The 134992-nt window shown below is 44.2% G+C and overlaps 4 protein-coding genes, 1 non-coding gene and 1 pseudogene across 11 annotated transcripts; 1 reads left to right on the plus strand and 5 right to left on the minus strand.

Annotated features, from left to right (window-relative positions):
* Nucleotides 1-224: 224 nt before the first annotated feature.
* On the minus strand, nucleotides 225-23866 carry CATSPER3 (cation channel sperm associated 3). Its single transcript, XM_045820510.1, has 8 exons — nucleotides 23766-23866; nucleotides 22034-22187; nucleotides 9798-10037; nucleotides 4836-5018; nucleotides 4010-4150; nucleotides 3534-3653; nucleotides 2580-2737; nucleotides 225-1629 (listed from the first exon to the last, which is right to left on the minus strand). The coding sequence occupies exons 1-8, from the start codon at nucleotides 23864-23866 to the stop codon at nucleotides 1524-1526; spliced, it is 1203 nt and encodes a 400-aa protein (XP_045676466.1). The 3' UTR covers nucleotides 225-1523.
* A 6966-nt stretch (nucleotides 23867-30832) lies between these two features.
* Nucleotides 30833-87742, minus strand: PCBD2 (pterin-4 alpha-carbinolamine dehydratase 2). Of its 5 annotated transcripts, none has more exons than XM_045820478.1 (5): nucleotides 87263-87742; nucleotides 79887-80018; nucleotides 79245-79316; nucleotides 32297-32377; nucleotides 30833-31083 (listed from the first exon to the last, which is right to left on the minus strand). In XM_045820478.1, exons 1-5 carry the CDS (start codon nucleotides 87692-87694, stop codon nucleotides 30988-30990), a joined length of 813 nt encoding a protein of 270 aa, XP_045676434.1. In that variant the 5' UTR covers nucleotides 87695-87742; the 3' UTR covers nucleotides 30833-30987. The 5 variants fall into 5 exon arrangements, with proteins under 5 accessions (XP_045676434.1, XP_045676451.1, XP_045676444.1 ...); XM_045820495.1 differs by having other exon boundaries at nucleotides 87240-87357; XM_045820488.1 differs by lacking the exon at nucleotides 79245-79316 and having other exon boundaries at nucleotides 87263-87722.
* On the plus strand, nucleotides 44119-64218 carry LOC123807649 (annotated as a pseudogene).
* A 3201-nt stretch (nucleotides 87743-90943) lies between the features above and the next one.
* Nucleotides 90944-91063, minus strand: LOC123813263. Its single transcript, XR_006784703.1, has one exon. It is a non-coding gene; the product is annotated as a small nucleolar RNA SNORA61 (small nucleolar RNA).
* Nucleotides 91064-92211: 1148 nt separating this feature from the next.
* Nucleotides 92212-108324, minus strand: TXNDC15 (thioredoxin domain containing 15). The gene is made up of 5 exons (XM_045820466.1): nucleotides 108117-108324; nucleotides 97675-98159; nucleotides 96107-96270; nucleotides 94114-94244; nucleotides 92212-92611 (listed from the first exon to the last, which is right to left on the minus strand). Exons 1-5 carry the CDS (start codon nucleotides 108181-108183, stop codon nucleotides 92415-92417), a joined length of 1044 nt encoding a protein of 347 aa, XP_045676422.1. The 5' UTR covers nucleotides 108184-108324; the 3' UTR covers nucleotides 92212-92414.
* An 11089-nt stretch (nucleotides 108325-119413) lies between these two features.
* On the minus strand, nucleotides 119414-129232 carry CUNH5orf24 (chromosome unknown C5orf24 homolog). 3 transcript variants are annotated; one of them, XM_045823620.1, is made up of 3 exons: nucleotides 128962-129232; nucleotides 128279-128492; nucleotides 119414-123970 (listed from the first exon to the last, which is right to left on the minus strand). In XM_045823620.1, the coding sequence occupies exon 3, from the start codon at nucleotides 123968-123970 to the stop codon at nucleotides 123404-123406; it is 567 nt and encodes a 188-aa protein (XP_045679576.1). In that variant the 5' UTR covers nucleotides 128279-128492; nucleotides 128962-129232; the 3' UTR covers nucleotides 119414-123403. The 3 variants fall into 3 exon arrangements, with proteins under 3 accessions (XP_045679576.1, XP_045679561.1, XP_045679568.1); XM_045823605.1 differs by having other exon boundaries at nucleotides 119414-123973; nucleotides 128962-129227; XM_045823612.1 differs by lacking the exon at nucleotides 128962-129232 and adding an exon at nucleotides 128850-128952 and having other exon boundaries at nucleotides 119414-123973.
* Nucleotides 129233-134992: the final 5760 nt, after the last annotated feature.

The following is a 134992-nucleotide window of genomic DNA, read 5'->3' on the forward strand; positions in this document are numbered from 1 at the left end:
GTGAGGCACTGAACACATGGGACCCCACACCTTTCCCCCTGCCACGAAGGGCAGGGGACCCTGCTTCCTTCAGGCCCTGCTCCCGGGCAGAGGCACAGCGCCCTCCCCACCCCCAGGGGCAGCCAGGTTCCACTCCCTGCCCTCAGAGGTCTCCCCCACAGCAGGGCAACAGGCCTCACTCTCTAGAGCAGCCCTGGGCACCGCTCACAAATTCTCAGTCTGGTCCTGAGAGGTGAACGCCCGCAAATGGACACGATGTGAGTACCTAGCAGATGCGCGCTCCCTGCACTCAAACAGGCATTGTCGCCTCCTCAGGAGACTTCCTCATCCAGTCTCACTGGATCTCCTTCTCCCCTACTCAACTGTGGGCCTCTCTTCACAGAATCCTGGTACCCAACACAGCTCAGTAAATGGTAGTCAATACAGAAGTGAAACCACAAATATAGGTTTCTACCTGCCCTTGTCCTGTGGCCTCAGGGGTGCTATCGCCCAGGCCCGGAACCCACGGGCTCACCCACGCCACCCTCGTGTCCACCCGCTCTCGACTCAACCCCATGTATCTTCTGCTGACCTGACTCCCCAGTGTGGGTCCTGGGTCTTTCTGCACTTGGCTGCTCCCAGAACCCACCCCCTTCTGTCTGAGATGTCACTGCCAAGGTGACAGGCCTCAGTACTCCCCAGCCATGGAGCAGAGGGGAAACAACCAGACCTCTGGTCTGGCCAGTTGGGGGCAAGGGGTACCAGCCCCCTGGCCCACCTGGGCCTTCGAATGGCTCCATCATGGCTGGACCAGCGGGCCCCAGGGCCCGGGCAGCTCTGGCAGTCACCTGGCTAGGAATGTTGCAGAAAAGCCCACCTTTTCGGTGAAGAGTCCTAACCGACCATAAGAGGGGAAGCAGCCCAAAGTGCCTGAAGCTAGCCAGCCAGACCAGCCTACCCCGAGCTCCATGCCCACACAACAGAGCCCTGCCAGTCACTGCCACCCCCTCGGAGCACCACGGCCTCTGCGAGCCTGGGAGAAAGCAGGGGCGACTTCCAAAGAGGGTACCCAGGGCAGTGGGCCCAGAGAGAGAGATGTAGCTCTGCCAGGTGTGGGGATGACCCGGAGGTGAGCGCTGCAGAGGTTCCAAGAGGGAAGTAGGTCACACCAGCTTGAAGGAGCCACACACTTGTAGGGGGCTGCTAGGTCTGGGCCCTTCTGGGTCCGGGGTCCTCAGACAGCTTCCCCAGGAACACAGCAGGTCCCTGCACTGGGTCAAGGGAGGAGAGGTCCAGTGTGGCCTCTGGGTGTACCCCCTGGCCAGGACGAGTCTTGAGCCTCCTCCTGCCCACCCCAGAGATCTAGCTGCATTGTGAGGTGGGGGTGTTGGGGAATCGGGCACCATGGGCACCTGCCCAGACCCAGCCCTCAGGGTGGGGAAGTGACGTGACGCAGCAACAATGCAGAGGCCAGCCCAGAAAGCCCGTGTTTACTGGGGCCTCTCACAGGCTGAGGCCCTCTGGGCCTGGGCGCCCACACCAAGCTACGTGTCATCCGCCTTTTCTGAGGAGTGGGACTGCTTCTTCTGCGGCAAGTCTTCAAGCATCAGGCCCAGCACGTGCACGATCTCGTAGTACAGCTCTTGGAGCCTGGAAGCAGGGCAGGAGAGGGGGCCGGAGCTGACAGGGCCGGGCTCTGCTCCACCCAGGCCCCACCCATCGCACCAAGGCGGCCACCACACCCAGCAGGCGTGGGGTCAAGAAAGAGGAGGGACCTCAGAGCCCAGTCGGGCTGCACTGGAACCCGGGTCTGCCATTCCACCTGTGGCCCCTGGAGTTATTGTATCATGTGAGGCAAGGTAGAGACAACACAGTCCTGGGCTCTGCATGAGGTGACCAGGCGGAGATGACAGACACCACCTGGTCCCGTCTGGGCCCAGAGGAAATGCTCCCTGAGGCCCCCTTGTAGTTCCTCCGGTCCACGAAGCCCTCCAGGAGACTGCTGTTCAGAAACCAGGCTAATCGAGTCCTTCCTCGTTCCAAGAGCCCACTGTGGCTCCATAGGGCCACACTCAGGTCCCTTTTCCACAGTAATAGCCAGGTACCACCCCGGCTAACTTTGCCGAGCACAGCCCTGGGCCAGGCCAAACTCACAATTTCACAGAATCAGCCCCACAGCCCCTCACGTGACAAGCGGGAAAGGGGCGGGGATGGGCCTGAGTCCTGGAGGAAGGCAGTGGCAGAACCAGGCCAGGGGCCTCAGCTCTTGACTCACCAGCCATGCTCTTCCCTCTGCCCCTGGAAAGGGGTCAGTGAGGGCAGGCCGGAAAGTCAAAGGAGCCACATTTGAATACAGTCCAGGGCCGGCTGGGGCGGGGCAGGGGGGCAGAGTCACCCCATCCTGGGCCTGTCCACGCCTCAGCCCAGCCCTGTGCATACACGGGACCCTCACACCCAAGAAGGGCCTCGGTCCACCCAACCTGCTCATCGGCCATTGTACCCCCTACTGTCCCGGGACCAGATGTGGCCCTGCCTCAAGGAAGCAGGGGGCCCGGAAGTGCCTGGTCTCCTTGGGCCAGGTCAGCGGGGCCGGGACTGACTTGTAGATTGTGGTGTCCTGGTTGTCCAGGGTGGATAAGTAGACATCGATGAAGGGCAGGCTAGTGCCAAAATCGTCCAAGACCATGGGGTCAGTGTGCCGCAGGGTCCTCCTGAAGTTCTCCACCAGCTCAGTGAAACTTCTGTAGTCAACGTTTTTCTAGAGAGGGCAGCATGAAGAGATCAACGATAAGGAAGGGGTGACATCCGAGACGCACAGAGGCCTGGGGACCCTCCACAGGAGCCCCAGCAGCGCTGACCCTGACCCCAGGATGAATCCTGAGCCTCGCCCCAGTCACCCAGCCCCTCCCGAGCCAGGACCCCCTGACAGAGGTAGCCTCATGAGCCACCGTCACTGAGGTGAGGACAGGTGACACAGGAAGGAAACTGTGGGAGCCTGAGTGTGGCACAGCATGGTCTCACCTGCCCTGAGCAAACCTTAAAACACAGCCGAGAAAGGCAGATGACTCTGCCTCAGGGAAGAGGCTGAGGAGGGAAGCGCTGATGACGTGGGAGAGGAAGGGGCAGCAGTTCCAAACCTGGCAGGGCATGCGGGGCTCAGCGTGGGGAGCTCACAGCCCAGCCTTACAGCCGTACCGTGCCCGACACTCTCCAGCCTGTTGTGCTCTTCGTGTTCAATGTAGAAAAACCGAGCTTCACACCACCTCTGAATGGCCTCACCCACTCAGAGGGTGGGCGCCCGGGGCCTGCTGGGAGCCCAGTGAGCCCTCAGTAACAAGAGCACAGCAGGCAGAGGGCCCAGCAGCGCAGCTCGGCCCAGGAAGGAGGGAGAGGTTACAATCATGGCATTCCACATGCTCGCAGGGCCGGAGAAATACAGAAGTGCCGAGAACGAAGCCTGCCCTCCCTGCAGGCCTCAAGGCTCCTCTTCCTGGCCATTCACCCAGCCCCACTGCCATGCAGCTGTGTGTCTGCCGCCAGGGGAGGCCGCGCACCTGCATCTGCATCAGCCTGCTGACCTCCTCCTGCTGCCGCTTCAAGATCACCTGCTTCTCCTTCAGGAGCGTCAGGTGCCTCTCCAGCATCAGCTCCCGCTCAAACTTTTTAATGGAGTCCTGGAGAGTGGGGCCAGAGGTGAGGCGAGGGCTCTCCCTGCACACCCACCTCCAGACTTTCTTGCTACCTAGCCTTGCACTGCGGCTCGGACCCCTCAGCAGGAGGACCCCAACTCAAGCTGCCAGTGCAGCTGCAGTGACTTCCCAAGCCCATGTCCTGCTGGCCACCACCATGAGGCAGGGAAACGCACTGGCTCAGGGAGAAGAGTAGGGCTGGGTAGAGAGGGCCCCCTGGGCCACCGCCCCTCCACTTTAGGAGAGGGCTGGCTCAGGGTCCTCCCTGAAGACTTGGGCCCACACCTGAGCCTGCCTGCCACACCTGAGCCAACGCCCAGTCCGTACACATACAGCCTCACCTCAGTGTGGATGATCATCACACCCACGAACATGCTGAGGAAGATGAAGGAGGCAATCAAGATGAAGGTGATAGTGAACGCTCGGCTCAGCATGAAATTCCGGTTGTCCAGCTTCTCCTGCAGGTCTGTCCAGCCGTCGACCTGCTCGGGCGAGGGAGGGCATGCCGAGTGCCAAGGCCCAGCGGGGTGGGCTTCCCGCTCACCTACCTTATGGAGGCCTCGCCCTGCTAGAAGGAAGTTGGTTCTGCCCCCATACAAGCCCCTCGGAAGTCCCCAATCCACTGACTCCAGTGCATCCTGGTGGCCTGGGGGCGCAGGGCACCACTGGGTGGGGGCGCTTCTGGCCAAGGCTCCCAGAGGCTCTTCTCCTAAAGGCTTCCCATCCTTTCCCAAAAGACTCTGCCGCTCTGCCAGGAAACTCCTTGGGAAAGACTCCAGTCTTTCCAGAGCCCAACAGAGTCTAGACTTCTGGACTCAGGCTTTGCAGGCTTATTCTGGGTGGGCCTGTGTGGTTTAGTCCGTTCCAAAAGGCTAAGTGACATGGGCTTCACTTCTAAATTAAACTTAATCCAAGTGAATCATCTTTTGCGAACGCTGTGACATTTTCACAGCTCTGTGAGACAAATGGGAACGCTCCAGGGAGTGATAAGATTAGAGATAGAGATGGACCCCTGGCCGGAGCACTCACTGCTGCCTCAGTTTCCCCGCCCAGCGAGGTATCTGAACATGGGGAAGGCCCCCACGGGAAGCCCAAGTGTCCACACACCCGCACCTGCTGGTGGTCCCTTCCCAAGGACCCCACCACCACTGCTCCCGGACACAGTACCGTCGCCAAGCTAAAGAGGGTGAAGAAGGCCCCAGCCAGGTTCTCCCAGTTGTTCAGGTCGCCCCCTTCGGGACCTCCAAACAGGCAGAAGCCCAGGACGGCAAAGATGTACATCAGGATGAAGAACAGGACGAGCACGGAGGCCACGGTGTAGGCTGTCTGCCCGATGGCGGTGATGAGCGTCTGCAAGGCAGAGGCGCTGGGCTAGGCCAGGCTGCCGCGAGGGTGGGGCGCAGGGGACAGGGTCCAGCCCGCCCAGCCCACGGCTGTCCCCAGCATCCAGTGCCCTGCCTGCCCACAAATGGTTGGACGGAGAGATGGAAGGAGGGAAGGGAACCCTGCCCAGATCGAGGGCCAGTCCAGTCCCACAAGCCCAATGCCTGGCCCCCACCTTCTGTCGTCTGTAGCCACACTGTGTGTGCTGTCTCAGGTCTGGGGGAGCCTCCCCATCAGCACCACAAACTGTTCCATTCGAACCCGTCTGGCCTCATGCTCATGCCAAGGTAGCCTGCTCCTGCTTCCCACCGAGGCCCAGCCCTGGGTGCCCTTCCAGGACTAAGAGGAAGAGGGGAGCCGCCCAGGGAGGGGGAAGGAAGAGGCTGAGAGGATCGTGGCTTCCCGTCCTTCCTGGGCCCCCCTTCACAGGCAGGTCTCTGTCCTGTGACCTCAGCCTGACCTCCTGCCACACTGCCCAGAGCTAGGGAGCACTCCGCAGGGCTCTTCATCGTTCATGCTTCAGGACCCGGGGCCCTGCATGTAATTAGTAGGTGCTCCATACACGCTCACCTGCCTAGACGCTGTCACAGGCATCGTGTCAAGGTAGGTAGGGGTTATCAATCTTCGCATTGCAAGACTAGGGAGCAGAGGCTCCGAGAAGAGCATGGCTCGGCCAGGCCCACACCCACGGCACAATGGGGCCCAGCTCTCCAGCCCTTTGCCTCATGCCGCCACCTTCAGCCACTGAGGCCCCTTTTTCTAAGCCAGGAAACTGTCAATTAGCTTAATGCTAGGAAAGGAGGGGCCTGACAGAGAGAGCTGGGACACAGAAGGGTGACGTCTAGGCAGTTAGGGGTAATGCAGGAAGCAGAGAGACCACGCGGGAGCACCAGGGCTGCCCTGCACGGGTGCTGGCTGGGCAGCTGCCTGATGGCTGAATGCATCTCAGGTGCCTCCCTCCTGGCTCAGAGGAGGAAGAACATCAGGGCTTTGAGATTCATTCTGAAAGAGCTGAGATATGAAAAATGGCCTCCTTCCCTGTGAGCCAGAGACAGAACTTCTTTCCCAAGAGCTATCGCAACTGAAGAGGTGAGTTGGCAGAGCAATGCACAGGGCACGTCTGCAGGTGAGGTCTGCCCAGGTGGGGAAGGGGGCGCACAGAGTGGCAGAAGCTGAAGCACTGGGAAAAGGAGGAGAGGACCCGGCTGGGTCTCCCACCTCCAGGCCAGCTGCCTGAGGTCAAGGCCAAGCAGCTTTAAGGACGGCCTTAGAGAAAAGGTCACACTCACTGGAAGCCTCCATGGGACTGACACCTGACAACAGCTTTGGCTGTGTTCTTCGAGCACAACCAGGCAGGACCTATTGGTCCACAACCCGGAATGTGCAGCAGCGTGGTCCCCAGGCGCTGGCCCAGATCCCCAAGGCCTGCAGTTTCTTCCTCAAGGAAGCCCCAGGCTGTGAGGTCTACAGCCTAGCCCCCAGTAAGTTCCTGACTTTGAATTCCCAAATTCTTTAAGGAAACAATACCTAGCCTTCCTGGGCTCTGGGTCAAGCCCTGGGGCATTCTGGGTATGAAGAGGACCTCCAGGCAGGGTCCATGACCAACCCGGCTGCTCTGATGTGGGGAAAGTGATAAGCCCCAAGGAGGAGGCAGGGAGGAAGGTGAGGCTGATGCTCCCCTCACAGCCCAACTTCTGAAGGTTGTTCTTTGGACCGAAATGCAGAGAAACGGGCAGTGTGGCCCTTGGGTGCCCAGCTAATAGAACTTCTCTCTGTAGAAAACAAGAAACTCTTCCCTCATGGTGCAAGTTTACTACCATAAGGTGGAAGGCAGAGCACCGTTTTGACTCATCAGGGGACAGAGGCTAAGAATGTGCGGAAGCGCCAGCTCTGGGCATGGAGGCTGTGGCTCTGTTAAAGCCTCATTCAGACGCCAATGAATATAAATAGCAGAGCTGCAGGTCTCCACCTTTGGTGCCTGCAGCTCCCCTGGCCAGCTGGCCAGGCCAGTGTAGCCAGGGCACACACTTTAGAGTCACTTCTAAACCCCTGAGGACCTGCAGTCGAGTAATATCCCCAAGGTCACAGAAGAACCACAGCCAGGGAGCCTGGTGATCCCCAGGTTCGGGTACAAGACTCTGCTAAATAACGGAAAACCCAAGGTCAAACACGGGCCGTATGTCAGTGCGTACGTTGTGCCTGCGTGCCCACAGGTCTCTGCGCAAGTCTGCGGGGGCCAAGGCTGAGAAGAAGCCTGCAGTCACCAAGCAAGCCAGGCTGAGCTCTGCGATAAACCTCGGCCAGTGGGGCGGGCTGTGCTCCCTGCACTGGATCCCTGGGCTCAAAGGATGGCCTGTCCCTGCCAGGACCTAAGCCCCAGGCAGCCTCAGGCTTCGCCTCAGACCAGGCTGTCAGAACAAGGCCCAGACAACGTACTCAGCAGGCAGCTGGTGCCCTCAGCCTCTCCAGGTGCCAATACAGGTCAGTGCCCTGGCCCCCAACCCCCAAGACAGAAGTCCCTACTGCCCCAGTCCTTTCTGCTGCCCTCCTCTCGCAGCCCAGTGCTACCGCCTGCTTCCTCTTGTGACTTTGCAGGTCTCTGGCTCCTTCCTTCCATGGCGATCCCTCTCTTGCCTGAGGGAGGCTGCCCATCCCCCACAGGCCTGACTCAGGAAGCTGTCTGCTGCCTCTTCCTCGGAGCCCCGACCCCCGTGGACAAAGGCCCTACTTCTGGGCAGAGCCGACCTTCCAGCTTCCCCCGCACCTAGTGTCTCAGAATCTGTCAGGCCCCACCCCGCCCTGCTGTCATCCTGGGGGCCTTCAGCCTCCCGCCACCCCCAGGCCTCCTCGTCCCTGACTTCTTCAACCCCGGCGACCCTTGAGCCATGTGAGGCCCCTCCTCCCTTGGTGCCCAACACCTGGAAAAACCAGGCCTCACTTCCCACTGTCTGATCCCTCCTCACTCTGAGGTGCCCACCGCCTGGCACTGACTCCCCAGGGGCCTCCGGTTTTCTCTCCTGGCCACCTGCCTTACTCTCGAACCTACCTGACATTGACTCCAACGCCCAGCACCTCAGACACTGCTTTCCCACTCCTAGGTCACACTCCAGGGTCTGTCTCTAGCCCACAAACAAGGGGATCCAAGCTCAGGTCTCAAAAGGAAGGGTGTCGTGATTTCATGTACATCTTGGAGATTCCCCCAACTGCTGGGGCATTTTGATCCCAGAACTCCCAGTGGTGTGGGAAGCCACGGCAGGAGTCGTGGTAAAGGTCGGGGGTGGGAAGTGATGGCTATGGGAATGAAAAGAAGTGGACACTCGGTAACTATGTAGGAAGCCATGCAACAGGACCCTGGGAGAGAGCAGTCAAAGCTAACACTCCAATGTATTACTTGGAAGGTGAATTGGGTCAGGGGAGTGCCTTTCAGCAAAAGACAAAACACAGGAGGAGGAGTCAGGGTTTGGGGATGAGAGTCGGGGGGCAGGGGGGGTGGGCAAGCGACGACTTCCAGCTGAGACATGCTGAGTTTGAGGAGCAGGAGGCAGTTGGGTATGAAGGTCAAAGAAAGAGGCATGGGAAGGTGAAAACTCCCAAAAAGTAGAAAAGATCACCCAAAGAGAATATGCGGAGAAGAGAACTCAAGACAGTTCTGAGAAAACAACAATTAGAGTCAGGCAAAGAAACATGTAGCCCAGAAGTCATGCCCAAGAGACGGAGGCAAACCCAGAGAGAGCAGTGATATAAGGGAAACGGCCAGTGGGCTTAGTGACAAGGAGGTTGCTGGCAACCTCAGAGGGACTAGTAACCTGGAGTGGAGGGAAGGAGCCAGGGTGTAAATGACAGATAAGGAAGTGGGGGCCAGGAGTGCAGACCCCTCTTTCCAAAGCCTCGCCACAGGGAGGAGGCGTCGGCTGGACTACATTGTGTGGGAGGGGACACACACTGCGTGACTACATGAAGGAGAGGAATGAATGAAGGGAGCTTTGTGGCAGGGGGAGTCCTTCCACATGGTCCTTATCTTCTCCCCCTGGGACCGGGGCTCCCCGTGTGTCAGTTCTAGGCCCTAGACAGATGCCAGGCCAGGCCAGGAGCAATCTCAGCCGAATAGGCTAGCATGCTCTCACTGGTCAAACAGGTCCAAACCAGCCCCTTCCTACAGAAGCATGGACACACAGGGTGCAGAGCCAGGCCAAGCATCCTGCACCCAGGCTGATGCCTACGAGCATGTGGGTCAGCTCTGAGAACTGAGGAAAGGCCAGTCACTGCACGACTTCTCAGCAGGAGCCGCACTTCCAGAGCAACGAGACTGTTCCCATCATGAGCAGCAGCAGATTTCTAGCTGTTTGGGGAAAGCAGTAAGGAGCCCGGGCTACTAGAAAACTGGACTCCCCCTGCGCACGGTGTTTGAAGAGTCTGTGCCTAAGAAAACGGTGCACTTTGCGGTATGGCAGAGAGGAAAAGCTCAGGTGACTCTAGAGTCAGACACGCCTTTCAGATCTCAGCTCTGGCTTCTCATTGCTGAGTGACTTTGGGTCTCAATTTCTTCATCTGTAATATAGAGCTAATAATACCTTTCCTACCACTGCTGTAAGATTAAATGAAATAATATCAGTAAAGATCAACCTGCCGTACAGTAGGACTCACCGGCTGGATGATAGTAGTACAGTTATTATTTCATCAGGGGCTGCTGAGCAGACAGGCCCTGACCCCTGCACTCTCAGACCCACAGCACCCCAGGTGACTCACCCGGATGCCACGGCTATAGGTGATGAGCTTGAGGATGCGCAGGGACTGGATGCCATCAGCAATGTTGAGGTAGGGATAGTGCTTGCCCTTGACCTTGCGGAGATAGTAGGGGATCGAGAGAGTGATGATAATCACCACATCTAGCAGGTTGTAGCCATCCTTCCAGTAGTTGATGGGGTCCACGTAAACCTTCATGTAGAACTCAACGCTATACATGGTCACAAAGATCATCTCCAAGATCTGCAAGGGTGACAAGGTTTGTAGGATTAGACATATATATATTTTAGAGAGAGGAAGGGAGGGAGGCAGGGTAAGGGGGGGAGAGAGAGAGACATGGTTTTGTCGTTCCACTTATTTATGCATTCATAGGTTGATTCTTTTATGTGCCCTGACTTGGGCTTGAACCTGCAACCTTGGTGTATCAGGGTGACACTCTAGGCAACTTAGCTTCCTGGCCAGGGCCTCTAAATACTTTTCTATGATTGCTGACCAAGATGGAGGTATATGTAGGTACGCTTTGCCTCTTTGCACAACCAAAAGAAGGACAACAACAAATTTAAAAACAAAACAACCAGAACTGACAGAAAATCAAACTGTATGGAAATCCAACAACCAAGGAGTTAAAGAAGAAACATTCATTCAAACAGGTAGGAGGGGCGGACATGGGCAGCCTGGGTGGAGAGGACTTGAGGCAAAGCGGCACCTGGCAGAGTGGGCAGTCCCACATATGTGTGCAGACAAACCGAGCAGAACAACTGGGGAATGAGACACAGTGCAACCCAGGGTTCCAGAACAGGGAAACAAAGCCTCAAAACCTCTGACTGATAAAACCTGTGGGGGTTGCAGTGGCAGGAGAAACTCCCAGCCTCACAGGAGAGTTCATTGGAGAGACACACAGAGTCCTATAACATACACAAACCAACCAACGGAGAATCAGCACCAGAAGGGCCCAATTTGCCTGTGGGAAGCCATAGAAGTGACTGAAAGCCAGCAGAGAGCTAAACAAGTGGCATTGTTCCCTCTCGGACCCCTCCCCCACATATGGCACCGCAACACAGTAATGTGGGTTGCCCGACCCTGGCAAATACCTAAGGCTCCACCCCTTACTACATAACAGGTGCACCAAAACCAAAAAAAAAAAAAAAAACATGGCCCAAATTAAAGAACAGATGAAAGCTCCAGAAAAAAATACAACTAAGCAACGGAAAAACAGCCAACCTATCAGATGCAGAGTTCAAAATACTGGTAATCAGGATGCTCACAGAATTGGTTGAGTATGGTCACAAAACAGGGCAAAAGTGAAGGCTATGAAAAGTGAAATAAAGGGAAATGTATAAGAAATCAACAGTGAAGGGAAGGAAACTGGGACTCAAATCAACAATTTGGACCAGAAGGAAGAAATAAACATTCAACTACAACAGAACGAAGAAACAAGAATTCAGAAAAATGAGGAGAGGCCTAGGAACCTCTGGAATAACTTCAAATGTTCCAACATCCAAATTATAGGGGTGCCAGGAGAAGAGAGCAAGATGTTGAAAACTTATTTGAAAAAATAATGAAGGAAAACTTCCCCAATCGGGCAAAGGAAATAGACTTTCAGGAAGTCCAGAAAGCCCAGAGAGTCCCAAAGAGGTTGAACCCAAGGAAGCACACACCAAGGCACATCATAATTACATTACCCAAGATTAAAGATAAGGAGAGAATCTTAAAAGCAGCAAGAGATAAGGAGACAGTTACTTACAAAGGAGTTCCCATAAGACTGTCAGCTGATTTCTCAAAAGAAACCTTGCAGGCAAGAAGGGGCTAGAAAGAAGTATTCCAAGTCATGAAAGGCAAGGACCTACATCCAAGATTACTCTACCCAACAAAGCTATCATTTAGAATGGAAGGGCAGATAAAGTGCTTCCCAGATAAGGCCAAGTTAAAGGAGTTCATCATCACCAAGTTCTTATTATATGAAATGTTAAAGGGATTTATCTGAGAAAAAGATCAAAGTTACGAACAGCAAAATGACAACAAACTCACAACTATCAACAACCAAACCTAAAAAAACAAAAACAAAAACAAAAATAAACTGAGCAAACTAGAACAGGGACACATTCACAGAACTAGAAATCACATGGAGGGTTGTCAGTGAGGAGGGGGAGGGGGAAGAATGGGGGGAAGGTACAGGGAATAAGCATAAGTGGTAGGTACAAAATAGACAGGGGGAGGTTAAGAATAATGTGGGAAATGGAGAAGCCAAAGAACTTACATGTATGACCCATGGACATGAACTAAGGTGGGAAAATGCTAATGGGAGAGGGTACAAGGTAGAGGGAAATAAAGGGGAGAAAAAAATGGGACAACTTTAATAACATAATCAATAAAATATATTTTAAAACTTTTTAATATTTTGTTATTAGAAGTGTTATCTTTTTTGTTGCTGATTTATTAAATATATTTAAATTTATTTATTAATCATATATCCAGCAAACTTGCTGGGCTTTTTATATATTACCTTTATTAATAATTCTTTCAGGTTCTTTTGGAATTTCTATGCAAAAATCACATCACCTGTGAATAATGAGTAATTTTCTTCACTTTCTAATCCCAAATGCTTTTTATTTCTTTTTCCTGTATTATATATTAGCTAAGACTCTAATACAAATTTTAGCAATAATAACTGGAATACTGCTAGTTTCACGACTAATTGTGGATTTTGATACAGGTTTTCATGGGTACGCTTAATCAGCTTAAAAACACATCCTTCCCATTCCTAGTCTGATAAGTTCTTTTTTTCAGTTTGCTAAGTTTTTATCATGAACAATATTCGTGATAAACTTTTTTTCTGCATCTCTTGAAATGATCTTACAAGGTTTTTTTCTTTTAATAGTTTAAGCTAGCTAATAAAATGTGTAGATTTTTCTAATATGCACATCCCTGAAAAAACCCAACTTGGAAATGGTGTACTATCTTTGGGATGCGTTTTTAAAATTTAGTTTCCTGATATTCTGTTTGGAAATTTTGTGTCCAACTTCATAACATTGGGTACAATTTTCCTTCTTCATACTATCCTTGTCTAATTTGGCATGAAAATTCACAAAGTAAATTGCCTGTGGGCAGGGCAGATACTTATTTATTTAATTACTTAAGGTGTCTTATAGGTTTAGAATTATATGTTCCATGAATATGAAGCTATCCAGTCCAGTTGTTTTGGGAGATGAAAAATTTTAAATACTAATTCAACACTTTATCACCATTAAAGAACATATATAAACATATAAGATGATTGCAGGTTTTTGCTTTTTATTGAGTGAGTTTTGTAACATTTTTTCTAGAAAATTGTCTTATTTCAGCTAGGTTTTCAACTATATTGGCATGAAAATATTAGATTTCTGATATCAACAATATCTGTAATTTCCTTTTATAATTCTTAACAGATTTCAGGGCTTCTATTTAGCTTATTTGCCTAATGAAGAAAGTTATTTTAATTATTTTCTATGGCCTGACTTTTAGTTTTATTGATACTTTCTATTGAATATGTTTTCTATTTCATTTTGTCTTATCTTTACTATTTCCCTGTATCTACATTCCTTCTTTTTCCCCTTCTACATCTTCCTTTTTCTTTCTTTTTTTTTATAAAGAGTTTATTTATTTATTTTTAGAGAGGGGAAGGGGAAGAGAAAGGGAGGGAGAGAACATAAATGTGTGGTTGCCTCTCACACACCCCCAAATTGGGACCTGGCCCGCAACCCAGGCATGTGCCCTGACTGGGAATCGAACCAGTGACCCTATGGTTTGCAGGCTGGTGCTCAGTCCTCTGAGCTACACCAGCCAGGGCCTTTTTCCTTCTTTTTTGATATTATTCTGTTGCTCTTATATAACAGGTTAACTCCTTAAGTTTCAAAATTGAAATATACTTCATGTACCATAAAATTCACCTTTTTAAACTGTAAAATTGAGTGTGTGGAAGGTTAGTTTTGAGTATTTATTACCTTTGTTTTTGATTGTGGAAAAATATACATACCATGAAATTTCTATTTTTAACCATTTTTATGTGTACAATTCAGTGGGAATATGTATATTTACAATAATGTGCAACTATCACCACGATCCACATCCAGAATTACTTCACCACCTCCAACAGAAATTCTGTACCCAACGAACAATACTGTTTATCACCTCTCCCCTCCACTCCTAGTAAACTCTATTCTACTCTCTGTCCATATGAATTTGCCTGTTTCAGGTACTTTCTTTAAGTAGAGCCATACAGTATTTGCCCTTTTGTTTCTGGTTTATTTCTCTTAGCATAATGGTTTCAAGACTCATCCACATTGTAGCATGTGGAAATTTCATTCCTTTTAAGGCTGAAGAATATTCCATTTCCTTGATCCATTTGTCAGTTGACAAACACTTGGGTTGCTTCTACCTTTTGGCTATTGTGAATAATGCTTCTATGAGCACTGGTGTACAAATATCTGTCTTCAGTTCTTTTGGGTATATACCTAGAAGTGGAATTGCTGCATCATATGGTAATTCTATGTTTAACTTTTTGAGGAACTGCCAAACTTTTTTATGGTGGATTAAACCTTTTATTTCTATGAAAAATGCACAGGGTCCTACTTTCTCATGCCCTCATGAACACTTACTTTCCATTTATGGTTCTTTGTCTTTATACTAGCTGTTAATAATGGACATAAAGTTGTATCTCATTGTGGATTTGATTTGCATTTCCCATTCTAATGTTTAGTGATGTCAAACATCTTTTCATGTGCTTATCGGTCATTTCTGTATTTTCTTTGGAGAAATGCCTGTTCAAGTCCTTTGCCCATTTTTTGGAAGTGGGTTGTTTACACTGTTGAGTTGTACAAGTTCATTATGTATTCTGGATATTAATCCTTTATCAGATACATGATTTACAAGTATTTTTTTCACTCTCTTGATAGTGCCCTTAGATTCACAAATGGTTTTGTTTTGATGAATCCAAATTATTTTTTCTTGTTACCTATGTTCTTGATGGCATATCTAAGAATCCATTGCCAAATCCAAGGTCATGAAGACTTATCCCTGTTTTCTTTTAAGAGTTCTAGCTTTAGACTTCCAGCAAGATGGAGGCATAGGTGGATGCACCGTACCTCCACACACAACCAAGATTAGAACAACAACAATTTAGAGCCAGAATAACACCCAGAACTGATAGAGAATTTATCTGAATGGAAGTCGGACAGCCAAGAAGTTGAAGTAGACCCGTTCATCCAGACCGGTAGGGGGGCTGAGAGGAGGAGTGGGCACGGGGCGCGGCGGGGGTCGCGGCACGCGGAGATTGGAGAGAACTGGGCGCATAAGGCACCGGGAGTGCGTAAGCCTTCCAGGCGCACAAGATTGCAGCAGTGGACCCTGAGTACGCAAGCTGCAGTGGCAGACCCAGTGAGGCAGCATTGTGGACCAGGGCAGAGTGCGCAACCCAGGATCCCAGAGAAGGGACTGAGATCCCAGGAGAACGGGACTACCGCCATTGTTCCCTCCCTCCCGCCCCCACATACAATGTCACAATCTAGTGACTGGGGTGCTCAGCCCTGGTGAACACCTAAGGCTCTGCCCCTCACCATAACAAGAGTGACCAGGCGGGGGGGTGGAGGGGAGGAGAGAGAGAGACATGTGTCCAACAGAAGAACAGATCAGTCCCCCAGGACTCATCCTTTTGAGCGACCAAGAAATAGCCAATCTATCAAATGCACAGTTCAAAACACTGGTGATCAGGAAGCTCATGGAATTGGTTGATTTTGGGTGCAAATTACATGAAAAAATGCAGGTTACCATAAAAGAGATGAAGGAAGATGCTCGGAGAACCAATAGTGAAGGGAAGGAAACTGGGACTCAAAACAATAGAGTGGACCAGAAGGAAGCAAGAAACAACCAAGCAGGAAAGCATGAAGAAATAAGAATTCAAAAAAATGAGGAGAAACTTAGGAACCTCCAGGACATCTTTAAACATTCCAACATCTGAATTATAGGGGTACCAGAAGGGGAAGAGGAAAAGCAACAGATTGAGCATGTATTTGAACAAATAATAAAGGAGAACTTCCCCATTCTGGTAAAGGAAATAGACTTCCAGGAAATCCAGGAAGCTCAGAGAGCCCCAAAGAAGTTGGACCCAAGAAGAAACACACCAAGGCACATAATTACATTAATTACATTAGCCAAGGTAAAAAATGAAAGAGAGAATCCTAGAAGCAGCAAGAGATAAGGGGACAGTAACCTACAAAGGAGTTCCCATCAGACTGTCAGCTGATTTCTCAAAAGAGACCTTACAGGCAAGAAGGGGCTGGAAAGAAGTATTCCAAGTCATGAAAGACAAGGACCTACATCCCAGATTGCTCTATCCAGCCAAGCTTTCATCTAGAATGGAAGGGCAGATAAAGTGCTTCTCAGATAAGGTCAAGTTCAAGGAGTTCATCATGACCAAGCCCTTATTTTATGAAATGTTAAAGGGACTTATCTAAGAAAAGAAGATAAAGAAAAAACATGCATAGTAAAAGGACAGCAAACTCACAATTATTAACAACCACACCTAAAGCAAAACCAAAAGAAACTAAGCAAACAACTAGAACAGGAACAGAACCACAGAAATGGATATCACATGGAGGGTTAGCAACAGGGGAATGGGAGGAGGAGAGAGAGGGGAAAGGTATAGAGAATAAGTAGCATAGAATGTAGGTTGAAAATAGATAGGGGGAGGGTAAGAATAGTATGGGAAATGTAGAAGCTAAAGAACTTATGACACATGGACATGAACTAAAGGGGGGGGATATGGGTGGGAGAGGGTTGACAGGGTAGAGGGGAGTGAAGGGGGGAAAATGGGACAACTGTAATAGCATAATCAATAAAATATATTTTAAAAAAAGAGTTCTAGCTTTTATATTTAGGATGTTGATCCATTTTGAGTTTATTTTTGTATATGGTGTGAGAAAGGGGTCCAACTTGACTCTTTTGTACGTGGATATCAAGTTGTCCCAGCACCGTTCGATGAGAAGACTATCCTTCTTCCCACTGAATGGTCTTGGCACCCTTGTGAACCAAGTGGCCACAGACAGTTGGACTTACGTCTAGAATCTCAGTTCTATTCCATGGGTCTATGTGTATGTGTATCCTTATGCCAGTAGCACACTGTTTTGATTACTTAATCTTTGTAGTAAGTTTTGAAGTCAGAAAGTACAAGTCTTCCAACTTTGTTCTTCATTTTCAATATTGTTTTGGTCACTCAGGGCCGCGGGCACATCCACAGGAATTTGAAGACCTGCTTTCCAATTTCATTTTTTTCAAGGCTGTTAAAATTTTGATAAGGCTTGCAATGAATTTATGGTTTATTTTGGACAGTTCTAAGTCTTAAATCTTCTAATCCATGAATATGGCATCTTCCCATTTATCTAAGTCTTACTTAATTTCTTTCAGCAATATTTTATAACTTTCATTATACACATTGTTCATTTCCTTGGGTAAACTTACTCCTGAGTATTTTATTATTTGGGATGCTATTGGAAATGGAACTTTCATAATTTCCTTTTCAGATTGTTCACTGCTAGTGTAGAGAATCAACTGATTTTTCTTGTTGGTCTTGTCTTCAGCAACTTTGGTGAATTTGTTTGATAGCTCTAATAGTTGTGCATGTGCGTGCATGTATCCTTTTTAATTTTCTTTAAACCTTCACTGAAGGACACTTTTCCTCCCATTGCTTTGAGAGAGAAAGAGAGGGAGAGGGAAAGGGAGAGGGAGAGGGAAAGGGAGAGGGAAAGGGAGGGGGAGAGAAAGAGACGGGGAGACAGAGAGACAAACACTGACATGAGAGAGAAACATGGATTGCTGTCTTCTCAAATACACCCAGCCATGGGACCAAACCCCAGGCCTGGGCATGTGCCCTGACCGGGAATCAAATGCATGACCTTTCAGTCTATAGGATGACACTCCAACCAACTGGGCCACACCAGCCAGGGCACATGTGTGTATTCCTCAGGATTTTCTATATATAAGATCAAGTCATCTGCAAATAAAGATAATTTCAGCTCTTCCATTCTAGTTTGGATACCTTTTATTTCTTGTCCTTGCCTAACTATTTGGTTAGAACTTCCAGTACAATGTCTGATGAATGGTGAAATCAGGAAGTTTTGTCTTGTTCCTGATCTTAGGGGGAAACTTTCAGTCTTTCACTATGGAATATCATGTTAGCTGTGAATTTTTTCATAAGTATCTACTCTCAAGTTAAAGAATTTTCCTTCTGTTTCTTCTTTGTTTTAGTACAGCCAACAAAGCTGTTTGTGTCTATTTGCATGGAATAACTTTTCATTCTTTCACTTTCAACCTATTTGTATCTTTGGATCAAAAGGTGTGAGATTTTCTTCAGCATCAACTGAGGGAGTCATGTGGATTTTTGCCTTCATTCTATTTGTGTATTACATTGATTTTTGTACAATGAACCTTGCATTATGGATAAATCCTACTTGGTCATGGTGCATAATCCTTTTAAGCTGCTGCTGGATTCATTTTGTTATGATGGCACTGAGGATTTTTGCATTTATATTCATTATATTTGTCTGTAATTTTCTTATCATTATGTCTTTGCCTATCTTTAGTGTCAGGGTAATGCTAGCCTCATGAGATGAGTTTGAAAGTAGTTCCTCCTCTTCTCTGTCTTGAAAGAGTTTGAGAAGGACTGATGTTCATTCTTTTTTAAATGCAAGGCAGAGTTAACAAGTGAAGGAATCTGGTCCTGGACATTGCTTTTGGGGAAGTTTTTGATTAGTGACTTAATCTGTTTACTTGTTATGGTCTATTTCAATATGTCTGTTTTCTATTTCTTCTTGAGTCAGCTTAGTAGTTGGTTTGTTTCATCCTAGGTTATCATTTAACTGTTTATAGCATTCTCCTATAACCTTGTTTTATTTCTGTATGGTCAGCACAGAAATAAGTGGTCAGTAGTAATGTCCTAACTTTCATTTGTATTTTTAGAAATTTGAGTCTTTTGTTATTTTTATTAGTCAATATAGCTAAAGACTTGTCAATTTGATCATTTTGAAGAACAAAATTTTTATTTTTCTCTACTGTTTCTCTATTCTCTATTTTGTTTATCTCACTCTAACCTTTTCTATTTCCTGCCTTTTGGTAGCTTTGGGTTTAGTTTGCTCTTTTTTGTGTAGTTCCTTCAGGTGTAAAGTTGGTTATTCATTTGAGACCTTTCTTCTTTCCTATGCAGGCTTTTATAGGCATAAATCTCCCTCAGAGCACTGCTTCTGCAGCATCCTGTAAGTTTTATTATGGTGTGTCTTCATTGCGTCTTGTCTTAACATATTTTTCTACTCTCCCTTGAGGTATCTCCTTTGACCTACTGGATATTTAACAGTGACCTTTAGTTAAATATGTTGTTTAATTCCCATATAGTAGAAAAAATTTCAAATCTTACTGCTGTTACGGAGTTTTAGTTTCAATCCATTGTCAGAGAAGATATTTGTGTGATTTTATTATTTTTTCATGTGAGACTTGTTTGTGACCTAACATATGGTCTACACTGAAGAACGCCCTATACGTACTTGAGAAAACTTTTTATCTTCCCAATTAATCGACCCCTTTCAATATACAATGTCCTTCTTTGCCTCTTTTTAAGTTTTTGCCTCAATGTCTATTTTGTCCGATGTTAGTACAGCCAACCCAGCCCTCTTTCGGTTTCTATTTGCATGAAATATTTTTTCACTTTTCACCTTCTACCTATTCATATCTTTAGATCTCAAGTAAATCTCTTATAGACAACATACATGTGGGCTTTTTGATGATCCAGTCTGTCTTAATTGTAGAGTTTCATTTACACTTAAGGTAATTAATGATAAAATAGTTCTGCTATTTTGCTATTCTTTTACATATGTCACATCTTTTCTGTCCCTCAGTTCCTCCACCATGGCTTTGTGTGTGTGTGTGTGTGTGTGTGTGTGTGTGTGTGTGTGTGTGTCTGTAGTGCATCATTTTCATTCCCTTCTCATTTGTTTTTCTGTACATTTTTATTTTCTTGGTAGTTACCTTTGGAATTATAACTAGTCATGACACCTGAGACGCTAGGATGGGCTTTGAGATGAGGGTCCCCCATTTTCCAGGGTGCCGGCACCTGAAGAAAACCACATTCCTTTACATCAGCACCTGCCTCAAGTATTGCTTCCGAAGTGGCGGTCAGCCAGACCTGCATTTTGTTACAGATCCTTGTATGTGCCCTGACCAGCAAAGAACCCACAACCTTGGTGCATCAGGACAATGCTCTAACCAACTGAGCTACCCAGCCAGGGCCATATTCCCAGATTTTATTACATTTTTAAAGTATTTTTTGTTGATTATGCTATTAGTTTTCCCAATTTTTCCCCTTTATCCCCCCTCCACCCTGCCCACCCAACCCCCCAGCATTCCCTACTCCTTAGTTCATGTCCATGGGTTGTACATATAAGTGCTTTGAGTCCTCTGTTTCCTGTATCATCTTTTTATCTCCCCCATCTATTTTATGCCTACTAATTATGCTGCTTCTTCCCTGTACCCTTTCCCCCCTATTCCTCCCTTCCCCCTCCCCACTGAAATCCCTCCCTGTGATCTTCATTTCTCTGATTCTGTTCCTGTTCTTGTTGTTTGCTTAGTTTTTGTTTCCATTGTTTTTTTTTTAGGTTCATTTGTTGATAATTGTGAGTTTGTTGTCATTTTACTGTTCATAACTTTGATCTTCTTTTTCTTAGATAAGTACCTTTAACATTTCATATAGTAAGGGCTTGGTGATGATGAACTCCTTTAACTTGGCCTTATCTGGGAAGCACTTTATCTGCCCTTCCATTCTAGATGAAAGCTTTGCTGGACAGAGTAATCTTGGATGTAGGTCCTTGCCTTTCATGACTTGGAATACTTCTTTCCAGCCCCTTCTTGCCTGCAAGTTTTCTTTTAAGAAATCAGCTGATAGTCTTATGGGAACTCCTTTGTAAGTAGCTATCTCCTTTTCTCTTGCTGCTTTTAAGATTCTCTCCTTATCTTTAACCTTGGGTAATGTAATGATGATGTGCCTTGGTGTGTTCCTCTTTGGGTTCAACTTCTTTGGGACTCTCTGGGCTTCCTGGACTTCCTGGAAGTCTATTTCCTTCACCAGATTGGGGAAGTTTTCCTTCATTATTTGTTCAAATAAGTTTTCAACTTCTTGCTGCTCTTCTTCTGGCACCCCTGTAATTTGGATGTTGAAACATTTTTGTTTATCCCTGAGACTCCTCAGCCTCTCTTCATTTTTTGGATTCTTGTTTCTTCATTCTGATCCAGTTGGATGTTCATTTCTTCCTTTTGTTCCAAATTGTTGCTTTGAATCCTGGTTTCCTTCTTGTCACTATTGGTTCCCTGAATATTTTGCTTTATTTCATTTTGGGTATCTTTCATTTGTTCTCTCATTTTTCAACCAAGCTCAATCAGTTCTGTGAGCATTTTGATTGCCAGGGCTTTAAATTCTCCATCAGATAGGTTGGCAATCTCCTCATCACTTAGGTCTCTTTCTGAGGTTTTGCTGTGTTCTTTCATTTGGGCCATATTTCTTTATCTTGGCGGACCTACTAAGTGTAAGGAGCAGAGCCTTAGGTATTCACCAGGGCAGGGCAACCCTCTTTGCTGCACGGCCTGTTGGGGGAGGGATCAGAGAGGGAACAATGCAGCTCACCTGCTCCTCTCTAGCGCACTTTCCAACAGAATCTCCTGTGAGCCTGGAAGTATCTCCCACGAAGCAAGCCCGGCCCTAGGCCCCAGTCGGCTGAGTCTCAGTTTCCCCTGAAGCCAGTCTCTCCCATGCAGCTCTGCCGAGCCCCGTCTCTCAGCCTCCTGGCCTCGGTTTTCCTGAGTCGGCCCACGTGGTCCGGCCCACGCAGTCCGCCTTACAGGTCTGACTGTTTTGGTTGATTTTTTTCTTTCATTCCATGATTGTCAGAGTTCCATGCAGTTTGATTTTCTGGTGATTTTGGTTGTTTATTGATTTTAGATTGGTGGTTATCCTCCTTTTGATTGTGAGAGGAAGTGAAGGGTTTCTACCTACGCATCCATCTCTGCCGGAACCCCACATATTCCCAGATTTTAGAGTGTATTTCAAAAGCCCTTAGAATTTTTTTACAGAAAATTATCTTAAATGAAATGTCTTAAAAATTGCCTAACATTTTCAGAATTAAAATAGGTGAAACAGAAAAAAAAGAGGATCCATTTTGTCTGCTTACCTCAAAAAGTCTGAACAACTTGTATCTTGTTTTGTAATCAGTACACAAGACCACCACAAAGGCGTTCATCGAGATGATGCTGATCATGATCACCTTAAACAGAGGACTCGTTATGATTCTCTTCACAAATGCCTGACACTGAGTGTCTTTCCTCCTGTCAGAAAGTGGAATAAGAGGTATGATTATCTCACAACAGAGCTGGGTCCCCAGACAATGCATCCTTTTTTGTAGGGACTAGGTCTTCTTTCCCCTTCTGTGAGATAAGTTTATATATACTTTCAAATTGCAATTGAATACTGACTGAATGACCCCTGAAATATGTACGATGATCATCTAGTGTGTCTGTCCTCACTCAGTTTCAGTTCTTTCTCTCTAGACTTCTGAAACAGAATGGCTACCACTCCTTCTCAAGCAAAACAAAGCATCATCTTCATTTACTCATTCGGCAAATTTTTATTGAGTAACTACTACATGCCAGGTGTTACAGCAGGCACTGCTGATATAACATGAGCAAAATTAAATATTGTCAGTCTAGTGAGGAAAATGGATAATAATTAAATAATCACCCAGACAAGTGCTTACAAATCAAGGATAAAAAACTAAACACTCTAAGAAAAAAATGGGCAAAGACAGTCAATTCATAAAACAAATACAATGGCAATAAATTTTCCCAAAATGGTCAACAGTACTACTAATCAGAAAGGTAGAAATTAAGTAAAACCATCCTTCTTGCTTATAAAATCAGCAAAGACACCATTGTGATAATATTTAATGCAGCAACAGTGTGGTGTGATTGAGCATTGTCATAAACTGCAAGGAGGAATGTAAATTGACACTTTTCTGAAAGGCCTTAGAACTGTTCATATCCTCTGACCCAAGGAATCTACCCCAAGAGAATACAATCAGAAATGCAAAACAGTGACTTGGGCCAAATGTGTTTATCGCAGCATTATTTACCAAAACAATTTAAAAGTCTTAACAAAAAAGACTGGTTACGTAAATTACAGCATATCCATCCCATGGAATATTACACAGATATGAAAATGTCTATGTATTTTTCATGATTTAGAAAAATGTTTATGATCCACTGAATAGCAAAACATAAAAACAAGATACAAATTCTCTACTTGTTATCACAACTGTGCAAAAATGGGTAGAAAACACTTGGTGGAAAATATGTCAAAATGTTGATAGTGGTGAGGTTGTAGGTGATTCCCATTTGTCCATATTTATCTGTGCTTTGCAAATTTTCTCAAAGAGTATAATTTCTTTCCACTATATGTAACAAATGAACACATTCTCACAACAGTAAAAAAAAATACAGAATGAATATACTTCTTTAATGCATAAAAGCAAGATGTGTAATTTTCATGATCTGATTTGAGATAGGGTTGGTTACCACACCCCCACACACACACACAAAAAGCCTTTAAATTATCTAACACAGTTAACAGGAAAGGACAAATAAGGTCAAACTCGTCATTCAGTCCACGGGCCAAATAAGAGCATGACTGAACATCTGACTTAACCAGCCAGTCCTGACACTAAACCCGAACAAGCAACATGCGTGCCCTTCCCCAGCCCTACCCCTCAGAGAAGCCAGCCCACCGAGGACTTGCCCCTCAGTCTGGGGAGTGGTCAGCGCCCACGGGGGGAGGCTGAGCGCACTGGCACCCTGCCCCCACCGCCGAGTGCCCCTTCCTAACAAGCAGTAGAAACGGAGAGTGTTTACTGGAACGTCCGGCATCTCGCGCAGAATACCGCCAACGTGTTGTCCAACAGGGAGCTGGACACGACTCTGGTGTGGGTCTGGTGGTACAAGTGTTGAAACATTCTCCAAACTCTCGCTTTTTATTCCTCACTCTTATCATCCAACAGAAAATTTCTGCTTAGGGAACCCTTGCCACCTAGATTCTGGAGGCCACAGAGAAGGGTCCTCGGGGAGAATTCGTGCTTTGTGAGGTCACCCTTGGGCATTCCAGCATGTTACTAGCCTGCAGGCCCCTGGGTGGCCAGCCTCCCTGGACCATCCATGCAGAGCTCCTCTCTTCCCAAGGAGAACGAGCACCTCAGTTCAGCAAAAGGGGTTATGAGTGCCCCGCAGCTGTGAAGCTCCAGGCTCAAGTTAGGAGACACCAGAGATGGGCCAGATGAAAACTCCTTCTCCACCTAGTGTCCTGATGGGCGCAGGCCCTTAATAATACATTACAATAAGTTAAGGTTCATAGAAGAGGAGAAAGCAAAGTTCTCTGAGGTTCTAAGAGCAAGGGTACAGCCTTGGAAACACCTGGAAGGGCAAGGAAAGGTTTTGATGGGTTTGGAGCCAGAACATAAGAAACCAGGCTAATTAGGGGTACAGACTGTACATGTATGAGCCACCCAGAGTAGAATGAGCCCATGGGGCAGAAATGCATTAGGTACAAGAGCCAATAGGATTTTTTGCCCTGTTCGCTTCATGGGATTAATGTATTCTCCTTGCTCTTCTACCCCTTTGGCTTTTAAGGCAAATCAAGACAGAAGGATCTAGGCAGCCCTATGTTGTACTAAACCTTCAGTTGCTAAATTGGTCAAATTCCTGGAAACCTAAGTTCTTGGGCCATTAGGAAAAAAAGCAACCACCATGCTGTCCCAGATATTCTAATACAAGTGCAAGTGACCATTCCTTGTATGAAAAGACTCTTATAGGCAACCAATATACTAAACTGGGAAATAACATCTTATTTACTCAATTTCTCTATTTAAAATCAGGAAGCTTTAAGAATCACTTTGATTAACATCCCCCGGATTCATACTTTAGTCTCATCTTCTCAGCTGACATTCTCTCCCTCGGGGATCAGCTCCCCCTACACCTCCTACTGCCTCCTTTGGTCATACGCCTCCTTCCACCTTCTGGGCTCCTGCTCAACGTCCCCACAGTGGTGGCCTCTTGGAGCAGCTGCCTGGAGAGAGCCTGGGTAGGTTCTGTGTCCACCTGCCCCAGCACATCAACGTGCCAGATTCCATGAGGGACATACAGAAGGCCCTCAGTAAGCATGTGCCCTGTCAATATACAAACGAATGGCACCAGATCCTTATGCTCACTCCTATAGCTGAGCACAGTGGAACTCCCCTTTCAGGGACCCCAATGGTACACTTCTATGTCCTCTTTAAGCACCAACGCAATACTTTTGGGGAGAACAGGAGAAGAGAATAAGAATATAAAGAATTCAAATAAGTATAGACTTCCAGCCAAGATTGGAGGCATAGGTGGACGTGCTGTACCTCCACGGACAACCAAAATTAGAACAACAACAATTTAGAAGCAGAGTAACACCCAGAACTGATAGAGAATTTATCTGAATGGAAGTCGGACAGCCAAGAAGTTGAAGTAGACCCGTTCATCCAGACCGGTAGGAGGGGCGGAGACAAGCAGCTGGGCGCAGGTTGCAGCATGGGTCATGGTGAGGAGAGCAAAGAGAGTTGGGCGCATAAGGCAACTGGGGGTGCGTGAGGCATCTGGGGCGCGCAAGATCGCAGCAGGTGGACCCTGAGTACACAAGCGGAAGCTGGCAGACCCAGTGAGGCGGTGATTGTGGAACAGGAAAGAGTGCGCAACCCAGGATCCCAGGGAAGGGACTGAGGTCCCACGGAGAATGGAGCTAATTCCATTGTTCCCTCCCGCCCCCGCCTCCACATACAATGTCACAATCTAGCGACTGGGGTGCCCAGCCCTGGTGAACACCTAAGGCTCCACCCCTCACCGTAACAGGAGTGACCAGACCAAAAAAAAAAAAAAAGAGAGAGACATGTCTCAAACAGAAGAACAGATCAATGCCCCAGGACTCATCATTTTAAGTGACTAAGAGATAGCCAATCTATCAGATGCACAGTTCAAAACACTGGTGATCAAGAAGCTCACAGAATTGGTTGATATGGGGCGCAAATTAGGTGAAAAAAGGCAGGTTACCATAAAAGAGATGAAGGAAAATACACAGAGAACCAATAGTGATGGGAAGGTAACTGGGACTCAAAACAATAGAGTGGACCAGAAGGAAGACAAAAAAAAAAAAAAAAGCAGGAAAGCATGAAGAAATAAGAATTCAAAAAAAATGAGGAGAAACTTAGGAACCTCCAGGACATCTTTAAACATTCCAACATCTGAATTATAGGGGTACCAGAAGGGGAAGAGGAAAAGCAACAGATTGAGCATGTATTTGAACAAATAATAAAGGAGAACTTCCCCATTCTGGTAAAGGAAATAGACTTCCAGGAAATCCAGGAAGCTCAGAGAGCCCCAAAGAAGTTGGACCCAAGAAGAAACACACCAAGGCACATAATTACATTAATTACATTAGCCAAGGTAAAAATGAAAGAGAGAATCCTAGAAGCAGCAAGAGATAAGGGGACAGTAACCTACAAAGGAGTTCCCATCAGACTGTCAGCTGATTTCTCAAAAGAGACCTTACAAGCAAGAAGGGGCTGGAAAGAAGTATTCCAAGTCATGAAAGACAAGGACCTACATCCCAGATTGCTCTATCCAGCCAAGCTTTCATCTAGAATGGAAGGGCAGATAAAGTGCTTCTCAGATAAGGTCAAGTTCAAGGAGTTCATCATGACCAAGCCCTTATTTTATGAAATGTTAAAGGGACTTATCTAAGAAAGGAAGATAAAGAAAAAACATGTATAGTAAAAGGACAGCAAACTCACAATTATTAACAACCACACCTAAAGCAAAACCAAAAGAAACTAAGCAAACAACTAGAACAGGAACAGAACCACAGAAATGGAGATCACATGGAGGGTTAGCAACAAGGGAATGGGAGGAGGAGAGAGAGGGGAAAGGTACAGAGAATAAGTAGCATAGATTGTAGGTTGAAAATAGATAGGGGGAGGGTAAGAATAGTATGGGAAATGTAGAAGCTAAAGAACTTATGACACATGGACATGACTAAAGGGGGGAATGTGGGTGGGAGAGGGTGTACAGGGTGGAGGGGAGTGAAGGGGGAAATGGGACAACGGTAATAGCATAATCAATAAAATATATTAAAAAAAAGAATATAAAGAATTCTTCACACTTGGCTGGCGTAGCTCAGTGGATTGAGTGCAGGCTGCGAACCAAAGTGTTGTAGGTTTGATTCCCAGTCAGGGCACATGCCTGGGTTGAAGGACACGGCCCCAGCAACCACACATTGATGTTTCTCTCTCTCTTTTTCTCCCTCCTTTCCCTCTCTAAAAATAAATAAATAAAGTCTTAAAAAAAAAAAAGAATTCTTCACGATGCTTGCAAGGGTGAGGAGAGGTGGCCAGCTGAGAGTAGCAGAGAAAAGCCCAGCTGTTCTTAGTGCACTGTGTTGACACAGCCAACACAGCAAACGTGGTTTCTGCAGTCGCCCATGAAGACATTCCGTCTGGTCGGGAACTCTGGCTGCAGAGCGGCATCGGAGGTAACCAGCTCATCAGGGTCTTTGAGTTTGGCTCTTCTCTGGGAGACTCAGGCACCCCGGGAGAGGGAGCCACAGGAGCACCTGTTCCGCCAGGCAGCAGCAACTCACGCACCGCCTGACGGGGGTCATGGCGCTCAGCAGCACCGGGCAGGGAGAGTCAGCAGTCAGCAGGCACGGCTGCTCGGCGACTCAAGTCTTCTGGCCGAGAGTCCTCCTTTAGCAGTCCCACGACATTGGCACTGAGACACAAAGCTCACATATTATAGCCAGACCCGGTAACAGTCCTTGCTGTTTTGTAGGAAATTTCAAAAACCTAACAGTTAGAGTTCGCCTGGCATATTTTTGAACGCTAAATCAGTTTGAAGACTGCTTCACACCAACGCAAGTCGTCCAAGACTTCAATACACTAGGTAAGGGTCAGGTTTGTGTTAAAAAACATAGGTGCCGCTGTTTTCTGTCTAAAGCAAAAGCATAAAAACCATGCCTATCCTATGTACCCGAAGATTTCCTAACTCTTATCAGTGTCAGAAAGGAGTCATTATTTTCAGAATTTTCATTAGCTTCATTTTAGAAAAGGAGACCTGTTAACCTGCTGGCCCTGGTGTGTGATCTATGGAGGTCATGCAAGGTGTCATAGGTCATGCCTACTGCACTCCTCTCTACTCCAGTGATCGTTTAGGAAGAAAATGGAGGAAAACCAAAACTTACCACATCAGCGACACCAGTGCCATCACATGGACTTGGACCAGAAGGGAACTTGAGGACCTCCAACCTTGCCAATGTCCCTTTTAGGTTGAAATGCCAGTTACCTGAAACAAGTCCGGGGACTCTTCCTTTGCAATTTACACAGTGAGTATTTCCATACGCTTGGTGTGGGACCTTCGGTCCTCTCTAGGAAAGTTTGTGCATTCCAGCAGATGCGGCACCCTGAACATGAACCTGCTGTCAAACCCCCCAGACAGATGCTAATTAGCAGCTGCACTCTCGGGTCTTCACCGCGGCAGCTACGAGCCATGCCCCACTTTCTCTAGGGTGCTGTATGCAACACATGTTAACAGCCAAGGAGTTGAGCCTCTCAGACTTACAATACATTCTAAACAGGGGAAAAGGTTTCCATTCAGGGTACAATGAAACAAGTTGACCTGTACCACAGGAGAGTAGACAAATGAACCCAGAAGGTGGAATACCCCTGACCCAGTCCTCGCAGTAATCAACAACGTGGGGAAGGCGGAGGGGAGGGAGGAGAGCGTGCCTGCTCTAGACGACCAGATGTGATGGGTGGACTTCATGTGGATCCTGATTAGAACAAAATTACTGTCCAAACACATTCTTGACCTTCAGGGCAATTTGATTTCACCTGGGTGTTAGGTGATACCAAGAAATCATGGTTTATGTTGTTAGGTATGATAGTGGCATTCAGGTTTAATCACAAAAATGACCATATTTTCCAGAGATATTTACTGAAGGATGTAGGGGTAAAATGAAATGCTGTCAGGGATCTGCTTTTAAATAGTTTAGCAAAGAAAAAGGAAATGGGGAATTATATGAAGTAATGGGCAAAATCTTGGATTCAATGTACTATTCACTCCTTTAAAATGTATATTTTCCCCATGTTTAACAACTCGTGTAAAAAATTGAAGTATTAAACTAAAAATATTTGGTAATAAAATACATAGAAGTCCCTCCAAATCTGTAAGTAAGAGTTTATAAAAACACATAGATTTGCCTTTTCCTCTAAAAAAAGCACTAAGCAGCACAGGTCGGAGTACCCTGGCTCTGCCCTCCCAGCAGCCACAGCGCCTGGGCAGCCCCCTTTTCCTCCTCGCACACTCTGCACCCACAGGGCAGACTGGCCGCGCCTGCCTCTCCCAGGCCAACAGAGCCAGCTTCAGAGAGTTCGCCTTGTAACGTGCCCACGGGGTCCCTCGGACTGGAGGCTGGGGTAGGGTGGGGAGGGAGCTTTCTGGCCTCTGAAGTGAGGTGGGTTACAAAGATGAACCCCATTAAATCCTACCACAATAATCTTTCAAGGGATTAACACATGTTCCTTGGATAAATATATACAGGGTGGGCAACAGTAGGTTTACGGTTGTGAGAACACGAAACACGGAGTTTATTCTGGTGTTATTATTTATTTATCACTTACTGTTCTCATCTGTATTATTGCCACATGAACAACTATAAACCTACTTCTGTCAACCCTGAATGCATTTTTCAATTTGCATTCTAAGCTCATTAATAAGTACATTCCTGAGTTCCTCCACAGAATGCTATTACTACAATTTTTTTTTATTTTTATTTTTTAAACATTTTATTTTTTTAAAGATTTTATTTATTTACTTTTAGCGAGATGGGAAGAGAGGGAGAGAAACATCCATGTGTGGCTGCCTCTCAGCCAGCCCCCATCACTGGGGAACCGGCCCAAAACCCAGGCATGTGCCCTGACCAGGAATTGAACCAGTGACCCTTTGGTTCACAGGCCCGTGCTCAGTCAGCTGAGCCACACCAGCTAGGGCTGGACTTCATTTATTTATGTTTAGAGAGGTGAAGGGAAGGACAAAGAGAGGACGAGAACATCGGTGTGTGAGAGAAACACCAATTCACTGCTTCTCGCACACGCCCCACAGGGGATGTGGCCGGCAGCCCAGGAGTGGGCCTGGACTGGGGACCAAGTGGCGGTCTTTCAGCTCGAAGGCCCAAAGAGCCACACAAGCCAGGGCTACAATTTTTAAATAATAGATAACTTTGTGTTCCATTTTACTCCTGTCCATGACACACACAGTAAATAGAGCTCATTACTGAATAATACCCAAGCAGCTTCTAGCTCAATGGCTATGGAGCTTCAGTTCAGAGGTCACAAGCAAATAATGAAGAAAAAAAAAAAAATGACCCTTGGTTCCTCCTTAACTCTGTAATTCAAATAATGACCTAGTAACTTGGCCACTTATGATTGTGAATCCTTCTATTTTCCCACCTTTCTAGAAGCCATGGACAAAACACTTGTTCTCTCCCTTCAACTCCCTTCAACAAGATAGCTCAGCCATTTTTTGTGACTTTGTAATCTAATTAACTACATAATAGCAGCAGTTAAAGTTCAAATTCATAAGAATTATTATAGATGGCTAAAACCCTTTACCTACAGAGTTCTTCATTATTTTTCTATCTTACGACTATTCCCCAACACAATGCACATGTAAAGTCACAAGGACCACCTGAATTTCTAGGTTAGAAAATGTGTAAATGCTCCCCCATCTCAATTTCTGATCTTTATGAATGCTATTTCTCTCTCTCTCACGAATATGGTATTATTAATATAACTACCTAGGTTGGTCTGTGTTATATATGTGATTTAAATATAATAAAAAATACCTCAGACTCAAATGTAAATCCATTTATATTTAGCATTGATTTGACAAAACATGGTCTATAAAGTTGAACTTCAATTTACAGCTTAATTTGTTCATGTTCATCACCTTCAAAATATACTGCACCTGAGATATATATAAGATTTTACATGCATTTTGAAAGAAATCACACAGAAGTAGCTGCTTTTTCAATAAACTTGGCCAGTTTCACATCTCGCTTGGTCAGTTGGCCACAGTCGTGCGAAGTGAGAGTTATCTGGACCTATGAAAGAGAGAAGCAGTTTTTAAAACCCTGACCTGTGATTCGTGGTTTTCTCCTTTGGGGGTTCAGAAATCAATCTATATTCCAACATTCATATTTAAGAACTGAAGGGATTAAATGGTTCAGAAAACATGAGTAAGCACAGCATTTCCAAAGCCCAGCAAACTCCAGGGGCGCAGTCTGCTTCAGGCTGGGCCCAGAGGTTGTCCAGGCACAAAAAGGTTCTCTCATACGCAGGGCCCTTCAGCTGCCAGAATCTCAAATCTTGTCTCTTGGAAAAGAGAGAGACTGAGGTTCCAGCTGAACTCCCATTACTTTAATTACACCCACTATTTTCAAGCCACTGAGGAAACCAAGCTATCAAATGTAGTGTCTCAGCAAGGCTAAAAAAGCTCATTTCCAAATTAGGGGAGTGAGGTGGGGGTGGTACGAAGGAACAGATTCTTGCTCCTTGACAAACCAATTAAAAGGCAAAAGCAAAGTTATGGGCAGAGAAAGGCAACTGGGAAAGAAAAGTTTATACTGATACCTGCATGCTCTGAATTATCCCAATAAATCACAAAAATATGAAATGTTCTCTTTATTCACAAAAGACTTTCAAAGAGAAAAAAGGACTCCACAGAAATCTAGATTATAAGACATTCTAAACTGTAAGACCATAAAGGCAAGGACATTCAGGGGGGCTGATTCTCCTCACTGTGTCCCCTTAAAACTGCCTGATGGAGTCTTGTCACCTTGCTCTCTGTCTCAAACGAGAAGGTCGGTTCCCACTGAGGATATAGCACTTAATAAATCATCATAAATCATTATAATTTAAAGCACAGATCTTCAGCATATTTGTATCAATGAGATAAATAAGGCCATAGCTTTCTTATTTGCTACCTTTTCTTTCGATAATTTACTTTAAGAGGGTTTAAAATTTTATCTACGTGGCTGATATTTAAGTTTAATTCAGGAGCCTGATATAGCCCAACTTTCATATTAGTTTCAATAGAAAACAAACATGAAAATACAGGGCTTAGTCACTGTTCTCCAGCAGATCCAAAATCCTGTTACTAAATTGCAATAATACACAGAGATTCTGAGAAAGAAAAAAAAAAAAGAGAATACTTTCCTAAGCAGAATGACACTTAGCTGCACAGGATGACAGGGGTAAAAAAAGTTTCTTAAACTCCCTAATTAAGGTGATCCCAAAATAAGGCAATTTCATTACCTTGTTGTACACATTGAACCATTCCGGGTGATGATTCATCTTCTCTGCTTGCAGAGCCACTCGGGACATAAAGCCGAATGCCTGCAGAAGATGAAGTCGAAAGTGATTCCTGACGCTGCCCTCTGCCCTGGACCTGAGAGAGACCCCAGAGCACTCCAACCAGATAAAGGCGCGGCCAGGACCCTTAGGGAAGCCTGGAGAAACCGAGTATGAAAGGGATTGCTCTCTGCAGAGCCTGGGTAACGGTGTAGCAGGACCGTGACCTGCTGCTCCGTGGTGAAAACAATCAGGCTCAAATAAACAAAGCAGGAAATTGGTCTCACCCAGTGACCTGTCTGGACTGTTTAATTGTCCTCAGGACTAGACTCTCCAAAATAGCCCGGGAATAATTTCCCTCCAACCCAGCGCCCTGGACCCAGAGCCTGGCCCCAGATCTCGGGAGCCCCTTCTCTCGCAGCTCTGCTCCTTTCATTTTCAGGGCCGAGCTGCTCCCAAAGGCATCAACACTGGAACATCTTCTGAGTGCGTCCTAAGCCAAAGCGGGGGCAGAAATGAAGCACTTCCCTACTCCGTCTCTCAGGCAGGACAGGAGGGGATGAAGGACTACTCATACTCGTATTAAAACCCGGGATGAGCCAGAGGACTGGCTTGCCTGCTCCGGGTCCCTTTGCCATCGCCCAGCACTGCCATTCAGAGGAGAAAGGGTCCCGCCTCTAGGCGGAGGGCTCGGCCGCCCCGCCACCAGTGTAGGGGGGACCTGGGGGGCTGTCTTCATACCATAGGGAACTGCACATCTAATTTTGTTAAGCAGAAGGCAAACTTGTCCTGAGAAGAAAAAAGACTTTTTTGCCTGCTTTCAAATTTTTATGAGGGTTTTTGCAAACAATAGGAGAGTCTGTCTCTATTGTGCCCAGAAGGCAGAAATAGTTGGTAAGACTCTAAGGTAAGGGTACATTAATCACAAAGTTACAGCAGAATTCACAGGGCAGTCCTCACTGCAGCCACAGAAATAAATATTTTACTTTATCACAACATCCAGAGAAATCAATCTAATGTTAGTTATGTTGTTTTTGGACCAACAAATGCCAACAGAGCTCATTTCCAAGTTAACAGTGAGAAATATGGAAGATACCATTTTAAATAATTTTTGTCATCCACAATGGTTCCTATCGCCGAATCCACTTTATTCAGCATAAAGGTGTCCATCTTGACATTTAAGGCCTGAAGGCTTTTCCCTGTTCGGAAAAGGAAGGAAACTCAAGCAGAACCCTGTAACCACGTTTGGAGTCACCAGTGGGAAGGCAATCTTCACTCTCCCACCCCTCACTGCTTACAGTTCCCCACCTTATCCACAGTTTTCCCTTCCGTGGTTTCAGTCCCCAGCGGTCCACCCCGGTCTGAAAATATTAAATGGAAAATTCCAGAAATAAACAATTCATAAGTTTTAAATTGTGCACCGCTCTGAGTGCTGTGATGAAATCTCGCACTGTCCCACCCCACCCCGCCCAGCACACCCCCCTGTGCATACTTCCCACCCGTGGTCACCCAGTAGCCATCTCAGCTGTCAGAGCGAGGGAGACCACGTTCCCATCACCTCTGTGACAGTGTATTATTACATTGTTCTGCTGTACTAGTAGTTACGCTGTTAGCCTCTTACTGATTAAACCCTATACACTAAACGTTATCAGAGGTATGTATGTGCAGGAAAAACATAGCATACGTGGGGTTCAGTGCTATCTGCAGCTCCAGGCACCCACTGGGGTCCTGGCACATACTGCCCACAGATACAGGGGGACGCTGTAATCTGACTCTCTAGACTGTGTGAAGGGAAGGGACAAGGCTAATGGGAAGGCTAAAGGGAAGGGCCCATTTTAACTATTCAAACACAGAGTTGACCTGTATTACATGATGCATAATGAGAAATTTTACTGTTTGTCTCTGATGCCTTTCTCTTGTTTAGTTCTAGAAGACTTACAAGACCAATCATCGCCTCTGAGATGGTAATCCAGGACAAGGGCATGTGTTTTGAGCCAGTGAGTCCTGGATTCAAAGCCCAACTCTACTACTTAACTGTCATGTAATTCAACTCCAAGCCTCAGTTTTGTCATCGATAAGATGGGGATGATAATAAAACACTCATGTAACCATTCTACGAGAAAATGAGACAGGGCATATAAAAGCATGCTCGACACGGCACTAGGCACAGAGTAAGAGACCCTAGTGGCAGCACCGCTACTGCTCCTGCTTCCCGTCAAACCTCATAAAACAACAGCAGGTGACAAGCCCTCCCGAAGCCCTGAGAACCCCAGATTCCAGCGGCTGTCTCCCAGAAGAGCAGCCGCTCCTCTCCCCACGTGCCAGGATGAGAGGCCGACACACATGTAGCTGACAGATGACACACTGCGGGGCAGCGCTGCGGTGCACACTCACTGGCGGAGGAGCTTAACAACCACGAACAAGGCGGCCAGTCAGCCACTGCCCAAGCTCTTAAGCCCTGTGGCCAAAATGTCTTTGAACCATGCTATGCTAAAATGTCCAAGTGGTGCTTAGAATCCCTTAGCATTTCCCAAGAGCCACATGGACCAAATGGGTGATCTGAACATGGGCACACACGCTCCTCCAGGCTGACTCCATGTGCTCTAAGTGTCAGCACGACGACGAAAGCTGTGTCATCAGAGACGTGACTTAAAAGAGATCACCCACACCCAAGAGGCACACTGACCAAAGAAAAGCACCTACCACATCTACATCCAATGTAAACAGAGGGCACATCCGAAGACCCCCTAGATTTGTATTCTCCTCGGCTTTATATATTTCCCTCAACTGTCACCTGATATTTGCATTTAATAAAACATCACCGAGCCTAATAAACCATTTACACAAGATTTACTCCTAAGTCCCCCTCAGGGAGAAAATACACAAACTGTTCTGCAGACAAGGGGGCAACTCCACAGCCCTTCTTCCACAGAACAAAACCAAATAATCCCCAAAATATTTATCTTTGAATCCACAAATTAAAAACATCCGTAACAATACACATTCAAATTAAAGTAGAATTTCTGCAAAAAAAGTTATATGAGTGGATAGGAGAAGAAAAAAGTAAAACCTCAAAAGGGAATTCTAATTATCTGAAACATAATAAAGACGGAATATGACTCAACAGCAAACTTGGCAGATGATGAAGAGCATCTGTCCCTTCTTTCTAAGATTTTTTACAGCCCCACCTACTTGTTACCAGGATGCCAGTTGGAACCTAAAGGGCCTAAACTAGCTAAACGCGCAGACTTTCTAAACCATTCCATAAAGATCTAATCACTATGTTGTATAGCAACTGTAATCAAAAATAAAAAGTATTTAAAAAAAAAGGCTGCAAACAGCCCAAGGCAGAAGAGACACCACTAACTACCCAGTAAGGAAAACAGAACTGAGAAAATGGGCAAAATAAAGTAGAAACAACAGAAGTTTATAAGATCAGAAAACAATACAGGAGACAAAGTAGATTTAACATACAGACAATTATTACTAATGAGAACAAGAAAACCAGAAAAATTAGAAATGTAATTCAAGAAAAACATCCAGAAATATAAGATTTAAATCTCCAGATGTTAAGAATTCAATCATGTATATACAACCATTGAAGAAAAAAATCCTTTGAAGAAAAAAAAGATCAATTCACCTACAGGGATGAAAAGAGTCTAATTGACTTCAACCTTCCAGACAGCAACATTCAACATAGAAGTCAGAGAAGCAATGCTTATCAAGAATTTAGGAAATGTGCTCTGGCTGGTGTGGCTCAGTGGATTGAGCACTGGCCTGCAAACCGAAAGGTCACCAGTTCAATTCCCTGTCAGGGCACATGCCTGGGTTGAGGGCCAGGCACCCAGTTAGGGGCATGTGAGAGGCAACCAATTGATGTTTCTCTTGCACACTGTTGTTTCTCTCTCTCTCTTTCTCCCTCCCTTTCCCTCTCTGAAAATAAATAAAGCTTAAAAAAAAAGAATTTAGGCACTGAAAGTACAAAAAATTTTATACCTAGCTAAACTATTGTTCAAAATTAATACAAGAGACAAATTTTTTAATGCTATAATTCAGGGAATAATTCCCATTCATCCTTATTAAGGAAATTTTTATTTAAAAAGAATGAAATAGCCCTGACTGGTGTGGCTCAGTGGGTTGAGTGTCAGCCTGTGAACCAAAGAGTCATAGGTTCAATTCCCAATCAGGGCACATGCCTGGGTTGGGGGCACTTGAAAGGTAACACACACTGATGTTCTTCTCCCTCTCTTTCTCTCTCCTTTCTCCCCTTTCTAAAAATAAATAATAATTTTTTAAATAAAAAGAATGAAATATAAGTAACTAAGAGATGAATAGAGAAACCATACCAAAGGTACTAAATTCACTCAGCTCTAGGAATACATTAAAAACAATTGTGGGGATTATAATCACAGAATAAAATACAAGAGTTATAAACTATTAAAAAGACTGAAGGAAAAAGGGAAAGAAATGGAGAAGGTAGATGAAAGTTTTAAAAAGTCTTGAAAGCTGAAATATCAAATGTTACAGATGTAAGTATAAAGGTATAAAATATAAGTAATAAAACTAAAAATAATATGAATTAAAATTGTATAGTAAAGGGAAAACGGAAGTATAATTCTGATATTGCTTATTGGAGAGACCACTATATAAAGAAATGCTATCTAAATGCCATCTAAACAAATAAAGACTTCAGTTTGCTATGTAAAATCAGAGTTATAATGTCATCCACTAGAAGAACCAAAATGAAAATAAAAACATTCACAACTAAGCAAAGAAAAACACAATTAAAATGAAGCAAAGAAAATACAATCCAAACCATGATTTAAAGGAGTATATTGGTTCTGTAATATTTTATAAGACCAAACAGCTTTTTTTTTTATTTATTTATTTTTAGAGAGGGAAGGGAGGGAGATAGACAGAGAGAGAGAGAAACATCAATGTGCAGTTGCTGGGGGTTATGGCCTGCATCCCAGGCATGTACCCTGGCTGGGAATCGAACCTGGGACACTTTGGTTCCCAGCCCGCGCTCAATCCACTGAGCTACGCCAGCCAGGGGAGACCAAAGAGCTTTTCAATCAATACACTGAAAAGCCTAAATCCAACCAATTAAAATAGAAGAGCTGACAATGCATCACAAAGCAAAACCCAACCACTAAAAACAAAAGGACATGGCCAAATGTAAAAAAGATTTTTTAAAAGAAATCATAAGGGTAATTTACAATTATAAAGCATATCCACAATAATGATTAAATCATTGTGAGTATTTATACTACAAATAACAAAGCGCCAAAATCAATGAGGCAGAAATGACAGGAAATATAGGACAAATAGAAACATGCATAGTTAGAAACTTTAATTCACATCTCTTAATCCAAGGCTGATTAAGCAAGCAAATGTAAGGATATTAACTACTTAAATACCTAGTTTAAAAGGTAGACCTAATCGATATATTTTATACTCTAAAAACTGAGAATATATCTTTAAAAATATCTATCGAACATTCACAGAAAGATTTGATTTGATTCAAATCAAAATATATGATTAATATATTAGCCCACAAAGAAAATCTCAATACATTCCAAAAACTAGAAATAGTACTGACAACATTCTCTGATAAAATTAAAAACAAAACTAGGACCCAAAAGCAGAAAACTACGACATGGAAAATTTTTTAAATCTTTCTTTTAAAAATCTTGAGCCAAAAACCTTGAGTCAAAGAAGACACCAAAACTGAAAAAGAAATTAATAATGTAATAAGTATATAGGATATATCTATATATAGGATACATCTAAATAGCAATAATTAGAGTAAACATTTTAAATACTTAAATTACCTTAAATTTATGAACATGATAGAATAAAAATAAATAAATTAAGCCTTGGCCTGTGTGGTTCAGTTGGTTGGAGCATCATCCCATGCACAAAAATGTTGCAGGTTCAATTCCCACTTCAGAGCACATACCTACCTTGCAGGTTTGATCCCAGGTTGGGGCAAGTACAGGAGGCTACCAATCAACGTTTCTCCCTCACACTGATGTCTCTCTCTCTTTCTCTCTCTCTCTCTCCCCCTTTCTCTCTAAAGATCAGTGGATATATCAAAAGGGAAGGGGGGAGGGAGGGAGGAAGGAAGGATTCAACCAAGAAGGTAAATAAATAATAACAAAATAAACTTAAGGAGGAGACCAGGAAAGAATATAAGAGAAAAGCAGATGTAAATCAATTAGAAAAAAGAAAAATGGTAGAATAAATCAAAAGGCCATATCTGAAAAAATTATACAATAGAAAATTGGTTACTTCATCTAAAAAAACAAAGACAAAGACAAAGTACACATAAACAAAAGAAGAAATGACAATAGGGAAGTGCTAGGGATAAAAGAAATTTTAAACAAATACAAAGTTTACTCAAATTGTAAAACTTAGGTAAAATAGTTCCATGAGAAACAAAAATGATCAAAACTGACCTCAGAAGAGAAAAATATCTAAACAATTAAACAATTATAAAAGAGAAGTATGTCTAAAGATGACACCAGAAAGTAACAGCTCCCAATCATTTCACAGAAGAATTCTACAAAGCCTTTAGTCAAGTTAACTCTAATACTAATTGAACAGTTCCAAAGCATAGAAAAAGAAGACTATTTCCAAGTTATATTTATAAACTATAAATCATAACATTGTCCCCAAATTCCCACAGAGATAACATACAGTAATAAAACAATAAATTAATCTCATACTTATTGAAATGTTAATAAATAAAACTTAGCAATACAGTGAAAGAACAAAACACCATGAGCAAATAGGATTTCTTTCTTTTTAAGATTTTATTTATTTTTAGAGAAAAGGGAAGGGAGAAGGTGGGAGAGAAACATCCATGTGTGGTTGCCTCTCCAGTGCCCCCTGCTGGGGACTTGGCCTGCAATTCAGGCTTGTGCCCTGACTGGGAATCGAACTAGTGACCCTTTGGTTCACAGGCTTGCACTCAATCCACAGAGCCACGCCAGCCAAGGCAAGTAAATAGGATTTAATACGAGAATGCAAGGATGGTTCAATATTAGGGACTGTATTGATATAATTTATCACATTAATTAAATTCATGACTTCTATACATTCTGAATATATGATAAATTCAATATTTACTATGTATTAAAATTAATGATATAAGAATATATGAATCCCTCCTTAAATGATTAGAATATATCCTCAGTATCATTCTTAATAGGAAAACACCAGAAGAATTCCCATTAAAGTCAAGAATAAAATAAAGCCAAAAATATTCAACATCCTCTTAATATAAACTACTAATTAGAAAGTACACTGGAAGAAAAGATCCACCTAAAATGGCTCCAAAGATTATCTAAGAGTAAACTTAATAAGAAATATATAAATTCCATATGCAGAAAACTTTAAACCACTACTAAAAAATAGATAAATCTCACATTAAATTTTTTTCTGTATGATAATAAAAAGCAAACAACAAACAAATTAAAAGACACACAACAAACTGTATTTGCAAATTAAAACTAAGTTGTAGGTCAATTATATCTCAATAAAGCTTCAGGGAACTAAGTTAAACCTATCAGTTTGGTAAAGATCAAAGAGTGTGATAATATTCTATTGGTGAAGACAGGAGGCACTCTTGTGCATTGCTGGTGAATATAAACTACTAGCAATCACAATAGAAGAGAATTTGACAATGTCCATCAAAATTTTAAATGTCCATGCCCTTAGGGGAAAAAATGCCTATGTCTTTTGGCCCAACAATCTCACCTTTGTATACAGACAAACTCAAACACAAACTACAAAAATGGTCACTGCAGCACAGCTGCTACTAGCCATGGACTCAAGAGAGCCAAATGGGCACCAAGAGGGACCTGATTAAATACATATATTATGGTACATTTTTACACTGGAATACTATGCAGCCACTAAAAAGAATGAGGAAACTGTCTATCCTGACATGAAAATATCTCCAAGATACATAACTAAAAAGTTTATGAATTGTATGAAAAGGAAAGTAAGAACACCATATGCATTCACATCTCTGGAACGAGTAATAGCGCGAATGATGGCGGGGGAGGGAACTGGGTGGTTGAGAACAGAACAGGAAAAGGCTTCTGTTCTCTTTGGAACCTTTTGAACTTTGTACCACATACATACCTGATCTAGGTTTAAAACTTAGTTTGGGGAAGAATGAAGAAGCCATGCAAATGAAGGTCTCACTGGAGAGGCAGCTAGGATCCTGCAGTCCATGTAACCTGGTTCATATTAAAATATTTTGGCTCATGTAAACTTCTTAACATATGCCTACCTGTTTAGGTGGGTTTTTAGTGCCAATTTACAGCATAGTTTGTCTATGAGCCATGTTCTGTTGAGCCACGGCCATTTCAAACAAACATATGGCCAACAAATAACATATAATGGCTGATAATAGTTTCAGTCTTTCCTCTATTGCAAATTACAAACATTTTATGAACAAGTCAATGAATGCATGATGAAGTATGACTTTTTAAGTCACTCTGCCATTTTAAGGAATGTAAGCATTACAATCACAGCAAATTGGGCCAATGAAGTTTGTCATTTGGAAATCTCCAAACCATCAGCAATTAAAAGATTTTTCCATGAACCTCAAATCAAGTATTCTTTGGAAACTTTAATTTTTCTTAAAGTTCCTTTTGTTTCATTTTATTCCATGAAAATATGAAAGACTATCAGATGCACGAAACCAAAACAAAAATCCTGTATCAATCTGTGAAATGTTTAACAGCACCCTGAATTTAAAACGCAGCTTCAGCCAAATCCCATGTATGATTTATTAAAGTTCTAAGACTTAACTTTGCACATATTTACAATATGAATCTTTCATTACTCAGAGCAATTCTCTTTGATATGTTCTGTAAATCAGCTGCCTTTTATATTTTGATTGTAGACTATTTTAATTATGCACTAAAATAGAACATATCTCCCACTAAGAAAATGAGCACCAGCAACTCCCCAGTACAATCTCCATTAAGCCTCTAAATACTTCCTTTGCTAATTCAATGAATTAGAACTCCATTGTTTATGAATCACCTTTATGTTTGTGGGCCCATAACCCTTCTTTTATAAAACACAATTGCTATGGAAGGAAATGATATTTATGTCTGATTAGAAATGAAAACACTATTACATAAATCAGTTTGGGCATTTCTTCACGTCTTGAAACATGATCGGCAATTTAGTCTAATTGGTGATCAAGGAAACTATCTTGTGATCAATTAAAGTAATTACCAGATTCCGGCAACACAACCTACCTTAATTTTGGCTAGAGTCTGTACTTCTTCAACTTTAATTAAAAATAATGAAAATTATTAAGGAAAATACATGGCAAGATCATTGCCAAGCACGCACATGTCACAGGACGGGACCTTCCCTGGGTGCTGGTGTCTGATCCATCACACAGAGGTTGCTGGGTGCACCAAGGGGAGGAGGTCTTTGCCCCAGAATATGATTACGTGTCTCAGCATGACTTTTTCATGGAAAACACTGTTAACTGTTCTAGCCACTGCAACGGGAACATCAGATCTTAATTTGTGGGCAAAAAAAATATTCTCAACTAGCAACATGAGAACTGTCAGAAACAGACCCAACCAAAGATGCATTTGATCCATGCATTTTTCTCCAAACTGTTACCCATATTTTGAACACAACAATCAATTGCATAGACCAACAGCATCAGAGACCTAGGTTCAAGTCCTAACTCTGCTATTCACTAGCTATGTTACCTCAGAGGAATAACCTTTGAAATGACCTCAGTTTCTTCATACATAAAAAGGGGCTAATTCATGTAACATGTTTTACAGTATGCCAGTCATCCTATTAGGCACTCAGTTAATGCTAGTGATTATTATCATCACCAACACTTTAACATTTAACATATACTGGGTCTATCCAGAAAGTATCCAGCCATGTAATATGAAAAATAGAGACATTTATTGAAGAAGATACAAGATACAAGAAACATGGTACATAGGACAAGATGCCTCAGTCCCCTTCAAAGTAGGCACCTTGGAACCTCATGGGGGTCTCCCAATCGCTATCAGCTGCCCTGTCACATGTTCCTGAATCTCATCAATGGCGTGAAATCTCTTCCCTTTCAAAGGTGATCTTAGTTTTGGGAAAAGTCAGAAGTCACGAGGCACCAAATCTGGGCTGTAGGGGGCTGAGTCGCCTGGGAGATTTGATGTTTCAACAAAAAACTTCACAAGACATGATACATGAGTGGGTGCACTGTCGTGATGAAGCTGCCAGTCACCAGATGCCCATAGCTGTGGCCTTCTAAATCATCCAGATCACTTCCACAGAGGAACACTCAAGCTTAATGCAAAATTTGATGGTCTACTCACTCAGTCATTTTGAATGTGACAGCCACACAGTACACATGCTCACTCAACCACGTCTACTGCTCCCATTGACTAGTACAGTGAGGTTATCATTGTTCACCATGCACACTCCAGTCCACTCTCCTTGGCTTCCAGGTTATATCAATGTCACACAAGCTGTTCTCATTATATTAACAATGGCTGGACTTTTTCTAGACACACACACACACACACACATACACACACACACTGCCCTGGAGAGAAAGAATTCCTTTCCAAACCTATTACAACAATTGGAAGGCCAAAGAAATTCACCTTTGCAGGGCTGAGAAACCCAGACACATATTTCTTTTTTTTTTAAGATTTTATTTATTTATTTTAGAGAGATGGGGAAGGGAGGGAGAAAGAGAGGGAGTGAAACATCAATGTATGGTTGCCTCTAGCACACCCCATACTGGGGATATGGCCTGCAACCCAGGCATGTGCCCTGACAGGGAATCAAACTGGCAATGCTTTGGTTCACAGGCCTGTGCTCAATCCACTGAGCTACACCAGCCAGGGCCCCAGAAACATATTTAAAACTGGTTCTCTAAGTGGGTATCCTCACAGGAAGATTTCCAGTGCAACTGGCAATCTGTCAGTGAGCATTTAGCCAAGCAGGTGACTCATGTCTCCCTGAGAAGCCAGACTAAAGGTCTCACATGATGACCATTACCTAGGCAGTCCAGTATGGGGGGAAGGGCAGGCACAACCCCCACCAACTTCAGGCCACTAGTCTCACCTGCCTTCTACTTGACCCACTTAGAACACAACATTTCCGATGACTCAGGCCAAGAGTATCCAACTCTGAAATTAAAACTGGCTTCCCTAGGCACTGAGACAATGTCCACAAGTCCCTGGAGGAATGGCCTGCTCTGCTGTCCCCTCAGCTAAATTAGTGCCCCTTCAGCTGGTAGGAAGTACACCCTCTATGAGAGAGCATGTTCACCTCTCCACATTACATTCAAAGCTGTACTCACAACACCATAACATCTTAGAGCCTTAAAAAAAAAAAGGAAGCTCTTAAGTCACCATATTTGGAAATTACCATAATACCCTCAAAAGCCACTTGGAAAAATAAGGCAGCTCTGTTAGCTAATTACACAGTAGCACCTTCAAGATAAGCTGTTCAATGAAAAGGCAAGGTGCAAACCCAGTGTTCCTTTGCAGAATTACGATTTCTAATTACACTAGTAAATTCCTCCTGAGCTCCTAGGCAAGGAAGACAGCCCTTTGGGAGAGGTCTACTCTTCTCCAGGCAGCCATCTAACCAACGTAAACACCTTACACACGACTTTACCTAAGGGCTCTTCGCTTCTGTCCCATTCTTAGTGAAAGTTCTCCAGACAGATTCTGCACGGCTGATGTGTGCCACAAGCCATTCTGGCCAAGATGGTCACAAGGTGAGAATATCGCTCCCCTGAGAAGACACTACGCATTTCCGAATTTGTCTGCCTGTAAGCTGAAATTATAGCTCCCTGTATCAGCATCAGCCAGCTACTCCTGGGCAGACCAACAGCTTAGTCTGATTAGCTCCTGCTAGGATCTCTCAGAATCCAGTTGTGCTCTCTTGATCGACACATTTCACCAGTTTTCTATCCATCCTTTCCCCCTAAAGCAGACTGAGACACTGGTTTCAAAATTCACACCAAGAGAAACCGTTTACTCAGAGCTCCCAAACATCAAAGTATCTCCTGAAGACTCACTGCTCATTCATGCCAACCAGCTGCCTCAGGAAGTCCCGTCAGAGGTTTTCGTTCCTGACAATGGATAACCCACCCGTATTTACACTCCTTGGTATCATTATAAAATTTATATAAAATTCAAATTTATATAGAAAAATATCTCTTCAACTTCATGCACCCAAACCACTAAGATATATGGAGTATCTGGACAAATGCATTTTTAAAAATTGAATATGCTAAATAGCACTCTACTCTCTGCTTTGTCTTCTTTATAATCAATTGGCTCCTTCTAAGAGATACAGCTACTACTCACACTATATAATTCCAGTTTACATTGACATAAAACTGTCTTGCCTTATTATTGTAATAAAAAAAATCTATATGCACCTAATTTTAAAAAGAGAGAGAGAAAAGGCAAAAAGTCTCCTGCTCAAACTGGAACCCATTAAATTAAACTGCAAGTCAAGACCCTACAACAATAACCAAAAGGGCGGCAGCGGAGAAAGAGGGCTCGGGGGGGGGGGGGGCACGCAAAAACATTTCAATGAGACGAGCCAACACCTACCTTGGCTCAGTGGTAAATACATGTCTATGAGCTGTGTACATTTTGTAAACCAGTCTCATCCTGCTGCACAAAACATCAGATGGTATAAAAAGGTCTGCAAAACATCAACGAATACATATTTACCTTTTCTTTTACTTATTTTTAAAAAGGAATCAATTTTACTATTAAGAGTTCTTAAGCACAGTTTTGGCAGCACTGCCGATATTTTCTGCAAGAAAAATACATCACCCAAATGCGCGAGCCCGATCACACGTGCTGGTATGGCCACAGACGACCTCCAGGGAGAGCTGGCTGTGAGGCGTCACTAGGAGAAGGCAGCCTGCCAGACGCGCTTCTCAGAAAACGGTGCCAATCCAGAAGAAGCCGGGGAGGAAAAAGACCATCTCAGAAGGTGTCTGTATTTATTTGTTTCAAAGTGCACACCCAGGTTGTGAACTCGGAAAGGTCCCTGAACCTGTCAGTCTTCAGACGCTGAGGTGAAGCAAACCACAATATATTCAGAATTTATCCCCAACCTGCTATGAGGAGGCTTAAGGAGAGATCTATTGCCACCCTTATAGACTGAAGTGAGGTACGTCCTTGTTTTTGCATTTCAAACAGTATTACTACAGAAAAAAGAAAACTCTCAGGGTTTGAGACACACGGAGAGTAAAATAAGCTTGGCACTTACCCTGTGTTTGGTATCAAAGACTCACAAGGTTTGGTGAGCAGTATCACCTGCCAAAAAAGTTCTAATCCTCCTCTGTCTCATGCCTTGCGAGAATCCTAACCTCTCCTCTCTCCTAGTCTCTGGAAACTGGAAGCTCTACTCCTCTTTAACTTCGCTGTGTGAGAAGGTCTCATGCAAACATACGGAGGGCGCTGCACAGAAAGGTGCTACTGTGGAACACTGAATGGGTTCCAATTTGCCTGGGTCCTACACACAGTAATTTCACGCCTTTTTTTAATCTAGAAAATTTACTCTGTGTAGCCAAATAAACTTAGTTGCATCCTGAATACGAATGAATGACTACAAGTCTCTGTGTTAAAAATTCACAAGTAAGGCCAATAACTCAGAAAATAGTAATGAATACAGGAAACATTTAAAAGAATAAATGCTTCCTTAAGTTGAGTCTTTTTGCAATCGTCAAATGTAAATTACCTTAACTTGAGCTGTTGATCAACTAAAGTTTGGGGGGTTAGGGTTTTGTTTTGTTTTGTTTTTTAAATAATTTACAAAATCCTGAAAGGAAAAAATGGTTTGTTTTCCTGAATGGACTGAAATGGAACCGCTTGTTTCTGTCCTCCTTAGAGCAGGCTCCGATTCAGCCGCCCCCACCCCGCCTGGGGCAGGCATCCCCGCTGTGCAGGTGAGGGCGGAGGGGCTGGTCTCTGCACCGGACACTGACTGACTCGTTCACCACCCGCCAGAGGGACGGCACACGCATGACCAGCACCAAAGCACAGGGACAAAGAAACGCAGGTACCGAGTGGGAGGAGTGGGAGTGCGCAGCCATTTGATGCAGTTGCTAAAGAGAAATCCTTCCCCTTTCTTTTCAGTTTTTTATTTCATACCTTATGCAAATCATACTTTATCTATTAGGCAATAATATTTTAGAAATACTCAAGTCAAATTAAAGGCTTCAATAGCCTTGCCAAAAGCACTGTGATTTTCCTATAAAAAAATTATTCCAATTTGTTGATCTTACATAGGATGAAACATACTGTAACAATCTTCGTAATTTATGTCCTGTTGGGACACAATGATTTAAAGTAACATAATACAGAGCCGCATCACGGCTAATCTAAACCACCTGACCAGATAAACACCAGCTTCCCTTCTCTCTTCAGCAAGGGCATTTCTGTTTATTGTCATATCATTTCCTCATTCTAGGAACATGCAGCATAGACGCAGCCAACCTGCATTTCAGTGGGAGGCTGAGCTGGCCTTTCCCATGTCCGGAGGTTTGTGTGCACACAGGTACCAGTACAATGTCAAGGGCTTACAAGACAGAAAACAATCCAAGAATTCCACCCTCAAAATCATTTACAATGAAGCAAATATGGATTCATCCAGTACAATCTGGACCAGGTGTGGTGTTATAAACCACAATCTTTTGGAGGTTTTTTAGAATGTCACTGAAGAGGTAATTCTTTAAAACAAATTATGGGGCTTACTATGAGCCAAATTTTTATAAATGCTTCAATCATGCCTCATGCCGTGGTCACAGGCACTGCTGGTCTGATTAACCAAGCTGAAACACCCAGGTGAACCCATGTCTTTGGGGACAAGGAACCTGGTGGAAGAGAAAGACAAAGAGTCCACATGGCAGTAACCATGGCCCTTTCTGGGACACGACTGCGCAGGCAGATTTCAAACTGCGAGGTTCTCCAGGGTCCAAACCCCTTCCCTCCTCATATGGGCAAACCTCACTGGGCAGGGAGGTTTTTAGGAGGACTTAAGGAAAGGGTTTAAAGTTTCAATTGTGAAAGAAAAAGTGCAGAAACACATGTGCATTCGGCAGATAACAATTCACTGAAAATATTTTAAATCAAAACAAAATGCCTGTCTGACCAAATTTTTATAAACTTGGTTGGGGAAGAGGAAAACAAACAATTGTTTAAGAGTGGTTTCAAATACTGCTTTCTGCTGTTCCTGAGAATTTTCAAAGCTCTTCATGCTCCATTGGAAACGGCTCTGCTTCACAAGCTGTTCTGGTCAGTCCTGCCAAAGAAATGGTCTGATACACCTTATTACAAGCTTATTGATTTGCTTACCCAGGCAAATATATGTAATTATCTTTGCCCATAAAGACCAGCGTAAAACAGGATTCCTCCACTGAAGGCAGTGAGCTCCTCAAACACGACTGGAAGGCACGGGCCTAGCACAGACCAGGCGCCTGCCTCCCACCTCCAGCTCCACTGAGGTCCCCACCGCAACACCCCACCTCGAGTCCAGCATATGCAGAGCCCATTTTTCAGTCTCACCGGAAAGGAGACAAGTAGTTATATTTCTGTCACAGCTTGGACCCTTTTCAGTTGGGAAATTAAAGGGAAAATATCACTTTCAAGTATTTTTTCCATCAACATTCAGTAACTCAGGTTTGAATGTAACACTACGCACAACTGTAAAAGCTCGAGGTAACAGAGTACGAATCTGCAGTATTGCTGGTGACCTTCCCAGTCAGTGCTGTCAACAGTGACCTTGGTAAAGAATGTAGGAGAGTTGTTTTTGCCCTAAGGCACTCACAACCCAGCCCAAGGCCCCACAGGTTATTCCTGTTCCCGTGATCTTTGCACTTCATGCGTACCTTCCTAGACTTCTAGAACCACTTGGAAATCGGCTCCCGGTGCTCTGAAGTCACGAGGGCTCAGGTAACCCTGAGTCACACTGGCCTCGCGCATGGGCAGGGATTCTCTGATGGCGACGAGCCTTGTCATCACTGGGCTGCAATGGGACTGTCCCAAAGCCCCGACCGTCTCATAATCCTGAACCTTCATTTTTTTATTAATTGTGTACCAGAGGGTTATCCCACAACTTCAGTTTTAGATCTAAGGAAACGCTGACACCTGTACTCAGGGAGACCTGAGGATGCTTGTTACAGAACTGATGTAATGATGAACATCTTAAAAAATCCAAATGTCCATCAATAAGGCAATGGCTAAACTGTGCTTAACATATTTACATTTTTACTTGATTTGCACAGGACTAGAACATTTTATTTTATTTTAATTGTATTTTTTCATTACCATTTATCCCCCTTAGACCCTATCCCCTCTGCAATCACCACGCTGTTGTCCATGTCCATGAATCTTTTTCCCTCCACACCCCCACCCAGCCCTCCAACCCCAACAGCTGTCAGCCTGCTCTCTGTCTATGAGTCTGTCACTATTTTGCTTGTTAGATCAGCTTGTTCATTAGATTCCACATATGAGTGAAATCATATGGTACTTGTCTCTCTCTGACTGGCTTATTTCACTCAGAATAATGCTTACCAGGTCCATCCATGCTGCAGCAAAGGGTAAGATTTCCTTCATTTTTATAGCTGAGTACTATTCCATTGTGTAAATGGACCATGGCTTTTTGATCCACTAATCTACTGATGGGCATTTGGGCTGCTTCCAAATCTTGGCTGTTGTAAATAATGCTGCAATGAACATAGGCATGTATTATGTTCTTTTTAATTAGTGTTTCGTGTTTCTTCGGATTTAGTCCCCAAAGTGGAATCAGTGGGTCAAAAGGCAGTTCCATTTTTAAGTTTTTGAGGAAACTTCACCCTATTTTCCACCAGTCTGCATTCCCACCAATAGTACAAAAGGGTTCCCCTTTCTCCATATTCTTGACAGTACTTGTTGTTTATTTACTGATGATGGCCATTCTGACAGGTGTGAGGTGATTATCTCATTGAGGTTTTAATTTGCATTTCTCTGATGATTAGTAAGGCTAAGCATCTTTTCATATGTCTATTGGCCATTCCTATGTCCTCTTTGGAGAAGTGTCTTTTCAGGTCCTTTGCCCATTTTTAAAATTGGAGTATTTATTTTTTTTGCTGTTGAGTTTTTTAAGTTCTTTATAAAGTTTGGATATTAACCCCTTATCAGATGTGTCAGTGAATATGTTCTCCCATTCTGTGGGTTGCTTTTTTATTTTGTTGGTGGTTTCCTTTGCTATGCAAAAACTTTAGTTTGATGTAGTCCCATTTGTTTATTTTTTCATTTGTCTCCCTTGCCTAAGGAAATATATCAGAAAAAAATATTGCTATAAGCAATGTCTGAGATTTTACTGCCTATGTTTTCTTCTAGGATTTTATGGTTTCAGGTCTAAGTTTCAAGACTTTAATCGATTTTTTAATGTATTATTATGTGTGACATAAGAAGATGACCTAGTTTTACTTTTCTGCACATATCTGTCCAATTTTCCCATACAACCAAAGCAATCTATAGATTCAACTCAATTCCTTTCAAGATACCAATGATGTTATTTCACAAAACTAGGCCAAATATTTCAAAAATGTATATGGAACCACAAAAGGCCCCAAACAGCAATCTTGAGAAAGAAGAACAAAGTTGAAGGAATCCCAGTACCTAATGAAACTATACTACAAGGCCATGGTAATCAAAAAAGCATGGTACTGGCATAAAAACAGACACATAGATCAATGGAATAGATTAGAGAACCCAGAAATAAATCCACATCTTTATAGTCAATTAATATTTGACACAAGAAACAAGCACATACAATAGACTAAAGATAGTTTATTCAATAAATGGTGTTGAGGACTAGAACATTTCAAAAACACATCTATTGTATCAGAAGCAGTGCAATGAGACAAAAAGGCTATCCAGCATACAAATCTAAAACCTGGGCTCTAAGCCCAGATGTCAAACAAGCCATCATTATACATGCATGACTTGGCTGGGCTGAAATTCCCATCTGGGCACAAGGAGGTAATATGCACCAATCGCACAGCAAAGTGCCCTTACACACACAGTAATGTTCAAGAAAAAAGAATATTAGGTAATAGTAGTTGCAGCAGCATCTAGTAGGCACAAGGAACAGGATATCTCTGATTACTTTTGGATTATTTCAGCATCAACCGTAAGTTACTTTATCAATAACACAGAAACACCCGAGGAGACTCTTTTCTGATCAGGTGGCACCTTCTGAACATAACTGATTATTCCTGACTATGGACCTTAGTGTTTCTCAAGGCCTGAGATCCCACTGATTCTCACTGCTCAGTCCTATGGACGAAGAAGGAAAGGGGAAAACACGACAGGCGTTCACTAAGTAACGAGGACAGGGCTAGAGTTCACACCACCTGTGCACAGACCACCGCGCCTGTTCTACAGAGCAGAGACCTGGGGCTTGGCCAGGACCAGTCACACACCCGCAGGCACGCCCTCGTGAAATGCGAGGCTGGGATTCCAGTACATGTGTGTCCAACTCCCCAGTCCCCACCTGTGCATTTAGGACAAATGCCTGGCACCAGAATATCCATTTTCCATTTATTTCTTTTACCTCAATGCTAATTATAGCAAAAATAAGTTTCCTGTTGTAATTTTAAAAATTTGATTGCAAGAGAAAATAAAGCATTACAAAAGCTTAGAAAAAGCTATTATATATTTTGTTTTTAGTTTTTCCTCCTGCCCTTTTCCCACAACTGTCATGATAATATTTATTTATTGTGTATCCTGAGACTTCTTTTAACATGAAAACATCCTACTCATTTTCCATGTGGCTCCTGGTCTTCTTTACTTATTTTTTAGAAGCTGCACAATCTCGCATAGAATGGGTAATTTTCTCTTTTAGAAATTATTTCATGTAAATAGTTAAATCATGTAGTAGAGAGACATGTACACCAAATATATCTTTTAAGCCAGGTCTTCTGAATATAAAGATTCTTTGAATTCTCTACCAGTATACATGGAGGAGTTTCAGGGGCAAAATTAGAAGAGCAACTATTTAATTGGGGATTTATGCAATAAATTAGAAGTTATTTTTTAATTCTTTTTTAATGTCCAGTGAAAACATTTGATAATATAATAAAACCCTCTTTAGTTCAGCACCTACTAAAGCAACCAATTAGTTCAGGTATTAACAATCCGCTGTGACAAAACCCTAACACTCGAACCTGGTAGAACCTCCACCTACCACACTTGAAACGACAGGGACATTGTCAACAAATTCTCCCACCTGCAGGCAGTGTGTCCTGGAGAAAGATCCCCAAACAGGTTTCTCTGAGACCCAAGTTCTCATCCTCAAATACTTCTTCCAGCCACACATGTGACTGTGGGCATGCCACCTGCAAGTTGTGGGCAATTTCCACACTCAGCTCCTCAATTTGTCCAGGAAAGGACCAAGGAGAGGCAGTGAGGACCTGTCAAGGAGTCAGGGTGAGCTAGGTACATGTAAGAGAAGTCCTCATTCACTGCAGATGGGAATGTAAAGTGGTAAAGCCACTGCAGGAAACAGTATGGAGGTTCCTCAAAACAATAAGAACAGAGCTACCTTATAACCTAGCAATCCCTCTCCTGGGTACCTACCTGAAAACTTTGAAAACATTTATTCATAAAGACACATGTCCCCCCATGCTCACTGCAGTATTATTCACTGCATGGTGCCAAGACATGCAAACAACCGAAGTGCTGACAGATAGAAGACTGGATAAAGACGATGCGGTACATGTGTACAATGGATGACTACTCAGCCATAAGATAAAACACTGCTATTTGCAACAACACAGATGGATCTTGAGACTATCATGTTAAACAACGTAAGTCAGACAGGAAAAGGCAAGAACCATGTGATTTTACTGATGTGCAGGATAGAAAACAGAAAGCAACAAACAAACAAAAACAGCATGGTGGTTACCAGGGGAAAAGAGAGAGTGAGGGCAAGCAAGAGGAGGGCAAAGGGGTCAAATGTATGGTAACGGAAGGAGATTAACTTTGGGTAGTGAACACACAATGAGACACACAGAAGATGTATCATAGAAGCTGTACACTTGAAACCTATATAATCTTATTAAACAGTGTCACCCCAATAAAGTTAATTTTTTTAAAAAAGAGCTTCATGTATTTCTGTCTTTAGTGCTTAGACAACAGAGCACAGTCAGCCCTCCACACCCACAGGTTCCACATCCAGAGTCAACCACCCATGGATCAAAAAAAAAAACAAAACAAAACCAATCCCACAAAGCTCCAAAAGGCAAAATCAGAGTTCAACACTCCACAAGCACCACCCTGAACCCACACGAGCAAGGTGCAGTGGGTTGCTGCAGCCCTCCGCCATTCCACAGACACTCGGTCTTTCTCCAGCACTCACTCGAGCGCTGTTCACCCCACGTCTAGTTCACAGGCCATTTTATATAAGGAACCCCACTGATTTTGGTATCTGTGAGGGGTCCTGGAAGCGATTCCCAGCAGTAGTACCAAGGGACAACTGACTGCTGTGAAACGATCTCCATCCTAACTTTTCCAAACTGTGATATTCATAGCATTTCACAATGAGGTCAAAGTCCCCATTACCCTCTTAGCCTGCCTAATCTCCTCCTGGGACACCCTGTACAAACTCCGGGGCCACACGCTCCCTCGTGTTCTGAGACGTATTCATCATTGCAACCTTGAGAATTATGACCATTTGCAAATCTAGAGTTAAAATAAAACAAAAACTATGCTGAGCTGTGAATATAGGGAGTGGGCATGAGGTCAGAAATAAATCGGGGTGTTTTTGAAAGAAATGCATAATCCAGACAGCCCGGCTTCCTGAGACCAACAGAGCTGGCACTGGCAGGGGCTGCGGCAGTTGCCTGGGCCAAATCTCCAAGGCTCCAAAAAGCAGGCGTTAATGATTTTTTTGTCTCAATTTTCTGTACAAAAGGTGTTCTGCCTTAACATTAAACCTCTCTGGGCTCACACAGAATGTTATACAGAGGTGCTGAATAGTCTTGCGACAAAGAGAGTCCCGGAAGGGAGAGGGCACGTGGGGTACAGGCCTAGCACCCCTGCCCTGCAGAGGGACTCCTCTCTCAGCTGCGGCTTCCTCCAACAGCAGGGCTTCGCCCACTGTGCCACGTGACCAGCACAAAGTGGTGAGTGCTGCATACCCTGGTGATTTTTTTTTTAAAGATTATTCTCAGAGCACAGACTGTGTCTCCCTAAACCAGCAATCAGATTGTTGTTAAAAATTAGGGTTTTGATTTTCCTGGTAGGGGAGAATCGAGAGTTCTCTCTCTGACATGAATGACCTACGTCGTCCCTCAGAAGTGTTTTTACAAGCTCTACTATGACTTTAAGGCAGTGAAGTAGCCAATTTATCTTTCAGGTTCATACAATGTAAGAACAGACCCCAAGGCACAAACGTCTGTCTCAGCCGCTCTGAAAGAGCACTTTTGAACCCTCGTACGTGTTTCACCTGTTGCCCTCCTTACATGCACCGACGGTGCAAGCCTGGAGCCTTCGCGCACATGCACAGTGGACGCTGCATAGGACTCGGTGCCTCCAATGTACTACACAGACTGGGCGCTCCGAGTCCTTGTGTCCTGGCTGCCTGGGGTTGCAGTGGGACCCGTCAATGCTGACGGAGGCTCCCACGACCCAGCAGAGCGCCATGCGCACGACATGGGCGTCACAGGTTACGGATACAAAGTGCTAAAGATTTCAAAATCTCCAAAACCAACAGACACAATAAAATCTGAACGTAAGAAAATCAACAACTCCATTCACACACACTTGTAAAACAGGTACACGTCCTGGCAGTCACCTCTGTGTGTGCACCACTTTCCATAACAAGGCAGGGTGGTCCCCAATTGTGGCAGCTGAAAGGAACTTGATGTCACTATCTGGAGAAGGTTCCAGGTTGGTGTTTCCTCTCAAAATTCAATACTATTCGGTATTTCCTTTAAATGGTAAAGATAATCAGGTATATTCCAAATATGATATTTTTAAAACTAAAAACACAGTTATGGTAATGCATTTATGAAAAATCTGCTCACAAATCTGACAACAGAGAAAATGAAGGTAAATTAATATAGCCAGTATTTATATTATTCATTTAAGTAAAGCCTCTGGATTTTAGAAGTATAGGTAAGCCCTACTTTATTTTTAAAGTTTTTAAAATTATGGCTAAATAAAGAGATGTTTTTGGTGCAGCACCTTTCTTTGGCCACTTGTAATTCTGTGAGTTAATTATAAATGACTTTAGTTACATCAGAATAAATGGGAAATGGTTTGGGTTTCAATGCAATTTTTTTAAAGGTGGTTATAAATTCCTCTAATAGCATTCTAAATATACATATATATTTAAAAAGCAATTAAATTTCCATGCTTAATGCTTGGATTTCAGGCAGCATTCAAGCATTCCTAACTTCACAACCTCCTGTGTTCTTTCCCCGCCCCCAGCACTACCTCAGCCTCCACGCTCACACAAAATTAGGTCAAAGGTTAATTTCTAGTCTAAGTCATACTCTGATCCTGTGCTCCCCAAGTACCCCACCCAACACACGCAACTACCATGTCAACAGTCTCTTCTCCTCCAAAGCGGGAGGGTTCACAAAAGGATGACGACACTGGACAGATAATGAAAATCAGCTACAAAACTCAAAAGTTCCACTGATCCCCACACCATGTTACGGACAAAATGGTCAGCCAAAAAGCTGTTTTGTATATCTCTGCTGCCACTTCTCAATGAGAAAACGACTTTTAAAAGCTTGTCAAAGAATGTTGAAGCTAAAGAACTTATGACATATGGACATGAACTAAAGGAGGGGAATGTGGGTGGGAGAGGGTGTGCAGGGTGGAGGGGAGTGAAGGGGGGAAATAGGACAACTGTAATAGCGTACTCAATAAAATATATTTTTTAAAAAAAGCTTGTCAAAGAACCATGAGAGGCAAGGCTAACAGTGCTCCTGACAGTTTCGGTGCCGATGCCCAAGGCCGATGGCAGTGGTGATGGACCCTGAGATGTACCTTGTGATAAAAACTGAGACAGCGACATCATAGGCACGGACACCACAGGAACTACAGACCAAAGACCAAAACCTCGAGCCCCATACTCACAAAGCTAAAACGTTTCCTCGTGTGAGAGACAAAACCGCCACTAACAACTTTTGGAAATAATATTTGAGTCTTGGCTCAACTGGACAATTTTGTTCTGCACCAAAAACCATTCCATTCAAATTCCCAAAATCTACCAGCAGATTCATACTAATATTGAGACATAGTTTCCTTCCAAACCCAACAAAATGGAAGGCAGAAACCAGCAAAAGAAAAAATTAAAAAACATATATAAGATGGTTTGCCATTTTATGAAAAACAAATGAAGAATTACACTCCCATCACACTGATAAACTGAGAGGCTGCCAGTGGCTTTCAGGGCAGATGTAACATTTTAACAAATGTGATTGTTTGTGAACGAAATAATTCTGATCAAAAACTTAATTGCAGCCAAAGTGAGCCCTGGGCTGTGTCACCATAATCCATCCTGACAGGAAGCAGTGAGTGGAGATCCCTACTGTGAACGGAGCACATGTGAAAGGTCAGCCTTGGCTGGAACTTCAAAACCGTTAACGTGTAAAACAGTGTGCATTAGAGCCCGGAACGGCGAACCACTGGATTAGCGGATGTCCGCTGTGTGGGTCTGATGTGCTTGTGGCAGGTAATCGTTAATTTGTAAATAGGCAATGGATTCTAACTTTCTTCTCTGCCTCTTCCCAACATTCACCAGCAGAGCCCGTTCTTTAATTACAGTCCAGAACATCACAGTCCTAGCGTTACAGCGTGGCCTCATTGTAGCAGTTTCTTATTTTTAATAATTTAGTGAAAAAAAGTTGCACGTATTTAAGAAAATTAATTTGTATTGATGTAATGACATTTTTCATGTAAAATTAATATATTTGTTCATCAAATAGCAACTATAACAGCCAAAATTTGCCAAATGAGGAATTCATTAGAATAAATACTTTACTCATATACTATCACATGAAAAACCAATTATATAATACTATGTTACATGGCTTAAAACAAAATTTTAAATAAAAATGCAGTTAATAGCAGTTTCTATTTTTCAACGAGATGTTGCTTATGAAAGAACCAAGGTAAATATTATCTTATAAGCAAATGTATGCAAAAATACTTACATACTAAGTGCTAAGTATGTAATAGTATACATACTTAGTGCTAAAAAATCGGTCCACTTGGCTTTCAATTAGCCATTTCTCCTATATATAAACCACTTAAGGTAATACAGCATTAATGAGTGATAAAAGCTGACACTGGGTACTTCAAGTCAATGATTATTTTAGGGTTAACTCATTTCTGCATTGAGTTGAAATAATACTTCTCTGAAAATGAGGTCTTCTAAAATAAGTTTTATTTCTGTTCTCAAAATCAGCCTCCTAAGGTTGTGTCATGGGCCACTGAGAGACGCCGCTCCTGGGCCCTGTGGAGGCTGACCCCTGCAGAGGCTGACCCCTGGGAGCCCGAAGGCGGCTACATGGCAAGGGGAGCCACATCACCGACACACTCACGGCTCCTGTTCCCTTCACAATGCCAACTGACACCTCTGGAAACAGAATCACATGTGCCACCAGCTGGAATGGAAGACTGAGAACAAGAATCTGGTCAGCAAAACAAGTCACCAATTTCCTATGTTTCTGCTCACCATACGAGATCTGAAACCTTTCACGTAACTGGAAGACTCAGAATCTTCCTAATAGTCTGTGCCTGAAGGTGTGGGGTACATTTACCCATCTGCTGCCCTGCCTGGGCTCCAGGCCCTGGGGCACAGTCCCTGCCCCTCAAGGAGCTGACAGTGTGGTGGGAGAGGGCAGAGAGGTCAACCGTGGAGATGAGTTAAGAAGTAAGGGTGGTAGAGGAGGAAGAGATCAGAAAGGCTATGTGACAGACTGGTGCTGGGCATGTACTTGCAGCCTTCCCTTCCACAGAGTAGAAACTGCAGCAGGTTCACGGAGGGCACCTAAACTCCCCTAGGAGCTGACTTGACCCTAGGGACACAAATACAAAAGAGATGTCATAATTCACCCAAATAGATATTTTACAAGCCTCCAAATTGGTCATTAATAGGTATTTCCTCATACCTTTAAGTGATTAATTACACCTGGTAACACACTAAATATATATAACTATAATTCTGGCCTTGCTCTTCATCGGTTTTCCCATCACCACAACCCTTTCCGCACAGTAATTCTTGGCTACCGTTCCACTGCCTTGGTGAGCCCCAGGCTCAGAGATAAACTCACCTCCAGAACGACGGCCACACTGAGTCCCAACGCCAAGCAGACATGCCCACTCGGGGACACGGGCCGTGCGCTAAGATGCTGCACGCTGCCCTACCCTCAGCGCCAGCACACCACGGGCCTCTCTCTCAGGAGCAAGGTCATTGCTAAGGCAGTTACAACTACTGATTAAGAAAAAGATGTTGCTTGCTTCTTAATTGGCTTATTTTTGTTCACATGCCTTAAAATACTAAGTGTCCTGAAGGTTGAACTTATACTTTAATTCAGTTCTGAACTGTGAGTTATTTTTCACGAATACAAAGAAAAATGTTACCAGGTTCATTTTAAGGATGGAGGTTCAGTTGGGAGGACACCAAAGAAATTAATCATTCAATTCTTACTTGTAGGAGCAGATTCCCTGTAACTTGTAAGTTATCTTGATTTACGGCAAATCACTATTGTATTCATAAATGCTGGAAAATCAGTGAACAACATGATATAATGACACCCCACAATAACTTTATAACTGCAGGTGTGCAAATCATAACATGTGGAAGATGACTCGAAGGATGATGGGGAAGAAAGCCGTTTAGAAAGGGTCACGTGGAGCGGGGGAGGGATGAGGACACATCCCCAGTTGTCCAGGAGGCCTCTCAACCCGCCTTCCGTCCCAGCAGATGCTGGGCGGCAGTCAGGCACGGGCGGCAGTCAACAGTCACGCTGAAACAAGCAAAGGCAAAACGCTCCATAATTTACGACAACCCAATCACACCACTCCTTCTCTTGAGGTTAAACGCTACTGACATAAGCTACACCTGAATCCAATCAGCGCAGAGACGCTGAGAAGATTCACACAAAAGGACTAAATTTGTCACAAATGGGTTGGTTTCCGATCTTAATGTAACCAAGTTGCTTTACTCTGACCTCCATTGAACAAATCAACTTAATGGGCACTAGGAGTGCTATAAAACTTAACAATGGAGTGATTTTTAACTTTTAAAATATAGTTATGAAGCAAAATGTTGGAGAGCTTCTACAATACTGGAAATCAAATTAAATCTAGATGTTTTTTAACCGTCTTGACAGATATAATCCTAGTTACCATGTAAATTTATGGTAAGCTGCTGTGATATTAGCCACAGGTGCTACTTTTAATATATGAGCTGCATCTGGCTGGGAATAGAATTTCTCAGAGGACTGAAAATGACCTCACTATCAGACAATGGAAGGGGGAAAAAATGAGACCGCTGTGGCATAGAGAGACCTGAAGATGTGGTCCACGACTAAATATTTCACATGAAACTCATTTTAACTCTGCAGTTGTAGATTAAAGAATATTATGTTTTCAATATTTAAGAGGCGTAGATATATTTCAACCAAATATCCAAAAGATTAAGCACGTAAGACAGTTACGAATACCCTGGCTACATATATAATGCTAGTTTTCCGACCTTTGATCAAGGTTGGAAAAAATGATGCACTAAGACTTGAAAAGAAAATTATTTCATGGTTCCCGAGCACGCGACATGATCAGATGCCGCCAAGCACACCACACCGAGATGCAACGGTTACCGGTCTCTAAGCAGCAGCCGCTCCCCAGCGCCTGGCCAGCATCACTGGTTATGTTTTGAGGTTCTTCAGAGTCATCCATCGCACCCAAGAAAACATTCTCGTGGGGTGAAATTTTAAAGGATCACTACAAGCAATTACCATTCTGAGTTTGAGAACCAGCAGCATCAGCCAGAGACAAATACAAAGGGAAAATACAAGCTTCTCTTACCTATCCAATCAAAAATAAAAAGATAACTATGTATAAAACCCAGAAGTGTTTCCTTTTACAAAACTCTTCCTGAACTGTTTGTAAGCCATCGCTGGCCAGAGACACCTGGCACGGGCGGAAACGTGATAGAGGATTTGCAGAGATTTAATTTCCTATGATATAACTCTTCCTGAATTAAACCGGCCTTCTTTATCTGAAAAATAAAAATCCCTAAAATAGAGAAACATTTCCATGAAAATACTCCCTACATCATTCCACTAAGTTGTGAGAACAGCGGCCACAAAGCCCTACAATGCTGACATTTTTTTCTGACCTCCTCAAGGAACTGGAAAAGTCTTGATTTTTTTTTTCAGCTTCAGCAGATCAATTCAATCTAGGCGATGATTTCTATTTAATTGTTTTTAAACGAGTAAATGGGATCTCTGCACGGTCTCAATAGGCATCAAGGCCCTGAGTGTGTTTAGCAAGAACCTGGTGTGACTCCCTCTGGTCAACAGCATCTATACGGAGCATTCAGAAAAAGTGGGCTCATAAAGCCCGACCTGTGAAGACAGTTAGTTACCGCAGAAAGGTATTGGCTAAATTAAATATAACATTAAACATTCCTTCAATGGAATATGGTGTACATTCCAACATTAAAAATCATCAAGCAAAATATTTTACTGACAGGGAAAAATGTTCACCATACATTAAGTGAAAATGCAACTGAGCAAAAAAAAAACCTACAATATGACCCCAAATATATGTTATATACACGAACAGTCACAAAACACACATTCACACATGCTGTTTTTTAAGTGAACAGAAGAATTACGGGTACTGTATTTTTCTTCTTTTCAGTTTTCTGTTTTCTATACCATAAACCATACTATGCAATCAGGGGAAAAGATGAAAAATGTTCTATTTATTAACAAGCTAAACATACCATATAAAGTAACATGGTGGTACCATTTCTGTGAGATTGCGAGGCCAGCCTGACCTCTGTGGCATATGAGTAATCCATAAACAACAAACCCTTCTACATAACGCTTGCAGTTTTAAACAAACAGGAAGATGGAGAAGACTTACTCTCAAGCTCACATAACAGAATAGTACTTTCGGACACTCAGAATTACAGTGGCCCTCTCTTCCACACATCTGTACCCAAAGCTGTACGGTCGGTAGCTCAGAAAGCTGGGGTCTCTCAATACATGACAAGTTTATCTTCTCTCTACAGAGTTCCGACTTGCAGAGTAAAGTTCTCAGCTGCTCTCTGCAGGCCAATCTGGAAGTGACTTTCCACTCTAGATAGGAGTTGAACTCCAATCTGTAATCAACTTAGGACAAATAACTGATCATCCGAGTATTAGAAACGAATGCAGCAATTCACAAGTCGAATTCCTATCAGCAGCACCCGTTCCTTTGAAGTGTGCAAAGGACACACAGCCCCCTTTAAGACCTCCAAAATCAACATTTTTTCCCAAACAGAACAAAGAAACAGACTCAATTCTGAACACAGAGTTCAAAATCCATAAACAGAGTTGTTCATTCAAAGGTTTAGGACATTCCAAAACAACTGCAATCCCCACCCTGAAGTATCCCCTAACCCTTCAGAACACAGAGTTGGGTTGGAGGAGAAGAGCTGTGGCCGGGGGTAGGAAGCCTGGCCTTGGAAGGATGGCCACTGCCTGCTTCCTCTAAGTTCAAGCAGGTTTGTAACTTCCCATTAGCAAAGTGGGGTTACTAACCCTAACCTTGCAAGGTTCTGTCATTTCATAGGTCACCTAACAAAGAGCTACAAATGCCTCACAGACACTCACCATTGGTTCAAAAAACACTGTGTGACTGACCAAACTGTCACGAAGAAAACTGATTTGGGTCTACAGCCATACCACCCTGAACACGCCCGATCTCATCTGATCTCAGAAGCTAAGCCGGGTCGGGCCTGGCTAGTACTTGGATGGGAGAAAACTGATTTGGCTGCACTTCAGGTAAATGATGAAACATTAAGAGTTACCTGGCCCTGGCTGGTGTGGCTCAGTGGATTGAGCCCTGGCATGTGAACCAAAGGGTTGCAGGTTTGATTCCCGGTCAGGGCACATGCCTAGGTTGCAGGCTAGGTCCCCAGTAGGGGGCACATGAGAGGCAACCACACGCTGATGTTTCTCTCCCTCTCTTTCTCTTTCCCTTCCCCTCTGTAAAAATAAATAAATACATAAAATATTTTTAAAAAAGAGTTACCTGTACACAGAGTGGCCTTAAAGCAACATTTTTACATCAAAATTTCCAAAAGTAATTCCAAAAAATGTATCCAATAGACTGTTAAACATTTCTAGCTAGAATGCACCAAGTTCTGATTTCTAAAAAAAAACATCAGCCAAGAGTGCTGGGCCACAGTCACAGAAAAGGGAAGGGAGGGAAAAACAGGATCCGAGGCGAACAGAATTGTCTGGAAACAAGTGAGTGCCTAATCGAACGGGCCTGTGGCCGTCTCCCAGGGTGAGACTGTGGGGAGTCTCGGAAGAGTCTGCCATGGACACCAAGAGTCTGCCCTCAGGACACCAAGATTCACAAGAGACTAGCTGTGGGTAGCTGAAGCTGTGCAGCCAAAGTGCGAAGTGCCAACCTCGGGCTCTCATTATCAGAGGCAATTTCCTGGGGATGCCCTAAGTGGCTCCTTTCTCTGATGCTTCAAATCTGCCTGCAGAACAAAGGCACGGCCACTGCTGCTCTTTCGGGAAGCGCGCCGTTGCACTGCAGATCATCCCGTCACACACCGCAACTCAGTGGCCAAGCAAGCTGGTCACCATCAGGAACCATCTGCGTCTAGGAGGGAGGAAAAGTCCCCTGGTGAGAATGGGTTTCAGGCAGTTACCTGTAGAAGACAAAAAGGCAAAAACCACTATGTCCCCTCTGGGGCTAAGGACACTGACTAGGACCACCCACCGTGAACACAATCCAGGGACCCTGGATTGTGCCTACAATCTTCCTGGGTGTACTAAAAACGCACCCAGGTTAACACTGGGCTAGGTGCAGGAGATGTGCACAAGCACAACCCAAGTCTCTGCCCTCAAGGAGCTTCTACCCTCGCTGGAGGGAAATACAGGTGAGTAGTTGCATTTCTCTATTGCACAATCGAAGTCACGCTTAGTGACATCCCGATTCTGCCACTGGTTCATTGCCAACTTTGGCAAACCACTTCACCCCTAGACCTCGGCTGCCTCATCCCTTCTAATCCTAATGTTCACAGGGTCATTATTGAAACAGGGTTGGGAGAACATCACAAACAAGGTAATCCACAGGCTGAATTCTAAATGGGAAAAAGAGACAACAGACTAATGAGTGTGGCTATTAGGATCTGTGGAGGGCACATGAGCCCCACTTCCTCTCCAGGCTGGCGGGCACCCCACCCCCAACCATCCTTGCTATGGTCATCGATGACCTGCGTGCTGCTTAATCCAGCGGTCATCCTTCACTGCTCATCTTACTTGAAGTCTCAGCAGAACCGATTCCTCCCTTCTTTTTAAAACAGCATCTCCTTTTGAATTCTGTGATGTTACAACACTGGCCTGATTTTCTCCCCATGTCGCTAACAGGTTTTTCTCAGTCTCCTGCCAGTAACTCCTTTTCGGTCCAACCCCTGAATCACTGAGGCCTGAGCCCTCCTCTTCTCACACGACAAATTGCACCTGAGTGACAGCATCTATTGTCTTGCTTTCTTCGACACACACCTGTGACTCCCCAGATATCTTCATCCCAGATCCTTACCCTGAGCCCCTAACTCAGACATGAAACTACCTTCTAAAGTTCACATGTAGATGTCTCACAGCAAATCACACTTAGCAATGTCCACACCAGAAATCTTGATCCTTGCAGCCCATCCTGTCCTTCTCCCACAATTCTCCAGTTCAGTAAACGTCACTTCCAGTCACCCAGTTCCTTCAGGTCCTAAATCTGGGAGTCATTCTTTCAAAACCCCTCTCCTTCCTCATAACCCATCACTTCTCCCTAGAGACACTTGGATTTTCTCCTAATATTTGCATTTTCTATGGTTCCTCTGGTTCCTGCTCATGTAAACCCCAAAATATAGCTCCAATCTGTACACCTCTTTGCTTCCCTTATGTTGCTGTACCAGTCTACAATCTCCTAGTGATGATACCTCACCTGGATGAATGCAACAGGCTCCTTACTATTCTCTCCATGCGATGTTTACTCCCTACCCCTCCACTCCTCCTGAGTCCTCTGACTGGTCTTTTCAAGAAAATGCATCAGCCCTTCACCCACCTCCTTCCACTAGGCAGTCTTTCTTTGGAGGGATTGCTCTGTTGAAAGTCAGGCAACAGCCCTTCCATGTCATTGCACACTCTTCCCTCCATCCCTCCGTGCCTCCATGACGGTGCACGTGAATGTCCTGGCTGATGCTCTCAAGAGCATCAACAATGCCAAAAGGAGCGGCAAATGCCAGGTTCCTAGTAGATCATGTTCCAAAGTCACTGTCCAGTTTCCAACTATGATGCAGCCTGGTTACACTGGTGAATTTGAAATCACTGAGGATCACAGAGCTTGGGAAATTGCTGTGAACCTCACAAGCAGGTTAAACAAGTGTGGAGTGAACAGTTCCAGATTTGATGTGCAGTTCAAAGATCTAGAAAAATGCAGAATAACCTGCTCCCACCCACTGTACTGTCAACCTCAGCTGGCATCATAGACCAGGAAGAAAGGAGGCAAAAACACACAGGACAGAAAGCCCTGGGATTCTTTTCCTAGGACGTAATACATATGCGCAAATAAAATGCCTCAATGGGCAAAAAGAAAAAAATGCATCAGCGTATTGCTTCCTGAGGCCTCCCCGGACCGCTCCCCTCACACGAGTGAGGTCTTCCCCTGATCCCCCTCCCAGCACTCCTGTCCAAGAGGCGGCACTTGCACCGGCAAACAGCAGGGACTGCCTGGGGTCAGTTCCCAGCTCCACTGCTCCATAAGTGTTGTGTGTTTACCACCCCAAGTCAAGTCTCAGTCCATCACTATTTTTTCCCCCATACCTCCCACCACCTTCCTCCCCACCCTTACCCTGGCAATCACCACAGTGTTATCTGTGTCCATGAGTTTTTTCCTCTTTTTCTTTTTTTTTAAAGATTTTATTTATTTATTTTTAGAGAGACAAAAAGAGAGGGAGAGAAATGTCAATGTGTGGTTGCCTCTCACATGGCCCCCTCTGAGGACCCAGCCCGCAACCCAGGCATGTGCCCTGACCGGGAATCAAACCGGTGACCTCCTGGTTCACAGCCTGTGCTCAATCCACTGAGCTACAGCAGCCAAGGCTCCTCTTTTTCTTTTTTGCTCAACCCTCTACCCAGTCCTGCCCCAACAGCTGTCAGCCTGCTCTCTGTCTATGAGTCTGTCACTATTTTGCTTGTTAGATCAGCTTGTTCATTAGATTCTACATATGAGTGAAATCATATGGTACTTGTCTCTCTCTGACTGGCTTATTTCACTCAGAATAATGCTTACCAGGTCCATCCATGCTGCAGCAAAGGGTAAGATTTCCTTCATTTTTATAGCTGAGTACTATTCCATTGTGTAAATGGACCATGGCTTTTTGATCCACTAATCTACTGATGGGCATTTGGGCTGCTTCCAAATCTTGGCTGTTGTAAATAATGCTGCAATGAACATAGGCATGTATTATGTTCTTTTTAATTAGTGTTTCGTGTTTCTTCGGATTTAGTCCCCAAAGTGGAATCAGTGGGTCAAAAGGCAGTTCCATTTTTAAGTTTTTGAGGAAACTTCACCCTGTTTTCCACAGTGGCTGCACCAGTCTGCATTCCCACCAGCAGTGCACCAGGGTTCCCTTTTCTCCACATTCTGGCCAGCACTTGTTGTTTGCTGACTTATTGGTAATAATCATGCTGACAAGTGTAAGGTGATATATCTCATTGTGGCTCTAATGAAGTGCATTGTGGTTTTGTTGCATTTCTTTGATGATTAGTGATGCTGAGCAACTTTTCATATGTCTATGGGCCATCTGTGTGTCTTTTTTGGAGAAGTGTCTACTCAGGTCCTTTGCCCATTTTTGAAGTGGATTGTTTGGGGGGTTTTTGGTGTTAAGTGTCATGTTCTTTATAAATTTTGGGTATTCTCCCATTCAGTGGGATGTCTTTTCATTTTGTTGATCATTTCCTTTGCTGTGCAAAAACTTTTCAGTTTGATGTAGTCCCATTTGTTTATTTTTTCTTTAGTTTCCTTCACCTGAGGAGATATATCAGAAAAATATTGCTATGAGAAATGTCTGAGATTTTACTGCCCGTTTCTGTTTTAGGATTTATATGGTTTTGCATCTAACATTTAAGTCTTTAATCCATTTTGTGTTTATTCTTGTGTATGGTGTAAGAAGGTGGTCTAGTTTCATATTTTTGCAAGTACCTGTCCAATATACCCAACATTATTTATTGAACAGACTATCTTAACTCTATCATATTTTTTTGCCTGTTTTGCCAAATTTAATTGACTATAAAGGTGTGGGTTTGTTTCTGGGCTCTCTATTCTGTTCCATTGATCCATAATGTCTGTTTTTATGCCAGTACCATGCTGTTTGATTACTACAGTTTTATAGTATAGTTTGGTATCATGGAGCATGATTCCTCCAACTTTGTTCTTCTCAAGATTGCTATTGCTATTCAGGATCTTTCATGGTTCCATATAAATTTTCAGAATATATGTTCTAGTTCTGAGGAATAAACCATTGGGATCTTGGTAGGAATTGCACTGATGCTATAAATGACTTTGGGTAGTGTGGACATTTTAATTATGTTAATTCCTCCTAATCGTGAATGTGGTATGTGTTTCCACTTATTTGTATCTCCTTCAATTTCTTCAGTGTCTTATAATTTTCCAAGTATAGGTCTTTTACTTCCTTGATTAAATTTATTCCCAGGTACTTTATTCTTTTTGAGGCAATTGTGAATGGAATTGATTTCTTACTTATTTGATAGTTCATTGTTGGTGTATAAAAATGCAACTGATTTCTGGATGTTTATTTTGTGTCCTACTATTTTACTTAATTCATTTATTGGTTCTAGTAGTTTTTTGGTGGAATTTTTAGGGTTCTTTATATATAGTGTTATGTCATCTTCAAATAATGACAATTTTCCTTCTTCCTTTCCAATTTGGATGCCTTTTATTTCTTCTTATCTGATTGCTGTGGCTAGGACTTCTAGTACTAAGTTGAAGAGTGGTGATAGTAGACATCCCTGTCTGGTTTCCGATCTTAAAGGGAATGCCCATTGAGTATGATGCTGGCTGTGGGTTTCTCCTATTGGCCTTTATTATGTTGAGATATGTTCCCTCTATTTCCACTTTGCAGAGAGTTTTTATCATAAATGGATGCTGAATTTTATCAAATGCTTTTTCTTATTGATATGACCATGAAGTCTTCATCCTTCATTTTATTTAGGAGATGTATCACACTTATGGCTTGGTGGATATTGTACCAACCTTGCATCCCCAGGATAAATCCCACTTGATCATGGTGTATGATCTTTTTATGTATTGCTGGATCTGGTTTCCTAATATTTTGTTAGGATTTTAGCATCTATGTTCATCAGGGATATTGGCCAATAATTTTCTTTCTTCATAGTGTCTTTATCTGGTTTTGGAATTAGGATAATGCTGGCCTTGTAAAATGAGCTTGGGAGCCTTCCATCCTTTTGAATTTTCTGGAATAGTTTGAGAAGGATAGGTGTTAGTTTTCCTTTGAATGTTTGGTAAAATTCACCTAGAAAGCCATTCAGTCCAGGACTTTTGTTTGTTGGAAGTTTTTTTTTTATTACTGCTTCAATTTCACTAGGTGTAATCTGTCTATTCAGATTCTCTGATTCTTCCTGATTCAGTTTTGGAAGATTGTATGTTTCTAGAAATTAATCCATTTTGTCCAGATTGTCCAATTTGCTGGCATATAGCTGTTCATATTTTCTTACAATCCTTTGAATTTCTTTTGGTGTCAGTTGTCACTTCTCTTATTTCTGATTTTATTTATTTGAGTCCTTTTTTTTGGGGGGGGGGGGTCTGGTTAAAGGAATGTCAATCTTGTTTATCTTTTCAAATAACCAGCTCTTGGTTTCACTGATCTTTCATATTGTTTTTTTTTACTCTATTTCATTTATTTCTGCCTTGATCTTTATTATTTTCTTTGATCTTTATAATTTTGCTCTAGGCTGTGTTGTCCTTTTTTTCAAGTTCCTTCAAGTTTAAAGATAGATCGAGATTTTCCTTGTTTTTTGAGATACACCTATAATGCTATAAATTTCCCTCTCAGGGCTGCTTTTGCTATGTCCTGTAGATTTTTTTAGATTGTTGTGTGTTTTCATTTTCATTTGTTCAAGGTATCTTTTGATTTCTTCCTTGATCTCATTGTTAACTCATTCATTATTTAGTAATATGTTATTTATCCTCCCTTGTCTTTGTGTGTTTTTCAATTTTTTTTCTTGTGATTGATTCTAGTTTCATATCATTATAGTCAGAGAAGATGGCTGATACGATTTCAGCTCCCTCCCCAGAGCCACTAACTGCAGACTCTCCTCACACACCTCTAGTCCACTCCTCCCTCCCTCCACAGGAGTCCAGGGAAAGCGGCTGTGAACAAAATTTTGTGTGTTGGCCCTTTAAGATGGTGTCTGAGTCTCTAGGAGACTCCTACCTCTCCCTGGCAAACTGAAACCCTGCTGCTTTTCAGAGGCAGATGCTACATGGGTGCCTCTTCCTGGCCCTGGTGCTCTGGGCTGGGGAGCTGGCTTGAGGATTAGACCCCATGCTTCTCAGGGAGGACCCCCACAGCTGAGACATCACTCTGAAACCTCAGCTGCTGCCCACAGGAGTGGGGCCAGCCCTTTTTGTGGCTCTGCCCTTCCTACCAATCTTGATATGGCTTCTTCTGTAATCCCTGGTTACAAGACTTCTCTTCAGCTAGTCTTCAGTTGGTCCTTCGGGATGACTGTTGTATAATTTAGCTGTAATTCCAGTTTGGTCCTGGGAGGAGTGAATGAAGCTTCCACCTGCTCTGCCGCCACCTTGGATCTCCGCCGTAAGTGTTCTTTGAACATCAGCTATTAGGAATTTCCTTCACGGCGCTGATCACACTTTGCAATTATATATTCATTGTTTTCTTTGTTTGTGTTCTCCCTCCCACACTATACTCTGAGCTCTGTGAAAATGGGGGCAATACCTGTTTTGCTCACCACTGCACCCCAGTGTCTACCAGAGTGCCTAGCCTACAGTAAGCGTGCAATAATTATTAGTGTTGAGTGTGTAAGAGTCAGGAAAAACTTTCTAGAAGTGAGTGGGATGTGGAAAGATCGGGGCAAGACAGGCGGGATGCCACACAGGAAGGTGAGGAACAGCTGGCATAGCGGTGGGAAAGAGCTGACCTGAGATGCCGGGGGTCTAGGGTGCAGCTCCAACATGGTGGTCCCTAATGTTCTGGGCTTCCCCTGTGTGAGCCTTGGTCTCCCCACTTCTTCAGTGAGGGGAAGGACTAGGTGACCCCTCAGGCGTCTTATAGTTCTAACCTCGCACAGAGTAAAGCGGCGTCTTGTAGGGAAGTAATGAGAGGCAGAATTAGGGCCAGGTTGTGGGCAGCTTTAAAACCTTCTGAGAAGATGTATCTTACAAGATGTAATAAGAAAGAAGTGGGATTTTTCTGAGCAGAGACCAACTCGGTCACCAGAGCAGCCTGCAGGCCCCTGGAGGCAGACAAGACCTACAGGTGACGGGCTGGTGGGAAACTCCTACAGCAGTTCTGGGGCGAGTGATGCGCCAGACCGGAAGCAGTCTTGGTGAAAGACACTAAACAAAGACTGACCAGTTCTTGGTGACTGGTGACCAAGGTAAGTCTTCAGTTTCAGGTCTGGGTGCTTGAGAGGATAGTGGTACAGCTAAGAGAAACGAGCAAGTTGGAGGCAGGACAGAAACACAAGAGTTGGCTCTCAGATACTCTAAACCCGAGGCCACACCAAACCCAGAGAGAGCGCAGGGACCCTGGCTGCCAGGCTTCAGCCCCGTCACCAAACCAATCTGAGCACCCTCATGTCCCCAACACATTGCCAACCCAATGTGCCCTCTTCTTCCCTGTGACCTATGCCACCTGCTGACCTCTCCCTTAGCTCTTTTCCTAAAAAAAAAACAAAAACAAAACTTACCAGACCTTTGAAGACCAACTCAAAACTCCCCTTTCTCCAGGCAGCCATCCTGGAAATACACCTCCCTCAGCTTATTACTACTTCACACATTAGCACCTGGTTAACAAAGCAATTTTAAAAATCAAGTATCCCATACAATTCAGATGTGCCACCTCCCCAACAAAACGGGGAGCCCTTCTGGGCAGAAACAGAATTGTGTCCTTCTTTTGCATCTTCCTCATTCTGCACCTTGGGCCCAGAGCAGTGCCAGCCCCTCAGTGGCCACCAGCCCAAGGATCTCACTGCCTACCGATCCTGGCAGAGCTAGGATTGCTAGCTCTCAGTGGAGAGACCACGAGGCTCTCGGCTCAGCCCTGACTGGTCTGCTCCAGGCACCTGGTACTAGCCCACAGCCAGGGATGCAATGACAAGGACAGGTCACAAGAAGCCAGTCTGATGAACAATACGGAAGAAGGCCACCATCCTGCCTTGCCAGATGAAAGCCCAGAAGCAAACAGATACATTAGTGGTGTTTGCTGTTTTGATGGGATTGATTTTAATGATATAATTAAATGACTTTGATTGCTCAGCAATGATACCTGGGTTACTCCTAAACAAGTACTGCTTTGTTTCAGGTGGTGAATAATCCCTTTCTTAAACCCATTTAAGACAGAAGAGTAATCCAACACGTAGCCCTTGGAATATAAGATATCTCCTACAAAAAAAACAAAAACACCCTTCATCAGAGCAGAATCTAACAATGTTGCTGTAGGAATCAGAGATGTGAGTCTGGCACCTACTAAGTGTGACATGACCCAGGGTGACCTTGAGCAATCCCATGATCTCAGTCTGGTTCGGCGTCCTGTAAAATTCAGTGAATTAGTTAGAATGGCTCGTTCCAGCCTGGATTGGAAGGGCAATGTGATGGTAAATTATCTGCAAACAAGGGGAGAGGATGTACTGCTTTGTTTTGTTTAAAAGGATGTAGAAAAGAGAGCAGGACACAGAGAGCTCTGAGACAGGGGAGAACACCCTCGCCCACCTGTCCACCCAGGGGCTGGGGGCGCTGGGTCATTCCTGAGGACAGAGGGCAACTGGTCAGGACCCTGCCACAGAAAATGCTGCACTGCATCTGCTGCCAGGAGGAGTTGAAGCCGATGAGGCCACTCCATCAGGACCCAATACCCGATTTTTTTTTACTGATTTTTAGAGACAGAGAGGAAGGCAGAGAGAAAGAGAAACATCAATTTGTTGTTCCACTTATTTATGTATTCATTCGTTGACTCTTGTTTGCGCCTTGACCTGGGATGGAACGCACACCCTTGGCATATCAGGACGACACTCTAACCGACTACCTAGCCAGGGCAACATCCGGTATTTTAAAACAGCCAGTGCAAGTTTCTATGTCACGGCTGTAACACACCGAAACCCTACTGACAGCACTTGCTGTGCAAACCTGAACACTCTTGACAGTGGCCACGCTGCAGCAAGGGGCTGGCATACCAAGGAAAACCAGACACAGAACAGAAAAGCACAAGACCAAAACACTTTTAAGTTATTATTTAAGGTCTCCTTTAAATTATTGTCTGTAATTACTGAGCCACACAGTCCATTGTTATTAATTCATGTCCAACCTATTTAAGCAGCACCAGCAACATGGGCTGCAAACAAGTGCCCCAGCAATTTCCTCACTTCTGAGTGTTATTTTCTTGTCAGTTAAATTTAAAGCAACCCATTTGTGACCACATTATACCAAGTTAATCTCATCTAAAGTGCTTCACAAACCCTAACAGCTACACTAAGGTTTTACACTAATGAAGGCAATTTACATAAATGAAATTTATGTCAATGCATTTCATGACAAATTTTTTATTTTATAATGATTATAGTACTTATATGATAACATCTGTTGATATTCACAGTCTAAACCTGGCAAAGATTTAAACCCACATTTTCCATGCATCATGTGCATTATCTGTGAAAAGTAATAAAAAAAGCAATGAATGCATTAATCATACCAATATCATCTGCAAAGCATAAATCTGAAATACCTTTCACGTCAGTTCAAACTGCCTTCTATTTTTTACACACCCGATTTTACACCATCTGCAAAAGGGCAAGACAAAGACTGTTGAGGAAATTATATTTCTTGGTTGTTTGACTTTTACAAAATACTCAGGCTAGGTTCTGTAAACAAAAGATTTACTATATGACTAAGAAAAAACGATGCAGTTAAAAGCCCATTTTTATTAAAGGCTGGTGTAATGGCCACAGCGTTTCCCCACTGCCGTGTAGTGTCCTATTTGCATTTTTGACACCTGTTTTACATTTCCCCTCATCTACCTAATGCATGTGTTTTCACAAACACACATCGGGTCTAAATGCATGTGTTTTCACAAACACACATCGGGTCTAAACCCACTCTGTAACCTGAACAGCAGAAGCGAGGCTCCCAATGACAGCATTTCTGACTCTAATTTCTCCACCCCAGTGAACGCCAACACTGATGCCCCAACCCCACCCGACAAGGTCAGTGTGGGCCTGCCCCGACCTCTCACCCTGTTTTACTTCACTTGGGTACAACTTCTTTCCAGGCAATGCCAAGGAGAGTGAGCCCCCACCAGTGCTGGGCAACCCAACAGGCAGGTCTGGCATAGAGTTAGGGCCCCAGCCAGACAGGGACACTAGAGTAACTCCAAAGTGAGCGCCAGCATGGACAAACCACCCGGGCCTTTCTCATCTCTTCTCACACCTCCGGTAAAGTCTGCTGAAATGCTGGGTGTCTCGAGTCTCCGTACATGACAACCAAGGGCACTTTCTCAGGTTTCCAGGTTGCTGTGGTTACGGTGGACATGTGCTAAGCGCAGGTTACCATGTCTGATAACAATCCAACTTTTCACTTTTCCTGGCTCCCAACACACAGACATCAGCCTATACTTTCAAAGCAAAACACAGACACCTTCTGATCTGTGCACTGCGTAAGCCTGGGGACCATCCTCTCAGGAAGAGCATCCCTTCCCTCACCAGGCAGAGTGAGTTTTCGCTTTCAAGAGTGCTCAGATGTGACACTTATATTATTGCATTTCTGATTCATAATTCAGATGTGCTTGGTGGCTTTGGAGCACAGCAATACACAATAAAACCTGAATGGATCTGTTCCCAGTAAGAGCTGTTGAGACCTCCACCAAGTCCTGCAGGAGACTGACGTTTCCCTCAGCAGTTGTCTCTCTCCTAATGTCATCAAGCCTCTGACTTCACTCAGGGTTTCAAAGTGCTAACTGTAGCCTATTACCAACTTCCTCACTAAAACACTTTTATAAAGAAAGTCAGCAATAGCAACTTTCAACTGATCTACAGCAGCAGCTCTGGGCACAGGAAGAAAAACATTTTACAAACCCCTAGCTCACATACAGTGCTACTGCTGCTAGATGCACAGACCATCCCCACCACCATCACTGCCACCGCCACCACAGCCTTGGCCCTCAGAAGGCCCCTTCCCACTCCGGCCGCAAAACTCTTTTAATGCAGCAGTTACAATAACCAAAATGTGACGAAGAAGATATGTGCTAAATAAAGCTTGGGCCTTGCTCCACAACAGACACTACATTTTGACAAGCTATCAAACTAACCCACACAAAGTAGGTCAAAATTGGCCGAATATCAGCCATTTCATGATTTGATCTAACAATACGGAGTGCCCTGCAGGCCCACCCGCCTGAGAAAGGACAGACAAGGGGTGGCAGCCTCCAGGAAGGCAGGGCACCACAGTTCTTTCTCGCAAAGCTCAGTCCCTTTCTTCTGAATCACAAGTGTTCTCCGTCACCACCTGGAAACTCACATCCTCCACCCAGAGCTCTTCATTCACCCAAAAAGTACCAACCAGGCCAGGTGCCCTGCCACAGCTGCTCGCCTATCCCTGGTACTAAGCTAATATTTCCATGCAGAACAATGGCAGGCCCAGCACCCAGGAGTGAGAGAATGGGGCCAGCCTTCCAAGGAAGGTGGCGTTGCGACTGACCAGTCTGGACTCCTGCCCTAGAGGGCTCCACCTGCTGGCACCTGGAGTAGCTGTCTCCTGGGTTCCAAAGCCTCCCCTTGTGCACCCACTGGACAGCTTAAAGTTTCCTCTGATTTGGTAAGCTTCCCGCTTGTTCCCACACATGACAACATGCAACATTTATCTTTCTGGGACACTCACATTTCTGACATTTTCTTAACAAAGGCACCCTGCAGTCGCCAAACACCTAAGAGTAAAGTTTATATGTCACTCAGAAACCGCTCCCTCCTTATGTACACACACACACACACACACACACACACACACACAGCAAAACTCCTTTACAAATACGAACCCCACCCGAGTCCAAGTGCTCCCAGTACAGAACTTCCTGCCTCGCGTCCTGGCACTGCTGCACTCTGACTGCCCGCAGAGCCTCCCCGTCACCACCGCGCTGCCCACCAAGGGGGGGCAGGGGCCAAACCGAAGCCTACAGCCACTTCAGCCACCCACACAACTGGAATTCCTGGGGAGCTTTCGAGTTTATATTCTCCACGTATATGCACCCACCTGAGCTATCAAATGCATGTGGACTATTTGGAACTAATTATAGCCTGGAATAAAACCTCAAAGAGAAAGAAAGTTCATATGTATTTTGCTGGTAAAATCTAAAATAACTCAAAGCTTTGAACAATAGGTTTTTCATCCAGGGTCACTGAAAATGCTTCTAAAATGTATGGTTCATTTTCTACAGTAATAAAAGAAATGAATTCTAAAGCAAATTTGTGATACCATTTTACACACACGACATAAGCAAACTATTTAAATATCCTAACGCCCAACCAAGTGTACTCTTACTCCTGCAGATTTATTGTAGGTAAGACGAAAATACTACTAAAGAACTGAAAAATGTCCATAATCTAGTGAACAAATGAAACACAACATGTTTTCTGTCTATATGTTCTGCAAAGATTTAAAAATATATCTGCTACCACCACCCAGTGTGGGCTGAACTCTCTCAAGGGTGGGGACCAGTCCTGATGGTGGCTCCCTCCAGTTTACAGAGCTGAGGCCAGAACGTGCAGAACGTGGCCAGGAGCACCCGTGCAGAACGTGGCCAGGAGCACCCGGAGCACAGCGGGCCTCCCCTGCTGCCTGCCCCAAGGGGGCGGAGCCTCAGCGAGGGAGGTGTGGTCTCCCCTGGGGTGTACGTGCACAGGAAAACGCCTGCCCCAACACAAAACTACAGGCCCCCAGAGCTAAAACAGATGTCCTCACATATCCATTTTGCACTCATGCGGGACTAACTCTAGCTAAATTTCTAGATTAGGACAATGGGTATGTGCATTTTAAAAGCTGACAGACTTTGCCCAGCTGCCCTCCAAAAAGATTACAGGAAGTGACATTCCCACCTCCCCACAACCCGCCTCCACGTCACAGCTGCCCCGCCCTCCTCACCAGTTTGGACTCTTTGGCCCAGCCTTTCCATCTCTCTTGCCCTGCGTTCCTCCACTGCACTCATCTGGCGGAAGTTCAGCCCCTTGTTAAGCCCAGCTCAGTACCTACTCCAAGCCTCAGTACCTGTCCAGCTGAACACGGCTGGACAAAACACTCAAAACCTTCACTTTAAATGTCTGACCATAAATCTCCAGTGACACAGAACCACCAGCAAATGGCCCCATTTCCTCAGTTAGTTCCTGTCACCATCTCCACGTCCAAGACGACTTTCCCGCTCCTCTTCCTGCCTTCCCAGCTCACCAACACTCCTCCCTCTCGCCCCTGCTCCCCTGCCTGTATCATCTGATGACCTCACTGGAAAAACAGGGGCAGTCAGGAGCAGATTCTCTTCTTCCTGGGACAAACACAGCGGCCCACTCTACCCACGCGCATCCGCTCTGCCTCCTCTCCTACTCCAGGGGATACATGGGACCCCAGCCTCCACCAGCCCACTCCCCCGCTGGTCCAGGACTGTGCTCTCACCACCGTCCCCTCGACAGCCCTCAGACTGACACCTCCAGCCTGCACGCCAACCTCATGTTCTCCACCTGCTGACCCGAGAGTCGCCTGCGTGACTGACACGTGTCTCAAACCTAACACGTACAAAACGGGGTTCTCAACTCCCTGCCCTGCCCTCCACGCCATCTTCCCCAGCTCAGTGAGTAATACCAACTGGACCACCCTTCACCCCACAGCTTGATCTAAAACCCTAGGATCACTTTTGACCCTCCCCACATTTCTTCTAACAGGAAGTCACAATTGTTCTAGCTCCAAAATACGTGGGGAATCCTACATTTCTCTCCTCTCCACCACTCCCTCCAGTCTCCCATCACCTCTTGCCTAGCCTGCTGCAATGGCAAGCTACGCAGTCTGGCCCTCCAACTGTCTATTCTCAGCAGAGCAGCCAGAGTGATCTTTTTAGAACATACACAAATCACAGCACTTCTCTGCTGAGAATCCTCCAATCACTTTCTTGCACAGAATACAATCCGAACTCCTCACCACATTCACAAGGCTTCAATGTGCTCGCCCCCTCCCTCCACAGCCTCATCTCCTACAGCCCCGTCTCCTTCCTGTCCACTCGAGGACACTGGCCTCCCGGCCCTCCCACGGTCACGCCAAGATCATGGCTGCTTCAGAAATCTTGTACTTCCGGACTTTCCAGAATGCTCTTCTTTGGGTCTTCACATGCTGAGCTCCATCACGTTATTCAGGCCTCAGATGTCCCCTCCCCGAAGGGGCCTTGCCAGACCACTCTGTCCTCTCCACTGCAAAGCCAACTAGAGCCTCCTTCACGGCACTCATCACTGCCCGAAATCACGCTGTTTACTCACTTGTTCTCTGTCCCCCTGCCTCTAGGATGGGAGCTACAGACATGAGCTTATAGGGCCTGGCACAGGGAAAATGCTTAATAAACACCTGTTGAGTTAATGAATATTACTTTTACAACAAAAACTAATTTTTAAAAATTTAACTGCATGTACCATTGCCATATTGTAAACAACTGGGCCTATGAAGAAAGGCTAGAATACTAAAAAAGGTAAAAGTAGTTACAATGGGAAAACTTTTTTATTTACCAACCTATTTTAATGTTTTATGCTAGTTTTATAATTTTAAAAAACAGAGTTTCTATTCTAAGTGCAAGATAAGGGAAGGTCTGCCAGTGTAGAGGGTCACTAAACACCGATTCTGAGAAAGACAGCCCTGACCCTGGGAGCTGGCCTGGGCCGTCACCTGGGCCTTGGTGCTGAATGTAAAAAGTGACGTGAGACAACACCACTCCGGAGCACGCGCCTACCTCCCCAAGGCCACCGGGACCCAGCAGACCCCCTCAGAGAAAGCTGCAGGAGCCCTGAGTGGGGCGTTGGGCCACGTGTCACCACCAACTTCTACATCTGCCTGGTCAAGTCCTGCACTGCGCTGGAGGTGACCAGACCGCCTCTGGCAAATTAAGACAAATATAAGACCGCCCTGTAGTGACATCTGAGTACAGACGCACCATGAACACCCACCCACCCACCCCCAGCTCACGAGTGACTACAGTTTTTTACTCATTTCCGCTTTAGTCTCTTCTCCCTATCAGTAAAATTTATTAAAATACTGAATTATAAGTATACCTGAACCTAGCCCTGGCTGGCGTAGCTCAGTGGATTGAGCGCGGGCTGCAGACCAAAGTGTCGCAGGTTCGATTCCCAGTCAGGGTACATGCCTGGGTTGCAGGCCACGGCCCCCAGCAGCCGCACATTGATGTTTCTCTCTCTGTCTCTCTCTCTCCCCCTCCCTTCCCTCTCTAAAAATAAACAAATAAAATCTTTAAAAAAAAAAGTATACCTGAACCTAATATAACTAAGATGATATTGCATACCAACTATACTTAAATTTAAAAATTCTTTATAAAAGCACTTCTCCAATTTAAGGGAAAAATACTGAACTACAGAGTTACCCACTTTCTGGCAGCACCCATTTGTGGACACAAAGGGGCCACATGCTAAGCCTGACAAGCTCAGGGGCGGCCTGCGTGGCAGCCTCACTAACTCAGAGACCTAAAGGAAGCACAAAGGCTGGTCTGAAATTAAAACTTACTAAGAGCAGTTTACGTCCTAGGCTAGAATCCTCCCTGACAAAAGTCAATCTTTACCTTAATGAAGCCTGTCTATTGTCTCTCTACGATAACGTACCTTTGGAATGTCAAAGTAACTTCTTTGTTCTGGACCCCTCAAAGCACAGATACCACACATCCCCTCGTTGTTACTGGTTAACTGTCGACTGTTGACTGTCCTTTACCCACCAATGTAAAAAAAGTCTATTATCTTTTCTTTTATCCAATCCCAGAAGTTTCCCTGCTTTGCTTCCTCCCACTTCCCTAATCTGTTCCCCAGGGATTTCAGGTGACCCACCTACATCCTCCCTTCACAAAGCTGGGGCAGAACTGCCATTCTCTGGAGCATTTTCTCTATCACCTGAGTTCTTGCTTCCCAGCAGTTGTGGTCAGTTTGGCTCAAATAAACTCACAAAAATTCTCTTCAGGTTTGAATGTTTCTTACGTTGACAGCAAAGCCCCCAAACCCTCCCGACTCACTAACACGAGCCCAAGCTCTGTACTAAGTCTGCGGCAGCGTCCTGAGACGCCCTGCCGCTTCCCACTGTGTGGGTTCTCCCCTGCCCGGCCAAGCAACAAGCTAACTTGTCCAACCGAAGGTATGTTCCTGGTAGTCTCTGCCTGGCGGGAAGTGACAGTTGTCAGGGCATCGACTGCCATGACAGGCCGCTATGCACGCAGAAGTCATAGGAGCCCGACTGGAGAAACGACTCCAGGACACAACTCAGGGCTGGTTTTCTGAACACACTCCCTGACATCAGCTGCTTTTCTTGTCATCTGCCTCTTTCTCCTAAAAGCTGGATGAAGTGAGAAGAAAAAGTCTAGTTAATTCGATGCTGCCCTGGACATCTTCCCTTCCCTCCCATTTCCAAGTCGCCCTGGCACAAGGTTAGAGCGTGGCTGGACGACTGACTCATGGGCAGAGCCCGAGGCAACGCTACCCAAGTACTTTAAGCCACATGTTCAAGCCCAATAAATTAGCCAGGCTTAAAGAAGTCAGGCTGTACGCATGTAAGAATTTTAATAAGCTTGGAAAACGCTACCTAGAGCTTATGCGCGAACTTACTGTACCAATGGGATTCCCTGCCACCGGCCACGGAGTGCTAAGCCCCTGACAAGAGCTTCTGAGCACACGGGGCAACAGTGACAGGCAGTCGGCTTGGTCCAGGTTTCCTCTGGAGTTGGACACTCGCAGCCGGAGGCTGGCAGCCAGATGGATGGAGAGCAGAACAGGGCGTGCAGCTCGGTGGAGCCAACGGCATTTACTAGGAAAACATGTCGGAGCTTTCTTGGGTGGAAATCTGGTCCTCACACACCCTTCCAGAAACAAGCAAACACTGTAATCAGTGTCTGCATTTATCAAGTGCCTGTTTGTATGCAGAACTGTGTTAGGTACAATAGAGAGTTATTTAAGCAAGCATGGTCTCTGCCTTCTAGATGCTGACACCTAATATAAATAAAAACAATAAATCTGTCCAGAGGATTACCAAACTAACTGAACAAACACGAAAGAGTCGAAAGCACTCACCTTATACAAACGCAATGGAGTAAGAACTGCAGGGCAAGTCATGGGAGATGACTCTCTAAACAGGGCGGCACCCTAATGGAACAGTTACCTTGTTAAGGCTGAGTCTCCACCTGGAGATGGGCTTTTAAGAAAAGCTTCAAGGGCTGGCTATGGGCTTGGGGGAAATGAGCCAATCAGAGATGAGGGTGCACCTTGGGAGATGATTTAGACAGAAATACAACTAGAAGGAGAAAGAAAATTTGACAACTGTCCAAGAAGATTAGGAGAAATCAGTCAAGTCAAGCTGGTGTGTGTTTCTTAACTCTTGTTACTCATGCTCCCTTCTGATAAACATAAACTCACACTGTCTTATCACGTTATTTAAAATTTAAAAGGAAACTAAATCTCCTAACCAGCACCAAATCAAAGCAAGAGTGGTTTCAGAATTTGATTTTCCAAATGATTAAACACCTTCCTCCCCTAGAGCTAAGTGAGAATCGCTCCCTCGGCTGGGTGGTATCGAATGCCAACGAGGGCTGAATTCTTGCAGAAGAGGGTGTAGGTCCTGGATCCACAGGGGATCGGACAGCCAGCAGTGTTAGGAAGTTACAGCCTGAGCAGACAAAAACGACCATGGTACTAGCAAGAGTATACAAGGATTACCTGATTAAAGTTTTTGAAGGAGAACTCTTTGTAGATGGCATCTCTCTCTTGTAATTTCGACCATCCTGCTGCTTGAAGGTCAAGGATAGCTTGGCTCCTCTCCTCTGCTGTCAACAAGTGAGCATCTGCTGACTGTGAAAAGAACACACTCAATATCTGAAATGTAGAGCTTTAGTTCAACTCAAATCAACTCGTAACTCTTTTCCTTATTAAAGATGTGCAAAAGTCTTAAGAGCAACAATTTCTAAACGTCGTTGGTTCCTTCATTCTCAAAATACAAAGTTTTCAAAATATAGACAAAAACAAGGCCAGCTCTACACCACATAAGCTGCCTGCGCGGGACGGTGTCTCACTGACCCTCACCGCTGTCTCACACTTCACACTTCCGCTTCTCCGGTGTATTACAGCTACAGCTGAGGTTTGCCATCACCACTGGCCACCTCACCAATGACCATTAACGATGGCCAGCACTCCAGTTCTTAGGAAACTGAGGTGGACACTCCTACCCAAGGAAGCCCTGAAAGTCCACTGGCAGGACCAGGATTAGAACCCAGGTATTTAGGCTCTAAATACCTGGTCTAGTGCTCTTTGGATGGTCCCACAAAACCTCAGTAGCCTTCACTGCTTACTGACGTGGGACTTAACGATCTGGGTTCACTATCCCTTTCAGATATAATGAAAACTAATCCCAGAGAGTAAAAAATCAAATGCATATTTACACAGGATTTTGATAATAACTTCTGGGGGGTCCACACACCCTCTGGACTGACTGCGGGTAAAAAACCTTTTACTTCAGCAACGTGAGTTTCCTCAGGGCCCCAGGAAGACCTCCCTCCACAGTCTGGCCAGAGCGCTGCCCAGTCCCAAGCACTGGTGTGCACTGTCCACTTCACTCCTGCTCCCACTGCCCATGTAATTTGCAAATCCAGAGTCCTGCTGGTTAAGAGGCCCACACTTCCCATACTACTTGTTTTTTAACTGAAAGAACTTTAAGCATCATGGCCAGAGAGAGAAGAGAAGGGCACTCCAGTAAAAGTCAGAAGAATTTTGTTCTCATTCTGGTGGAAGTGCCATCCAGAACCTCCTGCCTTACCTATCTGCAGGGCTACTGTAGACTCAGGTGACAGGGGGACCCTAAAACCTTTACCACTGTCATTAAAGTAAGAGGACAGGCAGAAGACTTTCTCTAAGACAACGTATTCTAGAGGCTCTGGTCCAGAGGGCGGAGTAGGTGAGCACCGTGCTCTCCTCCTCCCATAATCACATCAAAATTACAAGTAAATTACAGAACCACCAACCTAGAGAACCACCTGCGATCTAGTGAAACAGAAGTCCTGTAACTAAGGATGTAAAGAAGCCACGATGAGACTGGTAAGAGAGGCGAGGACGCAAACCGGGCTGACCCCACACCCACGTGTGGCGGTTGAGAATCGGGAGGACATCTCGGCTACAGAGGCCCCCCACTGAGGAGCAAGGGGTCCCAGCCTCACAGTGGTGTCCCCAGCCCACGTGCCAGTGTCAGAAAGAGGAGCCCCCACACCTAGCTGTGAAAATCAGCAGGGATTCCATCCATCTGGTGACACTCAAGGCTGCTGGACACCCAGGCATCCTCTAAAGGGCTGACACACAGACTCACTCGCTCACAGGCCCTCTCACCCCGGGCTCCTGTGGAGGGACAGTGACTTGGGAGGTGTCAGAGACACACAGGAAGAAACTGAGTTGTGTGGAGTCAGGGTAAGGGCTGGAGGGATGGCCACCATTGCCCGTCCTGAGCTCCCCTCCTGCACAGTTGAAGGGCACCACCGTTCCTATGCTGAGAGCCCCCACACACTCACAGCCAAAAGTGAATCTGTACTGGCCTGGGGAACTGTGCTCCCTCCACCCTGATGACTGCCTGAGGCCCCACCACACCCAAATCAAGGACCAACAGAGGCTATTTCACAGTGGTGGCCAGACCGTGCTGCAATCTTTCTTAAAAATTCTCCAAGGGCCCTGCCTGGTGTGGCTTTGTGGGTTGGCCACTGGCTTGCAAACCAAAGGTTGCTGGTTCGGTTCCCAGTCAGGGCACATGCCTGGGTGGCAGGCCAGGTCCTCAGGTGGAGAGGCAACCAAGCAATGTCTCTCTCACATAATGATGTTTCTCCCCCTCTCCTTCTCCCTCTCTTCCCTTCTCTCTAAAAATAAGTAAATAAAATCTTTAAAGAAAAAATCCTCATAGGTCTGCAGGCCCTGGGGGTGGCTGCTGGCCTCAGTGTGCCCCCTGTTGAATGGACCCAGGTTTGGCACTGGTGCCATTCAGAATTCTCATTAACCTGGTAAACACCACTCTTCCTTCCCTAGTGACTCCCTGAGACCCCACCTCACACAACTTGCACACCGCCAAGGCTCTTTCAGTGGCTGACCAGCTGGCAGGCAGTGGCAAGCCTCACAGTGCCCTGTGCCTTTTGCTGAGCTGCCCCAGGTCTGGTACTGGTGGAAGCCGGCCTCAGTCTGCAGTGTCTGGCACAGACAGCTAACGACCACAGAGAGCTGTGTAGCCCCTGCAAGGTAGCCCCAGGCCAGTCACAGGCAACTGCTGACCTGGGTTTGCACTGGAGCCCTTCCCAGGAGACCTCGGCAACAACACACCTGGTGGCCAGCTTCAGACCACAACAGACCACCACCCAATTAGCTCCGTGAGTGGCATGCCCCAAGGAAGATCTCAGCAAACAAAAGAGCCCCCTGGAGTGAATCCCGCTCCATGGGGTCAGCTCCCTGCACAGCAGCTCATTCGCTGTGGTTGTGACCAGTCCTCACAGCCGTGCCAACAGCGATAGAGACTCAACTACACTCTTTTCCTTCTGGTACACGGTACTTTGGGAGCCACGGGTTTCAGTGGAGACATGGCCAAATCCAGGAACCACAGCACGCACAATGAATCTCAAAAATGGTCCCGAAAGGGCATCGAGAAACTCCAATCACGAAAACACACATCTCTTCACGGGGTAGACCTCAAGTTCCTGAGAAACACATGCTTTGCCAAGAAGCACAAGAAGGGCCAGAAGAAGATGCAGGCCAACAAGACCAAGGTCATGAGCACACATGCTGCAGCTCTCACGGCCCTTGTAAAGCCCAAGGAGGTCAGGCCCAAGATCCCAGAGGGCAGCTGCCACAGCTCAGTCACTTGCCTACATTAGTCACCCCAAGCTTGGGAAACGTGCTCATGCCCACATTGCCAAGACAAGGATAGACTTTAAAACAAAAGCTGTAATGAGAGACAGAGAAAGGCATTTCATAATGATACAAGATCAAACAAGAGGATTTAACCCCTGTAAACATTCATGCACCCAAAATAGGACAACCTAAATATATAAAGCAAATATTAATGAACATAAACAGAGAGACAGACAGTGATACAGTCATAGTTGGGGACTTTAACACCCACTGACATCAATGGACAGATCTTCTAAACAGAAAATCAACAAGGAAATAGCAGCCTTAAATGACACGTTGGACCAAATGGATTTAATTAATATTCTTAGAGCATTTCACCTCAAAGCATCAAATATATATTCAAGTGCACATGGAACATTTTCCAGGATAGACCACATACAGGTCACAAAACAAGTTTTAATGGTATGAAGCTGGAAAAAGTTTTGTGAAAAAATGCACACACAGAGGCTAAATAACATGTTACCAAACAATGAATGTTCTCATCAAACAACAAGAACAAAGCAGAAATTAAAAGATACACTGAGGCAAATAAAAATGAAAACATAACCACCCCAAATCTGTGGGACACAGTGAAAGCAGTTCAAAGAGGGAAATTCGTAGCACTACAGGCCTACCTCAGGGAACCAGAACAATCTCAAATAATCAACCTAATCTTACACTTAAAGTAACTAGAAAAAGAACAACAAACAAAGCCCAGAGTGAAAGAAGGAAGGCAATAATAACGATGGGAATGGATTTAAATGAAATAGAGTCTAAAAATATAAATATAAAAGATCAATGAAACCAAGAGCTTGTTCTTTGAAAAGATAGACAAAATTGATAAACCTTTAACCAGACTCATCAAGAAAAAGAGAGGACTCAAATAAATAAAATCAGAAATGAAAGAGAAGTGAAAACCGACACCAAAGAAATGCAAAGGGTTATAAGAAAATACTATGAACAATCATATGCCAACAAATTGGACAACCTGGACGAAACAGACAAATTCTTAGAAACATACAATCTTCCAAGACTGAATCAAGGAGAAACAGAAATTCTGAACAGACTGATTACTACCAATCAAATCAGTAATCAAAACATTCCCAATAAACAAAAGTCCTGGACTAGTTGGTTTCACAGGTGAATTTTACCAAACATTCAAAGGAGAATTAACAGCTCTCCTTCTCAAACTATTCCAAAAAATTCAAAAGGGGGGAAGGCTCCCAAGCTCATTTTACATGGACACCATTACCAATTCCAAAACCAAAGAGATTTTAAAAAAGAAAATTATAGGCCAATATTCCTGATTAACACAGATGCAAAAAACCCTCAACGATGCACATCAAAACCACAATGAGCTATCACCTCACCCCTGCAAGAATGGCTCTCATCCACAAATCAACAATAAGTGAGGACAGGGATGTGGAGAAGAGGTGTCCTTGCGCGCTGCTGGTGGTATTGCAAATTGGTGCAGCCACGATGGAAAACAATTAAAAGTAGAACTAACTGATGACCCTCAATTCAACTTCTGGGTATTTATCCAAAATAATCCAAACACATTTGAAAAGGTACACGCACCCCTATTTCACTGCAGCATTATTTTGCAGTAGCCAAGATATGAGAGCAACCTAAGCGCCCATCAACATACAGTCGGATTAAGAAGCTGCGGCACACACTGTATTTGCCGTGTATAACATGCACTTGTTTGCTCAAAACTTTTGAGGGAAAAATAGGGATGCGCATTATACGTGGCTAGTACTAAGTCAGTATCTATATAAATGGTTTTAATTCTTTATTTATGCTTATGCATTAAAAGTGTAACTCTAGAAAGCAATGATGATGTCCATATGCAAAATAATACCCTGGAATATGATCATGGATTTTGTTTCTAAGTATAAATAAATAAAAAATTGAATTAAAGAATTAAAACAAAAGGGTTTTTTTTCTTGAAAGTTTGGGCCAAAAACATGGGTGCACATTATACATGGCAAAATACGGTGTATGCAATGGAATATTATTCAGCCATAAACAATGAAATCTTACCATTTATGGCAGCACGGAAGAACCTATAGGGGTACTACACTAAGTGAATCAAGTCAGGCTGAGAAACACAAATACCATATGATTTCACTTACATTGGAATCTAAAGAACACAATGAGCAAACAAAACAGAATCAGCCTCATAGATAACAGAGAGCAAACCGAAGGCTGCCAGATGGGAGGGGACCTGGGGGGCTGGGGGAGAGGGCAAAGGGATTGAGTACACACTGGTAGTCCCAGAATAGTCCCAGGGATGTAGAGTACAGCACAGGGAATATGTAGTCAGTAATGTTGTAATAACTGTGTGTGCTGTCAAGTGAGTAGGTCACTGTGTAAATTATATTAATGTCTAACCACTATGCTGTACACCTGAAACTGTTATAATACTGAACGTTGTTGACTGTAATTGAAATATTTAAAAAAATTATAAAAGGATAAAAAGACAACTTAGTCTATGAAGAGGAAAAAGGATGCGAATGAGCCATTTTTCTAGTTTCTTTTCTTTACTAGTTCAGCTACCCTTACCTATAATTAACAAAAAAGAAAAATGAAAATACCTCTTAATTAGATAAAAACATTCAAAGGCTTGTTATCAAAAACATTTACTGCTACGAACCAAAATATCTATTCATTCTTTAAAATGACAGTTTCTGAAACTTTTTGCATAAAGACCCACTACAAGTAATAATATAACATTTTTATTAAACACTTAAATATTTTAAGTCAACTCAGACAATTTTGGAAAAGAAACAGAACTATGTGCACCCACCCCGAGTGGCTGTGAAGAAAAGGACCGAGGGTGTAGTAGGTAGCGCACCTGTCACCTGCAGTCAGTCTACGGGGCCAGCGGAGCTGTCTTGTCCTCCGCCTGCCACATCCCCAAGGAGGTCGCCAGCATGCATTCTGCCCGGGAGTGCATTCGGGCCACGGACCTCCGCGGGAACAGGGATCCCGTCCAGGGCTGAGAATGGAGCCACTTCGTCTACACACAGAAGTGGCCCCCTGGGGACACGCCTGACGCAGAACCCTTTGTGGTGGGCTTAAATTTTTTCCGTGGGAGTTGGGGATAGGGACAGGGCAAAGCATAGCATCTGAAGAGCATAAACCTGACTTAAGGCCTAGCTTTGTTACTTTAAGCTGCAGAATGCTGAACGAATCACTGAGCCTCTCCGCACACCAGCATCCTTGTGTCTATGGCAGGGATATTATAGGAGCAACCTGACGAGATTTTTGAAAGGCTTCAATTACAGAGATCTTGAATGTGAAGGCACCCAGTATAGAGCCTGGCACGTGGCAGCCCCTCAAATAGTATCTGTTTATTCATTTCTCCGCAGCACCTGAATTTCACTCAATCACCAGCCCTGGATGCAAGTTCCGCCTGGACACGTGCCTAGGTGGCAGTAAGCACTCGGCTTGTGTTCTCACCTTAACGTCCCCAAAGCGAGAGGCTTATCTTCCTCCATCCCCGATATGTTTTTAATTTCTTCTATCAAAAAACTGCAAATTGCCAAACGGGCCCCAACAAGCAACTTAAAATAAAATGAGTTTAATGCAACGTTTTCCCACTAGGTGGTGGTGCTGCACGTCAAAACTTTCACTCGTTAATTTACCACCAACACTTTAACTTCTCAGGCAGGATAGCTGAAGGACGCCTCTCGTAAGGGGAGAGAATGGATGTGTCACCAAAACCAAAACTTATTAATAACTTCTCAAAATAACACCAAAACAAACTGGTTAATTTATCATCCGGTCACCCCATTTACAGCGAGCGCGCCGCGGCCGAGACGGTCCTTGCTCTCACCGAGCGTACCAGACAGCACCTTCAGTCACTTCAAGTGACCTAAACATCAAATATTTTTACGAGTACTTTTATATTTTTAAAAAAAACAAAAGTCGTCCCCGTTCGTTTTCCGTTGGAAATTGCGTAGACTGCGATGGGATTTTTAAGCCAAGGGAAACTGGAGGATGCTGCGGCGGTGACGCTAGTCCCAGACCAGCGCGTCCGACAAGCGCGGCTGCCAAAGTCCCACTTTGGGGCATGCGCGGGTCCCTCCCGCCCCTCAGCCGGTGCCACGGAGCCTCGACCTCCTTTTGCACCGCCCGCCCTCGGCACCCACTCACCATGGCCCTCGGCACCCACTCACCATGGCCGCGCGGCCGGGACCCCGACTGCGCAGTGCCACCAACCAGCGCAGCGTCGGTCCCCGGAGCCCCAGAGCCACCGCCATGGCCGTCCGCCGAGAGCTGCCCGGCGCACTGCCTGCCCGCCGCCTGCCACCCGGGCCGCCCGTCCGCGGGCAGCTCCCGGCGGCGGGCCAGGCCGCCCGCAGACCAGGCCGCCCGCACTGCCTGGCCCCACCGTGCAGGCCCGGGTGCGCCCGGCCCCCGGAAGGCCCCGGGAGCTTCGAGGCCAGATCTGCGGGCAGCGAGCGGGGCGCGGCCCCGCAGGCCCCCGCAGGCCCCCGCGCTGTCAGAGGCCGCTCTGCGCCCCTTTCGGCTTTGCCCGGGTGCCGAGTTGCCTCACTTAAGCCGGGAAGGTGAGCGGCCCGCGGGGCGCTGGGCTTCCCTCCGCGCATAGTGTTTGACACTCGTGGACGGTCTGACGGTGCTGGACTCCCTCCAGGGCAGTGGAGCGAACAGTCCGGTGGGCAGGAGGATATCGGGGGCAGGGGAAGGAAGAGATGAGCTGCGGGTGGGTGCCTGGGAACCACTCCGATGTTCCCGGAGGGAGGGAGTTGCCAGTGAACCATCGTGATTCAGGTCAGGGGCTTGTATAGGTTAGGGGACCGTGGGTTGAAATCTGAGCTTGCTTTGTGGTTCCTTAGCTGCCAAGGCCCTGGGGAAAGTTGCCTCATCTGCATTTGCTAGATAAAATAATCCTTATTTGCCTTTTGTCTCTTTGAGATGTAACTCACATTTAACAAAATTCACCCTTCAAAGTGTGAAAATCAGTGGTTTTTATTATATCCACGTGGAGTTTCTTAACTAAATAAGCAAACTTATAAGCCGTTTTGCAGTGGATATAACAAGATTTTTTTTTTTAAGGATGAGGCAATGTGAGTTCAACTTGATAGTTACTAGCAGTTTTATTTCTCATATGGACTTGGGAAAAAATAAAGCCTTTTGGCCTCAAAATAGCCTAAAACTAAAACTTACAACCCAAACTCACTTTTTGCCCACTTGCTGAAGACTCAGGGAGGAATCTTACTGGAGACCCTAACCAAATGCCACCGGTCTCAAGGCATTTATCTCAGATGCTATAGTTTCTCTGCCTTAGGTGGATAAAGACTAGGGGTGGAATTAAAGGTTGTATTTCCAATATTTACCTTGAGTGTTTAAGACCATGAAAAATGCACACACTGCTCATTAAAGTAAAAACTGAGCCCTGGCTGGTGTGTCTCAGTGGACTAAACACTGACCGGCAACACAAAGGGTCACCAGTTCAATTCCCACTCAGGGCACAAGCCTGGGTTTTTGGGCCAGGTTCCCAGTAGGGGGCCAGGGAGAGACAGCCACACATTGATGTTTTTGTTCTTCATTTTCTCTCTCCCCTTCTCTCCAAAACAAATGGGGGGAAAATGTTTCTTAAAAAAAAAAAGAAAGAACTGAAAAATGAACTGGTAGGTGTGAGGCCTGAGGTATTGTGATTTATATTCGGTCTTCCCTAAGTGTTGAGTGATAAAGGTGTCTTGTTAAAATGTTAATGAGTTCACCTTTGGAAAGCACCTAAGGATAAGGGCTGGTGGCCCCTGGAGCAAACCACGTGGTTAGTGTTGAACCTTTCAGTCCCACCCCCTGACCTCTGGGAAGGGGAGCCACCTTGCTGAGACCCAAGCTCCCCTATGTATGCACCTCTTTATCTAGCTATTGATTTGTATCTTTAATACAATTTGTAATGAACTGGTCTAGTGAGTACACAGGTTTTCCCAAGTTCTGTGATCCTTTCCAGCAAATTAATCAAATCCAAGGAAAGGGTTGTGGGAATCTCTGATGTACAGGCAGTCCATTACAACAAGCACAAGCTCGGCTTTTCACTGGCTTCTGAAGGGTGGGGGCTGGGGACAGCCTTCTGGGACTGAACCCTTAACCTATGGAACCTGATGGGATCTAGGTAGTGTCAGGATTGAGGTGAATTCTTGGACACCCTCCTAGTGTCTGAGAGTTGTTGGTGAGGGAAACCCCTCCACCACACACTGGAAATTGGGTCCAGGAAACCCTTTAAAGTCCCCTCATCATTTTCATGATTTTCTTATCTTTTGATATGCTCTTTATTTCTCTTTTTAATAGGCACAATGTTTTCCTTGGCTCTAATGTATTAGCTATCTGATTTAAAAACAGTTTTATTGAGATATAATTCACATACCATGTAACCTGCATGGCTGTTGGTTGATTGTCCTCCACAAAGCAAAAGGTCGCAGGTTCGATTCCGGTCAGGACACATGCCTGGGTTGCTGGCCAGGTCCCCAGTTGGGGGCGTGCCAGAGGCAACTGATGAATGTTTGTTTCCCTCTTTCTCCCTCCCTTCCCCTCTCTCTAAAAATAAGAAAATCAAACCTTTAAAAATATAAAATGAAGTATACAATTCAGTGTTCTTGAGTACATTCATACGGTTAAACAACCATCACAGTCTAATTTTAGAAATTTTCATCTCCCCCTAAAAAAACCTCATACCTACTACCATTCCTCATTCCTTCCCTCGGCTTCCAGGCCTAGGAACCACCCATCTATTTTCCGTCTCCACAGATTTGTTGAACAGGCACATGTGGACGGATCCTGCCAGGGCACGACAGGCAGGCCGTGGGCTGCAGGGACACCAGCTAGCCATGAGGACCGACACACACACTTGGAGCTGGTCGTGCTGTCTCCTTCTATAAAAAAAACTTTGTACCACCCAGTGCTCTCCCCTACAGCAGCTCTTCCCCACTCTCTACTCTTGAACCTCGCCCCTCAAGGTCCAGCCCTGTGCCACGCTTTCCTCTGGGGGAGCCCCACATAGCTCATCTCAGCTATGTGTTAGAGCAAAGCCATGGATCTGTTGGTCATCCTGGGGGTCTTTCACGGCCCCCCAACTAGATAGAGCAGGGCCCCGTTACATATCAAAGGGCATGAAAATCCCAGTATCTCTAATGGAGTAACTCCCACCCTGGGAATCTGCCCCCAAGGAAATGAGACAACATTCCATAAATCCAGCAAGAGAAGACAGGTTAGGTAACCAATGCAGAACTACTCAAAGGCCTATTACATAGCCACGGTAAGGAAGACTATTAGCAACAATGAAATAACTATTTAAGGAAAAAATGCTACATTATAGCTATATTATGACTACAGCTATGGGAAACACAAAAGAGACTAGAGGGAAATACCATGGTCTCGGAGGCCACAGCACAGAGGTGGGGCAGGGCACCATTCCACAACACTTAGGTCTGGCTGGGGCTTGGTCCCCACACTGGAACCTGCATGACCAAGAGCAAGTGATCTGGGGCCTTGTCCTCTCTTCAGTGAGATGAGATGATTAAGTAGTAGTGCCAGTCTCATGGGGCTATTGTACAGACAAATGATATGTAAAGCACTCAAAATAGCACTTCACATACACACACACACACACACACACACACACACGGTAATATGCAAGGGTTGGTTATTATAAGAGAGAATTACTAGTTTTTTCCCTATTTTAAGTACAGATACATATGAAAGTTGAAATCCCAGCTTCATCAACTTACTATGCGTGTGACATCAGCAGGCCATTTGACCTCTCTGTACCTTGGTTTGCTCCTTTTTTTAAATATGTATGCATCTATGTATGTATGTATTTATATTTTTTACCTTGTTTGAAACTAGCCCACATGCTACAGAGCTTTGAGGCCAGCTTCAGTATTACTTTCCCTCCTTTTATGACCACCAAGACTGGGGTTCAGATCCGATAGGAAAGGGAACCAGGGGGTGGTTTGCTCCTTTATGAAGTGGCAATAGGAACGGGACTGTTCTGAGCCACAGAGCCCTCGTGCCGGTGACTGCCCCAGCCATAGCTGTCCACGTAACACCAAGTTTTAAACTCTCATCCAGTATAACGCTGAGAAGACTTGTCTAAGGTTCTATTTCCATAGGATTTAGGGTGCCTTATGAAATAAACTGCTCTCTCAAACACTAGAAACAATCAGTATACAAGCAATTTATCATCATGTAATCAGATGTCATATCTGAATTTAAGGGATCTTTTAGAAACAGCTTTTCAAAAAGTTTGTATAAATTACACATCTGTTTTCTACCCATCTGTGTCTTAAAATTAGACTAGAATCAACTTGGGGGCAAGAACAGTGTTTTATATTTCTTTTGGCTCTCACTAAACATAGCACAGTGCTAACCAACACTTTAAAGTTCACCTGATGCATCAGCACAGAACTGAAGCTAAAGAAGCTTCAGTTAGGATACCTTCTAACATCTGCCTTACCCAGAAAACACTTCTTAAACCACTTCCGAGTCTTTCGGTGAAGTCCGAGGTCCCAAACGCCAGGGTGTTTGACTCTTGTTTTCCCATCAGTTTCTACTTATAAGGTCACACTTAGCAATTCGTTTATTCTTCCCATCCCAACACTCCTCTTGAAGTGTGAGAACGCGCCTGCAGATGACAGAAAACCCACCTTGTTAGACATGCGGGAACCAAGAGTTTTCTAAGACTCTTCGGGAAGTCCTGTTTCTGCCTTTTGTATAGTTAGATTGTCCCACTCATCATTCCACCAGAACACATCCTCACGTTTCAAACTGGATCCTTCCGTTAACATACTGGGTTACCTGCTTGGGGGTGTGTGAGAGTCAACCAATCGATGTTTCTGTCCCTCTCTTTCTCCCTCCCTCCCCTTCTGTCTAAAAAAAATAAATAAAATCTTTTTATTTATTTATTTATTTATTTATTTTTTAGAGAGGGAAGGGAGGGAGATAGAGAGAGAGAGAGAGAAACATCAATGTGCAGTTGCTGGGGGTTATGGCCTGCAACCCAGGCATGTACCCTGGCTGGGAAAAATAAATAAAATCTTTTTAAAAAATACTGGATTATGTTCTGGTAGTAAAAGCAAGAATAGTGAATTCTACTGGATATTTTGCATTGCTTTACTGGAATACTAGTTAAAACACCAGTTTATAATTTTTTACACATTTAACAGTTCAACGAATGCATGATTCTTGGACTGCAGTTGTAAGTCGACTCTTCACTGGAGAGTGAAAACATTATGAAATCACAGCATTAATTTCTGAAGCGAAGGACTGAAACTCCTCTTTCCAACTTCCTTCAATGCCTCCCTACTCCACATGCTCCTGCTCTTGTCCTGGAATTAGCCGCCGAATGTTCTCAGTTCGAATGGTAGCATACATTATAAAACTAGTTAAAAAGAACAAGGAAAATACGAGCAGCCAGTCCACGTTTTTTGTCGTCGTGCTGGGAAGAGGGCCCACTTGGTCAGCTTGAGTTACCACCACATTTTTCTTGGCTTCTATACCTGCAATAGAAATCACTTGTTTCCAATCAGATGGAAAACACACCCGCTGCAGACCTTTCTGAAGTACTCTGCATGACACCCAAAATGACGCGCAGTCTTAAATGCCACACTGATCTATCCGGGATGGGTCTTGCTCGCCTGTCGGTGGAGTCTGTAATTCGCCTTCTCCCACCACGTCAAAGGAACAGGAATCCGTGCAGCTGCTCTAAACTAAAACACTAGAATTTCTGTGAGCTCATAAGATGTTAAGAGCTGTCTTTTGTTCTCTTTTTATTTGTTAATTTTTAGAGGGAGAGGAAGTGGGGTGAGAGAGAAACATCAATTTGTTGGTCCACTTATCTATGCATTCATTTGTTGCTTCTCGTACATGTCCTCACCAGGTGAGGTTTTCTTTTTTTAAATGAATTTACTAAAAGAATTGTTAGCACAAGTAACAATTGGGATCGGTGATTACCAATTTCATTTGTATCCTATGTTTTCTTTAGAACATTGAACAAAATAGCTCCCTCTCTCCATTATCAATCTGAATGGCAAGACCTGAAATAGCTAACCACCTGGTACAAAGCCTTCTCCTATGAGGTCACTCAGCTCTTTGTTCTTTAGTGTTAGATATAAGTAATTACATGCAACTTCATATATATGGAAGGTATGTTATAATTTGTATTTATTTCCAGGGACTATGCTTCAGGAGGAAGATGGATGCTCACTATTGAGGTGTTAAAGCTTTTGAGCAGCAGACTTTCCTAATGAAGGAAATTTCTTCAATATACAATGCTCAAACTTTTACAGAGTGAAAAATAAGGCCATCTGGTTTGGCAAATACTAAGGAATTAAAATAGCATCTACAAATGGATTAATAAATGGAATGCTATCCAGGAACAAAAAACATAACACAACCATACACAACAGTGCAGATGGATCCCACAGATATAATGTGGAGTTATATAAGCCAAACAATCCATACTTTGTCTCCATTGATATAAAGTTCAAAAACAGGCCACACTAGTCTATGATGTCAGGAGTCAAGATGGTGGTTCCCCCTGAGGAGGGCAGGAGCAGCAATGCTGGGGGCAGGCAGGGGGGTGGGTGGGTGAGGCTGGTAGTGTTCTCTTTCTGGATCTGAGTACTGGTTACCCAAGGTGTTCGCTTTGTGAAAGTTCATCACCCAGTTCACTACTGACTGATGCGTATTTCTGTGTAAATATTATACTCGAATGAAAAATGGATTTAAAAAGGTATCTACAGGTGCATGATATGAGAATTTTGTCTGAATAAAGCACTCCATTTTTTTAAAGGCGTCTTTAATCATACGAAAATTACCAACTCATGGCATGTGGGTTGGGAGCCGTTCAGCAGGCTCACAACAGAGCACTGGAAGAGGAGTCTCGCCTGTGACAGCAATCTTGACCCCTTCACTTAGGGTGACAGTGGATCAGAACTCACAGAAGTCTCATCCCCCAGCAATAAAATGTCTTCGTTTACAGCACATCACTTCTACATACCTGTCTGATTAAAAATGAAGATCTTCAGTGTCTCCAGTGTTCGGTCTGTGTGATTAAATCTAGCCATCGGTTTCGCTCCTTGAAATAACAAGATGTTAGGAACAGCTACAGTGCCAAACCTGGTAGACAGGCTATGAGAGAAAGTCAGAAAACCCAAATTAACAGCGGGCATTCTCACACAGTGACCATATGAGAATCGATGGCAATAAACAAGACAGGATCTGATATTGCAGAGAGGTTTCTGACCTCCACACAACATCAGAATAGAGTTCCTGATATTTAAACTTTAGACTTGCCACTTCTGGCCTCTTTCCTCAGGGGTCACAGTTGGGGGCATAAGTCCCTAACTTCCAGATCAAAAATTTCTAACTCAGAGACAAAGCACAGTGTCAATTCACTTGACAGAAGGCATTTCAAACTCTCCAGAATGCCCAACTCCACTCCTCATAAAAGATTCAACTTACGGGAAACACAGTCTGGTGAGATGGCAATAAGGGATTTATAATCTAACAAACACACCAGCAGCTCACAACTAGGGCGGATGAGTGAGAAGCAATGTGACCTGCGTGGCTCCGCTCTGTCCACCTTTTCGTAACACAGAGCAGCGTGGAGCTCTGAGTCAGAACCCTCGGGTCAGCGTCAGTTCTGCCTCTGGACCAGGTAATCCGTGTAACCTGCAGATCACCTTTCCTCTTCAAGCCTCATCCACCCCCATTGTAAAATGGCGATGTTGGATAATCAGGGTTTTTCTTTCGTAGACATGCTTTAACTTAAATATTAACAGGAGACAATCTCACGTCCCACACCATCCATCTGAGAACAAGCATCCTGTCTTCTCCATAATTAAGGCACCATGCTGGACGCAGAGAAGGATGCGTGCACATGAGAGAACAAAGCAGGTGATAAAAGCCTGCAGGGAATGGGGGACGTGGTGGGGGTCAAAGTACCAGACCCCAAACCAGAAAGTTCTGAGTAGGTGCTGGAGCTCCCCTGCCGACCTAGAGACAGTGGGGAGGCCCAGTCAAAGCTGGACATTGAGCTGGACCATCCTTCCCATCAACCTGTTATCTTAGGCCAGGCCACTTAGATCTACTTCCCTGACACCCTGGTGAGAATGACTAATTTGTCGGGCAGTTTCCTTCTTCGTGAGCAGTTTCAGGTCAACACTGGCAATCACCCACACCAAAAGTCCCCAGAGCACAGGTCATCAGGTCTTACTCCATTTCTATCACCAACCTGACCCTCGCCCAACTTCCTGCGTTTGCTCACACACAGCACTCTGCTGTGAGTGGCTGAGGGGCGTCTGCTCTAGAGCATGAGGGCCACGTGCCGCCAGTAACCCAGGCACCGGCAGAGGCTGAGGGGAAACGTGTCCCGTCTCACTGGGGTCCTCAGGAACTGACCTTACCGAGCACTTACAAAAGACAAGAGTCCACTTGACAATATAAAAGAAATATAAAACGGGTAAATGTCACTTTAAAAGGCTAAATTAATTCACTGAATTAATTTATTGAATGTCTAGTAAGGAATATTCATGCAAAAATAAATGTAAGAAAGGAAAAGGAAGAGAGAGAAGAAAAAAGAAAGAAAAAGAAATCGTAAATAAACATAGAACTGGGGTGCCAAGAGTTGGGCTGTCAGGGCTAGGGACCTTCACTGTAGATGAAAGTCACAAAGGAAGATCCTACTTATGATCTGATTCTGCTAACTGATTCTGGCCAAGATCCTAGAAAGTCCTCGGGCCCCTCCCCTGGCATCAGGCAGAGCCACCTCCACCTCACGGAAACAGCCCTCCTTCCTCAAAAGGGGCCTCCAGAACGGCAGCCATCCGCTTCCTCAGTCAGTCGACACCCCTCACTCCTCACTCACACCTGCCTTCCCTCTGCAAAGCTCACGCCTACCTCCTCTGCTTTTCACTGAACTAATTACCACCTCCAAGTAACCGCCATTGTCATCCCAAAGGATGAGTCGGAGACCAACAAAGGGAAGATACCTGCTATGCTGAGATGCATCCAGGGCCAAAAAATGAAGAGCTGGAAATGCCCGGGGCAGAGAGTTAAAATGAGGAGCCAAACTGGCAGAAAATCGGCACCAAGGCGTGTAAAACAGGACTAGCGTGCAATCGCTGCCATTGGGGTCTAGAAAATCCATAAGGTCCTGCAGTAAAAGAAACAAAAGTTAAAGTCGGCAGTCAGTGTACCTGTTCTGGAAGGACACGCGGGAAACAGGAAATACCGCTGCCTCCGGGGAAAGGAGGTAGGAGCAGGGGTGGGAGGGGGACTGTAGTGTACCCCTTAAAACCTTCTGTATTTTGAACCATTGCATCCACATCAATCAGCAGAAAAGTACTATCGAATGACAAGTTACAAACTTTCCTCTAAGCTTTCTTAATATTACTACATAGCCATTTAACTATTTTTCATAATTTCTCCATTCAAATACTCGCAGGGTACAGGCCACCGTCCCAGCCCTGAATTCTGCATTTCACACAATCTGATGACACTATGAAAGCACTGTGATCTCAGGCCCAAACGATCATCTCAGTACATCCAAGTCTATACTAAGCAGTTGGATCAATGTATTTGGCCAAAGGTTGGTTCAAGTCAAAAGTGCACCATGCCTGTCCAGGCTGGTGTGGCTCAGTCGACTGAGTGCTGGCCTGTGAACCAAAAGGTCTCCGGTTCAATTCCCAGTCAGGGCACATGCCTGGATTGCAGGCCAGGTCCCCAGTTGGGGGAGTGCAAGAACCAAATGACTGATGTTTCTCTCACACACTGAAGTTTCTCTCCCTTCCTTCCCTCCTTTCCCTCTCTCTAAAAATAAATTTTAAAAATCTGAAAATAAACAAAAAAACTTTCATCCACCACCCTCAGACTGCTTATATTAAAGTGCTCTCTCCTTCATGCCACTCCTAGTCATGTGTGTGACACCTGTCCCACCTGTGAGACAGGTCCCACAGAGCTCTGCACGGTGCTGACCAGGCCCTGAGGGCAGGGTGTGAGGCCAGGGCTGACCCTGCTCTTAGAGGAGTTATGTGTGCTCGACACACCTTACCTGCCCTCATTTAAAAGAAGCAGTCACAGCTTTCAGATCTCGGACTTCCCTGTATTCCTGTGCCATCTGACATAAGTATCTAACAGGAAACTGCCAGTCCTCATCACCTGAGCATTCTCTGGGGAGTCACTGTCTACCCAACTAGCTGGGAACACATGGCTTGGTTTGGGACAACTGTCTCAGCAGTCACTCAAGAATAAACACTGGATTCAAAATCCAGATTTTTTAAGTGGCTTCTGTTACGATTCTGATGTCCACTGGGACTTCTGTCGTGGGGCTTGGTGGTGAGACTACCCCCAAAAGTGTAACAGACACTAGTTATTTCTCCCCCTTTCCCTACGAAGATCACAGAGAGGCAAGTCCATCCTCACTGATTCAGCCACTGAACACTATCCTACTTACAACACGATCAAGATTACCACCCCCTTTTGAAAGCTGATCGAGAATCCTGAATCATGAAATCAATGTGCTGAAAAGGAGAAAAGCACTAAGTTATTTTTTTCTTACTTGTGACATATTTAAAATTTTCAGGGTGAAATTTTCTATTCCAGTGACGTTTCTCTCCTCGCAGTTGACCTTGGGGGATTTCTGGCTGTCAGTGTGATTGGAGTCCTCGACAGGGGCCGGGTCGGCTTCGGCTGCTTCTGGCTCCGGGTAATCCTCCTCTTCCCTGTCCGGGAAGTTGGCTCCAGCGCTATCCAGAGAAAAGAGGTGCTCCCGGAGGCTGCACCGCGAGTCCTCGTTTCCTCCAGCCCTGCAGGTGCCGTCGCTGGGCTCCGAGCTCTGTTTGCCCTCGGCTTCCCCAGGAACCACAGACAGCATCACCACGTGGTCACCTTCAGTGTCCAGCCCCGGCACTGCCCCGGCCTCTTCTGCTGACGTGTCCGGGCCCATCAGGCTATGCGAAGGCTCCTCTTCACTCAAGTACACTGCCCCCACGTGGAGCGGGGGGGCCTGCTGCTCCTCTGACCATAAGTCACCATGTTTCTTCTCTGCAACCGAAACATGCCAGCATGTTCAGTCATATTTGGATTCCAAACATGTAAACTCAAAAGATTTACAGTTCTCCTCAAATACAACATTCTCCCTACAGAGAAAAAAAAAGCTATCCTTCCCATTAAACTACCAGAGAGCCCCCCACCATTCTCCTGGCCCTGAAGAAAGCCTCAAGGAAGAGCTAGGTTAATGAACGCCAAATATGTAAGAGGACAAGCCCTGGGCAGGTAGCTCAGTGGGTTAGAACAGCCTCCCGACACACTGAGGCTGCAGACTTACTCTCTCTCTGGCCAGGTCCCCAGTTAGGGGTGTGTGAGAGGCAACCAATCAGTGTTTCCCTTGCACATGTTGCTCTCCCTCTGTTTCTCCCTCCCTCCCCCTCTCTATAAAAATAAATAAAAGTTTGGACTTCCAGCCAAGGTGGAGGCGTAGGTAGATACACTGTGTCTCCTCACACAACCAAAGAAGGACAACAACAAATTTAAAATCAACCAGAACTGACAGAAAATCAAATTGTATGGAAGCCTGACAACCAAGGAGTTAAATAAGAAATATCCATCCAGACCAGTAGGAGGGGCGGAGATGCACAGGCAGGCAGAGAGAACTCGCATCGAGTTGGCGGCTGGCAGACCCAGCACAGTGGCAGATTGTGGAGCGAGCGGTCCCACATTCATGGGCAGACATACCAGGAGGAACACCTGGGGAGTAAGACAGACCATGCAACCAGGGCTCCAGCGCAGGGAAATAAAGCCTTAAACCACCGATTAAAAACAACCAGTGGGGGTTGTGGCAGCAGCGGGAGAAAACTCCCAGCCTCACAGGAGAGTTCGTTGGAGAGACCCTGGAACACACACAAACCCACCCACCTGGGAATCAGCACCAGAAGGGCCCAACTTGCTTGTGGGAAGTAGGGGAAGTGACTGAAAGCAGAGCAAGTGCCATTGTTCCCTCTTGGATCCCTGCCCCACATACAGCATCACAACATAGTGTTGTGAGTTGCCCACCTGGTGAATACCTAAGGTTCCGCCCCTCACTACATAAGGTGCAAAAAAAACGGCCCAAATGAAAGAACAGATCAAAGCTCCAGAAAAAATACAAATAAGGGAGAAAGGGATAGCCAACCTATCAGATGCACAGTTCAAAACACTGGTAATCAGGATGCTCCAGGAACTCACTGGGTACTTCAACAGCACAAAAAACACCCAGGCAGCAATAAAGGTTGCATTATGTGAAATGAAAAATCTACAGGGAACCAACAGTGACAGGAAGGAAACCAGGACTTGAATCAACAGTCTGGAGCAAAAGGAAGAAAGAAACATTCAACCAAAACAGAATGAAGAAACAAGAATTCAAAAAAATGAGGCAAGACTTAGGAACCTCTGGGACATCTTTAAACATTCCAACATCTGAATTATAGGGGTACCAGAAGGAGAAGAGGAAGAGCAACAAATTGAAAACTTATTTGAACAAATAATGGAGAAAAACTTCCCCAATCTGGCAACAGAAATAGACTTCCAGGAAGTCCAGGAAGCTCAGAAAATCCCAAAGAAGTTGGACCCAAGAAGGAACACTCCAAGGCACATCATAATTACATTACCCAACATTAAAGATAAAGAGAGAATCTTAAAAGCAGCAAGACAACAGGAGATAGTTACCTACAAAGGAGTTCCCATCAGACTGTCAGCTGATTTCTCAAAAGAGACCTTGCAGGCAAGAAGGGGCTGGAAAGAAGTATTCCAAGTCATGAAAGGCAAGGACCTACATCCAAGATTACTCTGTCCAGCAAAGCTTTCATTTAGAATGGAAGGGCAGTTAAAGTGCTTCTCAGATAAGGTCAAGTTAAAGGAATTCACCATCACTAAGCCCTCATTATATGAAATGTTAAAGGGACTTATCTAAGAAAAGGAAGACAAAAAATATGAACAGTAAAATTACAACAAACTCATAACTATTAACAACCGAATCTAAAAAAAACAAAAACAAACTCAGCAAACAACTAAAATGAACAGTATCACAGAAATGGAGATCACATGGAGGTTTATTAGTAGGGGAGTGGGAGGGGGATGGAGGGGAAAAGGTACAGAGAATAAGTAGCATAAATGGTAGGTAGAACATAGACAGGGAAGGTTAAGAATAGTATGGGAAATGTAGAAGCCAAAGAACTTATATGTACAACCCATGGACATGAACTAAAGTGGGGGAATGCGGGTGGGAGGGGGGGTGGAGGGGAGTGAAGTGGGGAAAGTGGGACAACTGTAGTAGCATAATCAATAAAATATATTTTAAAAAATAAATTTTAAATTAATTTTTAAAAATAATTTTTAAGTCAAAAATAAATAAATGGACAAATACATACCTTCAAGCAAAACCCACCACTTGCCATGTGAATTATAAACAAAAGCATTTCAGTACATATATCCAATTGTAAAAATATTATACAAACATTTTAACATTTCGTTTGATGAGAATACCCAAGAAAATAATGACGGCTCTATAGAAGACTCTATTATGGCAAAGCATTGTTGCACACGTCATAACAGTTCTGTGTGATGGGTGGGACAAGGGCCATCGCCTCCACTTAACAGATGGCCAAGTGAGGCGCAGAGAGGTACAGCACAGTGCCCCATGGCATGCAGCTAGCAAGCTGTGGAGCCGGGGTGGGAGCGCAGGAGTGGCAGCAAGGAGAAAAGGAAAACCCTCCTCCCACTCTGGAGCCACTAGCTGGGGCCTAGGTAACATGCTCGGGTATGGGGAGAGTCCCGGGCAGGCCTGTATGTCCATGTAGCAACCTGCACTCACCTCCATAACAAAGACTCCTGCTCTCCAACCCTCATTGACTCAACAACAGCTACCAGACCCCGTGCCAGACACCAACTAGAGCAAACTAATGAGCCCCTGCTGCACTCACATAGGCTCGCCTTGTGGCTGGGGAACCACCACCGGGGAATGAGCTCAGCCAAGCCAGTAGCATGTTGCCAGATTATGAATGACCAACTAGCTTCAGAGTTGGGTAGGGGTCTGGGAGCTTTCTAAGGTATGCACACTTGTACAGGGTCTTAAAGAATATTCCCATAGAGATTGGCAGGATCATTCAGTGATTCAAAAACATCCTATTTCTGGCTAAGATGGAATATTGGGGACCAGATTTACCCTTCCTCCTAAAGTAACCCAAAAAACAGTCAAATGTGTGAAACAACAGTTTCAGAAGACTAGTCATCGAGCAAAAAGGCCAGTGATCCCAAGAAACAGTCAAGCGAATGAGAGCCCTGCAGCTGAAACAGCTTACTGTCTGAGGGCATCGCCACCGCTGCGTGGGGGAGGGGACATACGCGGAGCCCAGTGGACTCACTGAGGTGAGGAAATGGAGCTGAGGGGCGCAGATCAAGGAAGCTGGAGTTTGCAGGGGAGAATTCTGAGGATGGAAGAGCTACAGAGCACGGACTCCGGAGATACGCACAGGGACCCCTCAGGTGTACTGGTCAGTGCATGCATGTGACTAAACTCTCCAAAGCCAGGGGAAGAACCACCCCAAAGGATTAGAGGCAACAGTATCCAACATTCACACAGACCTGGAAACAGTACCTGTACCCAGCAGCTAGACGGAAAAACCTCCTATTTCATGGGGCACTGGGTGGAGTACACAAAAGGACTCACCTCGGTAGTGGAGCACAATTAACCCTGGAGTAAGTACAGCTCTGCTCCCATCTAACAGACTTTAAAAGCATGGATCGAATTGTTTTCAGCAGTTTAATTTTCAGAGGCTGACCTTAACTGTTCTGCAGAACAAGACTCTAGAACATTTATAGAGATACTAAAATATCCATTAAGGTAAAATTCATCTCTAGCATCCAACCAATGATTTTCAGGCAAACAAAGAAGCAGGAAAATGACCCAGAATGACGAGAATAATCAACCAACTGAAAGTGACCCAGAATTTTTACCAATATCGGATTAGACGAGGACCCTGACAAGTACAGCTCAGTTGGTTGGGTGTCATTCCACAAAGCAAAAGGTCCCCAGTTCAATTCCTAGTCAGGGCACATGCCTGGGTTGCAGGTTTGGTCCCTGGTCAGGAGTGTGCAAGGAGCACAACTGACTGATGTTTCTCTCTCACATCAATGATTCTTTGCTTCTCTCTTTCTCCCTCTCTTCCTCTCTCTCTAAAAATACATACATACAATCTTTAAAAAAAGAATTAGACAAAGATATTAAAGCCATAATTATAACTGTATAACAGGAGGTCAAAAAGTTAAGTAGATATAAAGACATAAGATTTTTTTAAAACACCAAATTATACTTCTAGTGATGACAACTACAATGTCTCAAATGAAAACTGCACTGGATGGGATTAGTTGCAGATGAAACATTGCAGAAGAAAAGGTAGTGAACGTGAAGGCATAGCAACAACAGAACCAATCCAAATGAAACATGCAATGGGAAAGTGTTCGGAAAAAAAAATAAGAGCATCAGTGAGCTGTGTGACAATTTCAAAATGGTCTTATGTACAGATAATTGGGGTATCTGAAAGAAAGTAAAAGGTGAGGGTGGGAGGAGGGACAGAAAAAGTATCTGAAAGAATGATAACTATAAAGTACTGTAAAGAAAATAAAGTACCAGAAGGGGGGGAAAAAAAAACTACAAGCCTAGAATTCTATACCCAGCAAAAATACCTTTCAAAAAACAAAGGCAAATAAATATTTTTTCACACATACAGAATATGAAAGAATTCATCACCAGCAGATCTCATGATGAGAATTTTAAAGGAACTCCTCCAAGCAGAAGAAAAATGGTAACATATGGAAATGTGGGTCCACACAAAAGAATGAGGAGCACCGGACATAGTAACTACATGGATAAATACATGCAATTCTTTCTGAAAGTCCAGCAATGAAGGGGGAGAAGAAAAACAGGGTAGTTGCTACCGGCAGGCAAGGGGCTGAGGGAGGTTTCTGTTCTGGTTTTTACGACATAGGAGAAACTTAAGGATGTATAGAGCTGACGGGAGAGCATGTCAGGAGGGAGAGGGAACACTATAGGTTAGATACGACCAAGTACAGGGCTTGGGCAGCAAAGAGGGGCTTTGACAGAAGAGGGTCAAGCACCTCTGTCACTATGACCTGGAGAAAGGGCTGGGGGCCAGTGCAGGGAACTCTGAAATTTGGCGGGAATGGGCGCCACATTGGAGGTCTTTCTGTAGCCTTTGTTGGATGAACATGTGCTGCCTGAATAATCAGAAAAGCAAGCAAACAAACAAACAAATTAACGTGTTTGCTGCATCACTCCACAAGACAAAGCAGGAAACGAAGCCAGAGAGGTGAGGAGTCTGGAGAAGGACAAAGGGTGAGAGCAATTGGAGAGCCAGCCTGACTCCCAAATGACCCAGCTGTGCAGAGATCTGCTCTCTCTGAACCTAATCAACATTCCAGGGCCAATAAGTAAACGGAGAATGCCAGTATCCTAGGAGAACCTCAGGAGAAAAAAAAATCAGGGTACAAATTAGAATCTGGTTCTCCCTGATCAGCCTCAGCAAAAAAACAGACAGCTGTCCCCCAGAGAAAAGCAAGAGGGGGTCTGAGTGATGCAGACAGCTGGCATTTTAAATTCGGGACTGTAGTTTTCCCTCCCTGTGAAGATGTTTACGTAGACAGTACAGACCAGGGAAAAAACCTTATGGCCTCAGGGACCGTTGTTTCCATTTAGGTATTGGGAGAAAGAAACTGCTGAATTGCTCCACACTGAGACAGAAATGGCCTACCGTTCCAGAGCCACTGAACCATCCCAGGGTAATGCACTTTCAAAAGAGACTGCTTCCGACCCTAAAGCTGGGTGCAGCTTGATCTGCCCATAAGTGGAAAGTATTGCATTACTGGCAAGGAAGAGGTCTGGAGAGCAAGGGTGGGGGCACCACGTCCACTCTGCCAGGGAGCCCGGGCCTAGGCCAGCTCCTTCACGCTGTGCAGCTTTTCTCAGAAGGCTCCCTACCAGCACCAGGGGTTTTGGGGTTTGGGGGGCTTTTTACAATGGCTTCTGTGGCAGGGGAGCCACATGTGGGAGTACAAAAATACCAGTGAAACACAGAAATTCACAGGGATACTGTGCAGATTAAATTAGAACAGATGTGCACAGTTCCTAGCACATAGTAGGACTCCATAAATGGCCACAGTGATGATAGAGATGATGATGATGATATGATTGATGTTTACAATTCAAAGAGACAGAAGGGCACAGTAACTAAGTTGTATTAATTCCTCTGCTAAATACATTCTGGATGCACCCACTTCTCCCATCCCCACTGACACCCCTCAGACCAGGCCACAACCGTCTCTCACCCAGACAACTGCTGCGGTCACCTAACTGGTCTCTGAGGCTGGCCCTCTATCTCCCCCTCCAGACACTGCTCCACACGGCGGCCCACGTGGAACTGAAAGTCAGAGATCAATCTGACTGGGTCGCTCCTCTGCTGAAGCCTGTTCCACACCCACCCGCCGGCGCAGGAGTCTGAGCTCTGGAGCCTGGATACCAGGCCCCTCATGATGCGGCCTCTGCCCGCACACCCTGGGCTGGTGCCACCGGCACTTCCAGCCCCTTCCTTCCTCAGAGCTGCCCTGAGGGTGGTTTCTCTGCCAGGAAAGCCCTCTGCCCCCTCTTCTGGCCAATCCAACTCATCCTTCGGCTCTCACCCTGAACTTCTCCTCGTGAGGTGAACTTCACCTTCCCTTGCCCTCACACCAGAGGGGCCTCCCATTACAACACGGAGGAATGCCCCGGAACTCCCCTTGAAGCATTTCCGCTCTTGTAATTGACTTAATTATTTATAATCATTTAACGCCCGCCTTCCCCATCAGACAGGAGGCCAGGCCTGCTTCTCCGTCTGGCTCAGCGTCATGCCCTCAGTGCCCAGCACAGCATGTGGCACCTGAAGGCCACTCAGTGCGAATCTGCTCGCTGCCTGTCTAGCGAGGACAGGCCTGGGTGCACCGAAGCCAGGAGTCACCTCCTGTCCCTTGACACCTGCACAGCGCTGCTGTCTCCAGCTGTTAATCTGCCAGTGGTGTCCTTCACAGAAAAAAACCCTTGGAATCAACAGGGTGAAAAAGGTGAAGGGATTGGGACCTACACATTGGTCGTCACAGAATGGTCCCAGGGATGGAGAGCACTGCACAGGAAATAGAGTCCGTAATATTGTAATAACTCTGTACAGCGCCAGGTGGGCACCTGACATACCAGGGGGACCTCTTTGTACAGTATATGACTGTCTCACCACTCTGCTATACACCTGAAACCAATACAAAATAACTGAATGTAAACACTAATTGAAAAATAAAATTTTCCCCTGGCTGGCATAGCTCAGTGGATTGAGCGCAGGCTGCGAACCAAAGTGTCACAGGTTCGATTCCCATTCAGGGTACATGTCTGGGTTGCAGGCCATGACCCCCAGCAACCACACATTGATGTTTCTCTCTCTCTCTCTTTCTCCCTCCCTTCCCTCTAAAAAATAAATAAAATTTTAAAAAAAAGAAAAATAATTTTTTTAAAAAAGCCTTGGACTTTCAGCCACCCTGAAAAAAACCCAGCTGGTGAAGGTTCCTAGGTTGTCACCCCATTCATGGTCCAGCCATGGTGACCAATGACCGCCCCGCCACCCACAGCTGGCGTTATCCTCAGGTCTACAAGAAATATGGCCCTGACTACCAAGCAGACTCACTGAATGCAACACTAAGTCAGTCCCCTGAATCAGCCAAGAAACAGAATGCACACTCAACTTGGGCAATTTGAGGAAAGCTTAATAAAGGGACCACCAACATGGGGCTGGGTGTAGGGAAAACACAACCAATGGTAAGGAACTCCGGCACCAGTAACAGCAGACAGCAAGCCAGTTACCACTCAGGGGTCTTCCTTCTGAGGCCAGAGGCAGAAACAGTCACAGAACCTTGAAACAGCAAGGACAGACTTCTAGAAGCTGTGACTTTCAGTGGAGGGACACAGCCTAGCTGTGACAACTGCTGAGGGAGGGAGCTAAGCGAATGGGTACCCCAACTTTTTCCCCTCATTCCAACCCAAGGGAAGACAGAAGGCAGGAGAGACCATACAGGACAGCCACTCCCGGTACAGAGCAGGATGGAGAAGGCTTGAGAACGATGTGGGAGGCAAACAGAAGATATCCAGCACATGCTGTCCCCTCTCTGAGGCTGGGGTTTAACTGTAGTGACAGAAGGGCAGTACAGACCTTTCACTGTGAAATCAGACAGGCCCGGGGCTTGAATTGTGGCCCCTCAACTCTGGCTGTTTCATGTTGGCAAAAGTTTTATTGATGCTGAGTCTCAGCTTTCTCATCTATAAAATGGGGACGATAACAACATCTACTTCATATGCATTTAAAGATTACGTAAGAGGCCCTGGCCAGGTAGCTCAATTGATTAGAGCATCCTCCCAATAGCCAAGGTCACAGGTCAGGGCACATACAAGAAACAACCAGTGAATGCATAATAAGTGGAACAACAAATTGATGTTTCTCTTCTTCTCCCTTCCTCTCTCTCTCTCTAAAATCAATAAATTTAAAAAAATTAATAAAGATTAAATAAGATGATGTTTGTAAAGCACAAACGCAGCAGCTGCCACATAGTGAGTGCTTTCATTAATGGTAGTTATGTTACTATTCCTGAACCTTCTCTCCCTGCTTAGCAAGCCAGCGGCCCTGCCTCCACCAGGACACCCAGGCAAAGGAAAGACCTGCCCATTACTGTTCTAAATGACAAGCAAGACTAAAGGGTGTGGACTTCAAGAGGCCTGCAAAGAGTGGAGTGAAGAGGCAATCAGAGGAAGGACTCCACTGCTGGAACCAGCAATGCCTCCAGGGTGGCTGCCCCACCCCCACCTGAGGGGCCCAGAGAGCAAGCAGCAGGTTACCCTGGGGTGGGGGCTAGGAGGGGTGGGACCTGAGCTAGAGTGGCCTTATTTATTTTTTGAATCCTTACCTGAGGACATACACATTAATTTTAGAGAGAGGGGAAGAGAGGGAGAGAAACATAGATGTGAGAAACACCCATGGGTTGCCTCTCATGGGCCCCCAACTGGAACCAACCCGCAACCCAGGCCCGCAACCAACCCGCAACCCTATCAAGAATCCAACCCTCAAGAGTGCGCGATGCTGGAGGGTTGGGGTGTGGAGGAGGGATAAAGGAGGAAAACTTGGGAAAACTATAATAGCATAATCAATAAAATATACTTTAAAAAATACAAAATTTTCAAAAGAATCGAACCCTCAACCCCTCGGTACGCGGGACGACACCCAACCCACTGAGCGGCCGGCCTGGGTAAGAGTGGCCCTCTTAAGAAGGTGGTAGAGCTGGGTGCAAAGTAACGCACGGGCTTTGCAAGTCAAAGTGACAAGTTGGGCCACTCTCCAGCAGTGCAAACCCGGGCAGAGGACCTGGCCTCCCTGAGCTCGACATCTCCTTCAGTAAAACCGATACACGAGCGAAGCCTGGCCCGTGGGGACGGTGGGCGACTACATGAGGCAGGGATGGAAAGCGCCAGCGCGGTTCGGGGCTCCCAGTAAGGGCGGCACAAACGCCAGCTATTCGTTATGATTATTACCATAATAACAAAGCGCTCCCCAGAAAAACAAAGTGCTCCGATAAGCGCTTCTACATGGTCACTCCCGACCGCCAGTCTTCGGCTGAGGGGGCCTGAGAGTGGCCGGGTCACACCCGGGGCTCCCCGCCCAGCCGTTGACCCCACTGAGGACCGCGTGCGCGCGCGCGGGAGGGGGCCACCGGGGGAGCGAGGTGGGGGCAACGCGGGGAGAAGAGTTCGCAAGAGGCGAGGCGAGGCACGCGTTGCGGGCCTTGGCGCAGGTAAAAGACCATCGGCCGGACAATCCTCCGCTTGGCCCGGTCATTTTGCGAACGTCCACCTGACGCCCCTCAACCGCGGTCCCAGCCCGCACTCACCCTCCTGGCTGCGGGCGGGAGACTCCAGCAACCACAGCAGTACCAGCCACCAGCGGAGGAGCCCCATGATGCCGGGCGGCGGCGGGGGACCACCACCCAGACCGAAGGGAAAGCGGCGCGCAGCAACGCGAGACGCGCTCTCAGAGGCAGGAGGGCCGATAGGGTACAGTGCGCGAGCACGGGGCGGTCCGCGCCGCCATCTTGGGAGCTGGCAGCGCACGCCATCTTGGTGTCGGGAGACCTGCTTCTGGTTTGTGGCCTGCGTAATGGTCTCAGGGATCTTCGGGAGCCAAGCACCAGACGTGTCAGGTCATCTGGAACTTTTCTGGCCCCCATCTCCTGGGCGGGGTTCCAGCAAAGACCCGTGGCCCGCTTTCCTCAGGGGTTAGGTGGGGCCTGGCTGCTGGCAGCACACACTGCACCTGCTGGGTGCTTTATTGTTGGGCCAGGAAGGCAGGAGGCCTCCTCCTTCCAGTGCCCCACTGCAAACCCTCTAAGCTCCTGCTCTACTGGTGCTACCCTACCTGGGGTTGCTGGGTAGAGTACAGGATGCCCCGATAAGTTTGAATTTCACAGGAATAACGAATAGGTCTTTACTGTAAGAGACATAATGAATTTCAAGTGTAACTGAATGCCCCCTAATTTTATTTGTTACATCTGGCCGTCTTAACCCTACCTGTCTACTCAGGGCAGGAGGCTTTAATTGGTTTTGTGGACGTAAGAAACATCCAAACCAACAGAGAATTTTTATGAGTCTATTTGAGCTAAATTGACAACAATTGCCAGAAAGCAAAATCTCAACAGATTAAGAAAATGCTCTGCAGAATGGCAATTTTGCAGCTTATGAGGGGAGGTACCCCTGAGAAACTGGAATTATCTTGTAGGGGTCGTAAGCCTTGTAGCAAGGCTTCTCCTGCTAGGTGAGCGCTCTGGTAACCCATCTGTATCAGTGTACCAGCTAGTGGTGTGAGAGGCTGCCTTTGGCTTCAGTGAATTGTTTTTTTTAAAGCCTCAGCACATTGGCCCATTTCATGATGGGTGATTTATAAGCACACCTGGCTACACCATGCTGAGTGATCAGAAGTTTTTGTTTTTGACAAAAAAAAAAAAAAAAAGACAACCCTCGTGCCCAATCCCCCCTATTCACTTAATCTTACCCCTGAAAACATTTTTCTTTTTTGTTTCCCCAGAGGAAAACAAGTCCTGGCAGGGAAACATTTTGCTCATGTGGAAGAGGTAAAACAAAAAAACAGCAGAAGCACTAAAAGGTGTCAAAATCAATGAGTTCAAAAACTGTTTTGACTAGTGGGGAAAAAAGTCTCAGTAGGTATATTGTGTCAAATGGAGAGTACTTTAAAGGTCATTGAATTTTAAACATGTAAGAATAAATGTACAATTTTTTACAAATAAATCCTGGGTCTTGGGGGTCCCCCCTCATATTTTTACACATTAAAATAAAAGGAGGAAAGGTAAGTTGAGTTACATGAAATTCATTGGTGGTTGATTAGGGAGTCAGGAGAAAGCAAAGCCAAGAAATGTGAGACTGGATCAAGAATGAAATGGAGACACATACTTTTGGTTAATGAGTAATATTCACCACGCTGAGATGGTACGTAGAAAACAAGGTACCATGAGGGGGTTCTGTGATCTCATGCTCTGGTGCAGTGGGTGTGCCCCGAGGGGTCTTTTTCACTTAAGGTGAAGACTGACCTTTGTCAAGAAAGCTACAGGCCTAGAATGTGACTACTGTCCATGATCCACTTTTAGTTAGTAATTTTTATGTTCATACCACCCTATGTGATTACAGTCTCTGAGTCTGTAGGGCCACCACACTGGCCTTTCCTGAGCATTTCAGGTTTAGCGCGTGGGTCCTGCAGGAGATGAAGCCACCTGGAGCATACAGCTAGGACGGGACCCAGAGTGGAGGAAGCATGGGTACGGAGGAGAGATGTGCAGCCAAGGAACAGGGCTGTGCATCCCAGAGCAAAGTCACAGTGGGGGAATAAAGAGGATGGACCCCCCTTGTCAGCAGATAGGGGGAAGGCCTCCTAGAAAAGAGGAAGGCAACTTTTAAATCAACGTGAAGAGTGTGGCTTTCAAACTTGCTTTAAGAGATTGAAAAAACGAATAGATTTCAAAGATCTTTATATGAAAGCAATAGTAAGTATAACAATGTTAAGAACCTGGGTTGCCATAGAGTAACCATAGTCCCCTTGTGCCCATCCCAGATTGTTGGACCAGAAAGCTGCATCATCAACCTGCCTCTGTGGATGATTCTTATATTCTAAATAGGTTGGTCGGAGCATCATCCCTTAAGCTGAAAGGTGGCACGTTCAATTCTCAATCAAGGCACATGCCTGGGTTGTGGGTTTGGTCCCGTCGGGGCATGTGCAAGAGGCAACCAATTGATGTTTCTCTCTCGCACTGATGTTTCTTTCCCTCTCTCCAAAATCAGTGAGTATGTCCTTGGGTGAGGATTAAACATACATAGATAGATAGACAGACAGACAGCATGCTTTTGCTGTAATAAATTCTCAGGCAGTTCCAGGAGTATTTGAGATGATGGACAACACGGGTGACAGGGCCCATGGTTCTAGAGCTGATCACTACAGCCATCATCTCCCTACCTTCCTCCCTCGCCCCCAACAGTGCAATTACAAATGTTTCCTTTGTTAACTCGCTCTCTCCCTGTTCCTCCCCCATGTCCAATTTGAAGGTGCACAAAAAGCCAATAGGACAGAGAAGTAAGGGGATTTAGGGTTAATGAAAAGGAGGCTGATTTGAGTTATCCAGACACTCCAACACGGATGTCCTACTGTTACTATGTCTTCCTCTTTTCCGAGTCCTTCCCCTCCCTGTGTTTGTTGGCTCTTTGGAGAGGTACACTCCCAGATGTTGAGATCGTCATCGTTCAAGAACTTCCCAGTAACTGCAGTCAACGGGGGAGAGTGCACGTTTGGCTGTCCACCACCAGGTGCCACATGCACTTATTTTGGGGGAGAAAATTGCCTTTGAGCTTGTCTTGAAACTGATTTTATTTTCGAGTGTTTTTTTTTCTGTGGGGGGTAGGGGAGATGGGTAACAGTTGACCTTATCCCTTTCCTTTGGCTGAAATAAGTTCTTTGCCCCAACACCATAGGGCCTGGGACTGTTCCTACAAGAGGCTGGTAATAGTTGGGACTGTTAGGCACAGCCACACACTTGCACTCCTGGTGTTTTTTGTCCCTCTCAATATGTTTGCCTAGATTATTTATTTAATTTTATTTTTTCTTACAGCATAGGACCTCACAGACTGAGGTTACCCTCCACAATTGATTTTTTTTAGATTTCATTTATTTATTTTTTGAGAGAAGGGAAGAGAGGGAGAGAAACATCAACGTGTAGTTGCCTCTCATGTGGCCCCTACTGGAGACATGGTTTGCAACCCAAGCATATGCCCTGACGGAATGGAACCAGCAACCTTTTGCTTCACAGGCCCATGCTCAATCCACTGAGCTACACCAGACAGGGCTGCCTAGATTATTTTAATGTGGTGACTCATGAGGACCTCTCTTCTTTTTCTCTCTTCCTCCCTCTCATGTCAGTGGACAAGTATTTACTTTCGTTTTGATCACTGTGGCAAAGTGTATTTTCCAAAGATGGCAGCAATAGCATGCCCCATCCCACATACTGTTCTGCAAGTAAGTTTGTTACAGGGTGCAGCCAAGAGGGGGGACCCCAAATAGGCATTTGAAATGGGGTCCAGAACTTAAGATGTCCAGGAGATTTTAAGATGTCTTCACCCCCATTCCCCAGGTGTGGGCTGGGGGAAGGGACACGTGGAGCAGGGCCTTTGAAAGCTGTTTCTCATAGCAACAGCCTTGCAGCTAACCTCTGGTGTGGTCATTTAACATATCTATAGCCTTTGGCTGGTCGCTTAGATATGTTAAATAGCTGTGGCCATGCTCAGAGCCAAAGGAATGGAAGTAACTTCCCCACCAAGACGTAACTGGGGGGCAGGTCCCCCAAGTTATAGCGCCTGCGTGGGAGCTTGGAGATGATTGGCTCCAGGACTTGGGGCCACACCTGCCCCAACTCACGATGGCAGTTGAGTAAAGCTGGAAGGGTATGAGTTCTGGCATGTGAAGCTGAGTGTGGGAGGAGTCGGAAATGGGGCTGCAGAGGAAGATTGGCGCAGGGATTTAAACCCAGATGCAGCAGCCATTGGAGAGAGAGCCACTCGGCCTTAACAGAGTGGAGACTCCCGCAGCCCTGAGAGGGGGAGAACCATGCAGCTGTGGAAGGGCAGAGAGGATCACAGCCATTAGAGAGAGAGAACCACACAGCTTTAGCAGAGTGAAGACTCCCGCGGCCCCAAGAGAGAGAACCACGCAGCCTTGACAGAGCGGAGACTCCCGCAGCCCTGGGAGGGAGAACCATGCAGCTGTGGGAGGGCAGAGAGGATCACAGCCATTAGAGAGAGAGAACCACACAGCTTTAGCAGAGTGAAGACTCTCACGGCCCCAAGAGAGAGAATCACACAGCCTTGACAGAGCGGAGACTCCCGCAGCCCTGGGAGGGAGAACCATGCGGCTGTGGAAGTGCAGAGAGGATCACAGCCATTGAGCAGGGGGAGTACCTTGCAGCTTTAGCAGAGTGAAGACTCCCGCAGCCCTGCTTGAGAGAATCACCATGCAGCTTTAGCAGAGAACCGCCACTCAACTTTGGCAGAGTGGCGACCCCCCCCCCCCCGCCCCACCTTGCAGCCATTGCGCAGGGGGAGAAGCACACAGTTTTGGCTGAATGGGGACTCCCGTGGCCCTGGGAGAGAGGACCACGTGCCTGTGCCAGAATGGGGACCCCCACAGCTTTAGAAGGGGGAACCACCACCTGGTTTTAGCAGAGATCCCGGCAACTCAGCTGAGGGTGCCGGGAACCCAGGGAGGTCTCCCAGTCGAGATGGAGTACTAACTGGGAAGAACCAGAGGACTACCTGAGCCATGGACTTCTATTTCCTTTCCTGAGATACGGTACTCTGGACTGGGCAAAGGGGGAAGGAAGGAAGGACTGTGTCTGTTTGTGGGTCTTTTAAGGGACTTGAGGATTTTTTGATAAAGACATTAGGTCACTACTTTAAGTTTGTATAGCATTAAATAAACATTTCCTTTCCTTTTCACGAATCTGGCATTGAGAGACGTCTTTCCTCGGGCGGCAGACATGACGGACCTGGGGGCTTTTTTTTTTCAATAATAGTATATCGTCCCAGGCCCCCCTTGTTTGTTCTGTAACAGTAGTTGCAGAAACTACCATTGCCTGAAACTAATACAAAATAGTGTTGAATGTAAACTGTAATTGAAAAAAAATTTTTAAGTATTACAATTTTAAAAAAAGAAGACTGCTATCTAGTATAATCACAAGCTTAAACCTCAACTGTAATAGGAGACCTCTACATTCTCAATGTGGATGCTAAGCCCTTGGCGTTTGTGTTGTCACTCACACGGTTTTCTCCCAAAGACGTATTTCCCGTTTGACTTGCTGGGAAACTAAGCGCAGAGAAAAATGGCTCGGTGTCACGTGACGGGGAGTTTCTGACAGAGCTGAGGTTAGAATGCCAGTTGGAATCCAAGCAAGACTTTTTATATTAGGGTATATACAATCAGTACCTCATTTCAAGTGATATCACACTGTTCATCAATACTTTTGTAATAGCTTATGTAAATAAATATTAGATTTCAGGAAGTTAATTTTATTTAAAAGCTAATGAGAAGGACCCTTCTCAAAAGCTCATGAGGAGGGATACCCCTCAGGGATACTGGAGAGAGGACAATGTCTGAGAAGTGGGGAAAGGGATCCAGAGAGGAAAACGCGGAGGGAACTAGCTCCTCCATTGAAGCAGGAGAACAGGTGAACACAGATCAGCCATTTTCTCCATGAAGAAGAAAGGAGAGCAAGCCTGGTGTAGTACACAAGTGTCTAAGGAGAGTGGAAATCTGAAATAACTGAAATGAAGGATGGCATGGAAGCTAAGAATACGCAAGAGCTCCCTGGGAGCGTTGGGGGTGCAGCCGTGGTTGCAAAGCGATCGCAGTGGCCAAGGGCACAGTCAGTGTTCTCCCCCAGCAGCAGGCAGCAGCGCAGGAGTTCACGGTGGCCAGAATTAGCCCGGAGTTAGTATTTTGCCAGGCTTGTGTGATGGAAAGACTAGGGTCAAATTAGTTGAAAATTATGATACTTGCTAATGTTTGTCAGGATAGTCGAGTCTTAACATTATTCCTAAAGAGAAATTTCAAGAGTTGGCCATTTCTTAGGTTCATGAGTACTGGGTAGAACCTAACAATCATTACAATCAGTGTATTCGTCAACTACTGTTGTGGAACAAATTACCCCAAAAGATTGTCTGGAAACAGTAACCATCATTTCTCATTGAGGTGGGCTGGGAATTCGGGAGCGGCCTGGCTGGGGCTCCAGTCAGCCGAAGGCTTCATGGGGGCGAGGGTCTGCTTCCAAGACAGCAAGTTGACGCCGACGCGACCGTGGGCAGAAGCGCCGGGCTCATAACCACGGGGATCTCCCCGGAGGACTGTTTGGGTGCTTGTGACACAACAGCCGTCTTTCCCGGGACCAAGTGAGCCACGCAAACCTGCAGTATCTTGTATGGCCTAGCCTCAGAAATCACACGTCCTTATTTCTGCAATATCCTGTTGGTTACACGACGTAGGAGCGGACTGCCTAAGGACTACCCAGGTTTTTATGTCCTTGTATCAATACAAGGAAGTGAGGATCACCACGAGACGTATGGGAGGCTGGCTTACCACAGCTGAGTAGGAAGATTTGGATACCTATAGTGTTAACATTTGATGATGTTATAAATAATATGACAATTAAAGAAACCCTATCCAAGCTATTACCTAATGGTTAATTACCTACTTATCTAATTAATATGTTCTTCCTTCCCTTTTTAATTCACTGAATCTGATTTTTTTCTTTTTTTGAGAGGCACTTGAGCTTAAAACAGGATTTCAAAAGTTGTTTAGAAAGCGCAGAATCCTAAAGTAATGAAGAAATTCCTAAATTATAATTAAGTTTACTGTGTTTGACACTGTATCCGATGTAGCATTTGAAGACACTGATTCACTAACCCTACCTTCAAAATATTAAAACTGACATCAAAATGATGACTACAAAAAGGGCAATAGACCACGTATCTTTTGTCCTAAAATTAGTGCATGCAATTCCCACGAAGGAAGATAAAATCATTCAAGTGCTGGAAGTACCCTTACAGCCAAGCTTTCCAAGTGAGCATGCCTGCATCAGCTGGTGGTCCTCTTCTCACCCTGCTCCAGCCCCACTCCAGGTAACCTTCAGGTCACTGGAAGGTTAATGGAGTGTCTCACGATACTGCCTGGCATTCTGCTACTACCAACACCGAAATGCCCAAATCAATGGGAAAATTTACAAGCTTAAAACTTGAGCATTTGTTTTGATTTTATTAAGATACTTTGTTAAAAGACCTTTTTTAAAAAATGTTTTATTTTTAGAGAGAGGGGAAGGGAGGGGGAGAGAGCAAGGGAGAGAAACAACCATGTGGGAAACATCCATCGATTGCCTCTCATAAGGCCCCAAATGGGGGCCCAGCCTGCAACCCAGGCGTGTGTCCTGGCTGGGAATTGAACCAGTGACTCTTGGTTTGCAGGCCTGTGTTCAACCTACTGAGCCACACCAGCCAGGGCTAAAAGACCTTTTTGAGTGTATAACAAAAACTAAAATTATCATACTATCATATGCCAAGTGCTGGGTTAAATATTTTATTATATATCCCACAAAGTTCTTAAAATATCCTTGCCATAGATATGTTACACATTTTAAAAATAAAGAAAATAGCCCTGGCTGGTGTAACTTGGTTGGAGTATCATCTAGTCAAATGAAAGACTGCGTGTTCAATTCCCAGTCAAGACACATATCCAGGTTGCCGTTCAATCCCTGGTCAGGGTGCTTATGAGAAGGCAACCAATGTTTTTTTTTTTTTCTCTCTCTCTCAGAAATGAAAAAATGTCCTCAGATGAGAATAAATAAATATATATAAGGCAAATAAAATACTAATTTGCCTAAGTTCTCACATTAAATGACATGTCCTGAATATGAACCCCAACTCAAACTCTGTCAGTATGCCAAATTACCCATAAGTAGTATTCTCATTTAATTATCACCACAAGCCCAAAGTTTTTTCTGAAACTTAGAAAAATTAAGCAACAACTTGAGAAAGGTCATAAGCTAGTGAGTGTGCAGGGACTCAAATCTAGGTCCACCTCTAAATCCAATGTATTTTGCTACAAACAAAGAAAAGTGGCATATTACAGAAATAAAATTAAGATGAACCCAACAGGCCATGGGAATAGGTGGGAAGTGCCCTGGAACAATGCTTACCAGTATTCAACTTACCTATTCAAAATCAGGACTCAGACATAGGTCAACAATATCTGGTTTCATGTGAGCGACTGCAACAAAAATATTACTTCACCAACTACTGTGAAGAGAGTAAGCCTCTCTCCAAGTGCTGCTTGTTTGCGCTGGAAAGCCACTGCAGGGCGCCACAGCAGGGGTGAGAGAGAGGAGGAGGCTGGGAGGATCCTCTGCCAGCACAGGGCACTGGGTGTGAGGAAGACCTCCGTGTGCAGGAAGGACTGCAATCTGAAAACAAGAGGAATATGCTCAGTGGTATCTCACACTTCTGACACCTGCTCAGAGGGATGCCCTGGAATTCGTTTACTAGAAACATCTCAGACTGAAACACAGTACCTCAAACCAGTGACTTTTGGTTTTCTTTGCTTTCCTTCCTGACCCCACCTCTTTCTTTAAGTATCCTTTGTTTACAAAAAAAAATTTTAAAGTGTCATCATAAGGATTCTTACAAATAGTTTCTGTATTTTGTAAGACAGCAATTTTTAAAAATAGAGGACATTTCTTCTAAATCACATACACTCTAAAATTCAAGACAGCTTCCCTAAATTGCCTTGCTGAGTCAGAAGACCTTTTTGTGAGTCTGGGACATTTTATCATACTAGGGGTATGTCAACATGATTAAGGAGCCAAACTGGTTTGTACTACCCAAAGATGGAACAATTCGAGCATAAGAATAAATAATATCAATAGCGAGAGATACTTCACATTAGAATCCATGAATTCATACTGACATAAAAAAAAATGGTTTTTAGGACTTCCAGCCAAGATGGAGGCATAGGTAGACACACTGTGCCTCCTCGCACAACCAAAAAAGAACAAATTTAATAACAAAAAACAACCAGAACTGCCAGAAAATCAAACTATGGGAGTCTGACAGCCAAGGAGTTAAAGAAGAAACATTCATACAGACCGGCAGGAGGGGCGGAGACGGGCAGCCAGGACAGAGAGGACTTGGGGCAAGCAGTGACTGGAGGACCAGGGTGGGTCTGGCTGTGGCTGGACGACCAGGAGAGGTGGCGGCTGGCAGATCGGGCAGTCCCACATTTACGTGCGGATAAACTGGGAGGAAGAACTGGGGAGTGAGACAGACCTCATAACCCAGGGCCCCAGTGGGGAAATAAAGCCTCAAACCTCTGACTGAAAACACCTGTGGGTGTTGTGACAGCGGGAGAAACTCCCAGCCTCACAGGAGAGTCCATTGGAGAGACCCACAGGGTCCTAGAACATACACAAACCCATCCACTCAGGAATCAGCACCAGAAGGGCCCAGCTTGCTTGTGGGTAGCGGAGGAGATGACTGGGAGCCAGCAGAGAGCAGAGCAAGCACCATTGTTCCCTCTGGACCCCTCTCCCATGTACAGCACCAAGACACAGCATCATGGGTTGCCCTGCCCTAGCCAGTACCTAAGGCTCCACCCGACTACATAGCAGGCGTGCCAACACACACACACACACACACACACACAAATGGCCCAAATGAAAGAACAGATCAAAGCTCCAGAAAAAATACAACTAAATGGTAAAGAAACAGCCAACCTGTCAGACACACAGTTCAAAACATTGGTAATCAGGATGCTCACATAATTGGTTGAGTATGGTCACAAAATAGAAGAGTGAAGGCTAGGCAAAGTGAATTAAAGGGAAATGCACAGGGAACCAACAGTGATGAGAAGGGAACCAAATCTCAAATGAATGGTTTGGAGCAGAAAAAAGAAATAAACATTCAACCAGAACAGAATGAAGAAACAAGAATTCAAGAAAATGAGAAGAAACTTAGAACTGCTGGGACAACTTTAAATGCTCCAACATCTGAATCATAGGGGTGCCAGAAGGAGAAGAGGAAGAGCAAGAAATTAAAAACTTATTTGAAAGACTAATGAAGAACTTCCCTAATCTGGCAAAGGAAATAGACTTCCGGGAAGTCCAGGAAGCTCAGAGAACCCCAAAATTGGACCCAAGGAAGCACACACCAAGGCACATCATCATTACATTACCCAATGTTAAAGGTAAGGAATCTTAAAAGCAGCAAGAGAAAAGGAGACAAAGGAGTTCCCATAAGACTGTCAGCTGATTTCGAAAAAGGAATCTTACAAGCAAGAAGAGGCTGGAAAGAAGTATTCCAAGTCATAAAAGGCAAAGACCTCCATCCAAGATTACTCTGTCCAGCAAAGCTTTCATTTAGAATGGAAGGGCAGATAAAGTGCTACCCAGATAAGGTCAAGTTAAAGAAGTTTCTAGGAAGGGTTTTTATGACTGACCTATAGTTACTAAAATAAATCATGAGTTTCATTATCAGCCATTCTAAGCATGGCATACTGAGGATGCTAACATGATGTAGTTACTGTTTTTCTTCATGCAACAGAGAAAGTACAACAGCCACATTGTGTAGCTCCCAACATGATTAAAAGACAATGTTATCACAATAACATTGTGGGAAATTCATCTAAAAAGTAGTCTAAAGCTTAGGAATAGGCAGATGAACTGTAGCTTCACAGATTCTGTGCTAAAATTAATTAGCTAGTTTGAGAGATAAAGTATGCTAAAGTGTCAACTCAGAATGAATAAAAACTGGCACCACATTATTTAAGTTTTATGTGTTAAGGCATTTGTTTTCTACCAGGGATTCCTTGAGGGTAGAGACTGTGCATTATTCAGTACGTGAGCTGCCACACTACAGTATGTGCTCAATAGTTACTGAAGTTTGTTGACTTTATTAGGCTCGCCGAAAGCTTGGGAAAATTACTACTTAAAATGGTTTTTTACTTAAAGCACAATCCAAGAAAAAAATATAAGATCCATGGTCATTAAAAAATGTGTATTATTTACCATTCCCATACTTAAATAAAGTAGTAAACAAGTTGGTTTTAAAGTAATGACTTTATTAATAAATATACATCCATATGATGATGTAGATACAAATCATGAACACTACTCCATTCCCATACACATAATTGCACACGAGTAGCTCAAGTTCATGGACATAAAAACATACACAGTATCTATTCAGACTTTTTACAGCAGAGGACAGCGTGCTTATATCAGTTAATTGGTAATTATTTTCTCCATAGTTATCTGTGGAAAAAGGAAACGGTGAAACTTAAAGAGTCAAAGTGGTCTGATTACTATAAATCACACGATTTACTACAGCATTAAATTTTCCAAAAATTAAATACATTGTATGTGAGAGCACAGATTTATCTACTTGGAGGTGAAGGGGGGAAAATAAAGATTTAGATACACCCTAGAGTTTAATAGGATATAGTTAAGCTATAATAAAAACAGAAACCTAATAGCATTAAAATATTTTATGTCCAAGGAAAAATGTTTTCAACAACTGCTGTGAATTCTTTTATTTTACTATAAAGGGATCATAAAATTTTACTGCATATAGAGACAATGACTGACAAAGTAGCAGTTATCGTCAACATCCCCTGAATTATCTTTTAAAGCTTCTTAGAATATAAAAGAGGTGGTGTTGTTTTTTTTTTTTCTTTAGCTCATACACTGGTTTTTCTTACACTGGATGTAGTAAGTGGATTCAGATATTTTTTTCCTCCTTAATCTCTATTCTTATTTCATGAAAATATACATGTAAAATTTGTACCAACATCAGTTTGGAATGAATATTGCTTTTATTACTCTAACAGATTTTTTTAAAAGTAAATAAAAATATAAAGAATTTCTTAATTGAAACAATGATTTTAAAAAGTCCCAATATGAAAAATTAAGCCAGTATTTTTCTTCCAACACAACGTGCCAGTATTTTTTAATATCCAGTGCAAAACTCCAAAGACAGTATCAAAATCATCCCATACTAAAGATTAGTTATGCAAGGTTATATTTGTCAAAAGATGAAAATTTCATCTGCATTATCTCATTGGTTAATATAAGAATAATAAATAAGGCATGTTAAAACATTTTTTTAAAAGAAAAAAGTAAAGCAAATTTATTTGACCAGAAGATCATTTTCTGACCAACAGTTTTAATATAGCATAGTGAAACCTATTTTGTGAAGAGAATTATACAATATAAAAGTAGCAATTCACCTTTAAAGGAAGAATCATACTGTGGGAAGAAACATCCAGTTCTCCCCAAGTGATTATATTAAAGTATAGGCATTTGTTTACATGCTATTTCAGTGTTTATCATGACGAGAGACAGTGTTACAAAAGATGCACAATGTAGTCTTTAGATTATAGAGAAGTAAAAATATTTTATATTTTAAGACTTCGTGTTATTATTTAGATGTCTTTTTTAAAATTTAACCTTTATTGTATTTTTTGTCTATTACCGTTTAGTCCCTTATACCCCCTCCCCCACAGAGGAGTTTTTCCCTTCAGCATGGCACCGATAAACTGTTCACAAGGAGAAAAGGAAGTAGGATCAGGAGATGCTCACCAGCACACAGATGTAATAAATAGTCCATGTAACTGACAATGAACAGAAAATTCAGCTTTCTAAACGATAGTATCCATTCACTCCCTTTTTTCCCTAGGACATAGCTCCTGATATTAATAAACACTGTTAGGAACATACTTCCTTGATTTCACCATTTCATTAAACATGTATAAAAAATTCAGTATACAATAATACACCTGCTTTACCTTCTGACACACAGCACAGCACCACTGATTGGATGTGCTGGAGGATGAGGAAAGGTGCAGGGAAATGAACGTAGGTAAGGGCAGGGAGAAAGGGAAGGTTATGTGTAACAAAATCAGGAATCAAAATAAACCAAAAGGACAATATCAAATGGACATTCTGAAAAACACAACATGCAACCAAATTTCCAGTAGAACATTTAATCAAACAACTGTACTTGGGAACTCAAAGGAGGATTTCTAAGCAGTCAGCTGCTGAACATCACTTTGAAAAATAGCTAACTGACATCATAAAAGTGGATAAAACATATGAATAAAGATGTAAGCATTTGTGTGTGTCAGAAGTTATACTGCTTTGAGTAAATTATTAAAATTTTATATTTTAAGCTTCTGCAAGAAGAAACTCATGTAGCAATTTAGCTGCCAGAATGTAGCAACTGATTATGCAGTCACCCAACATTGTTCTCTATGGTTTGTGCAAAGTTAAAACTGCTGAGGTCAATGTCTCAGATGCCAGTGCACATACAGTTCCCACATACAACGCAACACCTCTTACTGTAAAGAGCAGCACAAATGTCCTGCTCATTGCGTCAGGCATCCCTGGAACACCTGAAGGCTTGCTGCTTTTTTCCTGACAAAAAAGGTATGAAACATGACATCCATTTGCAATCAAAGTCTGCACTAACTGAGAGCAAGCCCAAACAACACAATATGCGCCTTTTTAAACTTTTAATTATTTTAAAAGTTTTGGGGTCCTGCAAATCTACTTTATAATCTCAAAAGCATTTTAAATTGCAAATACGTTCATTGTAACTTTGAAGTTCAGTGGAATTTTTTTCAAATCCAAAAATTATAATAGTTTATTTAGAACAAACAGAATAAATAAAATGTGTATTAATAATAAAGAATATTACTTTCAGAAAGGGGGCAAGAGAAATTTCCTCCTGTCCTTACTATACATATCTACCTGATATTTTTTTTCTTTTCTAACTACCTTGCTTCTAGAGCAAACACTGTTGGAAAAAAATTTGGGGTGAAGGGGTGAAGGGAGCCACAATTAGATTTTTAATAAAACTAACCAACATTATTTTTACATGTTTCATGCATAGGTGGATTCCTATATTTCTTAATATTTGTGTCCTGACAGTCAGAAAACTGCTTGTTGTTTGTATCAGTTTTACAGCCTTCCATTCAGTTCGTGTCCAAACCTGAAACCACAGTAAGTGCTAATGCAACGGGATGATTTCTCAGAAAAAAACTAAAAACATTCTGAATATGTGAGTAATAATAAATGTTTTAAGCATGTTTAGAAACTAAGTATATGAAAAACAAAATGTAGTGAATATAGCTCCATGCAAACCTTAAGAATGTTTCTTTTTCTATTATATTACATATGCTAGTCTCAGAATGCATCGTATTTCACCAATAATGTAATGTGCAGTTTTTATTAAAAAGCTTATTTTTTTTTGTAAATATGAATTTTGTAGTGTTCGGTATATATGATCTTAGGCAATTAAAAAATATACAACCTATCATTGCTGAAAAGCAAACACTAGATAATTCCTTTGGGAACAATGGTTAAATCAACTAATGCCATTTAGATCAATAAATAAGAAGCTGCGTAAACCTAGAACATTAAAAATAAAAATTTTAACATCTAAAGTCTATGTAAATGCCAAAGCATACAAGTATCTGTGCCTTGTCTCATGAAAATACCTGTTACAAAATTTCACAGCCACACTCTTGTGGCTGAGTGGACTGAGCGCTGGACTGTGAACAAAATTTCACAGCCATACTTCAACCAATCCTGAATCATTAGTTTGTTTTGTTCCATCAACTAAAAATACCTTAGATATTACCTTTAGTATATTGTAGGCTTACTTCACAAACTAATAGGTATAATGGTTTCAGTTGTTTAGCACATGAAGCATCTATTTAGAATAGTCCAAAAGTAGTAATGAAATATGAGACATAACCATACTCTAAAGAAAAAGCAAAAATGATTTAGTTAGGTGTTACACTTGAACCTATGTACAAATTCAAAGCCACTGCTCATGCCCTGAGTGCGTCGGTCAGCATATGGCGGTTTTTGAGCAAAAGCAGGGTAGGGGAAAAAACCACGCAAACAAACAGGAAAACAAATGTGGAAAGTCCAGGCCAAAAAATCATGTATGTCAAAATAAAACCAAGAAGCTTTGGGATTATTCACACTCTTCCTTTAAACCTGGCCCTCCTTTCCTGCCTCCTTCACTCATTGGGTGGCTTGACGTCGCTGCTGTTTTCCTCCACCCCGTGCACCGCTCTGCCATGCATCATAGGGTAAGGAAAAGCAGCAGTGCCACAGCCATAACTAAGATCGGCGAGACGGGACAGGGCTTTGATGCTACCTGGAGGTCTCCCTGGGCTGACTTTGTATCCCGCAGCTTTGGTTGTACCCAAAGGTCTACCTGGACTTGTCTTAAATCCAGCTGCTTTGGTGGTTCCCAGGGGTCTGCCTGTGCTGGTCCGGTATCCTGCTGATTTGGTAGTTCCAGAAGGCCGGCCACGCTTACCAGATCGATTGAGATTTTTCTTTTTCTTTAGTTCATCTTTTATCTCTATGCTTCTGCCACTTGTAGTCTGCAAGTGTGTTTCATTTAATGGGTCTGGCCTCTGACAAGCCATTGGTTTGTGGCTGACTGTGTGGCTGTATTTGCTTTGCTGGGAGGAGTATATGTCAAACTGATCGGCAGCTCTCATGGCATCTTCACTGAGGCAAGAAGGCTTGCCGGGCCCACAGAAAGCCGGATTACTGCTGGCGACGGGATGCATCATCTTCTACCAAAAATAAAATACAAATATGCATAAACACACATATATAAATATGTATCTGTATGACAGCATTCAGTAGGAAAACAGTCTGTCTTCCAACAACTACGCAGGCTACCTAAAATTAGGCTGAACAGGCAGGACTCCAGACCACTTATAAACAAACACACATCAGCAGATTCAAAGATACTTGTTTTTCTCAGTTTAATCACAGGTAGAGACAAACATCATATAAACTCAACAATAATACTGATATAGTAGCTATGATATTCTCTGCTTAGGAAATTAAAATGTGCATGGGTAGAAAATAAATCTGTTATATTCTGTAGGAATATATTCTATATTCCTATATAGTCTATATCCTCTTTTCTTTAGATCACTAAACCCCAAAAGGATAACAGTAAAGACAAGAACTCTTATTAACATGATTCTTTCTTTCAGTTTGCCTAACGTTCTTAGAATGTCTGTCTTTGGCCTTTTATTGTATTTCTCACATGTACACTTCTGATCTGGCCAGTTTCCACAACTTACTCATCATTACTGCAATTTATTATTTATACAGAATCCTGAGTGTATGTTACACTTTACAAAAGATGGAATGTACCAAACAAGGAATACAATCTCTTGGCCTAATGTCTGGACTTCCTTCAAACTACTCTATTCAAACTGAAGGCAGTACCAATATAAAGGGTAAACAAAGGTTTCCATTAGCTAAAATGAACACTTACACAAACAATTGAGATTTATATTATAAAAGTATGGGTAAAAACCATAATCAAATACTTTTTATTTTGAAGGTATGGTTATTAAGACAAAAAGCTGAATGTACAACACTGCTTTCTCCCTTGATCACAAATAGGATATGGATATGTTTCCCTCACAAGAGCCCCGTGACACATAGTCCAAAGTCTCTGTTTTGTCTGTGAGGGCAACCCTGTGATTTGTTTTCTCTTTATAAAGGCAGTATTACCACCACCACTGTAACAAACCAGGCCTAACAGCCATATCATTAAAATACACAGAAAATGAAGAGATAAATATATGGGTTCCAATTCAGATTTATAAAGAGTCTCAAATGTACATGAAGGGCATAAGGGTGTATTTCCTTATACCCTTACTACATGCAAAACCACACCAAAACCTCACAAAAGTAGTTACATCCCAGAGGCAAAAAAACAGATAATTAATGTGAGTCAAAACTACTGTAAACTTATTTCAGCTTATAAAGGCCAAAGGAAATGGGGATCAAAACTACTGTAAAATTTATTTCAGTTTATAAAGGCCAAAGGAAATGGGGATCAAGTCACATAATTGAATTCTGTTAAACTACTGAGTATTTGCTGAAAATCATCAGATACAGAGCTGTTAGCCAGCTGACTAAAGTCTTAACTATCAAGGAAAAACAATGACAATGAGAAACCACTTGTTTATGACAGAAGCCTTATAGACTTCAGAATAATAATGAGCTAAACACAAATATAAAGGAGTAATTCTTTACTCATTCCCCAGGGATACAGTGAGAACTAGATTACTAATTATCACTAGCTCAATTTCTAATTTCAGATGAGAAATAAGGAGAGATCATCAAGATGTGTTCAAAATGTATTAACATTAGCAGAAAGTTAACAGTTTTTGAGCATTTTCTATGTGTCAGGTAATAGGATTACACTTTGAACATTACCTGATTTAATCATCACCACAACTCTTATGAGGAACACACGATTACTAACTCTGTTTTAACAGAAACTGAGGCAGACTGCAGACTTCAGCAACTTCCCAGAGTCACACATTAGGAAATGGTAAAGCCAAATACGAATCAAGATCACCTGCCTTCAGAACCAACAATATCAGTATAGCGTAAAACTAAAGCAGGGTTTCTCAACAGTAGCACTGTTATTTGGGTCAGGTAATTCCTCGTTGTGGAGGGTTGCCCTGTGCATTGTAAAATGCTAGCAGCATCCCTGGCTTCTATGCAGATGTTAGTAACTACACCCTCTTCTTTCTCCTCCCAATTTCTGACAACCAACAATTTCCCCATACATTCCCAAATATTCCTTGTGGGACAAAATCCACCCCCTACAATGAGAATCCCTCAGCTATACTAAAATGAAAATACAGGAGTTAATTTAAAATACTCCTGTTTAAGTTTTTATTTACTTCTTTAGCCCCTACCTATTCACACATTCACAAAACCTTTCTGTTGATAAGATCTATAAAGTGAAACAGCTTTGCTTTCCAAATTGAAGAAAAGCCAATATTGGGATTTGTGCAGGGACCACCCACAATCTTCTTCCCTCCACATTATAAGCTAATTGAGGAATATGCACAGGCATTAGATAGGAATCAAAACACTAGTTTTTTTCCAATAAAGATGGAATAGAGACCAATCACAAATACAAAGAAAAACACACTCAGACTTTTGAGCAGAATATTGTAGGAGAAAAAGGTGACCCCTTTTTCAATTTTATTATTCAGAAACCACCCTTCTGGAAAGCTCTAGTAAAAAGAGGCAGAAAGGTCCAAATTCTCTTCCACAGGAAGCACTGCCAGTAAAGGGAGAAAATTTTTCTCCCTACAATCCGTTTCACTGTTTTATAGTTCATGCCTTTTAAGTTCCTATCACTCACTTATCAATATCTTTCCTCTGGACTCTACTTAAACTTCATTTTTTTCTTAATATATCAGAACATTTACAATCTATTAGCATTCAGGATATATAGAATCTCAACTTAACATTTATGTTAGAATTTTATTTTATTTGAAAACTCTTATAAGAATCTATTTCAGCCAAACTTATGACATAAACTGGAAAGCAAGATTTCAAATGCTCCCACATGAACATCAGACTTTTAGAGTCAAGATGCTGTTAGACGTCCTTTACTCAGAAACCAACCGACACTGGGAAAACAACAACAACAACAACACTGAAAAAGTAGTCCTGCCCTGACTGGTGTGGCTCAGGTGGTTGGGTGTCTTCCTGCAAAGTGAAAGGCCTCAGGCTGGATTCTGGGTCTGGGAACAGGCCTGGGTTGCAAACTCTACCCCCTTCTCCCTGAGGCCTGGGAGAGGCAACAGTTTGAGGTTTCTCTCCCTCTCTTCCCTTCTCTCTAAAAGTAAATAAATAAAATCTTTAAAAAAAACTTTCCCAATTAAAAAAATAAAGTAGTCATTCAATTAAAAAAAAAGTACCCTTCCCCAATTCCTTTAGCCTTTTCCAGAAATGTATGCATTTGGTTTGTATTATGTTAATTTACCTCTGACAAAGCTCGCATTTACTGAGGACCAATCCCGTGCAAAACAATATTCTAAGCACTAATACAGAAAGTAGGAGCAAAGCTGTTTATTCCAACAAAAAGACAATGACACACGGACTTACAGTACATTTCCAAGGGCAGTTTTCTATATGTTCTGTATTTTCCTTCCCCACTACTGCCAAGAAAGCAGTACAGTATTTTGCTTATTCCATAACTACAGAACGAGCTGGGCCAGAAATTTATTTTAACAGTTACCCATGTAAACAGTTATCTCAAAAAGGAAACAGAACTAAAGCCAATCTTTTTCTACTTTCAGATTTCGACCTGTTAAGATTGCACCATTAGATCCTTGTGTATGTAAACTATTTACATGGAAGCGTAAGTACGCCGTATTTGTATATACAAGCATTAATCCTACACTTAACAATCCTTCCCTACTCCCACTTCAGGGCTTGCCAGCTCACTGCTCTTTCTTGAAGGACTCTTCCCACACTACATAGAGTTTACTGAAAGTGCCCAGAGCGCATTTCATACGTCGGAATTAATACCACTTTTCTAGAAAGTTTGGACTTAATGAAAGACAAGCATTACAGAACACAGTGTGTGTGGACTACCAACAGTTAATTATCTATTAAAATAGTTCACTGAATATAAGGGAGCCAACTAAGCTTCCATATATTTTAACTATGACTAAGTTAGAATTGTTAAAGCATACACTAAACTTTGCCATCCCTGGAGTTGTTCTGACGGTGTGTGTAGCCCCTAAAGTCTTCCCGTGAGCTGTTCTTTACGAAATAACTTCTTTCCCTCCGCTTGAGGGGTGGTGGTCAGTACTGCTAACGTGAAGAACTATATTTTTAGTAACTTTCAAAACATTCATGAAGCTTTCTAAACTCGGAGAAAACCTTGCTTTTGAGAATTCCAAGTTCTGCCCTCTTCCAAAGATCCAATGTCACATAATTCTCAGAGATTTATTTCAGATCATTTGGCTTTGAACAATTGTACAGGATCATACACGAATTTAAACCTCTAAATGAAAGTCCATTTGTGACTCACCCACCTCAATCACCCAGAAAAGTCCACGCAGCAAAGACCAAACAAATGCCAATAGCTCCGCGTCCTGCCCACCACGGAAAGTTTTGACACTAGGGCAGAGCGTATAACGGCCTCCTTTGTCTTCTTTCCACTCCTTGATTGTGCCCCACGGCGCAGTTTCGCCGCTGCCAGAATCCTTAGCTGACAGCAGGCCTTTGGAAACGTAGTACCTGTTGTGCCTGAAAGTGATTATTACTGTATTAACAATAACAACTTTGCAGACCATACACGCCCACGCTGAGAGAAAGGGCCGTGCGCCCTCCATAATCGAAACCTCCCGCCCGCCGAGTGAACACTCGGAGTTGTGCAAGCTGCAGAAGTCCACAAGCCACTCCATCGCGACGTCCCAGTCGAAGAGGGCTGCTGATTTTGACCTCTGAGGGAAAAGGATGACCCCTCCCGCCCGCAGCAAAGGAATTTCCCCCCCATTAATGGCTCCAAGCCCAGAGAAGGGGAGGCTACGGCCAGGGCCCCTCCTCTCGCTCCGGGCTAGGCCAGAGCTCCTCCTCAGGCGCGGGTCCGAGACCTCGCCTCACCAGTTGGCAGGGCCCCGTTCTCGTCACCGCCTTGACTCCTACACGAGAGCCCGCGCCCGCGGCCCCGACTCTACTCCCAGCCGAGCTGACAACTCCCCGCGCGTCCACCTACCTCAGCCGCCGGTAGCCCGGCCCCTCAGCACGCCCAGGGGCTGCCCATCGGCCGCGAACCTCACGTTGCACTACTCCCTTCCAAGCCCGCCGCCTCTGCACGACACGAAGAGCCCAAGGCAGAGTAGCAGGCAGTTAGGGCGGTGGCGGCGCGGTGGAGGATGGCTCCAGACTCCAGCTGAGGCCACAGTTCAGGGTCCTGCCCGGACGCCAAAGAGGCCAATACAGCCCCTTACTGAGAGGGGGCGGGGTGGGGCGTGCGCGAGCTCGCGTGAACCACGCACGCGCACGCACATCGCGAGATCCAATCTCCCGCCGACTACCAGCACGCAAGCTCAGGGTTAAGAGCTTGGGGGGGAAGTAACCGGGAAGCCAGGATGCGCTTGCGCGTCGCGGGGACAGGCAGGAGGCGGGGCTTAAGCTCTAGCGTCTCAGGGTCTGGCGGACAGGAGCTGCAGCCGGGTTGGAGGAACCCGGCAAAAGGGAAATAACTTCAGTGAGTTGTTTCACCCCAATTCTGTGATGCTGAACTACTACTGACCCATTTCTCAGATTACAGGATTAGTAAACAGTGGAATCAGGATTTGAATCCAGCAGTCTCTTCCTGGCTTTTGAGCGCTGTTGGCACAGATTTATTTTCTTACTGTGCTAGGCGCTGCTCCAAGAATATTGAAGACTCAGCCTCTGCCCTGTAGTTGCTTATGTGTGGGTAGAGTGAGACCTCCACCTGCAAACAGGCAGGCCCATTCATTTTCTGGCAGGTGGTGTTTGGATCCTGGGGTCTAGGACTTTGTGATAATGAAATGCCTGGTCTTCTGGGACACCCTATAATTTAAAGTTTTTACATCCATGACCTCCTCAGAATTGCCATATTCTTCATTTCATCATCAAAGGATGAGACAAAAAGTAGTTTGCTTACAAACTCGCCCACCCTTTTATGTAGTTACGTATGTTGAGATTTCTGGCATATCAGTCACCCCATATAAATCACTTAGCAGAAGGGGTTAGTTTCCCCAGTTCTTCCTTCTATGAATTTGATTATGTCAGAGAGGCCAGTATCTAGAATTAGGAAGGCTGCTGAGAGGAAGACATTTGATTGTAAGTACAAAGAGGCTAGAGGTGGGAGCCTGTCCTTTTTGCCCAATCAGTGTTTGAGGAGATGATCTCAGCACCAAGCTCAAACATGACCACAGAGCAAGTTCCTTGGCCAAGTTCTACTGTCAGTAGGAAAGAAAGGAGGAGCAACTTTTCTGGATGAACACACAAGCCAGGAGCCAAATCAAATTCAGTACATAAAACAGGCAGGCCCATTCATTTTCTGGCAGGCAGCGTTCCATAACTTGATTTTAAATCATTCTAACTACTATGAAATACCAGAAAACAAGACTGGTCACACTAGTATTACTTACATATAAAATGAAAATACCCATATATAAAAGAGCTAAAATGTGTACACATTAGTTTAGGGCGTAATAAATATCCTTTCAACAAACTTCTTTAAAATGTTCTCTCTAAAGCATGGCTTCTTTTTTAAATGGAATTTGAGAATGCATTGTTGTTTCCCATACCACATCACTATTCCAGATCCATAACTCTTAACTTTTATCTGAAATAGCATTTGTATATAAAACCATGTAACAAAAACTTTCGTATTAACAAGGTCAAATGATTTACAAGCCCAGTGGAGAAGAAGCCAAAGTAACAGGGAAGTCAGATATTCCGGGGTTTGAATGCCATTTTGCCATTTGACTCCTTTGGTACCTTGGGCAAATGACTGCTACGAAGATAATGTCCTCCTTGAAGAGGGCTGTGCAATTAAATGAGCTACTAGGTGAGTATAGCTGTGATTTTAAATTCTAGGTCTACCACTTCCTAGCTGTATCACTGTGGATAAGTGATTAGTCAGTTCAACAGGTATTTATTGAATGCAAGGAACCACATAATGCCATTTCAGATAAAAAAGAACTAAGGTTCAAAACATATACTAGGAATACAGGATAGACATGGTCCCTGACCTCAAGAGGTTTACATTTGGTGAGGTAGACGAAAACTCAATCAGTATAGCGTTAAATGAAAAGTGATCTGGTGTTTTCTGATAATTGTCTCAGGTTGGTCTTAATGAGGCACACAATACGGATACAATGTGCCCCTAGTTCTGGAAGTAGAGTTTTTTTCGTTGAGCATAGCCATTTATCATCACTTCAGTTGCAACAAGAGCACACTTTTCAATCTCACATTATGTGACTTACCTCCCATTTCTTCTTCAAAAGCATGCACACTTGCCTTGACCAGTGTGACTCAGGTGGTTGAGCTTTATCCCGCGAAGCGAAAGGTCACCAGTCGGGTTCCCAGTCAGAGCACATGCCTGGGATGCAGGCCCAGTCCTGTCTGAAGCTTGTGCAGGAGGCAGCCAATCGATGTTGCTGTCACACATCAAGGTTTCTCTCCCTCTTTTCTCCCTCCCTTCCCCCCTCTCTAAAAATAATCAATAAAATCTTTAAACAAAAATAATGTACACCCTTGTAATACAATTTGGACTCAAACTTTTTTTTCCTTCTCCAATAGCTTCAGCCTGGCCCAGGGCACACCAAGCCATAAAGACAAATCACCAGTTAGTAAGATTTCTGAGTAATAAACGGTCACTGTATATGTGCAAAAGGAAAGATAGAAAAAGAATTTGTCTGGAGCTGAGAGCTGGCTGCCTCTAAAAACCTTTCAAACGAGGCGACAAGTGTTCTTAAATACTTTAATTTCAAGTGAAAAATATAGAGGAAAAAAAGGAATCTCATTTTCTAGACTTTAGTGCACCACTGACTATCCTTACCAGGTACATGGCTTATAAAACAATTTTGAAAGTTACAGCAATATTGCAAGATATCATAGGAAAAACCACTCCCATTTACCCATTGCAGTGATAACAGTACCAATATTTACTGAATGCTTACCACATATATGCCAGACATTGTCTTTCTATGCTTTAAGGCTTTCTATGTTATTATTTCACCTCATTTTCACAACTCTGAGAAATAGGTATAATACTCTCATTTTATATACAAAAAAAACTGAGATGTTTCAAAGCACTTAAGCAACTTACCTCAGGTTGTCCAAGTACCTCCCATACATGAAAATTGATTTTTAATTGTGTATATGAACAGTTGTACCAGTACTGTAACAAAGTATTATACGTGATATATTTTGTAACAACACATCATAAAACCTACTAAAAAAATGTAAAGGATGATTTTAAAATAAATACAAATAGATGCTCTGGTGTAGTGTTCCGGCTTTCCAATGGCTTGCTGTACGTGTGCCCCACTTTTGAGACCCCTGCTTTGTATCTGAGAAGTCAAAATCCAAGAGCAAAAGAAAGTGAAGATCATCAGTTCTTTTCAAACTTGAATGTGTATCACAGAATCATTACCACCCCAGACACACTAATAATAGCAACAGCAGACCAATAAAAAGTTACAGAGGAACTTATGCTCTCTTTGAAGTTCCCAGGCATGCACTCTGCTGTTCTCTCCACCAAGCTTTCCAAATCTGAAACTTGGGCCTGGGATGGCTTTTGGGATAGAGAGGACTCTTTTCCAGAAATCCGCAGTATAGTTCTGGGAATCTCAGCTCCCAGAAGGCTCTCTTAGTCAAAGGCATGGAGAAGGAATACTCCCTTCAAATACCTTTGCACTGGCTGGACCCAGGCGCCTGAGAGCCTCCAAGGAATTCAGGAATAAAGGCCAAGGACATGTGAACATCCAGCGCTGCTAGAAGTGCCTGGAATTGATAGGCTGCTAAAAATCCATCTACTACAAAGTGCCAAGTTCAAATGACGTGCTTTTTCTGTGGACAAAGAGCACATTTCTCATACTGAATTCTCACATGTTCTTTATTATATAAATAAGAAAAACTATAAAAAGAAACTAAGATTTAAAACATGTACTACCAGGATCTTCCAAATATTAAAAATGATTAGGATTTTTTTAAATTCTAAACTCTTTTACCATAATACCAACAATGTATGAGACAGTAACTCTGAGTTACAGTTCTCCAAAGGGGTTCAAACTTTTCATTTCATAGTTTTCCCCTCCACAACAGAACAAGGTTAATACAAAGTTAAAATTTCTTTTTGAAGGCTGGAGCTTCAAAAGCATGAACTCCTATAGGCTGATGCCATATTTGGAAGAAAACAAGCTCAAGACAAAGAATTGAAAGTAAATTCTTCACCAGTCATATGATTTACAGTAGGTACTTACCATACAAATATAAACTAAGCCATAAGGCATTAAAAAGGTGAAACCATTGATAATTGTGGCAATTTTGCAAAGAATACATTTGTTCACATTTTTTCTTCACATTTCTACTTGGAGTCTTGCCTGAGGAAAATTTTAAGTTGATATAGAACTTACAATCTTGTATCAAGTATCTGCAATTGGTAACATGTCAGGGAATATTTACCTAGGGAGGGAACTGTAGCCACCAGACAGCTGGGCTAAGAGACTGTATTTTTTATTAGGCAGTGTGAACAAAGATGTTGGTTGCTAAACTTAAGTTAAAAACCTCCCTCAACTGAGATTTTATTAAGGTGTTCTGATGGTTACACTTAAACAGAATATAAAGTTAAGATAGCCCGTCTACCCCTCCAGACATACTCAATTATTTGCATTCTCTTTATATTTATTCACACAACATTTTTAAACATTAACTTCCATTTTCAAGTAAACACTTTCAGGGGGATAGATTTTCATGCCAGAAACATAAAGTATAAGAAAATGTCAATAAATTCCAATTCTTATTTAAAACTATGTACCAAAATGTGAAGAACTGGTTGCTCCAGACTCAAATCTAAGAGGAAGAGTATTCTCATGCACCACACACTGGGCTAGCCTCGCAGAGCTCCTGCCTGTTCTGAACATGCAGCATCATCTATAAAGCACTGAAATGGAGCATTTTACTATAAACGAAGTGTAGCCATTTACCCTCTACTTCGTTGCAACCACCATCCCTCCTCCCCAGCTCCTATCTAAAGCGAACACTGTGTTATCTGCCATTAAATGACTGTAGCGGATGGGTTTATAACACAAAACAGGCAGCACAGGGAAAAGAGCTCACACACAGCCAAGTTACACATCTAGAGGCTGGGCTCTCTAGCTTGGGATTCTTAAAATGCTACTTTGTTACTTCGGAAAGGGCCCCACTGCAGGCTTCATGGGAATTATATAATCTTAGGCATTCAAGAGCTGGCTCAACTCAGACAAACACCTCTGTATGTGGAGGGGCTGCCTGCTTCGAAGGAACCATCACACTCACAGGTGCACTGTGCCTGCCAGCTGAACACCAATGTGCACCAACAAGGCTAGTAAGCCCTGAAATACAGCAAATGATAAAGTGTTCAAAGGGAGCTGGAGAGAACCTAGCCATTGTCATTTAATTCTATACTTTCATATCCATGCTAAGAGTGTCACTGTGGTAAAACACCAACTGGCACATGAACCAATTACTTCCCCTATAGCTTATCTGTCTTATGCCAAATACAAATATCATCAAAGACTAAGAGCTTCTTTAGGAACATATTTTTGAATAAAGCTGTATATTTAGGGTAGTAAGTTGCCAGAATTTGAAAACAAACACAGCCCTGACCGGTGTGGCTCAGTTGGTACAGCATCATTACGTAAAGCAAAAAAGCCTGCAAGTTCGATTCCTGAGCAGGGCATATGTCTGGGCTGTGGGTTCGGTCCTGGGTTGGGGCACATAGCAGAGGCTACCAATCGATGTTTCTCTCTCACATTAATGTTTAATTCCCTCTTTCTCCCCCTCCCCTCTAAAAATAAAATAAGTGAAATCTTTAAAATAAACACAGAATACAATACTTTGCTGCCATGACTACCAATATAAACAAATTCAGATAAACAACAGAAAACATTTCAGCAAAGATAATTTTAGGAAAATACAGACTGAATCAACTTTATTTTATAAGGAATTTAGAAAATATGACCAAATACTCATATTTTGTTAAAAACAAATTATATGTCATTCAA

Source organism: Phyllostomus hastatus, unplaced genomic scaffold (genome assembly GCF_019186645.2).
Source record: "Phyllostomus hastatus isolate PE091 unplaced genomic scaffold, TTU_PhHast_1.1 phas_contig_150, whole genome shotgun sequence".
Lineage (NCBI taxonomy): Eukaryota > Metazoa > Chordata > Mammalia > Chiroptera > Phyllostomidae > Phyllostomus > Phyllostomus hastatus.

Excerpts from the sequence above, each read along its gene's own strand:
- CATSPER3 (XM_045820510.1), bottom strand. The coding sequence starts at position 23,866 with ATGTTTCAACACTTGTACCACCAGACCCACACCAGAGTCGTGTCCAGC. Across the intron at positions 22,188-23,765 it reads GCGAGATGCCGGACGTTCCA|GAGGAAAGACACTCAGTGTC; the intron begins GTAAACACTCTC and ends ACTTTCTGACAG. Across the intron at positions 3,654-4,009 it reads TGATGATCATCCACACTGAG|GACTCCATTAAAAAGTTTGA; the intron begins GTGAGGCTGTAT and ends CCCACTCTCCAG.
- PCBD2 (XM_045820478.1), bottom strand. The coding sequence starts at position 87,694 with ATGCGCGGAGGGAAGCCCAGCGCCCCGCGGGCCGCTCACCTTCCCGGC. Across the intron at positions 80,019-87,262 it reads GTCCCGGCCGCGCGGCCATG|TCAGCAGATGCTCACTTGTT; the intron begins GTGAGTGGGTGC and ends TTCTTTTCACAG. Across the intron at positions 79,317-79,886 it reads CCTTCAAAAACTTTAATCAG|GGTGCCGCCCTGTTTAGAGA; the intron begins GTAATCCTTGTA and ends CTGTTCCATTAG.
- TXNDC15 (XM_045820466.1), bottom strand. The coding sequence starts at position 108,183 with ATGGGGCTCCTCCGCTGGTGGCTGGTACTGCTGTGGTTGCTGGAGTCT. Across the intron at positions 98,160-108,116 it reads TCCCGCCCGCAGCCAGGAGG|AGAAGAAACATGGTGACTTA; the intron begins GTGAGTGCGGGC and ends TTTCGGTTGCAG. Across the intron at positions 92,612-94,113 it reads CTTCATTTTTAATCAGACAG|GTATAGAAGCCAAGAAAAAT; the intron begins GTATGTAGAAGT and ends TTTCTATTGCAG.
- CUNH5orf24 (XM_045823620.1), bottom strand. The coding sequence starts at position 123,970 with ATGATGCATCCCGTCGCCAGCAGTAATCCGGCTTTCTGTGGGCCCGGC.